Source organism: Macaca mulatta, chromosome 13 (assembly GCF_049350105.2).
Source record: "Macaca mulatta isolate MMU2019108-1 chromosome 13, T2T-MMU8v2.0, whole genome shotgun sequence".
Taxonomy (NCBI): Eukaryota; Metazoa; Chordata; class Mammalia; order Primates; family Cercopithecidae; genus Macaca; species Macaca mulatta.
The window spans coordinates 68830103-68974281 of record NC_133418.1 but is presented as its reverse complement, the minus strand read 5'-3'; the positions used below and the strand labels follow the sequence as shown (position 1 = coordinate 68974281).

General features: G+C 40.5%; 1 protein-coding gene and 1 long non-coding RNA gene across 4 annotated transcripts in view; one reads left to right on the top strand and one right to left on the bottom strand.

Moving 5' to 3' along the window:
* Nucleotides 1–43926, bottom strand: part of PNPT1 (polyribonucleotide nucleotidyltransferase 1) — a 58534-nt gene extending 14608 nt beyond the window's left edge. For 2 of the 3 annotated variants that reach the window (XM_015112399.3, XM_028831652.2), the window contains exons 1-18: nt 43748–43926; nt 37366–37426; nt 35752–35826; nt 34271–34376; nt 33092–33141; nt 30214–30277; nt 30072–30119; nt 29090–29203; nt 21236–21422; nt 20345–20396; nt 19665–19722; nt 16583–16679; nt 15711–15813; nt 10176–10246; nt 8431–8467; nt 4622–4688; nt 4448–4537; nt 3217–3270 (exon numbers count right to left, since the gene is read on the bottom strand). In XM_015112399.3, coding sequence (XP_014967885.1) covers nt 3217–3270; nt 4448–4537; nt 4622–4688; nt 8431–8467; nt 10176–10246; nt 15711–15813; nt 16583–16679; nt 19665–19722; nt 20345–20396; nt 21236–21422; nt 29090–29203; nt 30072–30119; nt 30214–30277; nt 33092–33141; nt 34271–34376; nt 35752–35826; nt 37366–37426; nt 43748–43908 — 1495 coding nt within the window. In that variant the 5' untranslated portion in view covers nt 43909–43926. The remainder of the gene's footprint in view (nt 1–3216; nt 3271–4447; nt 4538–4621; nt 4689–8430; nt 8468–10175; nt 10247–15710; nt 15814–16582; nt 16680–19664; nt 19723–20344; nt 20397–21235; nt 21423–29089; nt 29204–30071; nt 30120–30213; nt 30278–33091; nt 33142–34270; nt 34377–35751; nt 35827–37365; nt 37427–43747) is intronic. The other variant, XM_015112401.3, reaches the window with a different exon arrangement.
* Nucleotides 43927–62886: 18960 nt separating this feature from the next.
* On the top strand, nt 62887–131985 carry LOC144333768 (uncharacterized). The gene is made up of 3 exons (XR_013402771.1): nt 62887–63263; nt 115493–115610; nt 129020–131985. It is a non-coding gene; the product is annotated as an uncharacterized LOC144333768 (long non-coding RNA).
* The last annotated feature ends 12194 nt before the right edge of the window (nt 131986–144179 follow it).

Genomic DNA, 144179 nt, shown 5'->3' with positions numbered 1-144179 from the left:
CTGAAACACACTACACTGTTTCATAACTTCTTAACTTTGCACATGCTGGTCCCTTCATGTGAAATACAGGCCCTGCTCCTGATATGCCCAGTCAACAACTACTCAGCCTTTAAAATCAAATGAAATGTAGTAGTCTCTCTAAGCCAATTATGCTCAGCCTAGTTCATCAATCACCCTGTATGCCTCATACATATTTGTATTATTACCTCTTCGATCTATTAGTATCTTTTTGTTTGTTTTCAAACCTTTAAGCTTTTTCAAAACCTGGGTACAATTTGTATCCCCGGGCCCAGGGCATAGGACAGTGCCTGACTTAGAGCAGGGCAAGCCCTTTTCAAGCAATTCAAAATCATATTTGAATTGAACTGTATACCCTGTATTGGCCCATCCCACAGGACTTGACATTCATTCTTATCAAATTTAACTTTTTTGAGGTTTTTGGCTTTATCGCTTCACATTTAATTTTTAAACTATTAAGCTCTATATTTTTTTATCCTGCTCAATTTTGTCATTTAACAAATCAGTCACTCATTCCTTTTAATCAGTATCCTTTTTATTGGCAGGCCAGTGTTCTCAGTCAAGTCAACATTGAAAGAGACACGGCTGAAACAAGCATCCTCAAGTCTTCAACCTGAGATCCTCCTCTGACCTGCTGATCACATTAAGCAGTCCCTTTGCTCATCCCTTAGCCAGTATGAATGGTCCACCTATTATCTAGTCTAAATTTCTGCATCATTTACACAAGGTATCATAAAGATATCATAAACCATAAAGCTGAATTACAGATACATCACACCAACAGCAATACCCTCTACTGCAAATCCAGTAATTTCTTCAAAACAGAAAGTGAATTAAATAACTATGGCATGACTTGTTTTGGAGAAGTCTCTTCTGGCTTCTTTCTGTAGTCCGTTTCCTTTCTTTCTTTCTTTCTTTTTTTTTGAGACAGAGTCACTCTGTCACCCAGGTTGGAGTGCAGTGGCATCATCTCAGCTCACTGCACCCTCTGCCTCCTGGGTTCAAGCGATTCTCTTGACTCAGCCTCCCAAGTAGCTGGGATTATAGGCGTGGGCCACCACACCCAGCTAATTCTTGTATTTTTACTAGAGACAGGGTTTCACTATGTTGGCCAGGTGGGCCTCAAACTCCTGACCTCAAGTGATCCACCCGCCTCAGGCTCCCAAAGTGCTGGGATTACAGGCATGAGCCACCGTGCCTGGCCCATTTCCTTTCTAAACTACTTACAAACCATTCTTTTTATAACTTAAGAGTCTTGTTGAGGGTCACAATCAAGTTCATTGTGTTATACTTTATAGAAAATACTTTTCTTCTCTTCCAATAATAACGTTTTCCGTCCTTGGGATACCAGTCTCCATCATTTCTCAATGCCTGCCATCATACTTCAGTAATCTAATCCTGAAGTTCTCATCATAATCGAGGATGAGTTTTTGTCTAGACCAAAAGATCTGAATTCATATAAAAATGGCAGGTAAAGACTCTCCTATGATGTCATCTTTTTTTTTTTTTTGAGACGGAGTCTCGCTCTGCCGCCCAGGCTGGAGTGCAGTGGCCGGATCTCAGCTCACTGCAAGCTCCGCCTCCCGGGTTCACGCCATTCTCCTGCCTCAGCCTCCCGAGTAGCTGGGACTACAGGCGCCCGCCACCGCGCCTGGCTAGTTTTTTGTATTTTTTAGTAGAGACGGGGTTTCACCGTGTTAGCCAGTATGGTCTCGATCTCCTGACCTCGTGATCCACCCGTCTCGGCCTCCCAAAGTGCTGGGATTACAGGCTTGAGCCACCGCGCCCGGCCTATGATGTCATCTTTTATTTTCAGTTTACCTTTTTCAAGATTTGTTCAGTGTTTTCCAATATGAGATTTGGAATGGAAACACAAGTGCCATGAAGACGAAGACTGTTTTGTTCATCACCATGTCCTAAGAACTTAGATCAGTGCTTGGCACATAGGTGCCACAAAGTAAAGATTTGTAGAGTGAAAGACTGAAGATGAAAAGAGTAGCAGCAGTATTTTACCAGCTACCTTAAACATCAGATTATGTTTTCCTTTATTGAATAAATTAGAAAAGTGCCTTTAGCATTTTTTGCTTTGGCCTGTTTTTAATTTTTCTAGATAATATTACTATATATTCACACCATGTTTTCATTTTATCCTCTGTTACGGCCCTCCTTTCTATCTTTCATGCCAGTACTGTAAATGTATGAACTTATCAGAGAACTCCTGTGGCCTCTTTAGTGTCTTTAGGTTCCTTCTCTTTCTTCTTGAATAGCAGCATTGACGACAGTTTGGCACGAACTGGTTTTAAGAATCTCCTAGCAGCCAGGCGCTGTGGCTCACGCCTGTAATCCCAGCACTTTGGGAGGGCAAGGTGGGTGGATCACGAGGTCAGGAGTTCGAGACCAGCCTGGCCAATATGGTGAAACCCCATCTCTACTAAAAATATGCAAATTAGCCAAGCGTGGTAGCACATGCCTGTAATCCCAGCTACTCAGAAGAATCACTTGAACCCAGGAGGCAGAGGTTGCAGTGAGCAAAGATTGCACCACTGCATTCCAGCCTGGGCAACAGAGCGAGACTCTGTCTCAGAAGGCAAAAAAAAAAAAACCTCCAAGCATAATGCGTTCCTTTTTGGCGTTTCAGACCTGGGGATTATAATGAACCATTTGTAGTCCGCCTTCCTAAAATTGTGTGTACATGCCTGAGTGGCATTGTTCTCTTGGCTTGTATAAATTGACTGAAAGAATACAGTTGCTTTCTCTTAAGTCCTAATAGTACTTACTAAGCAAAACTTCCTTGGTGATTGGAATCAATTCTGGAGCTACCTACCTTTTGGATGGAAATGAAGTTTACTAGGTCACCAATGCAAATAAAAATTTTTCAGTGTACTGCTTTTAGCTAAAAATAAGAATTCCAGCAGATATCTGGATATCTGAAGCTCTACTTTTCAACCATCTTGCTCTGGCTTGATTAGAGTTTTACTAAAACCCAAATTTAAAGAAATCTTATATTTTATACTAACAGGTGTGTATAAAAGGTTAGCATGTTTTTTTTTAATCTTTTTTGTAGAGATGGGGTCTTGCTATGTTGCCCAGGCTGGTCTTCAACTCCTGGCCTCAAGTGAGCCTCCTGCCTTGGCCTCCCAAAGTGTTGGGATTACAGGCATGAGCAATATCAGCAGTTCTGAGACATAATTCTTTTACCTGAATCCATTAATGCTAAACTTCCGCCACATGCAGATGCCATAGAAGATGACCCTATAGAAAAAAAAATACCTGCTTTATATTATACTGATTTTTTTAAATGTAGCAAAGTATTACTAGTGGTTATTTCCTTATAAATATTCCATTACAATACAAATATTCAATAGTCTCTTTTTTTTAAAAGCACCTAAGGCAAGTTCTTTTAAGCTATAAACTATGGGGCTGCATGATCCAATATGGTAGCCATTAGCCATAAGTGGTGACTTAAAGTTTAATCAATTAAAATAAATTTAATTCTTCAACTAGATAGCACAGAGAAAGAGGATTTCTATCATCACAAAAAGTTTTATTTTATTATTATTTTTTGAGATGGAGTCTCAGCTTGTCACCACACCCAGCTAATTTTTTGTATTTTTAGTAGAGACAGGGTTTCACCATGTTAGACCCTCGGAACCTTGTGATCCGCCCGCCTCGGCCTCCCACAGTGCTGGGATTACAGGTGTGAGCCACCACACCCAGCCCATCACATAAAGTTCTATTGCACAGTATTGCTACAGATATTCTAATAGACTTCCTAGGGCATATCTTTTTTCTTGCTTATCAGAAGTAGTTAAAGATATAGGGCTTTGGCTCTCTCACTTGCATAAGCCCATTAGTTTAGTCACACCCAGTAGAGAACCACAAAGTCTTTAGTTTAAATTCTGAGTTTACTTTGGTATTTTTCTCTCAAAATCTGTGACTATCTGATTTATGTCTCTTACACCTTTAAGAACTCCATGACCTTTCTGCCTTTAATGACTGCACCGTACCTTGACCCATGGACGAATTTTTTATTTAAATGTGACCTCTTGCCTAGACTCCCTCTGTGATGTCCAGTTATTATTCATGTGGATATGTGACAGGTATCCCCTGCCTAATGATCACTCTATTTTGGCCCTTCTCCTCTCTGATAACCTTGTTCTGTGGTTTGTTTGTAAAAATAAAGAAACAAGCCAAACTGGATCTACTGTAACAGATAAAGAAAAGCATTTGTTTTATATTGCTTTCAAAACAACTCATTAGCTAAGAACAGAGATTAAGACAAGTATATGATTAACTCAATACATTTTTCTCTTGCAATATACTTGGGTTCTGTAGTAATAAACAAAATGTAACACTACATTTGAAAACTTAATAATAGAATAGGGAATATGGTCTTTTCTACTATGAAAGAAGTATTTCAATACTGTACCATTTGACTCTAGGACTTCAGATGTAACTCTTATGGTGAAAGGAAAATCTTTGGGAATAACAGGATACAAAGCTTTCTCAGCAAGAGCACCTAAATTAGAATAGAAAACAGTAAGTAAAAAAATGTATTAAGTCTCTGTAAGAATACTGTATAAGTTTACAGATCTGTACTTACCATGCCCAAGTTCTCTTCTATTTAAACCAGTGACTTTGCCAATTTCATTAGTTGCATAAGGAGGAAACTTAAAAAAAACACACACACATATACAATTGACATAGAAAGATGTCCAAGTTATATTACCAAAATAATAGAACTTACAGAACAGTAGAATCTCATTTTTGTTTTTTAAAAAAGTACATTCATAAATATACAGAAAATGTACGATATAAATTTAACATACATACCAAATTGCTAAAAGTAGCTATTACAAGTATGTAAATGGATTAGGATGTGGGAACTGGAGGGGTATGGAGATTTACACCATAAACTTCCATTACATTTAAATTATTAACAATAACAAAATGTTATATTTTTGTAATAAGAAAAAATATGTACATATTTAAAAAGTACACATTGAAGAATCAGATTTTTTTACCCATAGCAAAGCCCACATTTATTTCACTAAATTGAAATTTAATTTACACTGATACTTTTTAGAGTTATCTCTCTCCACTACCTTTTTCAGATATGAAACAAAATACATGAATGGGAAAGTTGCATATTTTGAAGTATTTCTCAAGCAAAATGTAATGACAAAAATGTATGGAGGAAACAGCTCTTTTCTGTAAGAGTTTTATTTTAGACAGTGGTTGCAAACTGTTTTATTTGATGTATATGTTATCTTGAAGAAATATGAATTAGTTGTGATCATTTGACAATAGGAAGACTTCCGATAAAAATCTGTAGTTTCAGGTCGGGTGCAGTGGCTCATGCCTGTAATTCCAGCACTTTGGGAGGCCAAGGCAGGCAGCTCACTTGAGCTCAGGAGTTTGGGGCTAGCCTGGCCAACATGGTGAGACCCTCTATCTACTAAAAATACAAAAATTAGCCGGGCGTGGTGGCGCATGCCTGTACTCCCAGCTACTCAGGAGGCTGAGGCACAAGAATTGCTTGAACCCAGGAGGCAGAGGTTGCAGGGAGCCGACACTGCGCCACTGCCCTCCAGCCTGTGCAACAGAGACTCCGTTTAAATTAAAAAAAAAAAAAAAAAATTTCCCCAAATATCTATAATTCCAGTTTAACAATAATTTTTTTTTTTTTTTTTTTTTTTGAGACGGAGTTCTGCTCTTGTTGCCCAGGCTGGCGTGCAACGGTGCGATCTCAGCTCACTGCAACCTCTGCTTCCGGGTTCAAGCGATTCTCCTGCCTCAGTCTCCCAAGTAGCTGGGATTATAGGCATGCACCACCATGCCCGGCTAATTTTTTATTTCTAGTACAGACGGGGTTTCACCATGTTGGTCAGGCTGGTTTTGAACTCCCAACCTCAGGTGATCCGCCCGCCTCGGCCTCCCAAAGTGCTGGGATTATAGGCGTGAGCCACTGCTCTTAAAAGCAGTGGATGGAGCAGTAATCTGATTAAACCTCTGGATCTAGCAGTCAATTTGCAGGAAATAGAGAGGGCAGAGGAATACGTTGAATTGCACCACGAGTGAGCAATCAGCAACCCCCAATCTGGGAGACTATAAGTCAAATGGTTATGGGGCTTCAACAGATAGACTGTAAGAAAAGAATGTAATGGAGGAGAAATGTATAGATTTAAAAAGACTTAAAGAAATATCAGGCCAGGCATGGTGGCTTATGTCTATAATCCCAGCTGAGGCAGGCAGACTGCTTGAGCCCAGGAGTTTGAGACCAGCCTGGGCAACATGGCAAAACCCCATTTTGCAAAAAATCTAAAAATTAGCGGGTTGTGTGGTGGTGCCTATAGTCCAGCTACTTAGGGGGCTGAGGCAGGAGGATCACTTAAGGCCGGGAGATGGAGGTTGCAGTGAGCCAAGATGGTGCCACTGTACTCCAGCCTGGGTGACACAGTGAGACTCCGTCTCAAACAAACTAAAACAGAAAAGGAAATATCAAACATTTTAAAGAAAAAAAACAAGACTAAACTATAGTATCTAGAAATGGAGCCAGGAAATCCAAGATGATTACTATAAAACTTGAGTAGTTACCTACTTTTAGGAGACGAAGGGTATTGAGATTGGGATGAAAAACATGGAGGGGCTTTTGAGGTGGCTGGAAATGTTAAATTTCCTGACTTGGATGGTGGTTACAAGGGTATTTGCCTTATAAAAACTTATTAAGCCATCCTTTGTTTCATACAGTTTTCAGCACCTATGCTTTATTTTATAATAAAGAGATTTAAAAAAATAAAATATGGCAATAATGGCCCATATCCTTCTCCAGCTCCCTCCCCAACCCCCTTACCTAATAATCAGCTAGACCTCCATTTTGCACAGCTGCCCTTTTAAGACTGCCACATGCTCTCCAGCTCATGACAAAAAACCTGCTTTACTCAATTACAATTCCTCTCTGGCTTCTGTAGCACCAGGGTATATCCAGAACGAGATATTTATAAGGGATTCAAGACCTGGATGAATCTCGATGTTTATGGGTATTCTGTAGCATATACTTTCTATGAAAAATGTTCTCTATTGATTACAGCAGAATCAGCAAAAGTGAAATGCTGGGATTCTGGGCAGCCACCAAGGGTTACACAAAAGCGAAATGACTTGCTACTTTACGTAAGTCTCTCATGTTGTATTCCTTTTATTTTTATTATCTGAGACAGGGTCTCACTCTGTTGCCCAGGCTGAAGTGGAGCGGGGTGATAATGGCTTGCTGCATTCTCAACCTCTTGGGCTCAAACAATCCTCCCATCTCAGCCTCCCGGGTAGCTGGGACTATAGGCAGATGCCACCATGCTTGGCTAATTTTTAGATTTTTTTGTAGAGACAGGATCTCACCATGTTGCCCAAGCTGGTCTTGAATTTCTGGGCTCAGCAATCCTCCATCCTCAGCCTCCCAAAGTGCTGGGATTACAGGTATGAGCTACCATGCCCTGCTCTCCATGTATATTCTTCAAATAATAAAATTAAAAGTACTTTATATTAGGTCTAGTCCCTTAGGATTTGTTGTGAATAAAGTCAATCACAAACTCAATTATCTAGAATCATCTCATATAAAGTAACTTAATATTAAATGTCTCATCTTTCACTACCAATCAACTGAGTATAAATATGAACATTTCAATGAGCGAATAAGGTGATTTGTCACTTGAGGTATTTAAAAAACTCTACTTTTGTTTGACACACATGTATACAGGCATGACTTTTTTTTTTTTTTTTTTACCTACAACGATATTGTCTGCTATACTTTCTTTAGATTTTATGCATGACTTAATGACTTAGAACAGGAAGTTGTTGATTAGAAAAGTACTATTTATCTCTCTAAAGTATTTATGTCTTATCTCTCTAAAGTAGTACTTTAGAGACTTTAGTACTTTAGTAGAGAGTGCTAAAGTACTCTCTAAAAATACATCTCTATTTATCATTCTACACAAAGCTTGCCATGCCTTCTATAAGCAATAAAATAGTAGCCCCAAACTGACCTTAATAGATATATGATAAAACTAGAAAACTAAAATATTATTGGTAAAACCCAGATAGTGGATATATGGATAGTCACTGTAAAGTTCTTTCAACTTTACTGTATCCTGGAAGTTTTTAAAAATAAAATGTTCCAGCCTGAGCAACATGGCAAAACCCCATCTCTAGAAAAAAATAGAAAAATTAGCCAATTGTGGTTGCACAAGCCTGTAATCCCAGCTACTTGGGATGCTGAGGCGGGAGGATGTCTTGAGCCTGGGAGGGAGAGGTTGCAGTGAGCTGAGACTGCACCATTCCACTCCAGCCTGGGCAACAGAGTGAGACCTTGTCTCATAAAAATTAATAAAATAAAATTTTGGGGAAAAAAATTCACCTTACCTCATAGTGCAGCATGAAATTTTTATCTTTTATCCCACTACAAATAAAAGGCATAATATTAAAAACATCATAGGGAAAAAACATATTTATTTCAAAACACAACTAAAACAGATTTAAGGGGATTTTACAAAACAACTAGGTGTTAATGAAAAATCAGACTGAAACTGAAAACCAAAGAATTAATTAGAAGGATGATTGTGACGTGATATTTTCTTCTGGGGCTCATGAATGAATTGTACAGATTTAGGAAACCAATTTTGCCTTAAATATAAGTCCTTAAATATCCAGATTTGAATACTAAGGCAAGACAATAGATGTATTTTTAAGCATTAATAACTACTGAAAGAATCCTAAATGCTATACTCACCTTAGTTAAATCTCAGAGCTACAATGCTTCTCCCAGTCAATATGTGAAATGAAGAAAAAGTCCTGGGATGGGGCAGAATCTGCATGATCATAAACTGTAGCTTTGGAGAAAGAAATCTAAAAACCAAACTCCTTCAGAGGACTAAAGGAATCACAGATTTTGGGAGCTAGAGAGGATTATAGCAGGTCATTGGCCCAGTTCATTTTATAAGAAATAGAAATCTGAGTGACCATGTGTGCCCCTTTATTTACACAGGTTATAGACCTAAGACTGGAATATATGGAGGTACCCTGACCAAGCCCAGTGTTCTGCATTCCACCTTCACACACACAGCTGCACTGTCGATCCTATCAGATACATGGAAAACAAGTACAGCGGCTATCCTGAAGATACTGGGAATTATCCCCATCAGTTGGGCAGCAGGCAAAGGGAGGCCAGGCCGTGTGGTCTTCTGAGACCCTTAACCAGGAACAGGAAGTAGCCCTACTATGCACTGAGGAAAATAAAGAACTGGCTATGAGTGTCAAGACTCTATGCAATAATGCTGGTGAGGACTGCAATACAGATTTTTTTTTTTTTTTGAGACAGAGTCTTGCTCTGTCGCCCAGGCTGGAGTGCAGTGGCGCGATCTCAGCTCACTGCAAGCTCCGCTTCCCGGGTTCATGCCATTCTCCTGCCTCAGCCTCCTGAGTAGCTGGGACTACAGGTGCCCACCATCACGCCCGGTTAATTTTTGCATTTTTAGTAGAGATGGGGTTTCACCGTGTTAGCTAGGATAGTCTCGATCTCCTGACCTCGTGATCCGCCCATCTCAGCCTCCCAAAGTGCTGGGATTACAGGCGTGAGCCACCTCGCCCAGCCTACAATACAGATTCTTATCATCAAAATTTATCAGCATGATTTTACTGTTGACTTTTTAGGGGTAGAGGAGGACAGCCAAGTATTTCTGAACACAAAATCACAACGGGATTCAACAAGGCTTTTCATTAACAAGGTTTTTCATTAACAGCCTCCAGATCATTTTCAGCAATGGGGGCTTTTGTGTATTTATTTGCTCTCTTGTTTCAAATAGAAAAACCAATCCATTCAAGATTACCAAGGAAGTCTGTCCTAAGAAATCATTCTAGAGACAGAGAACGAACTAAATGTACTCACATTAAAGAATTAAATGCTTTACTAACATTTGTTCCAAATCAGTAATTTAGAAGACAATCTAGCACATACACAAAATCCTTTGAAATCATGATGATGTAATCAGAAAAATGAATTACAAAAACACGGTTAACAAAGTAACAATAATTAATAATATACCACGTAAGCTTTAATTATATACTAGGATATCATAAAACATAACAAACATCGTAAAAACATAACTTACTTTATAGCTGTTATAACTTGATCTGACTTAATACTGGATTCTAATGAATCAAATGTAACGGTACAAAGCACCTAAAAAAGAGAAAGAATTCCTCAGGCTTTAATATACTAACCACAAAGATGAAAACTAAAAATACTTGAAGAATCCAACTCACTCTTAAAAAAATGGGATAAGTACATCCTACACAAAGCTTGCCATGCTACTAAGTGCAGTATACACTTATTTGTTCTACAAATATTCATACTATGTGTAAACCTCAATAATCCAAAGTTCTAACATTGCACAGACTACATATGTAAAGCACTGCACAGACTACATATGTAAAGCACTGCAGTAGGAGTGCTGGGGAAAGAAGGCATGAAAAGAAAGCAATATTTTTAAGAACTATGTATGAGAGTACGCTAAGGAAGCCTCAATACAGGTTCAGCCAATACGACTGCCTGCTTAAAATTAAAAAAAAAAATCAGGCCAGGCATGGTGGCCCACACCTGTAACCCCAGCACTTTGGGAGGCTGAGGCGGGCGGATCACGAGGTCAGGAGTTCGAGATCAGCCTGGCCAATATGGTGAAACCCTGTCTCTACTAAAAATACAAAAATTAGCTGCGCATGGTGGCGTGTGTCTGTAGCCCTAGCTACTTGGGAGGCTGAGGCAGAAGAATAGCTTGAACCCGAGAGGCGGAGCTTGCAGTGAGCCGAGATTGCACCACTGTACTCCAGCCTGGGCAACAGAGCAAGTCTCCATCTCAGAAAAAGAAAAAAAAAATTAAGAAAATCAGTCTTCTTTGTAGAGACATAACATAATCCAGAGACTCTACAATGTATCATTCACAACATCCAGAAAACAACGTACAAGGAAACAGGGCCCATTCTCAAGAAATAAGAACAGGAATGGAGGCTGATTCTGAGTAGATGAAGATGGTGGATTAGCAGACAAAAGATTTTGTTTTTTTTTTTTTGAGACACAGTCTTGCTCTGTTGCCCAGGCTGGAGTGCAGGGGCACGATCTTGCTCACTGCAACCTCCGCCTCCCGGGTTCAGACAATTCTTCTACCTCAGCCTCCTAAGTAGCTGGGACTAAAGGTGTGCGCCACCACACCCGGTTAATTTTTTGTATTTTTAGTAGAGATGGGGTTTCACTGTGTTAGCCAGGATGATCTCAATCTCCTGACCTCATGATCCACCGGCCTTGGCCTCCCAAAGTGCTGGGATTACAGGTGTGAGCCACCACGCCTGGCGACAAAAGATTTTTAACAGCTATTATAACTATACTCAAAGGACATAAAAAAAAAAAAAGTGGAAATTCTACAATTGAAAACTTTAATATCTCATAATGGAAAGGAGATAGCAAGAGTCAGTAAGCATGAAGATGAATGAACCAAAATTGTCTAATTTGCAGAAGAGAGGAAAGAGAATATAGTTGCAGTGACCTGTGGGACCGTATCAAAAGGATATGTGCAGCTGCAATTCCAGAAGGCAAGAAGAGAGAAAATGAGCCAGGAAAAAATATTTGAAGAAATAATCAATGAAAATTCTCAAGTTTGGTGAAAGACATGAATGTACAGATTTAGGCTCAGGACACTTTTAGCAGGATAAATTCAAAGGAAATCATACCTTTCAATCATAATGTTGAAAACCAAAGATAAGGAGCAAATCTTGAAAGCACCCACATGAAAACAATAATAATATATAAGGAAGAATGATTTGAATGTGTCTTTTTCATCAGAAAAACATGGAGAACAAAAACCACTGAAACATATTTAGGTGCTAAAAGAAAAAAAGGCTCACCCCAGAATTCTATACACAGCAAAAAGATTCTTTGTACACAGAGGCAAAATAAAGACATTTCAGAAAAACAAAAGATAAGAATTTGTTAATAGAAAACTCATATGATGGGCTGGGCGCGGTGGCTCACACCTGTAATCCCCAGCACTTTGGGAGGCCGAGGCAGGCGGATCACGAGGTCAGGAGATCGAGACCATCCTGGCTAACACGGTGAAACCCAGTCTCTACTAAAAATACAAAAAAATTAGCCGGGCATGTTGGTGGCCAGCTGTAGTCCCAGCTACTCGGGAGACTGAGGCAGAAGAATGACGTGAACCCAGAAGGCAGAGCTTGCTGTGAGCCGAGGTCGCGCCACAGATCACCCCACTGCACTCCAGCCAGGGCAACAGAGCGAGACTCCATCTCAAAAAAAGAAAACTCACAGGATGATATTAAAGGAAGTCTTGTCAGAATGAAGGGAAATGATACTGGATCTACACTTGGATCTTCAGAAAGGAATAAAAAGCACCAGAAATGGTAAATATGTGGGCCAATATAAAAGCCTGTCTTTTTCTTATTACTTCTTTAAAAGACATGATTGTAGGAAAGTTGTAACACCGCCTTGTGGGGGTTTATGACACATACAGATGTAACTCATGAGACAACTGCAATATAAAGGATAGAAGAGGTGGGAAATGCACCTAAATGGTTTCAAAGTTTCTTCATTTTATATTAAGTGGTACAAAATTAATTCTAAAAAGACTGTGAGGGCCTGGCATGGTGGCTCACGCCTGTAATACCAGCACTTTGGGAGGCCAAGGCAGGAGGACTGGACTGCTGGAGCCCAGGAATTCAAGACTAGCCTGGGCAATATGGCGAAACCCTGTCTCTACAAAAATTTTCAAAAATATATAAATAAAAAGACCTGTGAGAAGTTATGAATGTATGCTGTAATTTCTACAGTAATCACTGGAAAATAATTCAGAGGTACAGCTAAAAAATAAATAGGCAAATTAAAATAAAATTCTAAAAAAATATTTAATTCATTCAAAAAGAAGGCTGAATGAAAGTAAAAAATAGAGAAACAAAAAACAGAAGGGCAAAAGAAAAATAATAAAATGACAGTAAATTCAATCACATCAATGCTTAAATTCAACATGAATGGACGAAGTACTACAGCTACAAAGCCAGAGATTGTCACAATGGATAGCAAAAGTATGCAGAACATCTTAATAAAGGCATTTTAAAAACTTGACTAAAGAGCATAAAACAAAACCTGAATCAAAGGTGACACACACTATATTCACTGTAAAGACTCTAACTTAAATTGTAAAAGTATCATTCTTCTCTCAGATTAATATAAAAATTTAGTGCAATTATAATTGTAAATCCTAAAAGGAAATTTTGAGAACTTGATATAATACTAAAATTCAAACAAAGGAACAAATGTACCTAAAGTTTAAGATAATTTTGAGGGGATTAAACCAACAGGGAAGATGACTTGTTTCTCAGATATTAAAATATATCCCTAAATCATAATAATTAAAATAGTTTGACAGTGGCCCAGAAAATTCACGTAACAATGAAAAAGGATATAGCTTAACAATGTGTTTATAAACTCTGACTATCATAAGGTAACATCTCAAGTCATTGAGAAAAATAAAGTATTAGTAAATAATGTAAAATTGGCTCACTATGGAGGTTTTCATTTTATACAATGTGTAGGAATAAACTCAAAGATCGACTAATGGTCTAAATTTGACAGCTAAAACTAGAAAGCTAATAGAAAAAGTAGGTGAGTAACTTTGTGACTTTAAGGTACAGAATAATTTATATCAGAACTAAAGATTTCAGGTTTACTCTAAACATAGTAGACTACCGCAGGCAAAGTTAAAAGGCAATCAATAAAAGAGACATATATATATATAGTTTGTTACCAAAAGGAATTAATATTTAAAACACTTAAGAAATTACTGCAGGCCGGGCGCGGTGGCTCATGCCTGTAATCCCAGCACTTTGGGAGGCCGAGGCGGGCGGATCACAAGGTCAGGAGATCGAGACCACAGTGAAACCCCGCCTCTACTAAAAATACAAAAAATTAGCCGGGCGCGGTGGCGGGTGCCTGTAGTCCTAGCTACTCAGGAGGCTGAGGCAGGAGGCTGAGGCAGGAGAATGGCGTGAACCCGGGAGGCGGAGCTTGCAGTGAGCCGAGATCGCGCCACTGCACTTCAGCCTGGGCGACAGAGCGAGACTCTGTCTCAAAAAAAAAAAAAAAAAAAGAGAAATTACTGCAAAATAGCAGGTAAAATACAGTAAACCATATTAAAAAAAGAAAAACTGGCCAAAGGATATGGACAGAAAATTCATAAAAGGGCAAACCTGAAGCAGGGTCACCACACTGCACAACTCTAGGGGACAATATCCATGTGAAAATAGTGCCCTGGAGGTGTGCAGTTCTCCAGGGCATGGTTTGTGCAGTGATGATGTTGACTGGCTGTCATATAAATAATGCTCAGCCTCACTAGTAATCAGGAAAATACAAATTAAAGCAAAAAGATACTACTTGGTACCTATCAGATTGATAGAATTAAAGAAACAATTAATGTGGGAAAGAGGTATAAAGCATAATATGGTACATAGAACAATGAATACAGAGGTAGGTAAATATTAATAAACGAACAGAAGGAGAACCAGAAGGCTACCTGTTAAATACAAGACTGGGTGCCTATGTAAAGAATAAAGAATAGAAAAAGAATAGAACTGTACAGGCTACATGGAGAAAACAATGTGGGCCTTGAATAGGTCAACAATGACAATATGCCATAAACTGGAGTCTGAGTTACTCAATTTTGTATACCCAATATTAAAAGAAAGATATAACAGAAATATCAGATAATTCTAGAAAATGCAAACTAATTTATAGTGACAAAAGCAGATCAGTAGTCTCTTGAGGAGGTGGGGGGCAGGAAGAAGGAATTACAAAAAGGCATGAGGAAACTCTTGGGGGTAACTGATATGTTCATTATCTTTTTCATTTTTAAATTTTTTAAGAGATAGGGTCTTGCTCGGTAGTCCAGGCTGGAGTGCAATGGCACAACCACAGCTCATTGCAACCTCGAACTCCTGGCCTCAAGCAATCCTCCCTCCTGGGCCTCCCAAAGTGCTGGAATTATAAGCATGAGCTACCATGCCTGGCCCGTTCATTATCTTAATTGATTTCTCAGTTGTATACATGTGAAAAGTTACCAAAACACACATTTTAAACAACATAGTTTATTGAATAGCAATTATACCTCAAATAAACTGTTAAGATTACATAAAAAACACACGAGAGGCCAAGCGTGGTGGTTCATGCCTGTAATCCCAGAACACTGGGAGGCTGTGGTAGAAGGATTGCTTGAGGCCAAGAGTTTGAGACCAGCTTGGGCAACAGAGTAAGACCTTGTCTCTACAAAAAAAAAAAGTTTTAATTAACCAGGCACGGTGGCACACGGCTGTAGTCCCAGCTACTAGGGAAGCTGAGGTGGGAGGATCACCTGAGTCCAGGAGTTCGAGGTTTCAATGAGCTATGATTGTGCCACTGCACTGGAGCCTGAGTGACAAAGCAAGAACCTGTCTCAAACTAAACAAACAAACAAGAACTGCCAGATATTAATTTAAATAAATAATATATACCATATGACAAAACCTACAGCATCTACTAATGTACTTCTATTAGATCTAATTAAACATTCTTAATTCACCAAATAATTAGACCTTTTTACATAAATTACCTGTGTTTGTCCTCTTTGAAATAATGCTGATCCATGAAGGGTTTTAAACGTATCCACCTCACAACTTATATTCCTAAGTGAAGTCAAATCCCGACCATCACACCTATAGTGATACAGGAAATAAATACATGAAGTCATACTGGAAATCAGATAAATCACACGTGTTTATTTCTGCCAGGAAATTCTCAGTCTCAGTTGCGTATCATAATCCCCTGTAGAACTTTAAAAAATAATAGATACTTGAGCACTATCCTGAATATCACTGAATCAGAACGTCTGAAGTTGAACCTATATTACTGTGTTGTTAAAAAGCTCTATAGGTAGGCCAGGTGCGGTGGCTCACGCCTGTAAACCCAGCACTTTGGGAGGCCGAGGCAGGCAGATCACGAGGTCAGGAGATCGAGACCAACCTGGCTAACACGGTGAAACCCCGTCTCTACTAAAAATACAAAAAAGTAGCTGGGCGTGGTGGTGGGTACCTGTAGTCCCAGCTACTTGGGAGGCTGAGCGGGGAGAATGGCGTGAACCCGGGAGGTGGAGCTTGCACTGGGCCGAGATTGCGCCACCGCACTCAGCCTGGGCGACAGAGCGAGACTCTGTCTCAAAAAACAAACAAACAAAAAAATGCTCTACAGGGAATCCTGAAGTGCAGTCAGGGCTGGCAAGCACTGCTTTACACACAAGGCCCAAGACAGATGGTCACATATCTATGTATCTTCTTTCTTCAATAGGTGTCCATTTATATAGCAAATATTATAATTCTTTACTGTTCACTTGAAAAAAAACAAACTTTCTTTGATCAAGTTTCTATTTTCAAGGCAACTTGCAGAGACAGTGCATACTTAAATTTCAACAAAAAAGGTTATGTTTACCTTTTGTATTCATTCAAAATAATACTTCTAAAAACTTCCTTTGCAACAACATTGAAGGATTCTATTATTTCATATGGATCGGCCTCCGGAAATTTTTCTATAGAAAAAAGACAAACCAAGACAAAGTTTTTTACTTTTTAGGAGACAGGATTTCTCTAAAGGTCATAGCATAAAATCAACTAACTACAGGAATCAACCAAGGGAGATGACTCTGAACATGTAGTCCTCAGGCAAACAAAGTAGATAAATGTTCTCAAGCAACTGTGACATATCAAGTACCAAGTACCACAATGGTGTTGTTATTGAGAACTTAATTTTCTTTTTTTTTTTTTGGAGACAAAGTCTCGCTCTGTTGCCCAGGTTGGAGTGCAATGGTGCAATCTTGGCTCACTGCAACCTCTGTCTCTGGGGTTCAAGCAATTCTCCTGCCTTAGCCTCCTGAGTAGCTGGAACTACAGGTGTGTGCCACCATATCCGGCTAATTTTTTGTATTTTAGTGGAGACGGGGTATTACCATGTTGCCCAGGCTGCTCTTGTAACTCCTGAACTCAGGCAATCTGCCTGCCTCGGCCTCCCTAAGTGCTAGGATTACAGGCGTGAGCCACTGCGCCCGGCCCATCAGTTCCCTTTTCTATTATGTTACCAGAAGAATCCAGCCAACCTTTATGGAAAGGTCTGACAGTCTTTTTTTGTTTTTTTTTGAAACGGAGTTTTGCTCTTATTGCCCATGCTAAAGTGCAATGGCATGATCTCAGCTCACCGCAACCTTCGCCTCCTGGGTTCAAGCAATTCTCCTGCCTCAGCCTCCCTAGTAGCTGGGATTACAGGCATGTGCCAACACACCCAGTTAATTTTTGTATTTTTAGTAGAGACTGGGTTTCTCCATGTTGGTCAGGCTGGCCTTCAGGCTGGGCTCAAACTCCTGACCTCAGATGATCCGCCTGCCTTGGCCTCCCAAAGTGCTGGGATTACAGGCGTGAGCCACCGCGCCTGGCCTAACTGACAGTTTTAAGAGTAGTCACCCTCACTCTTTTGCCTTTAATCTAAATCTGCAAATTGGGGAACAATTTAAAAAATATATTATAAATCCCTACAGACTGTTTTCTATCTAATATTTGTCAAATGCTTTCATGAGGCAGGCACTTTATTGGTTTTTTAATACTTTTAACTTTCATAATAACTTATGAAATAAATTTTATTATTCCCATTCTACAGAAGAAAAAACTGAAGCTTAAAGGGGTGGAGTGCTGTGTAAGAGATAACCAGAGTTTAAAAAAAAAAAACATAAATAAAAAATAAAGAGGTGGAGTAAACTGCCTGAGACCACACAGATAGTTAACTGATACAGCTGTGACCTGAATACAGCTCTGTCAGCCTCAAAGGCTTATGGTTTTATTTTATTTTATTTTTAGCTTAGGGTTTAGATGTTAAGCTACTCTACCCTATCAATTAATTTATGCCAAGTTTTAAGTACTGTTCTCTCATGTGTATGGTTTATTAAATATAACTTCAAAGTAACCAAAACATAAGAAATGATCACATAAAGATATATTAGTATCGTATCTTCCTCAGATAAGAATTTTTAATATTAGACTTTAATATCTTTTCTGCTTTAACTGAGTTGTACTTAGAAAAGAGAACAATCACTACCAAAACATTTAAAATATCCTATCAACCCAGAGGGTCGTGAAGCTATTCTACTATGTATAATACAAACAAAAAGTCATTTTTCTTTTAAAATAAGACAATATTTGCTATAAAATTTCTTTCTTAAAAACTAGGATGAAATGTAGTGAGAAAGGACTAAACTTATTCAATGACAATTACAATTAATGGCCTTAATATCAATGCCAACAGCATTTTTTTTTTTTTTTTTTGAGATGGAGTCTTGCTCTATTGCCCAGGCTGGAGTGCAGTGGCGATCTCAGCTCACTACAACTTCTGCCTAACAGGTTCAAGTGATTCTCGTGCCTCAGCCTCCCGAGTAGCTGGGATTACAGGCACCTGCCACCATGCCTGCCTAATTTTTGTATTTTTGGTAGAGATGGGGTTTCACCATATTGGCCAGGCTGGTCTTGAACTCCTGACCTCAAGTGATCCACCTGGCCTCCCAAAGTGCTGGGATTACAAGCATGAGCCACCACACCTGGCCAGTTTTTTATCTTAAAATAAATATTCATGTGAAAGTATATTTGTCTATTAGAAAAATTAACAAAAACTATGTCATACTTCATTTATATTCAATTTGTGTTAGGTTGATATTATACAGTAAGATCCTTTGCTTAATAATTTCTGGAGAGCTAAATTACCTAAGTTCTGTATCGTATGATTCCACTAGGTATTAATAAGAATAGCATCAGTTAACATTTATTGAACACTTACTGTGTGCCAGGCACAGATGTAAATGATTCACTCATTTAATCCCCATAAACCAGGTATTACTAACACTGCAATTTCACAGATCAAGAACTCAATAATTTTAAAGAATATATTTGTGTTTTCAAATGACAAAATACCAGGTTACATTTCTTGTATGATAAGAATTTGATTCAGAAAAGATCAGGAACATTCACATTCAACATTTACTAGGTACCTACTCCACATCAAATGTAGTGCTAGCCACATTTATAGAAGTTAATTTAGCAGTAACCCTGTGACCTATCATTATTGCAAGTTTACTGAAAATAAAGCTGAGAAGCAATGAGAGTAACATTTATTTGAGATCTTCAACCAAAGTTTTTTTAAAAGTCTATTATTTCTTTCAACACTTTTAAAATTAAAAAATACATAGTAATAGCGGTTCTGTGCAAAGGGGACTTTCTCTTTCCCTGAAACAGCTCGGGGAGGCTTTGGAGAAGAGGTGGCATTTGAACCTTGAGTTAGAAGAAGACCATCTGCTATGAGAGAGCATTCCAGGTCTAGGGAACAGCAGCTGTAAAGTTCAAAGTCCTTTGAACTCTTCTTTTCCTACGGATGTGATGCCTTTCCTCTTTGATCTTTAATCCCAAGAAGCAAGAGTCAGGCCATGCCTTATTAAAGCTGCCCTCAGCAAAAAAACAAAATAAAATAAAATGAAATTTACCTTTTAGTTGTTCCTCTGTATCTAATCTTATTTTGTTAATAGCTTCATCTCTGGAAACCTAAAAGAAAGTTGAGGTTCAGTTATTACATATACATGACATTTAACATTTCTATTTTCTAATTATTATACAATGAACACATTGTGAATTACTCAGATTTATCTAACTATAATATTCTTTAAAACACTGGAATTGGTTATTGATTTATGACAAATATTACCTGTTAATTCATTCAAATACATTCGTGCACTCCCCTAAAACTTATACTAAAAAGAAAAGAACTTTGGGTGGCCAAAGTGGGCAGATCACTTGAGGCCAGGAGTTCGAGACCAGCCTGGCCAACATGGTGAAACCTCGTCTCTACTAAAAATACAGAAGATAGCTGGGTGTGGTGGCGTGCACCTGCAATCCCAGCTACTTGGGAGGCTGAGGCAGAAGATTCGCTGGAAGGCGAAAGTTGCAGTGAGCTGAGATCACACCACTGCACTCCAGCCTGGGAGATAGAGAGAGACTGTCTCAAAAACAAAACAAAACAAAAGAATGGAGAAACAATTAGACTTTTGTTAGCTTTTTGTTTAGAGATTTTTAATAAAAATAGGACTAACATTCATAAAATTACATGAATTATGACAGAAATGTATTCCTAGGGCAATTATAGAAGACACAACTTGGGTATACCTACTTTTTCATGTTCGTAATCTGTAAAAACTGCATAGAGTCTCTCCATAGCGAGTCTATTTAAGCACAAAATAAATGTTAGCATAATAATATTTGGAAACATGAGGCAGTTTCTATTATAAACAAAACTGAAATATTTAATAATCAGCTAAAACTTTAATAAATACTTCAGAAAGAATTAAAAATTTATATTGCTATTTATCATTGCTAATCTGTTTACTATTTACGGCACAGAACCCAAATTTCTTTCTCTCACCCTCTCAGGGGAAACCACATGTGGCATCCTGTTCTCTTCTTTTTAATTGTTCAATTAATTTCACCTTTCACATACTCTTTTTAACCTCTTCCTTTCTTCATTCTACCCATTTTGGCTCAATTATCACAGGAAACTCTTTTGCTAGGAAGAGTTAATTTAATTTCTGACTGATGGCTGTGCAACTGACATTAAGGGAAAGTTTTAACCTTTTCAATTTTTTCAAATAAAATAATTTATCAGTGATTCATTTACATTTACTGAGTGTCTGCCTAATGTTCTAAGCACTGGGCATGTAACAGTGATTACATCTGATTTCTCTTTGAGAATTCCAACAGCTTCCTTAGATATTCAAGTATCTTATTTATTTTCTTTTTCCCAGACATGGAGAGATGTGGTGATCACCTGAATCTTGACCAATAAACACCCTCTTTCGTTTGAGATTCAAAGTTAGGCCTTACAAGTGTGATGTGGGCTTATCCTTTTTAAGGGAGTAAACAGATATATGAGAATGACTCTTAAAACAGAAAAGTGCTATTTACGAAGTAATGGATGGGCAGTGCTTCCATGGGAAGTTTCTCTCCCACGAGGAAATTAAATGTGATGACAATTTCATATTTTCATTTGCACAGATGTTCTTACTTATGAGTATGTTTCACAATCTCTGGCAAAGGGGTAAATAACTTCTGAGGCGTCCTCTTGGTAACACCAATTTCTTTTACCAACTGCTGAATGCCCTGAATTATTTGCTGGGTATATTTCACTCCCACTTTGATAGCATGGCAAAAGTCCTGCTGTAAAATGTTCTCTGCAGAGGCTTCCAACATGACTATTTAAAGGAAAAAGAAAAAAAAAATGACTGCCATCAAAGTTCTTAGTAATATAACAGTTTCAAATACCATGACATGACATAAATATTGTGGATCAATTTTACTTCTTAGTGATAGATCCACCTTGATTTCTTTCCTCAGAATCAACATACTTCCAAAATGTAAGCAGCAGTAAATGAATAAAGACACCTTGATATTCGTATTTAGGTTTATATTCTCCTTAAGTTTAAGGAGGGATTTCCCATAAAAAATGAAACAGAAGAAAAAAAATAAATTATGTATATATTTAAAAAATAAGATATTGAGCTATGTCACATAAGATAAAAATTAAATCTTTTAAAGTATACAAGTGCTTTTGTTTTTAATACTTTTTTTTTTTTTTTTGAAACGGAGTCTTGCTCTGTCGCCCAGGATGGAGTGCAGTGGCGTGATCTCGGCTCACTGCCAGCTCTGCCTCCCGGATTCATGCCATTCTCCTGCCTCAGCCTCCCGAGTAGCTGGGACTACAGGTGCCCGTGACCACGCCCAGCTAATTTTTTGTATTTTTAGTTAGAGATGGGGTTTCACCACGTTAGCCAGGATGGTCTCGATCTCCTGACCTTGTGAACCACCCGCCTCGGCCTCCCAAAGTGCTGGGATTACAGGCGTGAGCCACCGCGCCTGGCAATACATATTTTAAATAAAATGTAAAAATATGTAACACAATAGGAATCTAATAAATATTTCCTGTTTAATAATTAATTGTCACATCGTCTAATTCTTGCACAGATGGGGAAATCTTTGCAGTGATCCTGTTTCAAGTAAGCCAACTAAAGGACTGTAATGACCATCATAAACAGATAGCTTTTATAACAATTAAACTCCTGTGTAATGCAGGTAGAAGTTAGGCTTCTAAAATCTACTATTCAGTTTCAGTTTTGCATTCCAGGAGGCTGACTAGCCTCCTGCCTACTTGTGTGTCAGTTCTGGTGTCTCTCAACTTGTACAAAGTCAAAGATCAGGCAAATGCATAGTTATCAACATATTTTATATATTTAACCACATCCTGTTGTCATTAAGATTATCTAACTCATTACTTCTAAGGTTTCTAGGTTCAATTTATAATAGAATGAATGCCTCCACCCTCTCAATGTGCTTTATATGTTGGAATTCCATCAGCCAACGGAAGTAGACTCATGAAAGGAGCTAATATTTGTGTTATCAGAATCATGGAAGAATAGGAGAAAGAGGTCAGGGCTAAAAAAGTACTAGAAAAAATAATTGCTGAAAACTCCCCAAATTTGACAGACACAAACCTACAGATTCAAAGTAAACTCTCAACAGGGTAATCCTCAAAAAAGCCAAGCCAAGAAACATCATAATCAGACTTCTGAAAAAAAAAGACGAAAACTTGAAACCAGCCAGAGAAAAATGACACCTTACCTCTAGGGGAAAAGCAATTCAAATAATAGCAGATTTACCATCAGAAACCATGCAGGCCAAAAGGAAGTGGCACGGTATTTTTCAGGTGCTGAAAGAAAAGAACTGTCAACCCAGAATCCTACACCCAGTGAAAATACTAAGGAAGGAAGGGGAAGTCAAGACTCTCAAATAAAGGAGAAATAAAAAAATTTGTTGCCAAACAGAAATGAAAAAATAAGAGAAGAAATCGTGGACTGTTAGAAAGGAAAGAAAATCAGTATGCAAACTAAGAATAAACATAGAGGTTGGGCATGGTGGCTCACACCTGTAATCCCAGCACTTTGGGAGGCTAAGGTGGGCAGATCACCTGAGGTCAGGAGCTCGAGACCAGCATGGCCAACATGGTGAAACTCTGTCTGTACTAAAAATACAAAAAAAATTAGCCAGGCGTGGTGGTGGGTGCCTGTAATCCCAGATACTCAGGAGGCTGAGGCATGAGAATCGTTTGAACACAGGAGGTACAGGTTGCAGTGAGCCGAGATCACACCACTGCACTCTAGCCTGGGCGACAGAACAAGGCTCCATCTCAAAATAAATAAATAAATAAATAAGAGAGAAAAAGAGTAAATACAGAGCAATAAGTTTTTCTTTCCCTCTTGAGTTTTCTAAATTATGTTGACATTTGAAGTAAAAGCAAAAATTTTTAACGCTGCCTGACATGGTTCTAACCGCAGAAGAAAATGAAAACAATTGCATTCCAAATGGGAGAGGGTAAAGGGAAATAAGGTTTCCATATTTTGCACCAGGCCTGAAGAAATTTCCTATGATAACATGATACTAAGATGGCTATATTCTTTTTCTCATCTGTATTTCCAGGATATCCTCTCACTTTGACAGAATTAAACAGCAGATTTTTAAAAATTCATTTAATGGGTATAAATTATATCTCAATAAATTGCTTTTAAAAATAAAATATGTGGCCAGGTATGATGGCTCACGCCTATTGTCCCAGTACTTTGGGAGGCCAAGGTGGGAGGATTATTTGAGGCCAGGAGTCTGCGATCAGGCTTAGCAACACAGCAAAGTCCTGTCCTAAAAAAATAACAACTAGAAGATAAAAAACTCAGCTGTGGTGGTGTGCCTGTAATCCTAGCTATTTTTCTAGAGGCTGAGGCAGGATGATCGCTTGAGCCCAGCAGTTTGAGGGTACAGTGAACCATGATTATGCCACTATACTCATACTCTAGTCTGGACAACAGAGTGAGAATAGTTGAGAATCAGATTAAAAAATATATATATATATGGCTAGACATGGGGCTCATGCTTGTAATTCCAGTGCCAAGACAGGAGGATTACTTGAGGCCAGAAGAATAGCCTGGGCAATATAGTGAGATGCTATATCCAATAAAAATAATGATAAAATTTAAAAAAAAAGAATATGACAAAGAAAAATGGGGCTGGGCACGGTGGCTCACGCCTGTAATCCCAGCACTTTGGGAGGCCAAGACGGGCGGATCACGAGGTCAGGAGATCGAGACCATCCTGGCTAACATGGTGAAATCCCGTCTCTACTAAAAAACACAAAAAACTAGCTGGGTGAGGTGGCGGGCGCCTGTAGTCCCAGCTACTCGGGAGGCTGAGGTAGGAGAATGGTGTAAACCCGGGAGGCAGAGCTTGCAGTGAGCCGAGATCGCGCCACTGCATTCCAGCCTGGGCAACAGAGCGAGACTCTCAAAAAAAAAAAAAAGAAAAGAAAAATGGATACCTCCCCTCAAAATATATTTTGTTTTCACTCATTAAACTTTAATGCAATTCCTTTTAAAAAATATTTTATAAGAAAATTCCTTTAGCCAGGTGTGGTGACATGTGCCTGGATTCCCAGCTACTCAGGAGGCTGAGGACAGAGGATCGTTTGAACCCGAGAGTTTGAGGCTGTAGTGACACATAATCACACCATTGCATTACAGCTTGGAGACAGAGTGAGACTCTGTCTAAAAAAAAAAAAAAAAAAGAAAGGAAGGAAGGAAGGAAGGAAGGAAGGAAGGAAGGAAGAACACTCCTTACAGTTGAGTCTATAGAGCTGTGCTGTCCAATATGGTAACTACTAGCCACATATGCCTATTTGCATTTAAATGACTTAAAATTAGACAAAATTAAAATTTTGGTTCCTCAGTTACTCTAGCCACATCTGAAGTGCTAAGTAGCCACATGATCAGATATAAAACATTCCCTTCACTGCAGAGAGTTCTACTGGACAACACTGCCACGGATGCTAAAAAATTAAACATAAAAGCTTGTCAAAATGATTGCTATAGGCCTGGCATGGTAGCTCATGCCTGTAATTCCAGTACTTTGGGAGGCCGAGGCAGGTGGATCACCTGAGGTCAGGATTTTGAGACCAGCCTGGCCAACAGGTGAAACCCTATCTCTACTAAAAATAAAAAAATTAGCCAGGTGTGGTGTCACGCGCCTGTAGTCTCAGCTATTTGTGAGGCCAAGGCAAGAGAATCACTTGAACCCAGAGGTGGAGGTTGCAGTGAGCCCAGATTGCACCACTGCACTCCAGCCTGGGCAACAGAGTAAGACTCCATCTCAACTAAAAACAAAACGAAAACAAAGATTGCTATAAACTGTCAACCATTTTAGCAGTTGAAGATGCAGTTTTGAGATTAGCTGAAGCTATAAATTCTAGACACAAAATCTTTTCTAAAAACATGTTGGCCGGGCGCGGTGGCTCAAGCCTGTAATCCCAGCACTTTGGGAGGCCGAGGCGGGCGGATCACGAGGTCAGGAGATCGAGACCATCCTGGGTAACACAGTGAAACCCCGTCTCTACTAAAAATACAAAAACTTAGCCGGGCGAGGTGGCAGGCGCCTGTAGTCCCAGCTACTCGGGAGGCTGAGGCAGGAGAATGGCGTGAACCCGGGAGGCGGAGCTTGCAGTGAGCTGAGATCCGGCCACTGCACTCCAGCCTGGGTGACAGAGCGAGACTCCGTCTCAAAAAAAAAAAAAAAAAGTTATTGGTATACTTTTTCCTGACTTATATCTTCTCACACACAGAAATATTAGTGATATTAAATATACCAGTTGAAAACAAGCATCTAAATGGCACTGTTCAGAATGTTGGTGTTGAAGTAATCCAGCAGCTGACAGCATGGAGTAATTATTCTTGCCCTATAAGATTATACTTTAAAGATCTGGATGACTGCCCAGGAGTGGTGGCTCAAGCCTGCAATCCCAGCACTTTGGGAAGCCAAGGTGGGTAGATCACCTGAGGTCAGGAGTTCAAGACCAGCCTGGCAAACATGGTGAAACCCTGTCTCTACTAAAAATACAAAAATTGGCCAGGTGTGGTGGTGCACGCCTGTAATCCCAGCTACTCAGGAGGCTGGGTCAAAAGAATCACTTGAACCTGGGAGGCGGAGGTTGCACTGAGCCGAGATCGTGCCACTGCACTCCAGCCTGGGCAACAGAGAGAGACTTGGTTTCCAAAAAAAAAAAAAAAAAAAAAGATTTGGACGACTAAATATTTTAATAACGAAATAGTAGCAATTACTTTTTTGTATTTTTGTATCACAAAAGTTCCATGATGGTGGTATTTCACTTGGACCCGATGTTAACTTTAACAGGTAAACAAGGGGTTAAAATGCATATTTGATGCATCTTTATGAATGCAGAGAGCTGGTTAAATAGCTGCATGGAAATAGTGATACAAAAGTCATAAACTGGAGGCTGGTAATTCCTAAAAACCATCTCCTTACAGGTTGGTTCTGAATTACTCTCAGTCTCCCTCTACCCAAGACTACTCTCTGAAATTTATGCAGTCTCTAGAGTCTCATTCTTCCCTCCTCAGAGCAACAGGTGAGAAGAGCCAGCTGGAAGTCTGCCTATGGGGTTTCTATGGCATGCCATATGTGCAGCAAAGATTCCTTGGTTCTGCTGGGTGCAGTGGCTCATGCCTGTAATCCTAGCACTTTTGGAGGCCGAAGCAGGTGGATCGCTTGAGGCCAGAAATTCAAGACCAGCCTAGCCAACATGGCAAAATCCCGTCTCTACTAAAAATACAAAAATTAGCTGGGCGTGGCGGCGCATGCCTATAATCCCAGCTACTTGGGAGACTGGGCAGGAGAATCAATTGAACTTGGGAGGCAGAGGTTGCAGTGAGCTGAGACTGCACTGCTGCACTCCTCTACCCTGGGAGACAGAGCGAGACTCGGTCTCAAAAAAAAAAAAAAATTGTGAATTAGTCCATTCCTCTAATGTCTACTTACAATTAGAAGAGTTCAAACTCTAAGGCAGATAACGGCTATATGACCAATTAGCAACAGGTTTATTTCCGTGTCTTAATGATAATAGCAAGTATTAACTGTATGCTTATTAGGTACCAGTAACATGCTGGGCACTTTGCAAACCTTGACTCCTATCTTCATAACTACCCTCCCTGTAAAGTAACCAGACTAGTTTACTAATAGAGAATAAACGAACACTGTAACTTTCAGCAAAAAATTCAGATGCAGATGAACAGGAAACCAATACTTTGCTCAAGGCTCCGAGATGCTCAAACATGAAGTAGACATCATCTATTATTCACAGCTTCCTCATTCTTTGGAATATCCTCTCTACATTTTGACAGTTACCCACAGTACGAATCCCACCTTCCGGAGGCAGAATACAAAAATCATTTCCTTGCCTTCCTTGCAGTCGAGGGTATAGTCATGTGCCACAGTTCTGCTCAATGAGATGTAAGTAGAAACTGCTGTGTGGGGATTTCTGGGAAAGCTGCTTAAAACGCAGGTTGACTCACTCAACTGCCACACACCTTTTTGCTATTCCCTTCTTTTTTCTTCCTCCTGCCTATAAGTCAGATACGTTGGCCAGAGCTCTTCATGCCAGTTCATAAGCATGAAGATGAGGCCACATCTTGAGGATAACAGAGGAGAAAGCTAAAAGGAATCTAGATTTCTTAAGATGTCATGGAACCACTATCACTGTCTTAGATTTACCACCTCTGAATTTCTTTTACCTGAGAGAAATACAACGTTTCCATCCTGTTTAAGTCTTATTTTGTTCGACAACACAACCCCCAACTAATACATGGGGATTTTTCTTTCTTATAGAACCTAGTTTTAACTTTATCACTAGCTAACATACCAGAAGCAGAAGCTGGAAATGAGATGTTTCACATATTACTTGTACAAAAAAGCAGTAATAGTTGAATAGTTTGTTTCATCAAAATGTTCCCACATCAGAACATTGTCAAAAAGTCCCACACATCAAATATCACATGGTAGAATAAACCAACAATAAAAGCCCTTAAATAATTTGTCCAAGATCACACGATTATAGTGGCAGAGACAGGTTTCAAATCCAGGTCATTCTGACTGCTAAAGTCCATTTTCCTTCCACAGAACAAGGACTTGATTTTCATTCATGCAAGTATGGCATTTCTGTTACAAGGAGGATGTGAAAATGGCCCATGGTCAATGCATTTCTTCTATTTTATTACTCGTTTTCCACCTAGTAGAAATGGGTCACTTCTCAAGAGGATACCAAGCAGACTTAGAAATAGCTAAATTATAATATTTAAACTAATAAAATGGTTACTATCAGACTTAGAACTTCTATTTTTAAACTAAGTTATTTAGACTAATAACTTATTAGTCTAAACATAATTACTGAAATTGGCTGGGCGCGGTGGCTCAAGCCTGTAATCCCAGCACTCTGGGAGGCCAAGACGGGCGGATCACGCGGTCAGGAGATCGAGACCATCCTGGCTAACACGGTGAAACCCCGTCTCTACTAAAAAAGATACAAAAAACTAGCCAGGCGAGGTGGCGGGCGTCTGTAGTCCCAGCTACTTGGGAGGCTGAGGCAGGAGAATGGCGTAAACCCAGGAGGCGGAGCTTGCAGTGAGCTGAGATCTGTCCACTGCACTCCAGCCTGGGCGACAGAGCGAGACTCCGTCTCAAAAAAAAATAAATAAAAATAGAAATTATTCTTAGACAAAATATTAGTCTAAAAATAATTACTGAAATGGTCTTGGTAAATACTTCTGTATATTTTAAATAAAATTGAGTAAAATCCTGTAATTTTAGGTATCATTTGATATGAAGCAAGAGCACTACAAAAATAGGACAGAGATAAAACATAACCAAAATTTTTATGGCTACCGACAAAACATATACACAAAGAGTTTAAATTTAGTTTAAGAAGAAAGAACTTGTCAGTAAAATCCAGAACAAATGAGGTATTTAAACAACTTACCAATCTGACTTTTAGGTGCCCCAGCAACCACTAAATTTAAAGTACTGGAAGACATTTCTTTTCTTGTTGGGTTAACAACATATTCTCCATCAATCATTCCTATTCGTACTGCCCCTAAAATGTATTAGAACATTGGCAACTGTTTAATGGAAATTCCCAGTTTTCAAGACATTATTCCAGTGATGGCTTCAACCCCATCTTTGATTGTGACCACAGAATAAAATCCATGTTTCTAACACGGTATTTAAGACCCACAGAACATCCTACCCCACCCTACCTTCTGGCCTCATGGACTACTCTGAATTGGTCAAATATACCACTTCTTCCACACCTCTGGGATTATGCTTATGTTTGTCCCCTGGTCTAGAGAGTATTCTCCCTAAGGCAAATGCTTAACACCAGACCCTACTAAGGTTCAGCTTACACAATGACTACTCTGAGGAGCCCTCCTTGACAACTTGACCACACAAAATCAAACCTGCTCTTCTCTATCATATTCTTAGCACTTTAACTATGTTTTTATAATACCACTGATTATAAATAATTATCTGTCTTCTTTATGCTGAAAGCAATAACTGCATCTTTCATTGTTGTATTGCTAGGGCCTGGTCTGCCTAGGACACTTGATAATTATTTACTCAATGAGCCATTTTTATATTGCATGATTATGACTTGTAACAGCCATAAGTTACATTAATTTTATCCTGAAGGAGTATATACTCTGATAATTTCCCAGTTAAAAAAAAAAAGAAAAAAAGAAGTCCTCTAACGGAAAGAGGCAATTATGAAGTCAAAATATCTAGGGACATAAAATCTATAACACCATAACATACTGCTATTAGAAACAGAACCCACGACAAGGATGAAAATATCTGAAAGACCTGAAAGGAGACTTAGAATGTCATCTAGTTCAATTCATGGTCGCTACTACTTACTGAAAAAAAATATACATATGATTTCTTATTTTTAAATCCTAACTTACCAACAGGTCCATTCCAAGGAATATCTGATAATGACAGGGCCACGGAAGCTTAAAAATGGAGAAAAATAAGGGCTGAAATTAAAATTTCATTGCTTTAAAAAAATCAACACTGATAACTTTTCATCTCTACTTTTATACTTACCGCCATTAATTGCTAGGACATCAGGCTCATTAATACCATCTACTGCTAACAGATTACACAGAACCTGGTAAAAGGGAAAAAATTTGAATCACTTAAAATAATCTGTTTGATTTGGAAGGGTTATCATTTAGGTTAACATCCTGGCCTAAAATACAAGAGCACTATATGGCTAAAAGCAGGGGCTTTGTAGCCAAACCTCTTAATTTTGGCTATCATTTAACTAAATGCTTGACATTGGATAAATTACTTAAATTAAACCCGAAAAGCTTTCTCATCTTTGAAAGGGAAAAATAGGCCAGACGTGGTGGCTCACGCCTGTAATCTCAGCACTTTGGGAGGCTGAGGAGGGCAGATCACCTGAGGTCAGGAGTTTGAGGCTAGTCTGATCAAAATGGTGAAACCCTGTTGCTACTAAAAAGACAAAAATTAGCCAGGTGTAGCGGCCAGTGCCTGTAGTCCCAGCTGAGGCAGAAGAATCTCTTGAACCCAGGAGGTAGAGGTTGTAGTGAGCTGAGATCGCGCCATTGCACTCCAGCCTGGATGCCAGAGTGAGACTCCGTTACTAAATAAATAAATAAATGGGATAAATAATGGCATCTTCCCAAAGGGTGCCTACGAGGATTAGAGAAATACTGTAGGTAAAGCACTTATCACAGTCCTCACATGTTGCAAGTATTCAGTAAATGTTAGCTCTTTCTATCATATAAAAATATTTTCTAGGCCAGACATGGTGGCTCATGCCTGTAAACTCAGCACTTTGGGAGGCCGAGGTGGGCGGATCACCTGAGGTTGGGAGTTCAAGACCAGCCTGGCCAACATGGCAAAACCCCGTCTCTACTAAAGATACAAAAATTAGCCATGCGTGGTAGGGCACGCCTATAGTTCCAGCTACTAGGGAGGCTGAGGCGGGAGAATCACTTGAACCTGGAGGCAGAGGTTTCAGTGAGCTGAGACCGTGCCACTGGACACCAGCCTGGGCAACAAGAGCAAAACTCTGTCTCAAAAAAAAAAGAAGGCCGGGCGCGGTGGCTCACGCCTGTAATCCCAGCACTTTGGGAGGCCGAGGCGGGCGGATCACAAGGTCAGGAGATGGAGACCACGGTGAAACCCCGTCTCTACTAAAAATACAAAAAATTAGCCGGGCGCGGTGGCGGGCGCCTGTAGTCCCAGCTACTCAGGAGGCTGAGGCAGGAGAATGGCGTAAACCCAGGAGGCAGAGCTTGCAGTGAGCCGAGATCGCGCCACTGCACTCCAGCCTGGGCGACAGAGCGAGACTCCGTCTCAAAAAACAAACAAACAAACAAAAAAAAAAAAAAGAAAGAAAAAAAATTCTGTTGAGCAGGGTGCGGTGGCTCACACCTGTAATACCAGCACTTTAGGAGGCTGAGGCAGGGGATCACTTGAGGTCAGGAGTTCAAGACCAGTCTGGCCAACATGGCAAAACCCCATTTCTATTAAAAATACAAAAAAATTAGCTGGGTGTGGTGGCGGGCACCTGTAATCCCAGCTACTCAGGAGGCTGAGGCAGGGAGAATCGTTTGAACCTAGGAGGCGGAGATTGCAGTGAGCCGAGATCGCGCCATTGCACTCCAGCCTGGGTGACAGCGAGAGATTCCGTCTCCAAAAAAAAAAAAAAAAAAGTTCTGTTTATAAGCATAGATGAAACAAACTTTATACTGCAATAATGTGCCCATGTCACGCACTTAAGAAAAAAACTTCTCTGACTGGGTGTGCTGGCTCATAGCTGTAATACCAGTAGTTTGGGAGGCTGAGGCAAGAGGATTGCTTGAAAGCAGGAGTTTGAGACCAGCCTGGCTTATATAGTGAAACCCCCCTCTACAAAAAAAAAAAAAAAACTTAGCTGGGTATGGTGGTTTGTGCCTGTAGTCCCAGCTACTTAGAAGGCTAAGTGGGGAGGATCACTTGGGCTCAGGAGTTTGAGGCTGCAGTGAGTTATAACCATGCCAACTGTACCCCAGCCTGGGCAACAGAGGCCCTGACTCAAAAAAAACAAAAAACAAAACTTCCTGAGGTTAAGGCTGTGATATTCTTGCAAAGGCATATTTGCAAGGTGTATTTATTTATTTCAAATGAATAAAATGGTTACTTAAGTATACGTGTCATTCCTGAAAGAAAATATTATTCAGAAAGTATTAACATATAATAAAGTAGAGGTTCAGAGGATCCAGCAATAAAATTAGGTAATAAAAATTAGCTATGTTGGTTGTCCTATTCCCAGCCTGATCTGGTCTCTACTCACTCTAGTCACCCTGATCTTCTTTTTAAACTCACTAATTTCTTTCCTGCCTCTGGACTTTCAATGCTTCCCTGACACACCTTGGTTGGCTAACTCCTACTCATAATTCAGGTGTCAACTCAAATAGACACTGAATAAATGTTAGCTTTGTAAAAGTACTATCTTTTGGCCGGGCACAGTGGCTCATGCCTGCAATCCTAGCACTTTGGGAAGCCGAGGGGGGCGGATCACGAGGTCAGGAGCTCGAGACCAGCCTGACCAACATGGTGAAAACTGGTCTCTACTAAAAATACAAAAATTAGCCAGGTGTGGTGGTGCGTGCCTGTAATCCCAGCTACTCAGGAGGCTGAGGCAGGAGAATCACTTGAACCTGGGAGGCAGAGGTTGCAGTGAGCTGAGATCGTGCCATTGCACTCTACCCTGGGTGACACAGTGAGACTCGGTCTTAAAAAAAAAAAAAAAAAAAAAGTACTATCTTTTTTCGAAAACTTACTGTAAAATATAACAGTATCATAAAAAATTCTTATGTTCTTTCTAATGTTTAGTCTAGGAAGTATTACAGAGATTCATTAAGTAATTTTTGATTGATCTGGCAACTAAAAAACCTAAAGCAGAACCTACCTGTGTATCATAGAAGTAGCCAGCTGGAAAGAGCGGTCTAATTGAACGATCTGCCAAAAGAAAAAAAAAGACATTAAACCGTACTGACAGAGTTGCTTTACAGTTCAAAACTTTTGAACTAATATAGATAGCCATTCAATATGTTTTCAAGAAAAATCCCCTTGGACCAATTTATTAAGAGGGACACAGATAAATGTCAGTGCTTCCACTATTACATACCATGCCCTAACAACAAAAAACAAACACAGAAGAAGTACATTAACAATAAAGATTGGGGAGCAATTTTTCATTCTGGTTCCACAGGCAACAGTTACATATATAAGCAGAGCAAAGACACTTAAGACCAATAGCAGACCAAAAGAAAATGCTTCCTTGCTACTTTCTGTCTGAAGACTATATATAAATATACCTAAAATAGCAATTTCTGGCCGACCGCAGTGGCTCACGCCTGCAATCCCAGCACTTTGGGAGGCTGAGGTGGGCGGATCAAGAGATCAGGAGTTCAAGACCAGCCTGAGTAACATGTAGAAACCCCCGTCTCTACTAAAAATACAAAAATCAGCCAGGCATGGTTGTGGGCGCCCATAATCCCAGCTACCCAGGAGGCTGAGGCAGCAGAATCACTTGAACCCGGAAGGCAGAGGTTGCAGTGAGCCAAGACTGCGCCATTGCACTCCAGCCTGGGTGACAGAGCAAGACTCCGTCTCAAAAAAAAAGCAATTTATGGGTAGAAGAGCTATAATTACATACAATCCCACAATATGTAGGGATGTTAAACATTTGAAAGATTATGGACATTATTTCAGTAGCTGATAAATATAATGTTTAGGAATTACTATTCTGAACATGAAAAAATGTACTAGGAATAGATTCAACAGAGTAGAGGCATGGACCATAAAATTCATATGCTCAATAGAAATTTACTCATTTAGTCAACAAATATTTATTGAATGCCTATTCTGTGCTAAGCAGTATAACAGGTACTAGGGATTCAACAGTGAAGAAACAAAAGCTTTTTTCTCCCAGTGCCAACATTTGAGTGAGGGAAGAGAGAGTGAATAATCTTAGGTGGCGTTAATGCTATGAAGGAAAACTTAAGATATACTGTAGAACACAGATGCAAAAGATGCTAATATAGGCATATCAGAGAAGATGAATGCGTCTATGTTAATATCTTACCTATTATTCGACTTGTAAGAATTTCTTTATCAGAAGTACCAATCTCTCTTCTCAGATAGTTTGTGGGAATTCTACCTGCTGCAGCAGCTTTTTGTCTGTAGTCAACCTGAAGTAGCAAAAAAAAAAAAAAAGTTCATATAATTCTTTTTGTAGAAACAAACTATACTGTAAGAACTACTATATGAATGCTAATTCTCCTGAGGTCGCCAACAACACAGTCTAGACTCAGAGCAGAAAATATGTTACTTACTTAGCATTTTATATCTTTTGGGGAAAGGAAAGTTGATAGAAATGTTTCCGCAAAGTGAAATAAAAAAATGTTCAGGTGTAGTGGCTCACACCTGTAATCCCAGCATTTTGGGAGGCCAAGGCAGGAGGATCGCTTCAGGCCAGGGGTTTTAGAACTGCCTGGGTAACACAGAAAGACCTCGTCTCTACCCCCCATAAAAAAAAGAAAAATTAGTTGGGCACAATGGCCTGCACCCATAGTCCTAGCTACTCAGAAGGCTGAGGTAGGAGGATTGCTTGAGCCCAGGAGTTTGAGGCTGCAGTGAACTATGATCACACCACTGAACAACTCTAACCTGGGTGACAGAGCTAGACCCTGTTTCTTTAAAAAAAAAAAAAAAAAAAAAAAAAAAAAAAGTCTTCTACTCAACAGTAAGAGTGGAAGACTCACTATTTCCCACAGATACTCATTCTGATCAAGTCAAACATTGCTTTTTTGGGTATCAACTCTGTTAAATATAATTGTGCCCCCCTTTTCATAATAAAAGGGAGCTATAAAATTCAAATAAACTCATTACTAAACATACAGTTGTCTCTTGGTATCCCTGGGAGATTGGTTCTAGGACCTCTTGCGGATATCAAAATCCATTGATGCTCAAATCCTTGATGTAAAACACCATAGTATTTGTTTATAACCTATGTATATCCTCTCATATACTTTAAATCAATCTCTAGATTACATATAATCCTTAATACAAAGTAAATGCTACATAGTTTTTATACCGTATTGTAGGGAATGACAAGAAAAAAAAGTCTGTATGTGTTCAGTACAGATGCAATTTTTTCCCCAATATTTTCGATTCATGGTTGGTTGAATCCATGGATGCAGAACCCAAGGACATGGAGGGCTGACTGTACTTGCAGAGTCATACTGAAGGGAAACTATGAGGGAAATGAATTCATTGCTTATTCAGTGTCAAAGTAGTCATGCACTTCCAATCTTCTTGTCAACTTATGCACCTGGACGCTCCAAATTCTAAAGCATGCTTAATCCTAGTATTTGCTTATGAAGCAGTTTATACTCTTTTAATGAGTCAGCATCAAAAAACTAGGAAAAATTCTTTGTTGTGCAAGTTCATATTTTCCACTCACTAGACATGTATTTTCCACTCACTAGACACTGGACAAAAATATTATACATTCTACACTTACTTACACCATATTACAGTTCAGATAAATCAGCAAAAACTTACCACCAAAGGCATAAACTGGGAAGGCGAAGGTTTTGTTTTACTGACTGCTGTGACCATTACTGCAGTGTCACCTGACTTAAACATAAAGAACAACACTGGTAAGTTCATTTGAAATCAGATATCAGCATCTAAGTAGCAACTGAATAAATCCTTACTCCAATTAAACTCAAGAAAAGATATGTAATTCTATGACATGATTATGAAATAAAAAGTTATTCACAAGTAGTCCAATCTTGATCTCTGAGGTTTTCAAAAGCTATGGATAAGGCAAGATTAACAGGTAATTTAGCCGGGCGCGGTGGCTCAAGCCTGTAATCCCAGCACTTTGGGAGGCTGAGACGGGAGGATCACAAGGTCAGGAGATCGAGACCATCCTGGCTAACACGGTGAAACCCCGTCTCTACTAAAAAATACAAAAAACTAGCCGGGCGAGGTGGCGGGCGCCTGTGGTCCCAGCTGCTCGGGAGGCTGAGGCAGGAGAATGGCGTAAACCCGGGAGGCGGAGCTTGCAGTGAGCTGAGATCCAGCCACTGCACTCCAGCCTGGGCGACAGAGCCAGACTCCGTCTCAAAAAAAAAAAAAGAAAAAAAAAAAAAAACAAAAAAAACAGGTAATTTAGTCATATCCAACGAATTGAATAGTATTCTCTACTTCTTATGTGGCTATACATAAGGAAAAATTCCCCAATTATTACTATAGAAGAAAATACCAAAATCACTTTCTCTAGAAAAGCACAACAGAATTTATTAATGCATAAAAGAGAAGCCCAAGTTTGGAAGGGATGTTAAAGGTCACTTAAAATGGCCAGGCGCGGTCGCTCACGCTTGTAATTCCAGCATTTTGGGAGGGCAAGGCAGGTGGATCACAAGTTCAAGAGATCGAGACCAGGCCAGGCACAGTGGCCCAAGCCTGTAATCCCAGCACTTTGGGAGGCCAAGGCGGGTGGATCACGAGGTCAGGAGATCGAGACCATCCTGGCTAGCACAGTGAAATCCCAACTCTACTAAAAACGCAAAAAATTAGCCGGGCGTGATGGCGGGCGCCTGTGGTCCCAGCTGCTTGGGAGGCTGAGGCAGGAGAATGGCGTGAACCCAGGAGGCGGAGGTTGCAGTGAGCTGAGATCACACCACTGCACTCCAGCCTGGGTGACAGAGAGAGACTCCATCTCAAAAAAAAAAAAAGAGATCGAGACCATCCTGGCCAACATGGTGAAACCCCATCTCCACCAAAAATAAAAAAATTAGCTGGGTGTGGTGGTGCACTCCTGTAGTCCCAGCTACTCGGGAGGCTGAGGCAAAAGAATCGCTTGAACCCGGGAGGCAGAGGTTGCAGTGAGCCGAAATCGCACCACTGCACTCCAGTCTGGTGACAGAGCAAGAGTCCATCTCAGAAAATAAAAATTAAAAAAATGGAAAAAAATAAGTCACTTAATACATGCAGCCCTCTGGACTCTGGTTGTCGGGAATGATTCTTACAGTATAAACTATCTTAGTAGTATCTGAATTAATTTCCAGTATCAAAATTCTAAGTAGTTACACAATGTTGTAGTTACACATTTAGTATGAGTCTCTGTACCCATTTTTAAGATGAATTTTTAAAATCTGGACTTTTTACCTGTACTACAGCAGAGCCATCTGCAAATCTGGCCAGCTTTCCAGAGGATATTTCTAATTTCCTGTTTAAAAATAAAAATGCAATACAAGAAGACTTAGGTTATCTGTACAATTCCTGCTTAGTATAAAATAATAAAAGATTCTAAGGGAAGATTCTAAACCCCTCCCACCCACCCCACCAACAAAAAGGGGCAGAATCCATGATCATTATCAAAAGTAAAAGGGGAACTTAAGAGTGACTTAAAGAAGAATACAGAAACCAAGGCACAGGATTGATCTGAACAGGAAAGCATTTTGGAGGTTCAGAAGTTAACTGCTTCCCTAAATGTTAATTCCCATGTACCATCTATTTTTTTTTTTTGCGGGGGCGACGGTGGGTGGTGGGTCATTGTGTCTTGTATCTTCTTTTTCTTTTCTTTTCTTTTTTTTTTTGACAGAGTCTTGCTCTGTTGCCTAGGCTGGAGTGCAATGGCACAATTACAACTCACTGTAACCTTGAACACCTGGGCTCAAGCGATCCTCCAACTCAGCTTCCTGAGTAGTTGGGACTACAGGTGCACACCACTACACTTGGCTAATTTTAGTTTTTGTTATGGATGAGATCTCACTATATTGTCTAGGCTGGTCTTGAACTCCTGGCCTCAAGCAATTCTCCCGCCTTGGCCTCCCAAAGTGCTGGGATTACAGGTGTGAGTCAAGGTGCCTGGCTCCATTTACCATCTTAGTACAGTCTCTTATCATCTCTCACCTTGTTGACTACAGTAACATTTTAACATACAAATAGGATTGTTTCCCTACTTAAAAATCCTTTAGCCAGGCGTGGTGTCTCCCAACTGTAATCCCAGGACTTTGAAAGGCTGACACAGGCTGATCACCTGAGGTCAGCAGTTCAAGACCAACCTGGCCAACATGGTGAAACCCCATCTCTACTAAAAATATCAAAATTAGCTGGGCATGGTGGTGCCTGTCTATAATCCCAGCTACTAGGGAGGCTGAGGCAAGACAGTTGCTTAAACCCAGGAGGGGGAAGTTACAGCGAGCCGAGATTGTGCCAATGCACTCCAGCCTGGGCGAGAGTTGAGACTCCATACCAAAACAACAACAACAAAAAACACTTGAGAATTTCTCCCAATGCTTTTAGGACAAAATATAAACTCCTAAATATTGCCTATAAGGACCTTCACGTTCAACAGAAGGGGAAAGAATAATCTTCAATTCAATGAGGAAAGAGTAGTCTTGTGAGGCAATAGTGAACAACCGGATGCAAAAAAGAATGAATCTTCATAAATTAACTCAAAATGGATCCTGGACTTAAACGTTAAGAGCTAAAACGATAAAAGTCTTAGAAACAAAACACAGGAGTAAATCTTCAGAGACTTGGGCCAAAGTCTTAAATATGACATCAAAAGCATAAATGACAAAAGAAAAAATAGGTAAGTTGGATTTCATAAAAATTTAAAACTTTAAGAGTAAAAGAAGTGCCATATATTAAGAGAAAAATATTTGCAAACCAAGTATCTGATAAGGGACTTGTATTAATATCTAGAATATTTAAATAATGCTTACAATTCAACAATAAAGACAACTGAATTTTAAAACTTGGCAAAGAGGCTGGGCGCAGTGGCTCAAGCCTGTAATCCCAGCACTTTGGGAGGCCGAGACGGGTGGATCACGAGGTCAGGAGATCGAGACCATCCTGGCTAACACGGTGAAACCCTGTCTCTACTAAAAAATACAAAAAACTAGCCGGGCGAGGTGGCGGGCGCCTGTAGTCCCAGCTACTCGGGAGGCTGAGGCAGAATGGCGTGAACCCGGGAGGCGGAGCTTGCAGTGAACTGAGATCCGGTCACTGCACTCCAGCCTGGGTGACAGAGCGAGACTCCGTCTCAAACAAACAAACAAACAAACAAACAAAAAAACACTTGGCGGCCAGGCGCGGTGGCTCAAGCCTGTAATCCCAGCACTTTGGGAGGCCGAGACGGGCGGATCACGAGGTCAGGAGATCGAGACCATCCTGGCTAACACGGTGAAACCCCGTCTCTACTAAAAAATACAAAAATCTAGCCGGGCGAGGTGGCGGGCGCCTGTAGTCCCAGCTGCTCGGGAGGCTGAGGCAGGAGAATGGCGTAAACCTGGGAGGCAGAGCTTGCAGTGAGCTGAGATCCGGCCACTGCAGTCCAGCCTGGGCAACAGAGCAAGACTCCGTCTCAAAAAAAAAAAAAAAAAAAAAAAAAAACACACTTGGCAAAGGACTTGAACAGACATCTCTCCAAAGAAGACATACAAATGGCCAGTAAGGACATAAAAATATGCTCAATATCATTAACTATCAGCAGGGAAATGCAAATCAAAATCACAACCTGTTATGAATGTTCCTTGTAGCATTATTCATAGTAGTTCCCAAATGGAAACAACCCAAATGTCCATCAACTGATGAATGGATAAGCTAAATGTGGTATAATTCATACAACGGATTATTATTCAGTGATAAAAAGGAACAAAGTACTTATACATGTTACAACATGAATAAACATTGACAACATTATGTTAAGTGAAAGAAGGCAGTCACAAAAGACTATGTTTCCACGTAAGAAACGTTCATAATAGGCAAATCCACAGAGATGGAAAGTAGATTAGTGGTTGCCTGGGGCTGGGGAGAAATACTAAGTGACTACTACTAATGAATTTCGTTTTAGGGTGATAGAAGTGTTCTAAAATTGATGGTGGTAATGGCTGCAAAACTTTGAATATACTAATATCCATTGAATTATACACTTTATTTATCTGTATTTATTTATTTTGAGATAGGGTCTTGCTCTGTTGCCCAGGCTGGAGTGCAGTGGTGCCATCACAGCTCACTGCAGCCTTGACCTCCCAAGCTCAAGCAATCCTCCCACCTCAGCCTCCTGAGTAGCTCGAAATACAGGTGTGCACCACCATACTGGCCTAATTTTTAAATTTTTTTGTAGAGATGAGGTCTCATTATGTTACCCAGGCTGGTCTCAAACTCCTGGACTCAAACTCAAGCAATCCTCCTGCCTTGGCTTCCCAAAGTGCTAGGATTACAGACATGAGCCACTGCTCCCAGACGAGTTGTACACTTTAAATGAACTGTATGGTATGTGAATTATATCTTAATAAAGCTGTCTTATATACATGAAATAGGCAGCACTATCAGCCTTATTCCCCAGTTTCAGCAGAGAATGCAAAAAGAGCTTACTGAGGTCTTGAAACAGACCAGCAAAACTTGTCAAAGAGCTCAAGATTCATCAAAAGGTGTTTTGAGATGAAACCAAGTCAGTGACCCCTGAAGATACAGAGGAAGATGCTCTGTCACATGAACTCAGCTTCAGCAACCTTCTTTCATAGTCTGGTGCTGAAAATGCACAAACCAAACACAAGCATGCAGACAGGCCCAATGCCCTGCCCCAAATAAGATTATTCTGTCCTTCACATACCAAAGAGATGAAGGAACAACCCTTAATATTTTCACCTGTTAAATACCTTTGCCAGAAGCCTGAGTTAATGAAAAGCATATTCATCTGTTCAGTTAGACCCATTTTGTTAAGTTTGAAAGTCAGAACAAAGTATGTACATTTAATACATGTTAATAAATAGTGATTTTGTAGTACCAAATTCTTGACTCTGAAATATTAGTTTTTTTTTTTTTTGAATCAGGGAATATTTGATAAGTTCTAGTTGGGTTTCTACTTAGTCAATACAGATGGTATAATGATGAAAGCCTACAATAAAATGGGTGTCCTCTGACTAATGGGAATAATGAGGTACAGAGAGGAGGCTGGTGCTGGATTAATACGTGGAGTAGATGGAAGGAATGGGATACTCAAAACCAGTCATACTGTGTAGTATCACAGACCTGCAACAACCTATAGCTGAAATCAGTATTAAGTAATGGTTTCCTGTGGCAAATGTAAATTTGGCATCTTGAAATTTTGTTTAACCCCAAGTAAGATGCTACCAATACTTCTCAAAACCTACCAGGAACTGGCATTCTGTCTACCAGTGTGAATTCTGAATACCTAAGTGATCTCTGTGAAGGGGAGTGGAGGATCTTTAACTAGACTACAGTGGGCCCAAAACACAGGGAAGAAAAGCTGTGACAGCTACAGGTCTACTCCATTAATGGGGCTACTGCCTTAGCATTTTGCCCACAGTGGCATACTCTTTTGAATATCCTCAGTGATTTGATGCATAGTAGATGCTCAATAAAAGACTGCTGAAATGAAAATTAAACACCTGCCTCCAAGGTTACCGTGAGCATTAAATATACTATCTGAAAAACACCTACAATAATTATATAATCTTCTAGAATGCAGTAAAGAATACATATGGTAACAAATATAATGTGTCACTCAATAAATGTTGCCAATGGCAAACAAGACAAAAATGAAAGAATTTATCCAGCAAGTATGATATTTATGAGTCTAGTTATTTCAATACATGACACGAGTTTAAAGAGAACTATCTACAAAAGAACAGGTTGATTAATAAAAGAAAGAGTCAAAGTAGATTATTTATGGAAAATATGGAGGGTAGGAGCTGCATCTTGTTTTGAGTATCTAGTGCCTATCTCACAGTACGTGACTGTTGAATGAAATGTTCTGGGCATTTCTTCGAAGCATGTGCAGTCCTTGAAGAATGGAAAAGATGTCCTCTTCCCTCAAAAATCAGAATTAAGGAATGCTGGGAGTGGAATGAGCCTTAGAGATAACCTAGTTTAGGGGTGACCAAACTACAGCTCATGGCCTATTTCTGTACTACTCTGTAACTAAAAATGTTTTTTTATTTTTATTTATTTATTTATTTTTGAGACAGAGTTTTGCTTTTGTCGCCCAGGCTGGAGTGCAATGGCACAATCTCGGCCACTGCATCCTCTGTCTCCTGGGTTCAACCGATTCTCCTGCCTCGGCCTCCCAAGTTACTGGAATTACAGGTGCCTGCCACCATGCCCAGCTAATTTTTGTATTTTTAGTAAAGATGGGGTTTCACCATGTTGGCCAGGCTGGTCTCCAACTACTGACCTCAGGTGATCCATCCACCTCAGCCTCCCAAAGTGCTCGAATTACAGGTGTGAGCCACTGTGCTGGGCCGTTTTTTAAAACATTTCTAAAGGGTTTGTAAACACATACACACAGTGTATACCCCAAAAAGCCTAATATATATATTATCCAGTCCTTTACAGAAAAAGTTTGCAGACCCTTAATGGAATCCAGTCTCCACACTTTGCACAAGAAAATGGTGAATTAACTTGTTCAACGTGAATTACTTATCAAAGTTAGAGTGGGAGACCTGGATTCAAAACGATTTTTTTGCTTTTTGTATGAACTGGGGTCAAAATTTTTTCAAAGTACACGTAAGAAATTTAGATAAGGCCGGGCGCGGTGGCTCAAGCCTGTAATCCCAGCACTTTGGGAGGCCGAGACGGGCGGATCACGAGGTCAGGAGATCGAGACCATCCTGGCTAACACGGTGAAACCCCGTCTCTACTAAAAAATACAAAAAACTAGCCGGGCGAGGTGGGGGGTGCCTGTAGTCCCAGCTACTTGGGAGGCTGAGGCAGGAGAATGGCGTAAACCTGGGAGGCAGAGCTTGCAGTGAGCTGAGATCCGGCCACTGCACTCCAGCCTGGGCGACAGAGCAAGACTCCTTCTCAAAAAAAAAAAAAAAAAAAAAGAAATTTAGATATATGAAGTTTGCATTAGCAATTCCATTTATTCTAAAAACGATTAAAGCATAAGTTTTTTCTTTTTTAAACGGTCCCTTAAAAAAGTACGGGCTTTGTAAGCAAGAAACAGAAATTCAAAAACCACCTAGTCCCACAATACTTTTTAATTGACTCTTAGAAAGTTATCTAACCTTTTTTGAGCCTCTACAAAACGAGGGTAATAGTACCTTTACGACAGGTTTAAAAAGATTGCGAGGATCCTATAACTGGCGTTCAAAAAACTGACTTTTCCTTTCCCTCCTAACCGGGGGTCATAGTGGCCACACTTTAGGCAATCAATTAGATTGGATGACGTGATACATCCACGTCAACTCGTTATCCCTAGGTGGAATGTTTCCCACTTAAGAGTCCAGTGGTCCCGGAAAGTAAAGAGATCGGAAGTCAGGTGGAGGGACAGAGTCGGATGGAGCAAAGAAGCCCGGCACACACCAACAGAGGGCATGAGATAGCGCGGGAAGAAGGAGGGTCCGAGGAGTCACATTCCAAACCCGGAAAGAGAAATTTGGAATTTAGATTTAGGGTAAAGAGAGATTAAATAGACCTAGGATACTGGGTTTCTACCCTGGGAGACGAATACGCTCAGGCTGGCTGGACAGGACGCCTTATGACAATACAGGGAACGCACGCCACTCCTTACCTGTTGCCTAAGTCCACGGCCACAGCTCGAGACCCTGCGCTACTCCATAGTGCACGCGCCTGCAACTGGGTGAGTGCCCGATCCCGCCCTGGCAGACGGAAGGGACCATCGCTCCGGGGCCGGAGCCGGAGGCACGAGCTGCAGTACCTGCAGGCAGCCATGACACCCGGCACGCGATCAACCCAGGCTGTGCCCTGATTGGCTCACTCCTCAGACCGTGGGGCGGAGCCTGATGCAGTTTCGTTTTCCGCGGTGCCTAAGGGACGCCGGGACAACGGAAACGTTGGCCACCTTCTACGAAGACTAGAGAGGATCAAACCTATCAGAAAGCGATTATGTTGTAAACGATCTTTGTTGTTATCTGCCAATGAAAGGCAATTAGATAAATAAGGTTTTTGTGTGTGTACTATCGTAATTTAAAGGAGAAGTCCTAGAATAATGTACACGTGTAATATGCAGAGTAAATTTATATTTACTCTTATTACTAGAAGTCATAGAACAACACATTATTATTATTTGACTCTGTGAACTAAGAATTAGAATTTGTGTGGTGGGCCTTTGGAAAGAGCTCTCCCTCTCCCCTTCTCCGCCCTGGTTTTTATTTTATAAATTTCACATAGCAGATATGACACTGCAGCGATTTGTGTTAACCGATTTACAGCAAATTAATTCATTTTTCATCGACTTGTAATTTTAGAAATATTTATTGTCATTTCTGATTCATTTTCATTTCCATTGCTAATAATTAGAAATTTATATTCCTGTCCCTTTTGGTCGAACTCTTTTTTTTTTTTTTTTTTTTTTTTTTTTGAGACGGAGTCCTGCTCTGTGCCCCAGGCTGGAGTGCAACGGCGCGACCTCGGCTCACTGCAAGCTCCGCCCCCCGGGTTCATGCCATTCTCCTGCCTCAGCCTCCTGAATAGCTGGGACTACAGGTGCCCGCCATCACGCCCGGCTAATTTTTTTTGTATCTTTTAGTAGAGACGGGGTTTACACGGTGTTAGCCAGGATGGTCTCGATCTCCTGACCTCGTGATCCGCCCGCCTCGGCCTCCCAAAGTGCTGGGATTACAGGCTTGAGCCACCGCGCCCGGCCAGGTTCAACTCTTAAATGCAAAATGCCAGCTACTGTTTGAAGTAAATATTTTGTAAAATGAAAAAAAAAAAAAAAAGTTTTTGGGATTTGAACAATTTTTAGAGAGTGGGTAAATTTCTTCCATCCCATTAATCCGTTCCGTTAGAAATTCTTTATGTTGTTCCTTTAATGAACCAATGAGCATTTTCATATTATGATGTATATTTCTTGTATAAGGTCATAACCGCCTTCCCCCAAAGAAAACCAAGCAACAAAAACCCAACACTCATTCAAACACAGTTTTCAGAATTAAAAACGTTGGCTGGACGCGGTGGCTTGTAATCCCAGCACTTTGGGAGGCCTGTAATCCCAGCACTTTGGGAGGCCGAGGCAGGCGGATCACCTGAGGTCGGGAGTTCGAGACCAGCCTGACCAATATGGAGAAACCCCCGTCTCTACTAAAAATACCAAATTAGCCGGGCGGGGTGGTTCATGCCTGTAATCCCAGCTACTCGGAAGGCTGAGGCAGGGTAATCGCTTGAACCCGGGAGGCAGAGGTTGCAGTGAGCCGAGATCGCGCCATTTCTACAAGAGTGAAACTCCGTCTAAAAAAAAAAAAAGTCCTGGCGCGGTGGCCCACGCCTGTAATCCCAGCACGCTGGGAGGCCGAGGCAGATGGATCACGAGGTCAGGAGAACCAGTTCATCCTGGCCAACAGGCTGAAAACGCGTCTGTACTAAAAATACAAAAATTAGCTGGGTGTGGTGGCGCATGCTGTAATCCCAGCTACTCCGGAGGCTGAGGCACAATAATTGCTTGAATCCAGGAGGCGGAGGTTGCAGTGAGCCGAGATCACGCACTGCACTCCAGAGCGAGACTCCATCTCAAAAAAAAAAAAAAAAGAAAGAAAGAAAAGAAAAATGTTGATCCATGATTTAAAAAAGAAAAAAGAATGATGAACTCTAAACAGATAAATGATTTGGTGGCAAAGCAGCTTTCTGACACCTTGCTTTCATGAGCTATTATTACTGATTTGGGATTTCCGTGCCAATAGAGGGATTACCATTAACCTTGTTTACAGATTTTTAGTGTTAAAGCAGTTTTTGCGTCTTCTCCCTTTTACTTTACCTTGAGTTGCCACATTTTCAAGACCAATCAATCTATTGAAATCTGTCATGAAGATAAATGTCTCAGAAAACCTACTTGCCACAGTTGAACATGACTTTTGATTTATAGAGTAAGAACACAAAATCATCTTTTGGTAATATACTTAAGTACTATGTAATCATTTTCATTTAGGCAGTATTGCCTAATAGTTTAGAGCATAGACTTGGAGTTAGTCCCAGCTGGTTCCGATCTTGTCTGTTAATTACCAGTTGTGTGACCCTAGCTCTCTGAGCCTCAGTTTCCCCATAAAAATGGATAGTAACATGAAACTAACAGGGTTTTTGTAAGGATTAAACATGTCAGATGATATATTTATAATAGTACCTAGCACATTGTCAACATCAATAAATGGTAAATTTAGCTATTATCCTGCCTTTTCCTTTTCTTTTAAGACGGAGTTTTGCTCTTGTTGCCCAGGCTAGAGTGCAGTGGCACAATCTCAGTTCACTGCAACCTCTGCCTCCAGGGTTCAAGTGATTCCCCTGCCGCAGGCCTCCTGAGTAGCTGGGATTACAGGCATCCACCACCATGCCTGGCTAATTTTTTGTATTTTTAGTAGAGATGGGGTTTCATCATGTTGGCCAGGTTGGTCTATAACTCCTGACCTCAGGTGATTCACCCGCCCTGGCCTCCCAAAGTGCAGGGATTACAGGCGTGAGCCACCGCACCCGGCCTTATCCAGCGTTTTGTTAATTCTTCCTCCAGTTTCCAGGTATTCTGAACATCTTTCTCTTCTTCAGAACTCCTTGAACTCCTTGAATCGGTTAGCTTTCATCCAGCCAGAAATAATGGAAAGCAGCATTTACCTATTAAGAATCCCCCACCCCCATTTCCTCACATAAACCTGATATAATTCAAATAGTAGTAATTGGATAGTAAACTCAAAAGCAAATGTAGGCACTAAAATCTTGTAGCAGAGCTTTGTTATGAAGATATAGATGATACGGAATACGTTTATATGTTTATATGAAGCATTTTTAGATTAGCGTAGAAACAAAAATATAAAACGTTTAAATTCTTGTAGTTGTTACTACTGAAGCTATAATCCATGAGGTTCAGTCTGAGATGTTATTCTGGAAGTAGAGTTATGTTTCCCTCAAGTATAGTTCAACAGCCAAAATATAATTTAAAAGGAATTTATTTACCTATGATTGTTGAAGGGCATTAAAAATGATCCAACTTAAATCCACTAGCAACTTCTCAGATCTCCTTTTCCCTTTTCTTCAAACTCCAATGAACCTGCATCAAAATAGTTAATATCACTACACGCTCTGAATAAGCAACTACAGTTAAATAAAACATCATTGCATTAAGTTGTGTTTAACTACTTTTTTTTTTTTTGAAATGGAGTCTTGCTCTGTTGCCCAGGCTGGAGAGCAGTGATGTAATCTTGGCTCACTGCAACCTCCGCCTCCTGGGTTCAAGCAATTCTTCTGCCTCAGCCTCCCAAGTAGCTAGGACTACAGACGTGCACCATCACGCCCAGTTAATTTTTGTATTTTTAGTAGAGACGGGGTTTCACTATGTTGGCCAGGCTGGTCTCCAACTCCCGACCTCAGGTGATTTGCCTGCCTTGGCCTCACAAAGTGCTAGGATTACAGGCATGAGCCACAGAGCCCGGCCCTTTAACTACATTTTAATTTAGTTTGTAGTTTAGTTTAGACAGGGTATACATTTATATTGCTTTTATGACTGAAAGCTGTAACACTATGGAAGTTATATTTTGTTATATAGTAACATTATAATTAAAAGTATCAGCAGACCCTGAAGTGTTCAGGAAAAAGTTTTTGTCTTGTAAGAATGTAGCCTACTCAACTCTAAGGAAGTCTGCTCTACACCGCTACCAGAAGGATCTTTCTCAAACACAAATAGAATTGTGTCTCCATCCTGATTACATTTTTTTAGTGGCTTCCTAAGTCTTTAAGGATAGAATTTAAACTGCTTTGCATGGACTATAAACCTTTCCTTTCCTATTGGCCTCATCAACTTTTTCTTACTACCCTATTTCCTTCCCGCCCTCTTTTCACTTTATACTCCAAGTAAACTGAACTGCTTGTTCCCTTGCACCACTTTCTCTTGCCTCTGTGGCTTTGCAGGTATGATTCTCTGTGCTTGGCACACACTCCTCACATGTATCAATCAGACAAACTCAGTCTTCAGTACTATCCTCTTTACTTCCCTAGGCAGACTTATGGATACAATCTATGTCTGTCCTTCCACTTTATTAATTTATTTATGTAGTTATTAATTCATCTGTGGAAGTGAATGTGGGAATAGGTATTGCATAGTGGTTAAAAGTGCTGTCTCTGGCATCAGATTGCCTGGGTTTGCATCTTACCTCTTTCCCCTCCTAAACATGTGACTCTTGATAAGGTACTTACCCTTTCTATACCTCAGTTTCCTGTTTTATAAATGGGAATGATAGTAAATACCTACCTCCCAGGGTTGTCATGCAGACTTAATGCAGTCTTACTTTTATGAAACTAAGGATAGTCCCTAGCATATGGAAAGCATGATAAGGTGCTCTAATATTTATTGAATACTTATTTTATGCCAGGCACTGTGTTGGCTTGAGACCATAGAGATGTCAAGAGAGCCATAGGGCATAATCCTTGCTTTATGGAGCTTGCATTCTAACGAGAGACTGACAAAAACAATCAAACATAAACAGATAAATTATTATGTGGTTAATACTGAGAAGGAAATAAACTAGGTAAAAAGAGAATACTGGGATGGAGAGAGGACAAACTTCAAAAACAGTGGCCAGGGAATGCACTCCTGAGGAGATATTTTAGCCAATCTGAAGGACGAGAAGAAGAAGAAGACACCTTCTGGAACATGGGGGCCAGGCAGGAGCAGTGACTTGTAGCGGGAGGGGCACCCCGAGTCAGGAGAGAATTTGGCTTCTCTGAGGATGTGGAAAAGCCAGTGTCACTAGAGAGTAGTAAGCAGGAGAGTAGTAAGCAGGTGGGTACGAAGTAGAAGAGGAAGGCAAAGCATAGCATGGGATTTGGGAAAACAGCAGAAAGTTTAAACAGGGAAGTAGCATGATCTAGTCTACATTTTAAGATGGTCCCTCTGGCTGCCAGGTCTAGAATGGATCAGAGGAGAACAAGAGAGAAATGTTGTGATTAGGAGTAATGTGATGGCATGGACTGATGTGGTGGCAGGGGTGACAAGAAGAAAGGATGGGCAGATTTGGTATATATTTTAGAGGTGGAATTGATCAGACTTGCTGATGAATTGGATACAGAGAGAGAAGAATTAAGACCATTAATAGGCTCAGATGGGTCAGAAATGCAAGGTCTGAGGCACCAGAGTGTAGCTGTCAGCAGACAGTTGGATCTGAGTGCAGGACGCAGAGGAGAGGACTAGGGTAATGTAAATACAAAAGTAATCACTGTGGGAGTAGAGATTAGAGAGAGGGAGTGGAGAGAAAAGAGAAGACAGCCTGGTCTGAACCCTGTGGAGGGAGAGGCTGCCATGGCTATGAAGTTGGAGCCAGCGTTGTGTTGATGCAGGAGGAGCGTGAGCATGTATTATGCTAGGTATTTTCATTTGCTTCCATCCATCCATTCTCTACCTTCCTTGGCTTTGCTCTATGCCCCAGGGAACTGATCATTATGGATTGCAATGCCCCAACTCCCTGGCCCTCTGGCTATTGGTTGGATCAGCCAATGGGAAGTACCAGCGGGAGATACAAGAGAAGAGACACACTAAAAGTTAGGAAGCCATAATTCCTTATGGCGAGGCAGTGGCTGTATTAGTGGCTGTATTTCTCTGCCACTGTGGCTCCTACTAGGCAGGCCCTGTTTGCTTGCTTCCAACTCTCACTCCAGTTCTACTGCTTCTCCTCCTTGCTGCTCGGGCCTTAACAGTTCCCCATGGTCGCTAGTCCCTCAGTGCTGCAGCACTCTTGTTAGTCCTGGAATCTGCCTGCCACTCTGTAACTAAAATTCTCTTCAGAATTCACTTGAGTATGCAATCTGTTTCCTGCTTCCCTTGCCACCTCAGAGACACCTCAGAGACACCTATCCATACTCTCTCCTAGCAGGAGGTCACTGTTACTTGTCACTAGCAGCTTGTTAGCCTGGAGGTGGGAAGTCAGGGGCTTGTGCTGTCTGTTGTTCTGATTAACCCTCAGTCTCAGGCAGGCACTGTGTCTCAGGGTCTTGGGTGCCGGTGGCATTCTCTGGGTTCATACTCCCATCTCAGCTGTCATTCTGAGCCCAGCATTCATACTGCCCCTTCCCCAGGGGTAGAGAGTCTTGTTCTGTTTCTTCCCTGAGCTGTAATGTTTCCACAGCTTTTTCTTTCTTTTTCCTTTTTTCCCCTTCCCTTCCCTTCCCTTTCCTTCCCTCCCCTCCTCTCCCTCTCTCCCTTCCCCTCTCCTCCCCTGTCTTCCCCTCCCTCTCTCCCCTTCCCTCCCCTCCCCTCCCTCTCTCCCCTTCCCTCCCCTCCCCTCTCTCTCTCCACTCCCCTCCTCTCCCTTCCCCTCCCTCTCTCCCCTCCCCTTGCGTCCCCTTTCTCCTTTCTTTTCCCTCCCTCTCTGCCACCCTCCCACCTTCCCTTCCCCTCCCTCCCTCCCTCCCTCCCTTCCTTCCCTCCTTCCTTCTCTCTTTCTCTCTCTTCCTTTTGGGGGAGGGGGGGGGTTTCACTATGTTGCCCTGGCTGGATTCAAATTCCTGGGCTCAAGGGGTCCTGCCACCTCAGCGTCTGGAGCAGCTGGGACTACAGGCATGCTCCACTGTGTGTGGCTGCTTTTCACAATGTCTTGGGCTAATGGTGTTTATTGCCTTCCCACAGCGCCTAAGGCTTCTATTCCTTTGGAGAGATGGGGAAGAAGCATCCAGTGAGGCTTCTGCCTTTCCCGCAGTGACTGTGTACTCCTTCCCCAGGCCTACACCACGAGGGACACTTTCTCAGGATTCTTGCTCTTACCTGAGTCTTTTTTGTAAGGTCCAGTGAGGTCCATGGAGATGAGCTTTTGAGTGATTGCAAATTCCTCTTGTGTCTGTGGTCCCCAGGGATTCTATATTCTCTGGGTAGCTGTCTTAGTCAGCTTGAGCCAGAAGGCCATAGACTGGTTGGCTTAAACAACAGAAACGTATTTCTTTCTTTCTTTTTTTGAGACAGAGTCTTGCTTTGTCACCCAGGCTGGAGTGCAGTGGTGTGATCTCAGCTCACTGTAACTTCCATCTCTTGGGTTCAAGTGGTTCTCCTGCCTCAGCCTCCTGAGTAAGCTGGGATTACAGGTGTGCACCACCATGCTGGGCTAATTTTTGTGTTTTAGTAGAGATGGGGTTTTACCATGTTGGTCAGGGTGGTCTCGAACTTCTGACCTTGTGATCTGCCCGCCTTGGACTCCCAAAGTGCTGGGATTACAGGTGTGAGCCACCGCACCTGGCCCAGAAATGTATTTCTTATACTTCTGGAGGCTGAGAAGTCCAAGATCAAGGGGCTGGCCAATCCAGTTCCTGGTAGGGATCCTCTTCTGGCTTGTAGTTGGTCACTTTCTCTTTGTGTCCTTACAAGGAAAGAGAGAGCAGGGTTATAGGGGAGAGAAAGAGGCAGAGAGGGAGAGGGAAAGAGAAAGCAGGGAAGGAGAAGGAGAGAGAGGGAAGGAGGGACAGAGGATGGAAGGGAGATAGAGAAAATGTGAGCAAGTTCCCCAGTCTTTTCTTATAAGGGTATTAATCCCTGTATGAAGATACCCTCACACCTTCTTCTAGACCTAATTACCTCCCAAAGGCTCCATCTCCAAACATTATCATATTGGGGATTAGGGCTTCAAAATATGAATTGTGGAGGGACACAATTCATAGTAGCCCATACTCAGGTTTAAGCAATTAAAGCATTTGGTTGAATTCTTCTTCTTGCCAGTGTTTGGTGGTGACTGCGCTAGGTGGCAAGAGCTCATGCCCCAGCTCTCTTTGCAGGTGCCCATCTTTCCTAAGATTTCTGGTTAGTAGGTTTTTCTGTCTCTTCAGCTCTCTGATGGGTTCAAGAAGAGTTGTGAATTTTCCGATGGTCTGGTTTTGTTGTTGTTACTGTTGTGATTGTTTTTGTTGCTCTAAGAGTGGGATGCTCTCTCCAGATTTTTAAGCCTAAGCAGAAGCCACAGGCCTCTCATGCAATTCAAGACCTCTCCTCTCTACTACTCAGGGAGGTGAAGAAAGAGTCTAATTTGTTCATTCACGAGTTTTTTTGTTTGTTTGTTTTTTGGTTTTTTTGCCTCCTCCTGCCTCCATAATTCTTATGGCTCTTCCAGGATTGGGACATAGGATAAAAGAATAGAAGAAGGTTGAAATAATTCAATTTCTTGAGCCAATGGAATTCTTTGAACAACACTGGATGTTTTCCATTTCTGCCATTACTACAGACATCCAAAATCTGGCCATGATATGGGTTATAGGTATGAGTTACATGGTGACCTCTGCTAGGACTGCCAAACTACACTGTTTTCCAACGTGGGTGCTCTCTGGGTGATCTTTTGTGACTCTCCCAGCCTCTGCTCCTGGGGGTCTATTGTACAGTTTTGTTCCTTTTTTGAGATGAAGTTTTGCTCTTGTTGCCCAGGCTGGAGTGCAGTGGTGCGATCTTGGCTCACTGCAACCTCTGCCTCCTGGGTTCAAGTGATTCTTCTGCCTCAGCCTCCCGAGTAGCTGGGACTACAGGAACATGCCACCACGCCTGGCTAATTATTTGTATTTTATTAGAGACGGGGTTTCACCATGTAGCCCAGGCTGGTCTTGAACTCCTGAGCTCAAGCAATCTGCCTGCCTTGGCCTCTCAAAGTGCTAGGATTACAGGCGTGAGCCACTTCCCCCAGCCAGGTGTATTTCTTTCATAATGAGGCTTCTTAGGGAGAGCAGGACAGGCTTCACAAGCTGGTCTAAAGGTGACTTGAGAGAGTAGGAAAGGGAGATTGGCTTGGAGTTTTTCTTCTGGTAATTGGGTGGGGTGGGGGGGGGTGAGGGTCCCTGCGTATGGGGAGGCAGAGGCTTGTGTGGTTAGAATCTCCCACGAGTGCCAAAGGAGGGAGCACCTGAGCTTTCTTATCAGCTTGCCCAGATGTGGGCCACAAGGGGAAGAGAAAGTGGTGAGCATTAAAAATGACCAGGAATCAAACATCAAAAAATGGATTTAAACTATATTAAGACTTAGTCTAACTCTAGGGGACATGTGGCAAGACTTCCTGATAACTCTCTTCCCGGGCCTGGGTTTGGCTTCTAACTCATGATAGCACAGGACTATTGTACAGCTTAATAAATGTCTAGTTGGAGAGGGAGATGCCAATCTTTTCCTCATTCTCTACTGTGGTTCTCTTAGGCTTCTATTGCTTAGTTTGGAGGGGAAGATAGGGAAGAGGGACTCTGTCTTCCTCCACAGAGGGGAGAAAAATGTCACATCATTTCTAACTAGGCTGGCAACTCTCTACCTCAATGCCTCTCATCAATCCATGTTCCAAATTTCTACTATTCAGCTTTTTGGCTGCAATGAGTGATAGGAGTTGATAATTATGGACTAATTCTGCTATCTTAGATTTTACAGAGTGTTGGGGGCAATTATTACTCATTGTTTTCAGTTAACTTAACTCAAATTCTGAGATGATGGGAAAAGCGCTCATTCAACATCCAGTTATACACAGAGGAGGAGGGAAATTTCTTTCATTGGGATATCAGAGAGTGTAAGGCTGAGAACAGATGCAGGTGAATCCCTCCCTTCCCTCCCTCCCTCCCTCCCTCCCTCCCTCCCTTCCTTCCTTCCTTCCTTTCTTTTTTTTTGACAGAGTCTCATTTTGTTGCCCAGGCTGGAGTGCAGTGGCATGATCTCAGCTCACTGCAACCTCCACCTCCTGGATTCAAGCTAGTCTCCTGCCTCAGTCTCCCTACTAGTTGGGATTACAGGTGTGTGGCACCACACCCAGCTAATTATTTTAATTTTTATTTTTAGTAAAGATAAAAATAAACCAACACCATGTTGGCCAGGGTGTTCTCAAACTCCTGACCTCAGGTGATCCACCTGCCTCCCAAAGTAGTAGGATTACAGGCATAAGCCACTGTGCCCAGCCAGATGCAGGTGAATTAGAAGGTTTGCTTAAGGGAGGATGGGAAAAATTTATTTGGCTTCAGTCTCTAGTGAATTTTGAGGCAAGGGGAGCAGCTGAGAGTAAATGGGGAAAAGAAGGTATGTGAAGTTAAGGGAGGAAGTTATTTTGGGAGATGGAAGAGTAAGTTTACTCAAGAAACACAGTGGGATTGCTGGACAGTGGTGCCTTGCTACATGCCCTTTGAAGTTTGTGATCATGAATTTCAAGAGAAACCAGTCTATTCAGTTGGGTGACTTTTTTTTTTCTAGCAAATTTGTACCTGTTTGGTGCAGGCATGGAAAAAGCGAATGGTAGGATTCATCTGGGGTTGGGGTTTTCCAGGTGCCATGGACTAATTTTGTCCCTCCATCCTTCAAATTCATATGCCGAAGCTCAGCTGGCACGGTGGCTCATGCCTGTAATCCCAGCACTTTGGGAGGCTGAAGCGGGAGGATCACTTGAGGCCAGGAGTTTGAGATCAGCCTGGCCAACATGGTGAAACCCTGTCTATACTAAAAATACAAAACAGTCAGCTGCAGTGGCGTATGCCTGTAATCCCGGCTACTCAAGAGGCTTGGGTACGAGATTCACTTGAACCCAGGAGGTGGAGGTTGCAGTGAGCCAAGATTGGGTGACTGCACTCCAGCCTGAGTGACAGAGCAAGACCTTGTCTCAAAACAAAAAAAAAAAAAAAGAAAGAAAAGAAAAAGAAAAAATTCATATGTTGAAGCTCCAACCCCCAATGTTGCTGCATTTGGAGTAAGGCAGTAATTAAGTTTAATAAAATCCTGAGGGTGGAGCTCTGATAGGATTAGGTTCCTTATAAGAAGAGACACCAGAGAGCTTTTGGGCTTTCCCTCTCTCCTCATCATGTGAGGACTGTGAAAAGGCAGTCATCTACAAGACAGGAGGAGAGCCCTTTCCAAGGACAGACTCTACCAGACCTTGATCTGGGACTGCTAGTTTCCAGAACTGTGAGAAAATACATTTCTGTTGTTTAAGTCACCCGGCTTATGGTATTTTGTTATGGCAGCCCAAGTGTACTAACACACTAGGCAAGGATGACTGAGGGAAAGAGGGGCAAAGGAGTTATGGATGTTTGCAGAAGAGTGATTATAAGGAGGGGACCGTGAAATCTAGGCTAGACAAGGCGCTCTGGACATGAAGCCAAGAGAAAGCTGATGAACAGTGAGAAATGGTGGGATCAATGGATCAAATGTTGAATTATAGCAATGAGGATAAAAGGTGGTGGTTGTTTTCAAAGTTCATTCATGTTGTAGTATATATCACTATATTCTTCCTTTTTGTGGCTGAATAATACTTCATTGGATGGATATACCCTGTTTTCTTTATCCATTTATCAGTTGATGGGCATTTGGTTTGTTTGCAGAAATGTGAATTATTGGATTTTCTGTTTTTTTCCCAGTTAATTTTTACTGGGCTTCTGACATTTGCAGTTTAAAAAGTTTCACATACTGGTGAGTGTGAATGTCATAACAATGTCAATTGCACAGAGTTTTTATAGGGATTATACATGTAATGGACACTGCTGCACAGTCCAGAATACAGTCTGTGTACTTGGGAAAATCGAGGAAGAGTACGTTCACGCATTTAGTTATCCAATTGGTCCAGAGCCCCAGAACGGCTCAGTTTGTTTGTCCTTAGGGAAGATACAGAATATATATCTGCTACTAATAGCAGCGATATCTGCTATTTTCACTGTCTGTGAAAAGTAAGCATTTATCTAAAAATTACGCTTTCCTGCTTAATTTTTGTGTTTTACTTTTTAATATTTTTATTTAAGAAACAAACCCACCTATTCCTCATTGTCATGGTTCAGTAAGAAAGCTGTGACTAGATAGCACCGCTGGCCCACGGTTTCTGCTCTGAGGAAAGCAATAACAGAGGTTAGAACATTTCCTTCCTTTGGAATGGTCACCCAGCCCTGCTGGTGCAGGTAGCAGATATCTTTTCTGTATCTTCCCTAAGAACGAACAAACTGCGCAGTTCTGGGCTTCTGGACCAATTGGATAACTAAAAACTCCTACTTTAAGGCAGAGGATAGCAGCAGGTTAGATATGCCCGGAAGATACTTGCTGCAGTGTTTTTTTTTGTTTGTTTGTTTTTTTAATTGACAATAAAAACCTCTTTCAGCCTGTTTTTGTCTCTTGGTATACTGAACTTTTCCTTCATTCCAACAGAAGAGAATCAGAAAGGGTCTGCCTCCAAAAAGGATCACCCCTAATTTTTCCAGATCGTAAAACAGTAAGGTTCAATGTCTAGACCCTCAGTGTCACGAGTGTTACTCTGTGTCATGCCACCGCCAATGACCATTTTGGTTATTTGCTACTTCTACCACCACCCATCATTGTCATTATTCCCAGGGAACAGATTTTTCCTGTGCTGACCACACTTCTGATGCTTTCATACATGCAACTGAGTCACAAACTGCTACAGAGACAGATTTACTGATTTGTGATAAACATACTCAATTCACAAGTGATCTTCGGTGTTTACTTGTGTGTTCATAGGATTTTAACTAAGTGCAGCGCCCCCCCTCCACATCCCATGCCACTGGATTGTTGTCTAACTTTTCACGTTGGTTCATTGTTCTTAGGATATTGGGATCATTGTTCCTTCTCACAAAACAAAACAGTTTCTTTAAAATCAGGATGAATGAACAGTAATTGAGCACAAAAGCCTGACCTTGCCAACATTGCATTGCATGCTTAGTCAAATTAGTTTAGACCATTACAGTTTATATTAATTGTGGTTGTCATTTGTAATTAATGTGATTTAAAATTTGGAGAATTTTGGGATTGTTTTGGTCAGTTATGCTAGTGGGAATTTCAGAACATATTAACATTTTCTCTTGCTCCTTAAAATTGTTGTGTGTTTCCGTGTTTTGCTAACAGAATAATTATGTCTTTGACCTGATTTTGGAATAGGCTATCTTTAAAGTTAGCTCCGGGATAATGTGGAAACCATCCTTCACCCAATTTTCTCTGGTTTCCTTTGACGATCGACATAAGGCAGATGGGGAGAGAAGCAATCCATACATTTGAATTTTGGCTCATTGTGTAAGATGATAACATTGATCCAAATTTAGAATGTCTTAGAGTAACTTAAGACTTTCTACTAAAAGATACTTACTGTATCTTGGATATGAAACAGGTGGCTCAGCAGACAAGCATGAGCTGTTGTAATAAATGAACTATTATATGCAAAAAAGCTTTACGTTATCATCGTTAACCCTCATTAAAATCACAAGCTTTTAGCTTCTCACAGCTTGTTTTCTTTTAAAGAGATGATGTTCAAGGTCATGCTGTAGTCTTTGAAATGTTTACATTTAAAATAAAACCTCGTGGGCCGGGCGGGGTGGCTTAGCACTTTGGGAGGTCAAGACGGGTGGATCATGAAGTCAGGAGTTCAAGACCAGCCTGGCCAAGATGGTGAAACCCTTGCCTCTACTAAAAATACAAAAATTAGCTGGGCATGGTGGCAGGTGCCTGTAATCCCAGCTACTTGGGAGGCTGAGGCAGGAGAATCGCTTGAATCTGGGGGCCGTAGGTTGCAGTGAGCCGAGATGACCCCAATGCACTCCAGCTGGGTGACAGAGTGGGACTCCATCTCAAGAAAAAATGAAAATAAAAATAAATTAAATAAATAAAGCCTCTGCTTTTGCTTGTGAATTAATCTTATGAGAGAGGTGGCTTTGAAGTTGAGCAGTAATATCAACTTTAATTTTTTTTTTTTTTTTTTTTTGAGATGGAGTCTCTGTTGCTCAGGCTGGAGTGCTGTGGTGCAATCTTAGCTCACTACAACCTCTGCCTTCTGGGTTCAAGATATTCCCCTGCCTCAGCCTCTTGGGGTAGTTGAGACTACAGGTGTGTGCCACCCTCCCAGCTAATTTTTTTTGTATTTTTAGTAGAGACGAGGTTTCACCATGTTGGCCAGGCTGGTCTTGAACTCTTGACCTCAGGTGATCCGCCTGCCTCAGCCTCGCAAAGTGCTGGGATTACAGGTGTGAGCCACCACGCCTGGTCAACTTTAATGTTTTATTATCCTTTTCAGTCTCTCATACAGCTTTCAAAAAGTATTAAGTTCACAGAAATTCACCCAAACCCACATTTGCAGTCTCTCTTTCTTTTAGCAATCCTTGTCTCTTTTTTTCCTGGTTCTCATATGTGTCATTCTCTTTTTTTTTTTTTTTTTTTTTTGAGACGGAGTTTCACTCTTGTTGCCCAGGCTGGAGTGCAATGGCGCAATCTCGGCACACCGCAACCTCTGCCTCCCAGGTTCAAGCAATTCTCCTGCCTCAGCCTCCCAAGTAGCTGGAATTACAGGCATGCAGCACCAGGCCCGGCTAATTTTGAATTTTTAGTAGAGATGGGGTTTCTCCATGTTGAGGCTGATCTCAAACTCCGGACCTCAGGTGATCCACCCACCTCAGTCTCCCAAAGTACTGGGATTATGGGTGTGAGCCACCACGCCCGGCCTCTTATGCATCATTCTCAATACCACTAACCATGCATGGAGCCTATATCATTACATGAGAAAGCACAGGAATTTCCTTAGTAAATGTGTTCACGTTTTATCACTTTAAATACAGACTCTGATGGACTCTAAGCAAAGCAATGCCAGGGTGAAAAGGGTATACGAGATTTGTCTCAGGCCTCTGCCTCGTTCTCATTAGGCCTCACTTAATCTGGTTTTGGCTTTAGCTACACAACCCAGTTTAACTTACCTCCCCTGCCCCAATATTTTCCTGTGGAAAATTTTAGTTTTAGTTTTTAACTTTTGTAAAATTTGGTTGCTTTTGTTAAAAGATAAACTTAGGCACATTAAAATTTGGAAGAATTTATTTGTCCAGGCAGAGATTCATGAATTGGGCAGTGCCAGACCTCAAGCAGTCCAGGACTCCACCAAGGGGGTTTGATGGGAAAACTTTTATAAGGTGTTTGTGGAAGCAAGACAAAAAAAATATTTGATTGGTTAAAGTGGAAAGTCCCTAGTTAGAGGTTAGTTGGTGGTTTCTGATTGATTAAGCTTAAGTTTCATTTGACTGTTGACATTGAGTTAGGTTTTGGTTTACTAGTAAGGGACCCATGGTGCTGGAGTTGTTTCAGCCTAATGACCTCCTAATTAAATTTTTTAAATACTCTGAATGTTAAGAAATTATACTTCACTCAAGACTTCAGCTCTAGCTGGGCACGGTGGCTCACGCCTGTAATCCCAGCACTTTGGGAGGCCGAGGAGGTTGGATCACCTGAGGTCAGCAGTTTGAGACCAGCCTGACCAACAAGGTGCAATCCCGTCTCTACTAAAACTACAAAAATTAGCCAGGCGTGGTGGCAGGCCCCTGTAGTCCCAGCTACTGGGGAGGCTGAGAAAGGAGAATTGCTTGAACCCAGGAGACAGAGGTTACAGTGAGCCGAGATCATGCTACTGCCCTCCAGCCTGGGTGACAGAGGAGACTCCGTCTCAAAAAAAAAAAAAAAAAAAAGACTTGAGGTCTATACACACTGAAATTGTTATCCCTTTTGATGAAGAGGTAAATTTGGAAATGATGCTTAAAATATTGGGGTTTGGGCCGGGGGCGGTGGCTCAATCCTGTAATCCCAGCACTTTGGGAGGCCGAGACGGGCGGATCACGAGGTCAGGAGATCGAGACCATCCTGGCTAACACAGTGAAACCCCGTCTCTACTAAAAAAATACAAAAAACTAGCCGGGCGAGATGGCGGGCGCCTGTAGTCCCAGCTACTCGGGAGGCTGAGGCAGGAGAATGGTGTAAACCCGGAGGCGAGCTTGCAGTGAGCTGAAATCCGGCCACTGCACTCCAGCCTGGGCCACAGAGCGAGACTCCATCTCAAAAAAAATAAAATAAAATAAAATAAAAAAAAATCGGGGTTTGGTTTCAATAATTTATTGAATTTGTTGAATGTAGGCAGTATGTTGTTTTCACATTTATCATTTAAAAAGTTAATTTTAGCTTTAATTTTAAGTTCCGGGGTACATGTGCAGGATGTGCAGGTTTGTTACATAGGTGAACATGTGCGGTGGTGGCTTGCTGTACCTATCAACCCATCATCTAGTTATTAAGCCCAGCATGCATTAGCTATTTTTCCTAATACTCTCCCTTCCCCCATCCCACACCCTGACAGACCCCAGTGTGTGTTGTTTCCCTCATTTGTCCATTTGTTCTCATTGTTCAGCTGCCACTTATAAGTGAGAACATGTGGTGTTTGGTTTTCTGTTCCTGCGTTAGTTTGCTGAGGATAATGGCTTCCAGCTCCACCCATGTCCCTGCAAAGGACATGATCTTGTTCCTTTTTATAACTGCATCGTATTCCATTGTGTATATGTACCAGATTTTCTTTATCTAGTGTATCATTGATGGGCATTTGGGTTGATTCCATGACTCAAGATCTAGTACCAGAAATACCATTTGACTCAGCAATACCGTTAGTGGGTATATACCCAAAAGAATATAAATCATTCTATTACAAACATACATGCACATGTATGTTCATTGCAGCACTATTCACATTTATCATTTTATTTAATTGTAGAGAATAGGGGAGCATGGCCATGCAGACTTGGCCTAATATAAATTCATGAGCAATGTGCAACTGAGAATTCAAGTGATATAGAAGACATTGTTCGTTCTTTCTTTCTTTCTCTTTCTTTCCTTCTTTCTTTCTTTTTCTTTCTTTCTTTCTTTCTTTCTTTCTTTCTTTCTTTCTTTCTTTCTTTCTTTCTTTCTTTCTTTCTTTCTTTCTTTCTTTCTTTCTTTCTTTCTTTCTTTCCTTCTTTCCTTCTTTCTTTCTTTCTTTCCTGTCTCGGCTCACTGCAACCTATACCTCTCAGGTTCAAGCGATTCTCCTGCCTCAGCCTCCCAAGTAGCTGGGATTACAGGTGCCCACCACCACACTCGGCTAATTTTTTTGCATTTTTAGTAGAGAGGGGGTTTCACCATGCTGACCTGGCTGGTCTAAAACTCCTGACTTCAGGTGATCCACCCACCTCGGCCTCCCAAAGTGCTGGGATTATAGGCGTGAGCTGCACCTGGCGAGACTCTGTTTTCTCTTGAGAAATTTGCAAGGAGACATATGAGTATAATGAGACTATATTTTGAGATATAAACTTATTCCTCTCTCCTAATATTTTATGCTATCCTACCATTCTCCCCAACCTAGGAAGTAACTAGGGTACTTTACTTTAAGTGCCCCTAGGAGAGATTGTTAAAAAGAAGAAAGAAAATAATAAATACTTTTTGAGTTTCAAAATAGATACAGACCATATTTTGAAAGAAATGCTTTGTGAGACAAGGGGCATAAAGTTCTGCATGGCATAAAAAGTAGATTAAGAAGAATATGGAATTATGTGAGGAGTGTTTTTCCAGTATTTTGAAAAGACAGTCTAGAGAGAAGATAAACGCAGGTTGGGGAGGGGTGGTAGTAGGGACTTGAAACTTGAGGATCTGTAATAGAGGAGACTTGAGCTGAATGAGTTTTCAGTCCCCCAAAGAGCCATATTCACTCAAGCCTCAGTGATTTTGCTCATGCTGCTTCTACATTTGTATGCGGCTCAGCTGTTGTTTCTGTTGGGAGACCTGCTTTAGCCTACCCCAGTCTACCGAGTTTCTGTAATAAGTAAAGGGTTAACTCAGTAGGCCTGGGTTCCTCAAACTCTGCATTTTCCGAAGGTCTTCAGGAAGGGTCCTTGAATAGTTCCTGGGAGGTAACCTCTGAGCCCTTGAAATATCCTTTCTGACAAGACTGTCTTTGTGTACCTGAGACTTTGGTTTACATGGATCATTTATGCTAACAATGTGATTTATGATGAATGCCTGTTTTTGTGTGCCTGAAGTCCTGGGCCACACTGTATCAGTTTTACCTCTGGACGGAGGCCAGAGATAGAGTAACTAGAGTTGGTCATGCAGGAATCCCACACCTATGTGACTGACACCAATAAAAACCCCTGAACCAAGGCTTCGTTGGGGGGGTCCTGGTTGGCAACACTTTGCGCTTGTTATCACGCATTGTTCAACTGGTGGAAGTAAGTGCTGTCTGTGAGATTCCTCTGAGAGATGACAACTGGAAGCTTGTTCTTGGTGTCTCATGGACTCTGCCCTATGCACCTTTTTTTTTTTTCTGATTTAAGTCTGCATTCTTTTGCTGTAGTAAACCATAATTGTGAGCGTAATAGCTTTTCTGAGTCCTGTGAGTCCTTCCAGTGAATCATCAAACCTGAAGGTGATCTTGACATTCTTCGATAATTTTTTTCTCTAACACTTACCGCGCTGTTCATTCATCCATCCATCCATCCATCCATCCATCCATCCATCCATCCATCCATCCATCCATTTAACCAATGAACTAGTGAATGCCTGCCATGTCCCAGGCATTGTGTTAAGCCTAGAGGTATAGGAGTAAACATAATAGGCACAATCCTTACCATCAATGAGTTTATAGTCTGGTGGTGAAGGAGATAAGTAACCAGATAAATACAGTTCAGCATAGTAGCAGCTATGACGGGCATAGTGCAGGGTGCCATAGGGAGCAGAGAGATAAGAGGCCAACAATAACTAGTGGGGAGGGTGTCAGGTCAACCTTCCTAGAGTGGGTGAAGAGCTGCTTGCTAAGTAGGCAAGTGACAAAGGGTAGAAAAGGGTGATTAAAGCAGAGGCAACACATATAAAAACCAGGAAGTGAGAAGAGTGAAGTAATTTTATTGTATCTGGAAAGGAATTTTTGTTGTTGTGTTGTTTTGAGATGGAATCTTGCTCTGTCACCCAGGCTAGAGTGCAGTGGCGCGATCTCACCACAACCTCAGCCTCCTGGGTTTGAGTGATTCTTGTGCCTCAGCCTTCTGAGTAGCTGGGATTACAGACGCATGCCACCACGCCTGGCTAATTTTTGTATTTTTAGTAGAGATGGGGTTTCACCATGTTGGCCAGGCTGGTCTCGAACTCCTGACCTCAGGTAATCCACCTGCCTTGGCCTCCGAAAGTGCTCGGATTACAGGCGTGAGCCACTGCGCGCGGCCTGGAAATGAATGTTTGAGGGAAAAAGTGGCAAGAGATGAGGCTAGAGAAATATGTAGCAGCCAGAGTCAAGTAAGACATGATATGCTTCTCTTACACAAATGTGAAGAAGTCTGGATTTGGGAGAAAAAAGGTGAGTTCAGGTTTGGTCATGTTGATGTTGTTTAATGGTTTCTTCTTCCCTTCATCTGTAAATTCTATGAAGTCAGGCAATACTATTTATTAAATATAACTTATTCTGCTGTAAGTCAATAGTATCATTCCTAAGATGCTTATTACTACAAAAAGTATATTATCGAAACCATTGTCTCCGGAGATTAAGGAAATTAAGAGTTAGAGAGTTTTTAGAGGGGCAATATCAAAGTTATTTTTGCTGCAGGGATTTCAATAATAAAGGAATTTTGAATATAAGTATATTTAGTTATTAGATGCTAAAAATGATAAATTATATTAAAACTGACAAAATAAACTTCTTCACTTTCATTCCATTCTACTCCCTCCACTTATTATTTTCTTTAATCTTTGGCCTTGACCTGGCAATTTTACTTGCAGCACACCTCATAAACATCAAAGATAAACATAAGAGCAAATGCATTGCACAGGTGAATAAATACCTGAGAGTAGTCATTCATTCCAGCAAAGTGGCTCTGTGTCCTATGCTTTGTATACATGTTGTCTAAGTAGTCAGCGTTAGTTCTCTATCATAATCAAATTTTTAAACTACTGATTGTCAGGCCTCTGAGCCCAAGCCAAGCCATCACATCCCCTATGACTTGCACGTATACACCCAGATGGCCTGAAGTAACTGAAGAATCACAAAAGAAGTGAAAATGCCCTGCCCCGCCTTAATTGATGACATTCCACCACAAAAGAAGTGAAAATGGCCTGTCCTGGCCTTAAGTGATGACATTACCTTGTGAAAGTCCTTTTCCTGGCTCATCCTGGCTCAAAAACCTCCCTGACTGAGCACCTTGTGACCCCCACTCCTGCCCACCAGAGAACAACCCCCCTTTGACTGTAATTTTTCTTTACTTACCCAACTCCTATAAAACGGCCCCACCCTTATCTCCCTTCGCTGACTCTCTTTTCGAACTCAGCCCGCCTGCACCCAGGTGATTAAAAAGCTTTATTGCTCACACAAAGCCTGTTTGGTGGTCTCTTCACACAGATGTGCATGACACTGATCACATTATGGCCTAGGGAAATTATTAAAATTAGCACTACTGGAGAAATGGTTGCTATCCATTCCCCCACGATGTGAAATGGCATCTTTGTAATACGCTCAATTCCTGTATATATACATATGAATTTTTTTTTTTGACAGTCTCGTTCTGTCGCCCAGGCTGGAGTGCAATGGCATGATCTCAGCTCACTGCAACCTCTGCCTCCCAGGTTGAAGCGATTCTCCTGCCTCAGCCTCCTGAGTAGCTGGGACTACAGGTGTGTGCCACCACACCTGGCGAATTTTTTTGTATTCTTAGTAGAGACAGGGTTTCACCATGTCAGTCAGGTTGTTCTCAAACTCCTGACCTCAAATGATCTGCCTGCCTCGACCTCCCAACGTGCTGGGATTTCAGGGGTGAACCACCATGCCTGGCCCAGGAAGCTATATTTAAAACAAAACAAAACAAAACAAAAAACTCTTCTGGAGATTCTGATATTTACCCAGCTTTGTGTATGATGACTGTAGATGATGTAAAGATATGTACTATAAGTCAGAATTCTTCTCTAGCAAATCAGTCCTGAAAGTGAGATGGCATGAACATAACATTTCAGTTTAACCAACATTTATTGAATGTATGAGACACTGGGCTAGGAGTTGGAGCTATAAAGATTAGTAAGTCATGGACTTTGTCCTTAACTCTGGTAATGAAAGAAACAAACACACAGCCAGGTATCTTCAAAAGAAAGCATGGCGGCCCGGCATGGTGGCTCACGCCTGTAATCTCAGTACTTTGGGAGGCGGAGGTGGGCAGATTACTTGAGGTCAGGAGTTTGAGACCAGCCTGGCCAACATGGTGAAACCCCATCTCTATTACAAATACAAAAATTAGCTGGGTACGGTGGCGGGTGCCTGTAATCCCAGCTACTTGGAGGCTGAAGCAGGAGGCTCGCTTGAGCCCGGGAGGCAGAGGTTGTAGTGAGCCAAGATCACGCCATTGCACTCCAGCCTGGGTGACAAAGCTAAACTGTCTCAAAACAAACAAACAAAAAAACAAGGTAAGGTGCACAGACTTCTGCTCGCTGAAGAATTCCAGGGAAGCTTCCTGAGAAAGATGAATTTTGAACTGAACCAGAATGACATCACCAGGTACAGAAGTGGAGCTGAGGGTGCCAGAGGCCACTGCTGGCCCGACTCATTGTATTCTGTGTGACTAGTGCTCCTGGGGTAATGCAATGGGGCAGTTCTGGAAGAGGAGTCTTGAAGGGAAGATCAGCCCAGGTAGAACAGAGGTGGAGGGTTGTAAAATAGCAGAGTGTGTTTAGGGAACTGGAATCAGTTTGCTATTACTATACTGTAAAATTAAGGTGGAAAGTGGTAAAATGCAAAACTAGAGGATGGGTGATTCTGTGCTGTGGATCCGGGACTGCACTCTGTAGGCAGTGGAGAACTATAAGTGGGTTTAAGTAGGAGAGAGATGTAAAGGTCTGAATTTCCAAAAGATGTCTCCTGTGGTAGTGTGGAGGGTGAACTTGAGGGGGTAAGATCAGAAGACAAGAAAGAGACTAGTTGCTGTAGTTCTGTGAGTGATGAGGATGACAAGAACTAGGGCATTGCAAGAGGGCAGAATAGGTGTGAATGTTAGAGATATTCAGGGCATCCAGAATTTGGTTTATGATTACAGTAAAGGCTGAGGGGAAGGGGGGACTCCAGGATGACTCCCAGGTTTCTGAGAGATTTAGAGTGTGAGAGAAGATGATGTCTTTTTTTTTTAAAGACAGTTTTGCTCTTGTTGCCCAGGCTGGAGTGCAGTGCCATGATCTTGGCTCACTGCCAGCTTCACCTCCCAGGTTCAAGTGATTCTCCTCCCTCAGCCTCCTAAGTAGCTGGGATTTCAGGCACCCATCACCATGCCTGGCTAATTTTTGTATTTTTAGTAGAGACGGGATTTCATCATGTTGGCCAGGCTGGTCTCAAACTTCTGACCTCAGGTGATCCACCTGCCTTGGCCTCCCAAAGTGCTGGGATTACAGGCATGAGCCACCGCACCCAGCCATGATGTCAGTTTTTGGTCATGCCAAGTCTGAGGTACTTGTTAACCACCTTGCCTTATAACACAAGATTTAAAGTAATAAATGACACAGAGAAAACAGAAATAGAACTCAGAGGAATAAAATAAAAATAGGACTCAGAAGAGAATAAATAATTTCTAGTTTTCAGAATTAGGAAAGATAGAATTGTGACTGGAATTTGTGGGTTCTTGGTCTCACTGACTTAAAAGAATGAAGCCATGGACCCTTGCGGTGAGTGTTAACAGTTCTTAAAGATGGTGTGTCCGGAGTCTGTTCCTTCAGACGTTCAGATAGACGTGTCTGGAGCTTCTTCTTTCTGGTGGGTTCGCGGTCTCACTGTCAGGAGTGAAGCTGCAGACCTTAGTGGTGAGTGTTACAGCTCTTAAAGGCAGCATGGATCTGGAGTGAGCAGAGCAGCAGCAACATGTATCACACATAGCCAAAGAATAATGCTTCCACAGTGTGGAAGGGGGCCTGGGAGGGTTGCAGTTGGCTGGCAGGGGCAGCCTGCCTTTATTCCCTTATCTGGCCCCACCCACATCCTGCTGATTGGTCCATTTTACAGAGAGCTGATTGGTGCGTTTACAACCCGTGAGGAAGACACAGAATGCTAGACAGAAACGTTCTCCAAGTTTCCACTAGGTTAGCTAGATACTCTGAGTATCTAGCTAGACACAGAGTGCTGATTGGTGTATCTACAATCCCCCAGCCAGACATAAAAGCTCTCCAAGTCCCCACCAGACTCAGGAGCCCAGCTGGCTTCAACCAGTGGATCCTGCACCGGGGCCGTGGGCGGAGCTGCCCACCAGTCCCGCACGGTGCGCCTGCACTCCTCAGCCCTTGGGCGGTCCACGGGACCCAGCGCCGCGGAGCAGTGGGCGGCGCTCGTCGGGGAGGCTCGTGCCGCGCGGGAGCCCACCGTGGTGGGGGGTTGGGGCGTGGCGGGCTGCAGGTCCCGAGCCCTGCCCCGCGGGGAGGAGGCTCAGGCCCGGCGAGTATTCGAGAGCTGTGCGTGCGGGCCGGCAGTGCTGGGGGACGCGGCGCAACCTCCGCAGCTGCTGGCCCGGGTGCTAAGCCCCTCACTGCCCTGGGCTGGCGGCGCCGGCCGGCCGCTCCGAGCGCGGAGCCAGCGGAACCCGCGCCCGCGCCCGCCGGAACTCGCGCTGGCTCGCGAGCGCCGCGCGCAGCCCCGGTTCCCGCCCGCACCTCTGCCTCCACACCTCCCCGCAAGCAGAGGGAGGCGGCTCTGGCCTCGGCCAGCCCAGAGAGGGGCTCCCACAGTACCGTGGCGGGCTGAAGGGCTCCTCAAGCGACGCCGGAGTGGACGCCGAGGCCCAGGAGGCGCCGGGAGCCAGGGCTGCTAGCACGTTGTCACCTCTCAGAATCACAGAGGACTGGTCTAGGCCTTGAAGGATTGGTAAGATTTGGATATGGGGATATGATGGGAGGGAATTGTCCAAGTGAAGGCACAGTCACCCTCAGGATATTGTTGTGGGAACAATTTGAGACTTCTTGTTTGTGTGACGATAGAGTAAGCTAAAGCCAGATGAGGAGGATGTGGCTGCCACGGTACGTTGGAGCCAAGTCCTGAAAGGCTCTGGGGTTCTGTCTCTAATGAGCATTGGGCTTCACGTTAGGCAATACTTTGAATGGGACTACACTTAAGGAAAAATAATCTCAGGTATTATATAAGATACATTAGAGGTAGAAAAATTAAAGGCAGAGAGGAGTCAGGACACTACACCAGGATGCCAGAAACAGGAATGGAGAGGAGGGACCAGTGATGAAGAAGAGCAGGAAGTTATTGCATTTGAGAGTGTGGCTCAGGTCAAAGGTTACAGATGGTTGGATTACAAGGGATTGAGAAGATGGTCTGCCTCTATAGAAATAAAGGCATCTAATAGAAAAACAGGTTTATACTGAACCCCTAGATCTGGCTCTGAACATTTAGGTACGTGCTATACTAATTTGAATCCAGAGAGATCCATGTAGTGGGTCGAGACACCTTACAAAGTGTGAAAGTTAGCTTTATAAAATGTGAGGTAAATGGAAACAAGGCCCCTTCCTTCCTTCCTTCCTTCCTTCCTTCCTTCCTTCCCTCCTTCCCTCCTTCCCTCCCTCCCTCCCTCCCTCCCTCCCTCCTTCCTTCCTTCCTTCCTTCCTTCCTTCCTTCCTTCCAGTTTTGCTCTTACAGCCTAGGCTAGAGTGCAATGGCACGATCTTGGTTCACTGCAACCTTCGCCTCCCAGGTTCAAGTGATTCTCCTGCCTCAGTCTCCTGAGTAACTGGGATTACAGGTGCCCACCACCACACCTGGCTACCTTTTTGTATTTTTAGTAGAGATGGGGTTTCGCTTTGTTGGCTAGGCTGGTCTCAATCTCCTGACCTCAGGTGATCCACCCTCTTTGGCCTCCCAAAGTGCTGGGATTACAGGTGTGAGCCACTGGACCCGGCCACAAGACCAGTGATTTCTACAAAAGTCGTATGTGTTTTCAAATGAGACCAGCATAATATTTACAACTTGAGGTAATCTCAAGAGTTTACTAGAATTCTGTATTAATAAATTAATATATTGTTAAAGTGCTTTGGATTCTATAATGTAAGTAAAGATACTTTCTGCCATCATAAATAATTGATTGAGGCAAGCAAGAATCATCAATGGATGCTTAAACTAGTGGGTGAACTTTTGAAGAGTAATAGATATTTACATGATCTAAAATTTAGCTTTCTTCTATTCTTCTTTTTCTTTCTTTCTTTTTTTTTTTGAGAGGGAGTCTCGCTCTCTCGCCCAGGCTGGAGTGCAGTGGCACGATCTTGACTTACTGCAAACTCCACCTTCTGGGTTCACACCATTCTTCTGCCTCAGCCTCCCGAGTAGCTGGGACTACAGGCGTCCGCCACCGCGCCTGGCTAATTTTTTGTATTTTTAGTAGAGACAGAGTTTCACCGTGTTAGCCAGAGTGGTCTCGATCTCCTGACCTCGTGATCCACCCGCCTCGGCTTCCCAAAGTTCTGAGATTACAGGCGGGAGCCACCACGCCCGGCCTATTTTTCTTTATATTTGTTTTTAAGGCACAAACCATTCACCAGCTTCAAAGGGTTAAAATAAAATAATGGCAGTCTCATTTATTGTTTGGCGTACTATACAACCTTCGGACACTAGGAGAATTCATTTCCCACTAGAGGGCGCTCAGGTGTTGCTTAATTCACTTCTTAGGTTTTGGGACCTCCTTTGTAACTCAAACTGTAAAATGGAATTTTAATTTTTATATTTGTGGGTGAACTTAACTAAGATTTTAGGATTAATGTAGCAACAACATTTTAAAGCTTGGAGGTGTCTTGTTTTTCCTTTTGTATTAAAAATAATTACCCAAATGACAACAATCAAAACTCCCTCCAAAAAGAAAAAAATAAACTTCCACCATCCCCCAAATAAATCGTTTTTGTTTTCCAGCAAACATTTCTGGTCCTGGTTCATCGCAGGTTTGAGAGCCACAGTGTCTTCTCCATTATTTACCTACTCTAGAACCACTTTATAGAAGGTGGAGGTGGGGTGGGATGGCCAGGGTGAGATAAACTCTCCGTGTCAGAATTTGGTGCAAGGCACTGACACTTTTGTGAGTCTTGCCTTACGTTAGACTATGCTAATGGTTCTCAACCCACCAAGCAACATCAGCATCTCCTGGGAACTTGTTAGAATGGAAATTCTTGGGCCCCACCCCAGACCTATTGAATTAGAACTTCTGAGGGTGGACCCATTGGTCTGCATTTGAACAATTTCTCTGAGTGATTCTGATGAATGCTACAGTTTGAGACCCACTAGCTTAGATACTTGGTTTTTACAGGGCACACTGCTTTTGGGCAATCAGAGCCCAGGTTTTATCAGTTAGTGTCCCCTCTAAGAATCAGGAACAGACTGCCTCCAGGCTAGGTCTCAGACCCTTAGGCAAATGGCAGTCAGGGTCAAGGTGGTTTTCTACCTGCTTCAAGTTTCTAAAGAGAACTTGTCTTTCACCAGTCTCAGCAGGGGCACCAGTCCGTAGACCATTCACATATAGAGGGCACCATGACAGTTAAGAATTTATGGGCAGGTGCAGTGGCTCATGCCTGTAATCCTTGCATTTTGGGAGGTTGAGGCGGGTGGATCACCAGAGGTCTGGAGTTTGAGACCAACCTGGTCAACATGGTGAAACCCCATCTCTACTAAAAATACAAAAAATTAGCCAGGCGTGATGGCAGGTGCCTGTAATCCTAGCTACTTGGGAGGCTGAGGCAGGAGAATCACTTGAACCTGGGGAGGTGGGGGGGCGGAGGTTGCAGTGAGTCGAGATTGCACCATTGCACCCCAGCCTGGAATTTTCTTTTAATCCCAGCTCTCCCACCTAATAGGACTGACTGTGAGCAAGTTACTAAACCTCTTTTTAAATTTTACTTTCTTTCTTATTTGCAAAATAGGAATGATAATAATCATCTAACAGAGTTAGTGTGAGAGAAAGGAATACAATCAGAAGGTAAATTGTGGAAATAAGGCACCATTATCTGTATATTACTGTTCCAGGAAATGCTGTAGAGTTAATAGGGTAGTTCTAGCCACATGATAGGGCTAGATATACATTAGTTCCCTTTCTTTCAAAGCTTTGTACATTTTGAGTATTCAGGGCCCTTTTAAATTGTCAAAGTGGGCTGGGACTGGTGGTTTATACCTGTAATCCCAGGACTTTGGGAGGTCAAGGTGGGAGCATCACTTGGGCCCCGGTTTTCAAGGCTGCAGTGAGCTATGATTGTTGCCATGGTGCTCCAGCCTAGGCAATAAATAAATAAATAAATAAATAAAATAAAAATAATAAAAAATCAAAAATCATCAGAGTGAATTATGTTCTTGTACTGTTTACTTCCAGCTTCACACTCCAGCTCCTGGATTTCTGGAGTGGCTGGGAGAGGGTCCTATTTTTCTTCCTTTTCTCACACAGGGGTCTTTTGGGCCAGATTTCCTAATCTTTTTCCCTCCAGATCACAAAGCTTATATTTTTATTGTAGAAAATGTGCAATATTCAATAAAGCATAAACGAGGAAATGAACATCGCCAGTCCTTCTCCAGAAGAAAACATTATTCATGTTTTGGAGTATTTCCTGCTAGACTTTCCCCCCTTCGCTTACATAAAATTGCTATCATAACGCACGTTCAATTTTCCTTCCTGCGTCAGGGCTGCTTTAGATGTGATTCTCTTGGCTGGGCACGGCTTTCTCTGGCTTGGGTTGCTCCTTCTTTCCCTACCTTTTCCTCCCATCCCAGCCCACCCTGATGCTTCAGATAAGGTGAGGACTCCCTGCTAGACGCTTTCAAAGTGTGCTGTGCTCACTCTGTACCGTGTTGCTCATGGTCTGTAATTATACATTCACCTGTGTGATGGTGTGAGTTGTCTCTGTGGCTGAACTGCAAGCTCTGGGAGAGTAGGAGCTGTGTCTGGTTTACTCACAACTGGATGCCAAGTGCTAGCACAATGCTGGACACATAGTGTGCCCTCAACACATCATTTTTGAAGGAGTGAATAAGTAAATGAAGAATTTTGTAAGCATTTTTCCCACACTGGACATGATTTTATTTTATTATTTATTTATTTTGGATGTGATTTTAACTGGTGGATGTTCGGGGATAGACGAGGTGTTCTCTCAGGATTTCAGATAAGTCCGTGGATGTCTGAAGCAGCCTGTTATGGCAGAAGGATTCCTGCGCTGGAACTAAAGAAACCCACATTCTGCTTTTTGCTCTACCAGTTCCTCTGCTGTTGAGCAAGTCATTGAGCCTCATTTTCCTTATTTATACTCTGCTTCTCTCCCAGATGATCTCACACATAAAATAAAAAAATGCATGAGAAAGCCCTTCTCAATTGCAAAGGTCCATAAAAATATATAGGGAAGGTTGTTCAAAAGATATTTTGCTTTATAAATAAATGGAGCCACTTGCTAATTTGCGCTGAGGTGCTAACTTTAAAACTTGAAATTGTTTCCAAGACAGTCTCCCGTTTCAAAGCTTAATAATTGGAAATAATTGTGAGTCTGAATGGCTTTAGTAGCCAAAATACATTAACTACTACTTTATTTCTTAAGGGCAGACATTGTAGAGTTTGTTTCAATTTTGTACTTAAAGATGGCAATAAATAATTATGATATGTTGTGACAATAGAAACTTAGATTTATGTTTCTTGCAAATTTCATTGTGCTGAGGCAGTCAAGATATTTTTTGGAAGACTAGCCAATGAATGTATATTGCATAGATTATTTTAAAAACACAACCTATGTTTTAAATTTTTTCTTTCTTTAAATAAAGTAAGCTTTTTACTGATATATAGTATACATACAAAAGAGTGCTTAAATCATCAGTATTTTGAGGAATGTTCACAAATGCTCACAAATGCAATAGGCCTAATGTAATCGACAGTGAGATAAGAAAATAGAGCATGTCTGGCATCTAGAAGCCCCTCCCTATTCCAGATACCACCCCAAGAAGAAAACTTTTATTCTGACTTCTGTCATCAGAGACTCATTTTTCTTGTTTTAAACCTTTACAAATGAAACTATCCACTATGTTGTCACCTTTTATGCTTGGCTTCTTTTACTCAAAGTTATTCATCCATTTTGTTGCCTGTAACAATAGTGTGTTATTTTTTTTTTTTTTTTACACTGCAGGAATATGTTTATTTTTGAGATCTATTGCACATCATGGTGAATATAGTTAATAATAGAACATTGTATGTTTCAAAATTGCTAACAGTGTGCATTTCAAATGATCTCACCACAAGAAATGTTAAATATGTGGGGTGATGTGTATGTTAACTTGGTTGATTCAGTTATTTCACATTGTATTCAAAGACCGTAATAGCACTTGGTATCACATTACATATATAGAATTATAAATGGTCAACTTTTAAATTTTTCTTATTTATTTATTTTTTAATAGATACCGGATCTTGCTATGTTACCCAGGCTTGTCTTGAGCTCCTGGGATCAAGTGATCCTCCAGTCTTGGCCTCCCAAAATGTTGGGATTACAAGCCTGGGCCACTTAACCCACCCAAACCCTAGTTTTTGAATATTCTCTGTACCTTATTCAATAGGAAAGGAATATGGTACAATTTGGAATTTCCAAAATGGAGCTGATATCTTTGTGATATGATTAATATTCATATTTAAAGGTGGGATGAAAGAAAGTTTTCCACCAAGGTCTTAGATGCCAAGAATTAGAATAAATAACCCCTATAACTAAATTTTATTGGTTGATTCTTTGGTAGTTTTCCGTTGTATCTTAAATAATTTCCTTTCTGTTTTAGTTTATGTGATAGTACTTGAAATGTATATACATTGAGGACATAAAACATTTTGGAGAACAGATAAGAATTGAAACTATGATAGAAAGAAAGACCAGTCTCTTACTATCTGTGAAAATTTGTGAGTTCATGGATAAAATGAGGCAGTGTTTCCTGATTTTATTTTTTGATAACTCCAACACACTCTATTGAAAAAGAAACATTTTTCTTTTCTTTCTTTGTAACACCAATTAGTAAACACATAGCATTTTAGAAGAGGAAAATACTTTAAAAGTTCAATGTCCTTGTTTCATAGATAATATCTAACATTTACAAAGAAATTTACAATTGCTTCCAGATAACATGATTTCATAGAATCCTCAGAACTCTGTTATTACCCTCAATTTAAAATGAGGAAATGGAGACTCAGAGGACTTAAATGACTTATCTAAGGTCACAGAGATAAACATAATAATGATGGATAATATTAATTGAGCACTTACTCTATGCCAAGGCTTCCTCTTGCATGATCACATTTAATCCTCACAATAGTCCTATTACCTCTTATGTAATATGTGACAAGCTAGCATTTTAAATCAGTGCTAAGAAACTGGCATAACTGACTTTTTTCCTGCATGCTCTTCTATAGACACAACCTAAAAAATAAAATCAATATGATTTTATGTATTTAGGATAGTATCACATTGCGATGTATGAGGTTGATTGGTTAAGTAAATAGTATTCTTATTTTACAGATGAGAAAATATGGACATGGAGAATGAAAGACTCCCATAGTAGTACTGTGCTAGCTGACGATGATGAGCAGAGGCAAGAAGCCAGTTCTTTTCACCACACTAGCTTCTTTTTCTCTGACATGTGTCTCAGAATGTGGAGTGGGCAATTGGTGACTTGGATCCAAAGCTAAGGACAGAGAGGCACCAAGAACCTCATTCCGAGTACTGGAGGCCAAGTACCTCCTCTGGGATTTAGTAAGAGGCAAACTGACTGGGCATTCCCCTAATGATCATCTGAGACTCAACCACTCCTCATGCCCAATCTGTTTACACTTTTGACTAGACAGGGAAGATAGGCATGTGATGAGAGTCTCAAGTCTTTGGTGAAAAGTACAGTGGCTCCTGCTTTGAAGCCAAAGACTGGGCACCCTGAGGACCACCTACAGGGAGTGGGACTAAATGAGAAGAATGACATCTTATTTCTTAGCTCACACCAGCTGATCTGACCCCAGTGCCTCTGAGAGTAAGGGAATGGAGAATTGAGATAATGAGGCAGAGGGAAGTGAGGCAGTGGAGCAGGCTGCACCCACCTGGTGGTATGGCAGTTCTGTATGGGTCTTCCAGGGGTCAAAAAGCCGCCATGGAAGTAGCCGGACTTGACTTAACCTGCCAGTACTCTACTCAAAAGGAGTTGGGGGAATGCCAGGGGAAGCATTGAAGGGGTGGTAGAAGAGCCAGGTGGAGGGTGCTCCCACAGCAGGAAACTCTGCCCTGGGGAGACTCCTGCAAGTCCCTAATGTAGCCCATGGAAGAGCCTGTGTTGGGACACGCACCACACAGAGACTAATCGACAGCACCAGCCAAGAGAAGACCACAGCTGCAGCACTGAATGAGACAGTTCCTTTCTGTCTCTGCATCTACTACAAACCACCACCCCCAAAGCCAACAACTCAAGAGGGAAGGAAGGTGGAGACTGCACCCCTTTTCCATTTCAGGCCCTGGCCACAAATGCTTAAGCTCTCTACAGGAAGGGAGGATTGGACTTCTTCATTTCAAAGCTGTGAGAGCTGCCCAGAATGTTGTTAGGTGGTGAGAAAGGGAGGTTCAGCAGAGCACGGTTAAGGTAGTGATTGGGGGCAAAAAGGATACTTTATACTTTTACTCTACTGAATTCAGGTTGGGTGGAATAGACATTACATATGCTTCTCTCTCTATATATAAATATAATAATGTTTATTGATAGCTTTGCATTGTTTTCAAATATGCAGAAAGTCTTATGGGATGATATTGTCAGGAACCAAGTAGCATTTTAAAAATTATTGCATATCCAAGTGATGAAATTAAGAAAACATGGGCCAGCAAAAAAAGGTAACCTCCTCTTTTCTTCTGAGTTTTCCTTTTGCCCCAGCAGATATGTTGGCATCTGACCTGCCAGAATGTTAAGAAATCCTGACTCACAGACTAATAGACTCAGTCAGTATTCAATTAGTATCTTCCATGGCGAATACCATAGGAATGAAAGAGTATATAAAAAATGGTCCTGGCCAGGTACAGTGGCTCACACCTGTAATCCTAGCACTTTGGGAGGCTAAGGCAGGTGGATTACTTAAGTCCAGGAATTCAAGACCAGCCTGGAAAACATGGTAAAACCCTGTCTCTAAAAGATATACAAAAAATTAGCTGGGCTTGGTAGTACATAACTGTAGTCTCGGCTACTCAGGAGGCTGAGGTGGGAGGATCACTTGAGCCCAGGAGGTCGAGGCTGCAGTGAGTCATGATCATGCCACTGCACTCCAGCCTGGGTGATAGATTATGATCCTATCTCACCAAAAAAAAAAAAAAAAAAAAAAAATTACCTACTGTAGATAAACGTATACTCATTAAAGATAGGGCAGCGTATAACAAGTGCCAAGTGAATCAAAGTGACAGCAAAGGTAATGTATGACTTTAGATTACCTAGAGACCCTCTTGCACTGGTTGCCTGATCAGAAAAGGTGAGGCTCGAATGGTGCCAAGAAGGATGGGTGAGAATAAGAGGGCAGAGACTAAAGGGCTGCTACATGAGCAAATGAGCAGAGATCAGGGTAGCTGGGAAGTCACATTTGGGGACAGAGTCCCCCTCAAAGAAATTCTGTAACAGCATCCTTTGCAACTCCTGGAAAACCCAACTAAAACTGGCTTTTATTAGGGCATTTATTAGTTGATATAAGTAAAGAGAACTAGAGGTAGAGTGTGCAGGAGGGGGTTAATTTGGGTTGTAGCTCTGTTTCTCTGTGAGCCTCACTGCCCCTCTCTACCTTCAGCCTGGTGTTCTTGGTTGTTAGATGGTTCCCTGGGTGTATTGGTTATCTATTGCTGCATAACAAAGCCCCCTCAAATTTAGAAGATTAAGCAGTAAACTTTTTTTTTTTTTTGAGACAAAGTTTCACTCTGTCTACCAGGCTGGAGAGCAATGGCACGATCTTAGCTCAATGCAACCTCCACTTCCTGGGTTCAAGTGATTCTCATGCCTCAGCCTCTCGAGTAGCGGGGATTACAGGCACGCACCACCAAGCCTAGCTAATTTTTGTATTTTTAGTAGAGATGAGGTTTCACCATGTTGGCCAGGCTGGTCTCGAACTCCTGACCTCAGGTAATCCACTCACCTCTGCCTCCCAGAGTGCTGGAATTACAGGTGTGAGCCACTGTGCCTGGTCAAGCGATAAACTTTTAAATTTTTTTTTTTTTTTTTGAGACGGAGTCTTGCTCTGTTGCCCAGGCTGGAGTGCAGTGGCCGGATCTCAGCTCACTGCAAGCTCCGCCTCCCGGGTTCACGCCATTCTCCTGCCTCAGCCTCCCGAGTAGCTGGGACTATAGGCGCCCGCCACCTCGCCCGGCTAGTTTTTTGTATTTTTTAGTAGAGACGGGGTTTCACCGTGTTAGCCAGGATGGTCTCGATCTCCTGACCTCGTGATCCGCCCGTCTCGGCCTCCCAAAGTGCTGGGATTACAGGCTTGAGCCACCGCGCCCGGCCAAAATTTTTATTTATTTATTTTTGAGACAATCTCACTGTGTCACCCAGGTTGGAGTGCAGTGGCACAATCTTGGCTCACTACAACCTCCGTCTCCTGGGTTCAAGTAATTCTTCTGCTTCAGCCTCCTGAGTAGCTAAGATTACAGGCGCCCACCACCACACCCAGCTAATTTTTGTATTTTGGTAGAGACAGGGTTTCACCATGTTGGTCAGGCTGGTCTCGAACTCCTGACTTCAAATGATCCTCCTGCCTTGGCCTCCCAAGGTGCTGGGATTACAGGTGTGAGCTACCGCACCCGGCCAGTAAACTTTTTTTGTTATTGTTGTTACAATGGCATGAGCAGGTTTACTGCAGCCTCTACCTCCTGGGTTCAAGTGATCATCCTACTTTGGCCTCCCAAAGTGCTGGGATTAAGGGTGTGAGCCACCACGCCTGGCCACAATAAACATCATCAGGCCGGGCACAGTGGCTCACTCCTATAATCCCAGCACTTTGGGAGGCTGAGGTGGGTGGATCACTTGAGGTCAGGAGTTCAAGACCAGCCTGGGCAACATGGCAAAACCTTATCTCTACAAAAACATGCAAAATTAGCCAGGTGTGGTGCCACGTGCCTGAGGTCCCAGTTACTTGGGAGGCAAAGGTGGGAGGATTACCTGAGCCCAGGAGGTTGAGGTTTTAGTGAGCAGAGATTCTGCCACTGCGCTCCAGCCTGAGTGACAGAGTGAGCCCCTGTCTAAAACAACAACAACAACCAAACAAAACATTTATTCTCTGGAATAAATGTCAGGAATCTCAGTGCAGCTTAGTAGGTGGCTCTGTCTCAGGGTTTCTTGTGAGGCTGCAATCAAGATATCAGTCAGGCTGACCATCTGAAACTTTATGGGGGCTGGAGGATCAGCTTCCAAGGTAACTCATCCTGCTGTAGTGGAGACTTCAGTTCCTTGTTATATGGGCCTCTCTATACAGTTTCTCATGACATGGTAACTGGCTTCTCTCAGAGCAAATGATGAGGGAGAGGGGTGTGTGTTATAACAGAATCTCGGAAGTGATATTCCCTCACTTCTTCGCACTCTATTGATTATGCAGACCAACCCTGATATATTGTGAGGGGGAATTATTCAAAGGTGCAAATATCAGGAGGCTGGAATCATTGGGGCCATCTTAGAGGCTGGCTACTACATCTGGCCTATAGGATTCCTTATTTATATCCAGAATAAAGTTGCTTCTTTTAGCCATTGAACAAAAGTTCTCAGATTTTCTCTGATTGTGCCATCTTTAAACACAGGGGCTGGGAGAATAACAGCTACTATGTGGCTTAGGTCCAGGTTACTGAGCCAATGTCTGTTTCAAGGGGAATAGGATGATGATGACTGGCTTAGACAAATTAGGATACATCTAGAGCTAGAGTTGTGGGTTGCTGCATGGTTCGAACAGCATGGTTGATTCATAGAAAGGAGTGGATAATATGTGGGGAGGCAACTGCAAAGTCCTCAGCATCCATCTATGTGAGCTTTTCGGCGTGAGGATGCTTACCCGAAGACTGTCACATGGTCACGTGTGTTACGACCCTTCTCTAATGAGGCAATCCAAAGTCTAATTCAGGTTCCAAGTCCAGGCTCTCTGGGTGTTGTTCTTTCTTCTCCATCAGATCTGGATACAACTTTTCACAGTCTAAAGATTTCAGGAGTCCACTTTTTTTTTTTTTTTTTTGAGATGGAGTCTCACTCTGTCACCCAAGCTGGAGTGCAGTGGTGCGATCTCGGCTCACTGCAACCTCTGCCTCCCGGGTTCAAGAGATTCTTCTGCCTCAGCCTTCTGAGTAGCTGGGACTACAGATGCACACCACCACACCCGGCTAATTTTTGTATTTTTAGTAGAAATGGGGTTTCATCATATTGGTCAGGCTGGTCTCAAACTCCTGACCTCGTGATCCACCTACCTTGGCCTCCCAAAGTGCTGGGATTACAAGCATGAGCCACTGTGCCCGGCCTCAGGAGTCCACTTCTAACATAACTAATATGGAATTGTGAATAAAGAATAGGATAACTTCAATAAAACACTCATTAGGAAGAGTGGATGGACCACAATACACAGTTTCCCTGGTCCACAGCACATACTACATCCTGGTGGAAAGGAATTTTAAGTTCCCCCTACCCTGGTTGTCAGAGAGTCTGGGTAGCAAGAATAGAAAGTAGCGTTCCCATCATTAATTGCCCAGATTGTGGAGGGCCTTTTGGAATGTTAGCCTGTAGGCAATGGAGGAAGAAAGAGGATCATTGAAGGTTTTTGCACAAGGTAGTGACATGATTTTGGTAAACTTATTTTTGGAGGCACTATGCAGTATAAATTAATAAATCCCCTTGAAATAATGCCCTGGGGACACAGAAATGTTAACTGATTCCACAGTAAAAGACCATGTATAATCTAGGTTTGTCTCTTTCCAAATAGAAATTATAAGTTGTTTCCAGGAACCTACGTGGAACTAGCAGGGTGGTTCACATTGTGTCACTTCCTTGGTATTAATTCCAAACTAGAATGAAAAAGCTTTAAGGCTCTTTTGGAAAGATTTGTAATAGAAGTAGACTTGGTAGGTGGACAGTGACTGGGACTAAGTTTAAATAGAAAAAGTGAGAAAAAAATTACTAGAGAAAGCATTTTTGGATAACTATACTCCTTATACATAGTGAAGGAAAAAATTAAAAAATTGTTTAAATTATTGTTGTAAGTCCTGCATAAATTAGCTAGCTACAAGGTTGTATGGGCTGTGAAACATTTGTACTTTAAACAGGATCGAGTTGTGGGATAGGCAAAGCTGTGAGCCACTGCACTATCCGCTATTGTGAGGGGCTTTTCTTAGTTTAGGATATGAGGAATAAAGCCTATGAGATTTCTTCTCAGATGGCCTGGAAGAAATCCAAAATGGAAAATGGTAGCAAAACTGAGTATTCCTATTTGAAATTTCAGATATTATGATTTAAGTTGCATTTGACTTATTCCTGAAAAACTTGATAGAAACACCCCCATAATAAAGTTATGTTATTCCTCTAGTCTACAGACTCATGTATGGGTGAGTGAAATGTATGAAAGAAAACATTTTTTTTTGAGGTAGGAATAGATTCATCATTGAGTTCCTCTGCCAAATTCAGAATTAGATAGTGGAAAAATTCTATTTATTTTGAGTTTGTTAATCTGCCAGCAAACTGTTGGGAAAAATAAAGACAAGCCAGATGAGGACTTGGGTTATGGAATGAACCATAGATGACATATGAGTGAACTTTTTAAGAGAATATAGTTGTTCCTACTTTTATTTCCTGGTTGTAGTTTAGAGTGTTTAATAACTTTGATTTGCAGGGTGCATTTCTACTGTACTAAACTATAGCAGCAAAATGGAAAACACAGTACATTGCTGTGCTGAAATCAACCTTAAGGGTCAGGAAATTGAAAATATCACGTTTCCATGGTAACACTAATTTAGTCAGATCACACATGTTGTTTCTGAGCCATTAGTTTACTCTTACGATATTCTGGCTGGGAACACAATATTTACTCTGGAATGTGGTTAAGTTCATGTTACAATGCAAAGCAATTTCTTATTTTCTTCATGTCCGTTTTAAATTCTTTATTATGGTTGGTTTGATATCTGATTCCTTGTGCTATTTGGAAAATGCAAAAATGTAACAGTTTTTTAAAAAGTTTCTGAAGATAAATAGGAAATCATGAATATATCGTATTTATGTAACAACTATGGAAAAATTATAAGGAAGAGGAACTGGATTTTGAAAGTTTGCATCAGAATTTTTGGGTAATTGTTAGATAATTTATTTGGTCTTCCATCTGGGTGGCTCTGACTTGATCTGATTTTAGTTTTCATGGTTATCAAATTCCGTATGATATCTACTAGGGATTTTCCCCATCTTCTTTTGAATTCCCAATCATGAATACTGCTATAGTTCTGTCTCTGGCTGACATTTCGGGCCCACTTTTCCATAAAGAAGCCTCTCCCGCCACAACTTCATAGGAATTATTACCAAGATAATGACCTATAGAAAAGGGCAAATCTGCCTTCCAAGTGGGCCCTTTCTCAGTGCACACACCAAACACATTCCTACACCTAACCTGTACACATCAATCTCGTGTTGTGTGTGATTCAAATCTGCTTCTTAGTAAAATGACAAAATGCTGCATGTCATATCTTTGAGGCTATTCATGATTATCACATCGATTTTCAGCTACGCATTTCTGGGATAAATCTCACTTGATCATGATATATAATTCTTTCACAATATATAATATTCACAATATATAATCACAGTATATAATACATGTTGCTGGATTTGGTTTGCTAGTATTTTGTTGATGATTTTTATTTCTATTTTCCTAAGCAATATTGGTCTGTAGTTTTCTTTTCCTTTTCTTTTTTTTTGAAATGAAGTCTCACTCTATCCCCCAGGCTGGAGTGCAGTGGCGTGATCCCAGCTCACTGCAACCTCCGCCTCCTGGGTTCAAGTAATTCTCCCGTCTCAGCCTCCTCAGTAGCTGGGATTACAGGCACCTGTCACCATGCCTGGGTAATTTTTGTATTTTTAGTAGAGACGGGGTTTCGCCGTGTTGGCCAGGCTGGTTTCAAACTCCTGACCTCAAATGATCTGCCTGCCTTGGCCTCCCAAAGTGCTAGGATTACAGGCGTGAGCCACTGTGCCTCTCCAGGTCTGTAGTTTTCTTGTAACATTCATGAACATTAGAGTGTACTGTATTACCCAACCTCTTACTCAGTTCACTTAAATTAAGAAAAACAAAAGCAATGAAGAAAATGACAATCATGCCTTTTGGTATTGTAAATATGAATACCATTTATTTGATTGTTTGAACAGTTCCCATCCTTTCCTTTTCCTTTTCCTTTTTTTCTTTTTGACAGGGTCTTGCTCTGTCGCCCAGGTGGGAGCGTAGTGGTGCGATCACGGTTCATTGCAGCCTCGACCTTTCGGGCTCAAGCGATCCTCCCACTTCAGGTTTTGATTTTTTATAGCGGTGAGGTCTCACTGTGTTGCCCAGGCTGGTCTTGAACTCCTGGGCTCAAACGATCCTCCTGCTTTGGCCTCCCAAAGTGTTGGGATTACAGGCGTGAACCACCGCGCCTGGCCTGGACAGTTCACTTGCTTGCCAGTCTCAGCGCTAAGTAATGCGGAGAGATTAAATTCAACACAATACATTATTTATTGAATGCCTAATAAGCTAGGCTTGTGCTTGGTACTGGGGGTATACTGATGAGTATTGAATGGTAGTAGTTACATAGTGGGTAAGGGTAGTTGGGTTTGGGTCCTACCTTTACTACTTCCTGATGGACCACAGACAAATTACTTAAACCTAAGTTTCCTCATCTGTGAAATGTGGCTACTAATAGCATGTCATATAGGATTGCTGTGAAGTTTAAATTAAGAATACGGGCCGGGCGCGGTGGCTCAAGCCTGTAATCCCAGCACTTTGGGAGGCCTAGACGGGCGGATCACGAGGTCAGGAGATCGAGACCATCCTGGCTAACACGGTGAAACCCCGTCTCTACTTTAAAAATACAAAAAAATAGCCGGGCGAGGTGGCGGCGCCTGTAGTCCCAGCTACTTGGGAGGCTGAGGCAGGAGAATGGCGTGAACCCGGGAGGCGGAGCTTGCAGTGAGCTGAGATCCAGCCACTGCACTCCAGCCTGGGCGGCAGAGCGAGACTCCGTCTCAAAAAAAAAAAAAAAAAAAAAAAAAGAATACGGGTAAACAGTGCCTGACACTTAGCTATCACTAGATACAGTTTAGCTTTATTATTATTTGTCTGTCTTATACCAGAACTTACACCATTTCATTTAATTCTCATAACAACCCTGCTGAGGAGCTTAGTATTAGCTCCATTTTCATAGCTGAGAAACCTTTGCCTCTAGAGGCTAACCAACTTGCCTGAGATCACAGATATGGCGACTGGTAGAAGCATAATTCACATCCAGCATATGCTTGACTGCCAAGCTAGTGTTCAAAAACATTGTATAGTCTTTCCCCGGCTTAAAGGAGCTCTCATCTAGATTTTCCAGGTAGCCCTGTCCAATAATTAGTTTAGATTCTTTAGGTTTCCAGAAAAGATGTTTTGGTGCTATATTCCAGTGACTTGTTCACCTAAAGTCAGTTAAAAAAAAAAAGTCTAATACAAACGTCATCTATTGTATTAGAACTCTGTTTCTTTTCTTTTTCTTTTTTTTTTTTTGAGATGGAGTTTCACTCTTATTGCCCAGGCTGGAGTGCAATGGTGCGATCTCGGCTCACCACAATCTCCGCCTCCCGGGTTCAAGTAATTCTCCTGCCTCAGCCTCCTGAGTAGCTGGATTACAGGCATGCACCACCACACCCGGCTAATGTTTTATTTTTAGCAGAGATGGGATTTCTCCATGTTGGTCATGCTGGTCTGGAACTCCTGAGCTCAGGTGATTCACCCGCCTTGGCCTCCCAAAGTGCTGGGATTACAGTCACGAGCCACCGCACCCGGCCTAGAGCTCTATTTCTTCCTTAGTATACAGAAGAAATGTGTCTGTCTATGTGGCAACTTAAAGTGAAGGTATTCTGGTAGTTTCTCTGACATTTACCTAGAGAATTCATTGTTCAACGGGGGAAAAGCACATTCTATATAGAAAGCTTTGTTTTTCTGGATTTCTCTTTAAGGTTAAAAAGCTAAATTAAGGATATTTTATTGTCTTTCTTTTTTTTTTTGAGACAGAGTCTTGCTCTGTCGCCCAGGCTAGAGTGCAGTGGCGAGATCTCGGCTCACGGCAAGCTCCGCCTCCCGGGTTCACGCCATTCTCCTGCCTCAGCCTCCGAGTAGCTGGGACTACAGGCACCCGCCACCACGCCTGGCTTTTTTGTATTTTTAGTAGAGACAGGGTTTCACCGTGTTAGCCAGGATGGTCTCGATCTCCTGACCTTGTGATCCGCCTGCCTCGGCCTCCCAAAGTGCTAGGATTACAGGCGTGAGCCACCGCGCCCGGCAGGATATTTTATTGTTTTTCTAGACCTCTCTCTGCCCTTGATTTTGATCCTTGTTTTGACCAAGGATTGTTTTCCAGGGTCTCAGACTACCTGTTCATGTGTTTGGTTCCCACCTTGTTATACCTTCTAAGTGCTCTGTTTTCATATCACTTGAGGGGCCTCAGAGGTCCCCTCAAAATAAAGCCTTATAATAAGCAATATATACTTAGAATTGAAGTTTCTAGGAAAGATGAGTGAATACCTAAAAATGAGAAAACTTTCTGAAAGGAAAAATAATCCTTATTTTAAAGGAAAAAAAAAATTCCAGCGCATACCAAATATGACACAAAGCTGATACCCACCCAGTGGCCAGATATGTTTTCCTGAGGGATTTCCTTGTGTTTATTCCTCTAGCATTTTTTCATTCCTGACTTTTGGGGTGGCCCTTCTGTGAAGAGTTTCCTCATCCCAGCTGTTATGATGTTTAATCTAGAGTTGCCAACTTCTGATCCGGCAGTTCCAAGACACAGGGTGAGGAAAACAAAGCTTTCCAGTATTTCTGAATCTGATCCCCCACCCGCATTGGAATTAGTGCTTTAATCTCTGGTCAATCCTGAATTGTTTTCAGCCCTAGCTTTATCTCTCCTCTCCCCCGGAATAGCAGAAGAATTACTAATGGTAAAGATCTATGCCCGTGTCCAGGGTTCAAATTACTTATGCTCCACACAAACCTCAATTTATGTCTCTTTTCTTTTTCTTTCCCTCCCCTCCCTTCCACCCAAGTAAACTATGGTGTTTTTGGGTCTGTGTGTGTGAAATAATTTACTTTCAAGAGTTTTTTATTTTTTTAAGATAAAAATTAGATTATAGTTTTTAAGCTAACTAGGGTTATTTTTTCTTAGGAAAAACAGGGTAATCTTTAAAACAGGCTAACCATCTGGTTTTGATCCTAATGTTAGTCCATGAGATGGCTTGACACTTTAAATAAGCAAAGTCATGGCTTTTCGTTTTAGAAATATGCAAAGATGGCTACTCCTGGCTCCTTCCTGCCCTTGGCCTGATTGTTTAATGTTAAGGTGGAATGGTCCTCACTGGGCCTGTGTTTTATACCTAACCTGCTGCAGGACTAGGCAGATAAGGAATTAGGGAAAAGCAGAATTACTACTCAAAGGCAGAAAACAAGGCACAGATTTATATGAAGAAACAGCTCCTTTTCCAAACATGAGAAATACAAAACTTACAGTACTGTAGCATGTTGCTTTTTTCTGGTACATTCAATCGATACCATTATACTGTGAATGAAGCTACCTCTGGCAATGAAAAGTATTTAGGAAATCAAATGGTAAAGTATGAAAATGGTGTTTTTTAGTTTTCTTACTGTCCCCAAGTTTCTGGTATAACGTGACTATTCCCACATAGCTTTGTTTGAGGACACCCCCCTCAAAACCCTCACAGATTTGCCTTTAGACCATACCCCATGCTCTGGGTCTCTTCATTACTGTCCTTGGTAAGGATGGACAGCTGCTGACCTGAAATAGTCTTTTATTTATTTATTTATTTATTTATTTATTTATTTATTTATTTATTTTTGAGGCACAGTCTCGCTCTGTCGCCCAGGCTGGAGTGCAGCGGCGCAATCTCAGTTCACTGCAACCTCTGCCCCCCGGGTTCAAGTGATTCTCCTGCCTCAGCCTCCCAAGTAGCTGGGATTACAGGCACCTGCCACCACGCCTGGTTAATTTTTGTTTTTTTCAGTAGAGACGGGGTTTTACCATGTTGGCCAGGCTGGTCTTGAACTCCTGACCTCAGGTGATCCTCTCGCCTCGGCCTCCCAAAGTGCTAGGATTACAGGTGTGAGCCACAGTGCCCAGCCACTGACCTGAAATAGTTGAGTGTCCCCTTCGCTTATGTATTTGCTCCCAACCAGGCATAGCCGGCTAGCTTACTGGAAAGATAAATAGCAGGAATATACCATTTTGCACTTTAATAACAGGAATCTTTTAGAATTAATGTCTGATCCCCAAAGAAATTCTGTAAGTGTAACCAGTTTGTGGAAATTTTAGGTGATGTCAGGCAAATTGAACCCGTCTGTCTGGGAGCAGGCAAGTTTTCTAGTGTCCCATAATATATACACGGTTAGAGCTGCCTTTGAATCTTCACTTCTTTTCTCTTGAGAAAAATCCTTATTCCTTCTATTAAAAGGTCTTAATGAAAGCTTCAAAGAAAAATGCAGATTTGTAATGAAAGAAGGATGGGTCCTTATTGGAAAGATGTTTTAACCAAAAAATACAAAGTGTTTAAATGGTGTTCCAAATATTTCATAGCAGTCTAGATGAGAAAAATCCAGATTCCTGTATTGTTTCTGCAGTATTACTCTAGCTCTCTTATATGATTGACAACTAATTCTCTTGCTCATGTTTGCCTTCTTTTTGCCTTGTCCTTATTATTTATGTGTTTGTTTTGATGCATGAAAAAACATTCCTTCCAAGTAGAAAGTCAGAAAGTTGAAGTTTTCCTACTAGAAAATAGTTTTGTTGTTTTTTAAGAATTAGGGTAGAAATCTACCTTTGGCAGAATGGAAAATGTTTAGGAGAACTGAGTCACATTTATACTATTATTGTATTGACATTCTATTTTGACTTATCTTTCAAATAACAAATATTATTGAAACCTTTTATGAACTTGAGTGAATTTGAATATCTGACTTAGAGACTGGGCATGACTTCTTTGGAATGTTTGTGTTTATGAAGATATACTTTATCTGCCTGAATTTGTTTACCTGAATTTGTATAAAAATGAATTTCTGAGAATTTAGGAAAATAATTCCTTTCTATTTAAACATTAACATGTGTTTCTTAAATTGTACTTTAAAGCATAATTATTTTGTTTAGTATTAAGAAGCTACATTGATTAAAATATTAAACTATTTTTGGTTTGTTTACTCATTTTCAGTTGTCAAAATAAGTATAATTGGAAACAGCTGCCTTCATATTATTTTTGACAATTCTTCACATTTGAATCTAAAATGGGCAACTTTAAGAAAATGGGCCTTATCTAATTACAATTTTTCCTAAAATATATATTCAGATTGCTCTTCTGTAAATTAGAAGATAATTAAAAACAGAAACTGATTATTTTAAAACTAGTACCCCAGTTTTATAGACGGATATTTTCTGTGGCTTCCTCATTTTTATGACTTGATTAGCCTTATTTGGCTATTTTACACATATTAACAGATTTCACTATTCTCTGGTATGATTAAAATGTGGTAGAAGACTAGTGAAGTGTTTCTTTACCCTTTTAGTCTTGTCTTCAAGCTGCACTTAAACTTCTTTTCATTATCAAAACAACTTAATAATGTGATTTGGTATTAGCAAGAGATTTGAAATTTTACCATATCTTAATAGTATCTTAATAACTTCTGTGATTAAATAAGTACGTTTATTTTAGCTGTTCTTAGGATTAATTTAATGCAAAGTGAGTTCTTGATTAGATTTAGAAATTAGGAAGCTAGAAATATTTCTTAAAATACCAGTTTAATATAAAATTATTAGATAATTTTTTCTTCTAAATTTATCCCTACAACACTTATAACTTTTAAAAATGAATTTATTATTATTATTATTATTATTATTTTAGAGACGGAGTCTTGCTCTGTCGCCCAGGCTGGAGTGCAATGGCCGGATCTCGGCTCACTGCAAGCTTTGCCGCTTCGCCTCCCGGGTTTACGCCATTCTCCTGCCTCAGCCTCCCGAGTAGCTGGGACTACAGGCGCCCGCCACCTCGCCCGGCTAGTTTTTTGTATTTTTTAGTAGAGACGGGGTTTCACCGTGTTAGCCAGGATGGTCTCGATCTCCTGACCTCGTGATCCGCCCATCTCGGCCTCCCAAAGTGCTGGGATTACAGGCTTGAGCCACCGCGCCCGGCCTTAAATGGATTTAAAAAGAAATACTGTGTTCCTCTCCCCAATCCCCCACACCAGAAAGTCTGGCCAAGACCAAAAGAAGTATAATCCAAGGTACCTAACTTGCATTTGAAAGCATGGGAAATGCTTGTTTTACTGCTCATGCTAGGATTCTGTTCTATGCATGTATTACATAACTCATGAAGAAGAAATTGGGCTCTAAAGGACTTTGATTTTACATGACAAAATGGTAAGGCTTAAAGAATACTGTCCTATGTGTTGATAGCCGTATAGTTCAAACTTTGCTTTTCAGTAAGTCATTTCTCTAGGCCTCATTTTTCCCAAACATATATTGATAAGGGTGGATTGGATGACTTTCCTGTTTTCACCATCTCTTATATTTTATTTTATTTTTTATTTTTTTTGAGATGCAGTCTCACTCTGTCACCCAGGCTGGAATGCAGTGATGTGATCTTGGCTCACTACAACCTCTGCCTCCTGGGTTCAAGCAATTCTCCTGCCTTAGCCTCCCAAGTAGCTGGGATTATAGGTACCTGCCACCACGCCTGGCTAATATTTTTTGTATTTTTAGTAGAGACGAGGTTTCACCATGTTGGCCAGGCTGGTTTTGAACTCCTGGCCTCAAGTGATCCACCTGCCTCGGCCTCCCAAAGTGCTAGAATTACAAGCGTAATTATAGGCCATCTCTGATACTTTAGAATCTTTGAAATCTATAATTATTCTCTCATATTTCTCACACTGGCCTTCTCAAGCATTTTGTGTTTTCCTCAACACTTTTTCAATGTGATACTTACTGCAGATGACCTCAACTCTGAGAGCAACATAAACAGTACATCTTGAACCACAAAAAGGACAAACCGAAACAAAACAAAAAGCAAGAACGCTTCGTCTAACATAAGCCCTGAAATAGTGAAGCCTTGTTTGAGTCCTTTCTGTAAAGTTCCTGTTTGGAAGCAATTGTACCCCGTCTTCTGCCATCTACAGATAGTTGGCAATCCTTGCTGATACGCTAACCACGTGAGAAAATGGCTGCTTTTGCCATAAATAGGCATACTGTTATCTTGGTAACTTTGCATCTCTCCCCTTAAATATCTGCTTTTTCTTTGTTTATGGAGCGAATTCTTTTAGACTAGACTAGACTTCATTTCAAGACATTATAAGTAAAAATACTTGCCTATTACTAGTACTTTTGTCTCTGACTTTTCCTTTAATACTGCACACTTTAATATCCAAGGTCTTCTGCGTCAGACAAGGATGTGTTCTTCCTTCTTTCAAAGATTAGTTCCTGTACTTGTATTCTTCCAGCTCCCAGAATATTGTTTCTTCACTTATCTACTCTGACCCCATCTTGCTGCTTTAGTATTTCTTTGTGGTAGCTTTCCTATCTGCCTAAAACCACAAATGTCTTTCTTTTGATTTTATTCATCTCTCATGTTACTTTCCTTTAGTCCACCTTTTCATTAACAAAAGTCTTGAAATAATCCTCTATTTCAATCCAGAGGAATTCCAACATTCCATAACCATTTGTAGCCTGGCTTTTGCCCCCAAACATCTACTGAAACCACTCTTATAAAGTTGACTGAGAATTGGTCAGTGACTAAGTACAATGCACTTTTACTTCTCTTCCCTGCTGTTATCTAAATCTGGAAACTCATTGTATTTGTCCATTCTCATGCTGCTATGAAGAAATAGCCAAGAATGGATAATTTAAAAATAAAAGAGGTTTAATAAACTCACAGTCCCATATGGATGGGGAGGCCTCAGGAAACTTACACATGGCAGAAGGCATCTCTTCACAGGGTGGCAGGAGAGAGAATGAGTGCTGAGCAAAGGGAGACTCCCCTTATACAACCGTCATATCTCCTGAGGACTCACTCACTATCATGAGAACAGTATGGGGGAATTCCCCCCATGATTAAATTATCTTCACCTGGTCCCACTCTTGACGTGTGGGGATTAGTACAATTCAAGGTGAGATTTGGGTGGGGATGCAGAGCCAAACCATATCACTCATTTTCTCTTTTGGCTTCTTTATATTTTCCTGGTTTTCCCATTTCTCTGCTAGCACCTTTTCTGTTTCATCTTTCTTCTATAACTTTAGTTGTTTCTTAAGGATCTGATCTTGGCATTGTTTTCTTCTTATTCCCCATTTTAATCCAATTTCAGACTTACCTGGTCTATGAGGATCCATTGTTAGCTGTCTGTGATTGGCTCCTGAGTCTGTATATACAGCCCAGCCTTCTCTAATAAATGAATATCTCTCCCTATTTTTCTTCCATATTTATCCAGTATCTAACAGGTCTATGACTGTAATGGTCAGCAAAATATCAGCAGTGGGATATTATCCAGTACCTCTACATCATTATGTATAAAATGTAACTTGTCATCTATATGCGTAAATCTGCCCTACCTTGCATGACTCCCTTTTGAGTTAATGATAGAACCATCCATGAAAGTCACCCAGGATTGGGATCTCGAGCCATATTTAATTTTCCTCTGCCTTATTCTTTGCTCTGTTGACCAGTTGCTAAGTTGTATACAGTTTACCTCCCTGCAAGCTCTCATACGTACCCAGTTCTAACAGATGCAATCCAATTCTGAGCCCCCATCTCTCTACAATTTTCTTGCCTTCAGACTGTTTACTGTCCCGTTTCTAGCTTCCTGAAGCCCAAGTCTGGTATTATTATTATTCCCTGCTCAGAAAATCTTCAGTGATGTATCCACTTATGGCACTTAGAGGGGTCTCTTTTCAAAATCACAGGCTTCTCTCTTGACCAAAAGATTTCACTTATTTATTCTCTTCCAGACAATTTGGGCTTAAAAATGTTTTATACAACTTAAATATTGTGAAATATAGGATACAAAAAGTGCATACAACTCATATGTATAGCTTAACAAATATCTGGAAAGTGAACATCCATGAAAACTACCACCCAGGTGAGGAAATAGAACATTATTGACACATAGGAAGCTTCCTATGTCTGTCTTCCCAATTGTCCTTCTCTCAATCCCAAGTTCCTTTTCTTTCACCAGGGAAAATCACTCTCCTGACTTTTATAGAAATACTTTTCTTGTTTTTCATTATCATCTTACTACTTGGGTATATACCCCTGAGTAATATAGTTTGTGTTTGCCTGTTTTTGATGTTTATATAGATGGAGTCATTATTGTATGTATTCTCTGTGTGACTTTTCTTTTCTTCTATTGACTTTGTTTAGGAATTATTCCTGGTCAGACTCGGTGGCTCACGCCTATAATCCCAGAACTTTGGGAGGCTGAGGTGGGCAGATTACCTGAAGTCAGGAGTTCGAGACCAGCCTGGCCAACATGGCGAAACCCTGTCTCTACTAAAAATACAAAAATTAGCTGGGCATGGTGGCAGGCATCTGTAATCCCAGCTACTTGGGAAGCTGAGGCAGGAGAATCGCTTGAACCCAGGAGGTAGAGGTTTCAGTGAGCTGAGATTATGCCACTGCACTTCAGCCTGGGCAACAAGAGCAAAACTCCATCTCAGAAGAATGAAAAATTATTCCAATTATTATTTATAGTTATGAATTGTTCATTCTCATTGCTGATTAGGGGCACACTTGCTGGGTGGAGTGGAGCACACTTGCTGGGTGGAGAGGAGCTTCCTGTAATCACAGCTCCTCAGGAAGCTGAGACAAGAGGATCACTTGAGCTCAGGAATTTGAGGTCAGAGAGAGGCAACATAGTGAGACACTGTTGCTAAAAAAAAAAAAAAAGATCATGCTTTATATATCCATTCTTTTGCTAATGGACATTTGAATTGTTTCCAGTTTTGGGTGACGATAAACAATGCTTCTGTGGATATTCTTTTATTTATTTATTTATTTATTTTATTATTATTATTTTTTTTGAGACGGAGTCTCGCTCTGTCGCCCAGGCTGGAGTGAGTGGCGCGATCTCAGCTCACTACAAGCTCCGCCTCCCGGGTTTACGCCATTCTCCTGCCTCAGCCTCCTGAGTAGCTGGGACTACAGGTGCCCGCCACCTTGCCCGGCTAGTTTTTTGTATTTTTTTAGTAGAGACGGGGTTTCACCGTGTTCGCCAGGATGGTCTCGATCTCCTGACCTCGTGATCCGCCCCTCTCGGCCTCCCAAAGTGCTGGGATATTCTTGTACATATACCCTGGTAAATTTAAACATACAATCTCTAAGATAAAGATTTGGGGGTAGAATTTCAAGGTCATGAGGTAAGCATATCTTCAACTTGTTTAGATAATACAACACATTTTCAAATAATTTGTAGCAATTTACATCATTCACATTATGTAAGTTCCTGATGCTCCATATTTTGGTAACACAGTTATTACAGTTAATACAGTTAATTCCATCTGTATAATGTAGTCTGTATTATTAAACTTTTATATTTTTGCTCATCTGATAGATGAGTAGTAGTATTTCATTGTGGCTTTAAAATACATTTCCCTGGGCCGGGCGCGTTGGCTCAAGCCTGTAATCCCAGCACTTTGGGAGGCCGAGACGGGTGGATCACGAGGTCAGGAGATCGAGACCATCCTGGCTAACACGGTGAAACCCCGTCTCTACTAAAAAATACAAAAAACTAGCCGGGCGAGGTGGCGGGCGCCTGTAGTCCCAGCTACTCGGGAGGCTGAGGCAGGAGAATGGTGTGAACCCGGGAGGCGGAGCTTGCAGTGAGCTGAGATCCAGCCACTGCACTCCAGCCTGGGCGGCAGAGCAAGACTTCCGTCTCAAAAAAAAAAAAAAAAAAAAAAAAAAAAAAAATACATTTCCCTGACAAATAATGACACTGAAGATTTAAAAATATGGCATTGGTTGTTGGGATTTTCTCTTTTGAGAAGTGTTTGTTCAAGTCTTTTTCACTAGTTTTACTCCTGGTTTTCCTTTTTATTTGTAGGAGTTTCTTCATGTCCTGGATACTAATACTTTGTCAGTTACAGGCATACCTTGTTTTATTGTAGCTTTGCTTTATTGTGCTTCACAGATACTGCATTTTTTTTTTTTTTTTTTTTTTTTTTTTACAAATTGAAGGTTGTGGCAACTCCATATTGAGCAGGTGTTTCAACAGCATGGATTCCCTTTGTGTCTCTGTGTCTTATTTTGGTAATTCTTGCAATATTTCAAACTTTTAAATTGTTATTATATTTGCTTTGGTGATCTGTGATAAGTGATCTTTGATGGTACACTGTAGTTGTTGTGGGACACCATAAATCATGCCCATGTAAGATAGGGAACTTAATTGATAAATAAGTTAGAGATAAGTTAAATGGTATGTTCTGACTTCTCCACTGACTGACTGTTCTCCTATCTCTCTCTCTCTCTGGGCTTCCCTATTCCCTGAGACACAGTAATATTGAAATTAGGCCAATTAACAACCCTACCATGACCTCTAAGTGTTCATATGAAAGGAAGAGTCATACGTCTCTTACTTTAAATCAAAAACTGAAAATGATTGAGCTTAGTGAGGAAAGCATGCTTAAAGCCAAGATAGACCAACCTCTTGTGTCAAACAGTTCATTGTGCATTGAAAGAAAGTTCTGAAGAAAACTAAAGTACTCCTGTGGTGAACACATGAATGATAAGGAAGTGAAACAACCTTATTGTTGATATGGAGAAAGTGTGAGTAGCCTGGATAGAAGATCAAACCAACTACAGCATTCCTTTAAGCCAAAGCCTTATCCAGATCAAGGCCCTAATTCTCTTCAAATCTGAGAAGGCTGAGAGAGGTGAGGAAGCTGCAGGAGAAAGGTTGTAAGCCAGCCAAAGTTGATTCATGAGGTTTAAGGAAAGAAGCCATCTCCTTAACATATGAAGTTCAAGATGATGCAGCAAGTGTTGATAGAGAAGCTGCAGCAAGGTGTCCAGAAGATCTAGCTAAGATAATTAATGCAGGTGGCCATATAAACAACAGATTTTCCATGTAGACAAAACACCCTTCTATTGAAAGAAGATGCCATGAGGACTTGCACAGTTAGAGGGGAGAAGTTAATGCCTGGCTTCAAAGCTTCGAAGAACAGGCTGACTCACTTGTTAAAGGCTGATGCAGCTGGTGACTTTAAGTTGAAGCTTGTGCTCATTTACCATTCCCTAAATCCCAGAGCCCTTAAAAATTATGAAGTCCCATTCACAATTGCTACAAAAAGAATAAAATACATAAGAATACAGTTAACAAGGGAAGTGAAGGACCTCTTCAAAGAGAACTACAAATCACTGCTCAAAGAAATCAGAAGAGGACACAAATGGAGAAACATTCCACATTCATTGGACAGGAAGAATCAATATCATGAAAATGGCCATACTGCCCAGTGTAGTTTATAGATTAAGTGTTATTCCCATTAAACTACCACTGACATTCTTCACAGAATTAGATAAAACTATTTTAAAATTCATATGGAACCACAAAGAGCCCGAATAGCCAAGATAATCCTAAACAAAAAGAACAAAGCTGGAGGCATCATGCTCCCTGGCTTCAAACTATACTACGAGGCTACAGTAACCAGAACAGTATGATACTGGTACAAGAATAGACACATAGACCAATGGAACAGAATAGAGAACTTAGAAACAAGACCGCACACCTACACCATTTGATCTTCAACAAACTTGACAAAAACAAGCAATGGTGAAAGGACTTCCTATTTAATAAATGGTGCTGGGAGTGCTGGCTAGCCATGTTTAGAAAAGTGAAACTGGACACCTTCTTTACACCATATAGAAAAATTAACTCGAGATGGATTAAAGCCTTAAGTGTTAAACCCAAAACTATAAAAACTCTAGAAGAGGCCGTGCACGGTGGCTCACGCCTGTAATCCCACCACTTTGGGAGGCCGAGGGGGGCGGATCACGAGGTCAGGAGATTGAGACCATCCTGGCTAACACAGCGAAACCCCGTCTCTTCTAAAAATACAAAAAAAATTAACCGGGCATGGTGGCAGGCACCCGTAGTCCCAGCTACTCGGGAGGCTGAGGCAGGAGAATGGCGTGAACCCGGGAGGTAGAGGTTGCAGTGAGCCGAGATCGCGCCACTTCTCTCCAGCCTGGGTGACAGAGCGAGACATAGGCACAGGCAAAAATTTCATGACAAAAATGCCGAAAGCATTTGCAACAAAAACAAAAATTGACAAATGGGATCTAATTAAACTAAAGAGCTTTTGCACAGCAAAAGAAACTATCAGAGTGAACAGACAATCTACAGAATGGGAGAACATTTTTGCAATTTATCCATTTGACAAAAGTCTAATATCCGGTCTACAAGAAACTTAAATTTACAAGATAAAAACAAGGCCAGGAATGGTGGCTCACGCTTGTAATTTAAGCACTTTGGGAGGCCAGGGCGGGAGGATTACTTGAGGTCAGGAGTTTGAGACCAGCCTGGCCAACATAGTGAAACCCCTTCACTATTAAAAATACAAAAATTAGCTGGACGTGGTGGCACACGCCTGTAATCCCAGCTACTTGGTACGCTGAGGCAGGAGAATCACTTGAACCTGGGAGGCAGAGGTTACAGTGAGCCGAGATTGCGCCACTGCACTCCAGCCTGGGCAATAGAGTGAGACTCTGTCTCAAAAAACAAACAAAAAACAACCCCATTAAAAATTGGTCAAAGGACATGAACAGACATATGAAAAAGAGCTCAGTATCAGTGATCATTAGAGAAATGCAAATCAAAACCACAACGAGATACCATCTAATGCCAGTTAAAATGGATATTATTAAAAAGTCAAGAAACAACAGATGCTGGCAAGGTTGCAGAGAAAAAGGAACACTTTTACACTGTTGGTGGGAGTGTAAATTAGTTCAACCATTGTGGAAGATGGTGTGGCAACCTCTCAGAGATCTAGAGGCAGAAATACCATTTGACTGAGCAATCCCATTACTAGGTGTGTACCCCCAAATATGTAAATTATTCTATTATAAATATATATGCATATGTATGTTCATTGCAGCAATATTCACAATAGCAAAGATATGGAATCAACCCAAATGCCCATCAATGATAGACTGGATAAAGAAAATGTGGTACATATACACCATGGAATACTGTGCAGTCCTAAAAAGGAATGAGATTATGTCCTTTGCAGTGACATGGATGGAGCTGGAAGCCATTATCCTCAGCAAAGTAACATAAGAACAGAAAACCAAACACTACATGTCCTCACTTATATATAAGTGGGAGCTGAATGATGAGAACACATGGACACATGGCGGGGAACAACATACACTAAGGCTTGTTGTGGGGGATTGGGGGAGGAAGAGCATCAGGAAGAATAATGGATGCTGGGCTTAATACCTAGGTGATGGGATGATCTGTGCAGCAAACCACCATGGCACACATTTACCTATGTAACAAACATGGACATCCTGCACATGTACTCCTGAACTTAAAATACAAGTTGAAGAGAAAAAAAAAAAAAAAAAAAGAAAACCTTCAAGGTGATGGTACTAGGAGGTAGGGTCTTTGGGAGGTGATTGGGGCAGAGGGGTGGAGCCCTCACAAATGGGATTAGTGCCTTTATAAAAGAGGCTGTGGGGAGACTGCTTTCCCCTTCTGCCATGCGAGGATGCAACAGGAAGGTGCCACCTTTAAAGCAGAGAGTAGCCCTCATCAGACGCTGGAAAAAAAAAAGAAAAACCTTCTGGAAAGGATTCACTACTCTAGAAGCCATTAAGAGCACTGTTGATTCATGAGACAAGGTCAAATATCAATATTAACAGGAATTTTGAAGAAGTTGATTCCAACCCTCATAGATGACTTTGAGGAGTTCAAGACTTCAGTGGATGAAGTATCTGCAGATATGGTGGAGATAGCAAGAGAACTAGAAGTGGAGCCTGAAGATGTGACTGAATTGCTGGACTCTCATAATAAAACTTAAATGCAGAGTTGCTTCTTATGAATGAGCAAAGAAAGTGGTTTCTTGATATGGAATCTACTCCTGCTAAAGATGTTGTAAACAATTGTTTAAATGACCACAGAGGATTTATAATATTACATAAACTTACTTGATAAAGCAGTGGCAGGGTTTGAGAAGATTGACTCCAATTTTGAAAGAAGTTCTTCTGTGGGTGAAATGCTATCAAACAACATTGCATACATTTTGTGTGTGTGTGTGTGTGTGTGTGTGAGAAAAGAGCTAATCAGTGCAGCAAAGCAAATTTGATTGTTGTCTTTTTGTTGTTGTTATTGTTGTTGAGACAGGATCTTGCTGTCTGTCACCCAGGCTGTAAAGCAGTGGTGCAGTCATCGCTCAGTGTAATCTCAAACTCCTGGAATCAAGCAGTCTTCCTGCCTCAGCCTCCCAAGTAGCTAGGACTACAGGCACGTACAACCAAACCCAGCTATTTAATTTTTTTTTTTTTTTTAATAGACATAGGGTCTCACTATGTTGCTTAGGCTGGTCTCAAACTCCTAGTCTCAAATAACCCTCCCGCCTTGGCCTCCCAAAGTTCTGGTATTACAGGCATGAGCCACCACGCCTGGCTCATTGTCGTCTTGTTTTATGAAATTGCCACAGCCATCCAACCTTCAGCAGCCACCATTCTGATCAGTCAGCGGCCATCAACATTGAGGCAAAACTCTCCACCAGCAAAACGATTATTACTTGCTGAAGGCCTAGATGATCATTAGCACTTTTTAGCAATAAAGCATTTTTAAAAATAAAAGTACATACATTGTTTTTTTCAGACATAATGCCATGTACATTCAATTAGACTATGTATAATATAAATACAACATATACACTGGGAAACTAAAAGAATTGTGTGGCTCATATTATTGCAATATCAGTTTTATTGAGGTGGTGTGTAACTGAACTGGCACTGTCTCCAAATTTATGCCCGTATATATGTTGCAAATATGTTTTCTTACTCTGAGGGTTGACTTTTTGCTCTTTCTGTATTGCCTTTTATAAGTAGAAGTTCTAAAATTAATTTTGTCAGTCTTTTTCTTCATAATGAGTGTTTTTGTGTTCATTTAGGAAATCCTTCCCTAGTCCAAGGTCAAGAAGAAACCATTCTGTGTGTATTCTGTTCTCACATCCATTGTGTTTTATTTTTCCATATGCTGTGAAAGAGGGGTCTAATTTCATTTTTTCATTGTGCAGTATTATTTATTGGAAAGTCCATTCCGTCTCCACTGCTCTGTAATGACATCTCTGTCATAAATCAAATTTCAGACAAGTCTATTTCTGAGCTGTTTGTGAGTTGTCTTTCTGTGTATATTCATCTATTTCCCTATGCATGTGCCAATACCACATTGTCTTACTCACTATAGCTTTATAATATATCTTGATGTCTAGTAACACACATCTTCGTCTTTGTTCTTTGTCTTCAAGTGTTTTGTTATAGTCTGAATTGTGTCTCCCCCAAAAACGTATGTTGAAGTTTTCATATCTCAGAATGTGACCTTATTTGGAAATAAAGTAATTGCAGATAATGTCCTCATTAGTTAAAATGAGGACATGTTGGAGTAGGGTGGGCCCCTAATCCAGCACAAATGATGCCCTTGTACGATGAGGGCTATGTGATGACAGAAACACACAAGGAGAATACTACGCGATGATGAAGGCAGGTTGGAGTTATGCAGCTGCAAGCCAAGGAAAATTAAAGACTGCCAGGAAACCACCAGAAGCTGAGAAAAAACAAGGAAGGATTCTCTGTACAGGCTTCAGGGGAAGCATCAACCAGGAAATACCTCAATTTTGAACTTGTAGCTGTCAGAACTGTGGGACAATAAACTTCTTTTTGAAGCCAGTACCACCTGGGTGTGGTGTTCTTTGTTATAGCATCTCTAGAAAACTAATACAAGTGCCTTGTTTTGGCTTTTTGCATTTCTATATTAATTTTAAAAGCAGTTTGTCAAATTCCATAAAAACTTATGATTTTGATAATATTGCATTGAATTTTTGCATAAATTGTGGAAGAAATGCCACATTTTTAATACTGACTGTTCTAATCCTTGGACAGTCTCCTCTATATTACTCTTCTTTAAGGTCTCTCAACAAGGTTTTATAATTTTCTCTATAAAGGTCTTAAACATCTTTATTAGATTTATTCCTAAGTAATTGGTAATTTTTTAATGCTATTGTAAATGGTATCTTTTATAAAATTAAAATTTCTATTTGTTGGTGGTATAAATAGATTTTTATATATTGATTTATTATCTAAAATGTTTGCTAAACTTGCTTGTTCTAAATGCCAACAATTTATTTATATATATTTTTTGGATTTTTGTGTATAATCATTATCAGCTGTAAATGATCATAATTATGTTTTTTCCTTTACTTTAATTTATTACCTTTAATTTCTTTTTTTTTCCTTCATGGCTAGGCCCTCCAGTGAAATGTTGACTGGAAACAGTGATAGCAGACTTTCTTGTCTTGTTCCTGATCTCAAATGAAAAACTTTCAGCATTTAAGTATGATGTTTACTGTATGTTTTTACAAATATCCTTTATCAAATTAAAGAAGATTTCTTCTGTTCTTAGTTTGCGCAGAGCTTTATTTGATGAAATTGTAAATGGATATTAAAGTGTGTTAAGTACTTTTATCTTCCTATATTGAGATGACCATATGACTTTTTTCTCCTTTAATCTGTTAACATAGTGAAATACATTAATTACTTTTTGAATATTAAACCAACCATACGTTTCTGGGATAAATGGGATAAATCCAACTTGATCATGATCTGTTTTTATACATTGCTAGATTGTATTTGCAAATCCAGTAGAGCAAACTATTAGCTCAGGATATTTGCATCTATGCTCATATATTAGGGTTCTCTAGAGAAACAAAACAAATATATACACAAAAGGAGATTTATTATGTGGAATGACTCATGCAATTATGGAGGCTGAGAAGTCCTATGATATGCTGTTGGTAAGCTAGAGACATAGGAAAGCTGGTAGTGTAATTCAGTCAGAGTCCAAAGGCCTGATGAGATTAGATGAAATGAAATGTGGCAGGCCAGGTGTGGTGGCTCATGCCTGTAATCCCAGCACTTTGGGAGGCCTAGGTGGGCGGATCACAAGGTCAGGAGATTGAGAACCATCCTGGCTAACACGGTGAAACCCCGTCTCTACTAAAAATACAAAAAAAAAAAAAAAAAATTAGCCAGGTGTGGTGGCGGGCACCTGTAGTCCCAGTTACTTGGGAGGTTGAGGCAGGAGAATGGTGTGAACCTGGGAGGCAGAGCTTGCAGTGAGCCAAGATCGCACCATTGCACTCCAGCCTGGGCAACACAGCAAGACTCTGTTTCAAAAAAAAAAAAAAAAAAAAAAGGCTGGACGTGGTGGCACGTGCCTGTAATCCCAGCACTTTAGGAGGCCAAGGCGGATGGGTCACGAGGTCAGGAGATCAAGACCATCCTGACTAACATGGTGACACCCTGTCTCTACTAAAAATACAACAAATTAGCTGGGCATGGTGGCGGGTGCCTGGTGCCTGTATTCCCAGCTACTTGGAAGACTGAGGCAGGAGAATGGTGTGAACACGGGAGGCGGAGCTTGCAGTGAGCTTGAGATCGCGCCACTGCACTCCAGCCTGGGGGACAGAGCGAGACTCTGTCTCAAAAAAAAAAAAAAAAAAAGAGAAAAGAAATGAGATGTGGCAACTCAACCAGTAAGGCAGGAAAAAAGGGGTGAATTCCTCCTCCTTCCAGCTTTTATTCTACTCAGGCCCTCAGTGGATTGGATGATACCCAACCATGTTGCGGAAGACAATCTTGTTTTACTGAGTCCACTGGTTCAGATGCTAATCTCATCCAAAAACACATTTACAGACACACCTAGAGACAATGTTTAATCCATGCACTCCATGACCCACCCAAATTAACACATAAAATTAACCATCATAGCTCATAAGTGAGGTTGGCCTGTAATTTTCTTTTCTTTATAATATCATTGTTAGGTTTTGGTATCACAATTATGCTAGCCATATGAAATGAGTTGGACAGTATTTTCTATTTTTCTATTCTCTGAAAGAGGTTGTATATAATGGGAATTATTAATTCTTTGTGTGTTTGTTAAAACTCACCAGTAAAATCATCTGGACCTGGAGTTTTCTTTGTGGGCACACTTTGACTACTGATTTAACTTCTTTACTGTTTATAGGATTCAATATTTTCTATTTCTTCTGATGTCAGTTTTATATATGATATTCCTCTAGGTTTTTATAAAATTTCATCTAAAATTTAAAATTTATTGACAAAAATCTGTCAATAATATGCTCTTATTATTTGTTTAATGTGTGTAGCATAAGTAGCGGTTCCCTTCTTTACCTTTGATATTTGTTATTCATTCCTTTTTTATTTTTTCCTGATCAGTTTCACCAAAGCTTTGTCAATTTTGTTAGTTTTTCTCAAAGAAAGACCTTTTGACTTTATTGGCTTTTGTCCATTGTTTTTTATTTAATTTCTATCTACTCTGTCCTTATTATTTATTTCCTTCTTTTCTTCAGTTTTCTTTTTCTTTTTCTAATTTCTAGAGACAAATGTGTAGCTTACTAATTTTTAGTCCTTATAATTTCCTGACATATTCAGTTTAAGTTATAGGTTTCCTTCTAAGTATTGTTTTAGTTGTATCTTAAAGTTCTGGTATTCAAGTTTGTACATTATCATTCAATTTAAATTATTTTCTAATTTCTCTCATTATTTATTTTCTTTGGCCCATTTCATAATTTCTCAAAAAAATGGCAATTTTTGTAGTTATCTTTCCGAAATGTATAGTGGTCACGGAACATTCTTTGTATGATTTTAGTCCTTTGAAATTTGTTAAGACTTGCTTTATGGTCCAGTATATGGGCAATTTTTGTAAATATTTCTTGTGTACATCTACATTTGGAGTCAGTGTTCTATGTATGTCTGGTACATCTAGTAAGTCAGTTTGTTAATTGTGTTGTTCAGATCTTTTGTCCTCATTTTTCTATGTTTGTCTTACATAAATTGGGGAAGAAATGTAATCTTTTTAATGTTAATGTTAAATGTCTTTTTTTGTTGTTTTGAGACAGAGTCTTGCTCTGTTGCCCAGGCTGGAATGCAGTGTGGTGATCTCAGCTCACTGCAACCTCCTCCTCCCAGGTTCAAGCAATTCTCCTGCCTCAGTCTCCCGAGTAGCTGGGACTACAGGCACATGCCACCATGCCTGGCTAATTTTTGTATTTTTAGTGGAGATGGGGTTTCGCCATGTTAGCCAGGCTAGTCTTGAACTTCTGACTTGAAGTGATTCACCCACCTCGGCCTCCCAAAGTGCTGGGATTACAGATGTGAGTTACCGTGCCCAGCCAATGTTAAATGGCTTAATATTGATAGTAAATGTTCTGTCATTTACTGAGAGAGGTATGCTAAATCTCCTAGCATGATTGTGGGTTCCTTTATTTATCTTTGTAGATCAGTTTTTGCTTCACATATTTTGAGGCCATGTTAGGTGTGTACAAATTTAAAATTTTATCTTCCTAGTCAATTGAAATTTTATCATTAGGAAGCCTCTTTATTTAGAATACTTTTTTTTTTTTAAGATGGAGTTTTGCCTTGTCACCCATGCTGGAATGCAATGGCATGATCTCGCCTCACTGTAACCTCTGCCTTTTGGGTTCAAGCGATTCTCCTGCCTTAGCCTCCTAAGTAGCTGGGATTATAGGCACCCACCACATGCCCAGCTAATTTTTTGTATTTTTAGTAGAGAGAGGGTTTCACCATGTTGACCAGGCTGGTCTTGAACTCCTGACCTCAGGTGATCCACCTGTCTCGGCCTTCCAAAGTGCTGGGATTACAGGCATGAGCCACAGTACCCGGACACTTTTTTCCTTAAAGTTGATTTTGTGTGATAGTAACATTAGTGCACACAGCTTTTTTATGGTTATTTGCATGGTTTATGATTTTTGCATCTTTTAATTTTCAATTTCTCAATGTCGTTTTAAAAATCCAGGTTAAAAATCTTTGTTTCTAACACTGGAACATCTAGTCTATTTACATTGAAGGTAAACATTGATATATTTTTATTTAATTATGTTATTTTTATTTTATTTTATTTATGTTTGACATGCCATTTTTTTCTCTCCTTGTTTGCTTTTTTTCCGGATTGACTGGCAATATTTTTTAAAATCATTAACTTTGTAGTTATATACTTCAGTTTTATTCTTTTAGTAATTACACTATACATTATAACATGCCTAATTTACTTATCAAAATCTAAGGTTAATAAAAACTTTGCCCTTCCTCCAGGTAATACAGGCAGTTTGTTAGTAGTATTTCATTTCCACTATGGCTGACTTTATTTTTTCCTCCATTTTAACTTTTTGAGTTACTTCAACATCATTACTTCACAGAATCATTGAAATGGATAGGCAATTTATTAATAGGAAGACATGATAAATTTAACATTGTTAGATGCAATTTCCAAACCAGTTTTAACTGGAAATTCAAAATTTACTTACATGTGTCTTCCATTGAGTTTTGGAGCTGCTAAGGAACACTGAACTCATTGTATAAGTTCTTATATTTAGACTTCTAAAGATTTTAAATATAAATAGGTATTTTAAGGGTAGATTTTTTACTTTAGCATAAATTTGGCCCACTTATTCTGTGTAGCACTTGGTGGGTGCTTTTAATCTGAAGGCCACTGTATTTTTTCTATTTTGGAAAAGTTTATGCCATTTCTTCAATGTTATTTTCTGGTGCTCCCATTATATATATGTTGGAGATGCCCAGTGGATCTTCCGTATTTTTTATAATGTGTTTGCACCTCTTTATTCCACCAAAATGGGTTTTGGGTAAATTCCCAGTACTCTTTCAGTATATCAATTCTGGATTCCATTATCTCAATTATTAAGGTTTTTGAAAACTTAAACTCTAATTTTTCATTTCCAGGATTTCTCGCTGTATCAGTCTGTTCTCACATTGCTACAAAGAAATACCTGAGACTGGGGAATTTATAAAGAAAAAAGGTTTAATTGGCTCATGGTTCTCCAGGCTGTACAGGAAGCATAGCAGTTGCTTCTGGGAGCCCTCAGGGAACTTTTTTTTTTTTTTTTTGGAACAGAATCTCGCTCTGTCGCCCAGGCTGGAGTGCAGTGGCCGGATCTCAGCTCACTGCAAGCTCTGCCTCCCAGGTTTACGCCATTCTCCTGCCTCAGCCTCCCGAGTAGCTGGGACTATAGGTGCTCGCCACCTCGCCCGGCTAGTTTTTTGTATTTTTTTAGTAGAGACGGGGTTTCACCGTGTTAGCCAGGATGGTCTGGATTTCCTGACCTCGTGATCCGCCCATCTTGGCCTCCCAAAGTGCTGGGATTACAGGCTTGAGCCACCGTGGCCGGCCCCTCAGGGAGCTTTTGCTCATGGTGGAAGACAAAGAGGGAGGAGGTGCATCTTACATGGCAGGAACAGGAACAAGAGAGAGAGAGGAGGTGGGGGGAGGTGTCACACACTTTTAAACAACCAGATCTCATGAAAACTCACCATCATGAGGACAGTACCAATGGGGATGGTACTGAATCATTCATGAGAAACTACCCCCATGATCTAATCACCTACCACCAGGCCCCACCTCCAACACTAGGGATTACAATTCAACATGAAATTTGATGTAGATGCAGACCCAAACTAAATCAGAAACTTTTTTTCTTTCTTTTCTTTTCTTTTCTTTTTTTTTTGAGACAGAGTCTTGCTCTGTTGCCCAGGCTGGAGTGCAATGGCCCGATCTCAGCTCACTGCAACCTCTCTCTCCTGGGTTCAAGCCATTCTTCTACCTCAGCCTCCCCAGTAGCTGGAACGACAGGCACGCACCATCACACCTGGCTAATTTTTGTATTTTTAGTAGAGACGGAGTTTCACCATATTGGCCAGGCTGGTCTCGAACTCCTGACCTCGTGATCCACCAGCCTCAGTCTCCCAAAATGCTGGGATTACAGGCATGAGCCACTGCACCCGGCCAGTAATTTTTTAAAAGGGCAATTTTATTGGAAAAGTTTCAAGTTCACTGCAACATTTAGAGGAAGGTACAGAAATGTAGCTTTTTCCAGCTTCCTTTCCATTTTCTCTCTTTTTTTTTTTTTTTGGATAGAGTCTTACTCTGTTGCACAGGTTGGAGTGCAGTTGTGTGATCGTGGCTCACTGCAACCTCCACTTCCTGGGTTCAAGTGATTCTCCTGCATCAGCCTCCTGAGTAGCTGGGATTACAGGCATGTGCCACCATGCCCAGCTAATTTTTGTATTTTTAGTAGAGACGGGGTTTCACCATGTTGGCCAGGCTGGTCTGAAACTCCTGACCTTAGGCAATCTGCCCACTTCGGCCTCCCAAAGTGCTGGGATCCACCCTAGTCTCTTACTTCAAGCAGTGTGACTGTATTTCATCTTCTACCTCACATCGGATGCATAGTCTTGATTTCCCTTAAGGATGTAAATTCCTGTCTGCCTTTGCCTACTGCATCCACCAGTTTATTGCTCTGTGTTTCTGTTAGAATTCTCTTCGGTTGCAGCCTAAATTTCATAAGAGCAGGAACTTTATTCTCTTCAGCTCAGCATCCTTTGTGTAGAACAATGTCTGTCACATTGTTGCTAAATAAAAGCTTGTTAAGTAAATTAATGAATGAATATTTGGTTTCTGACCCACAGAAATGTTTGTCTTTTTGTAAGCTTGGCTGCAATTATTTTTTTTTTTTCAAATTTCTGTTTCATCTTTCATTGCTATAAACTTATTTGGGGTGGGGAGGGGCCAAAACATGAATTTATGACATTATCTTGATCTGAAGTTGTGGCTAAATGTATATATATTAATACAGTTAGCTTTTTGCCTAATAGGAATGGATCACATGTGCTGCATTATCAGTCCTTATCTCACACAACCTTCAAATGCTTAAAGTTTTTAAGAATTTGAGCTTCACAAACTCGAAGTAATTTCCTAAGCACATCTTGATTTAATTTTCCTCCATACTCTAATGGTGAATAGCATTAGAATTTTCATGTTATATTTAACTTGATGAAAACCTGCCAAAAATAGTCATCAAACATAGCTTGTCTAATTAGCCTTTTTCTGTATGATTGTAATTGTGAAAGGGCAGAAAGTCTTGCAGGATATAGCATGCCCAGAGAATTAATTGGAAGCATACCCCAAAGAAGATTTGGCATATGTGTCAGTTTTCTCTTGCTGCTGTAACAAATTGCCACAAATTTAACAGCTTAAAACAATATCCATTTGTTTTCTCACAGATCTGTAGAACAGAAGTCTGGCATGGCATGGCATGTATTCTTTGTTCAGGATCTCACAAAGCCAAAATCAAGGTGTTGGTAGGGCTGCATTCATTTTTGGTGACTATTGGGAAGAATCTATATCCAAGCTGTATCCAAGGTATTAATCATGCCTTTTTATTTCTGTATTTCTGATGCTTTGACATCTGGGACTTTGCTGGCGCTCCCCTGCCTGTACCTCCCAGGTCTAGCCAATTCCTAGAGATAGTAAATGACTTGCCTTTGAGTGTACCTTTCATATGCAAATTAGCAAACCCACCAGAACCACTTCATTTATCAGACTCACATTCAGGACCCTTTTCCACTTGCTCAGTTATCCCAGGGCCTAGGTACCAGGCACGTGGGGAAAACCTCTATTCTCCAGAACCCAGTGTAATTTTTCTAACTTCCAGTTCTAAACCTGCATACTCCGCCTCACTCATTTCTTCCTATGGAAACCACAATTAGGGTTCTTGTGTCCTGACCAACCCTGGTGCTTCCCTGTGTGGTGTGACGTGCCCGCTCCTTTTGGCAGCTGTGAGTAACAAACTGTCTTTTCAATGGCAACTATCTTCTGATCTTTTGGCCCACCATATCTGAATAATAATAGGACTTACATTTTAAAGCACAAACTTACTCAGGTTGTTGGCAGAGTTCAGTTCCTTCTCATGCCTCCTACACAGCCCCCTTCACCTTCAAGCCCACAACAGCACATTATATCTTTCTCATACTTTCAATTCCTTTGACTTCCTTTTCTGTTACATCTCTCTGACTTCCTCTCCTGCTTTTAAGGGTAAATGTGATTATTTGGGGTCCCCTTGGATAATCCAGAATAATTTCCCTATTTTAGGGTCAGCCGATTAGAAACCTTCATTAGATCATTAACATCCTTTTACCATGTAATGAACCATACCGTAGGAGTAAGCCCGGGGCAAAGACCATGCAGACCAAAATTTTGCATACCACAACATTTTAGAAGTTAAATAAGAAAAGCTGGCTTCAAAATTTGGGAAGATATTATTAGAAGTTAATTTTTTTTATCTGTTCACATTACTGGCTGCAGGCTTTATTTATTTATTTATTTATTTATTTATTTATTTAAGAGACAGGGTCTCACTGCGTTGTCCAGGCCAGTCTCGAACTCCTGGGCACAAGCAATACTCTGAGTAGCTGGGACTGCACATGCGTGCCCTTGTGACTGGCTTACTGGCTACAGTCTTTAAGTTTCTGTGTTAAGAATTTCTATATTAAGATGGCTTTAGAATGGTATGACTGAAATGATTTCCTCTGTGAGAAATGGACCAGTTAAGTATGAGTCTAATTTTGCTTCTATTATGCATCAGGCCAAGATACTAAGCTTGCTTGACCCTTAGACTGTGTTCTCCTCTATTTGAAATTCCTAATATTTCTCTAAGGGGAAAGCTTAGGTGTTTTTGTGTTTTGTCACGCATAATTACCCCCACAGGACTCCTTAATACTCATTGTATTTTTCCATCATAGTAACTTTATATTGACTTCATCTGCTTATATGCTTATTGGGGAAAAAGTTCCGAGGCATAATTATACATTGATAGTTTAAAAAGTCTGACTTACATTGCCTAGTACCTGAACACAATTAAAAATACCTTATTTGCTGCAATTAATACAGGACCAAATAATGCAAATGTAAAGCATCTCAAAGACAAACATTTTCCGAGATCATTTTGTCCCATTACCTAGGTGCTTTCTGAAATGTTTGCAAGTGTGTTATCTTGTCCTACAAGTGCTTAGTCCCTCAGTTCCTCTAACCCTGTTTTCCTATGCCCTTTTCTCTTCTTTTGTCATTTAAACATTTTTCTTATGTTTGCTCCTTGCTTTTTCCCTTCTCCATTTTATATTTATTTCTCTGTGTGCATGTCCTAATCTTGCTTTACGGATTTCCTCGTTATGTGATTTCATCACTCACTTTGTTTTTCCTGGTTTTTCAATTTCCTTGGATTGTTGTTTCCTTTTTCTTTTCATTGTGTTTTTTCCAGCAAGCATTGTTGCCTCATATCATTTGCTCCTCAAACACAGCATTTTCTTCCAAAACAGATCTATACAATTTTTTGGCAAATAAACCTATAGTACACGCTGAAGTCTACTGATAGGAGAGGAAAGAGTAGTAATATTAGTGATAGTAATTGGCAATGTGAAGTTGGGTTTAGATATAGGGTCTTCCTCACCCTATTCCCAGTTACTCAAATTTTAGCCTTAGTTTTCTATCTTCAGAATATTACGGATTAGAATAACACAGTAAGGACAGATAACTACCTGAAGGTTAAGTGTTTTTCAATTTCTTGCCCAAACAGGAGGGCATGGCAGTCTTATGTGTTGGCTCAGGTTCAGAGGCATGCTTCTCATGTTTTTCATGCCTTTATAAAAGAAGTTCAGAGTTGCTCCAGCCCTAACATCTCATATGCCAAGAGCTCTGAATTTATTCCTGTAGGGTACGCTGTAGTTAATACACTGTGTGCTTAATGAGTCTCTGTTTGGGGATAAAGCCTGACTCTGAGCTCCTTCAAATCTGAACTGTCATTATTTTCTCAAAGTAAGTTACATTGACCGTAGCCTTGCCATTTGCTTGGTATGCTGCTCTGGAGCTGCTTTAACTCATGAAAGATTGGTGAAGTTTTCGTTTGGCCATGGTAGTTACAACAAAACCAGAGTTGGCTTTTGCAAAATCGTTTTGCTTTTGAGGCCTGGCCTTTGAAAACCGTTAGGATCTTTTGCAAGGCTTTTAAGAAAAATACCTTGTGAGAGTCAAGTCCAGTTTTGTTTTGTTTTTAAACTGCCACTATCATGGGAAATCTGGGCAGAGGAATCAGTTCCCCCTGTTCTCAGAGTTTAAGCAATGCCATACAAGACGCAGATGGGTAGCATTTTGCCTGTTAGGATATTTCCACTACTTTTTCTCCTGCTACAATTATTAAACAAATAAACAAAAAACCCGACAGCAAGTGATTCAGGTCTCCTTTTTTTGTTTGTTTCTTGGTTATTCAGGGCTTCTCTTCCTGTGTACTGATATGACACAAGGAGGCTCCCATAAATGCGGTGTTTAAGAGATGTTTTACTCTATGAGATATATAGTATCATACTGTCTATGCTAGGCTAAAGATCAGGATCGCTAACTTGACGTTGAGTTTATATTCACATTTCCTTTCTCTCTTTCTGTCTCCCTCCCTCTCTCTCTCTCTCTCTCTCTCTCTCTCTTTCTTTCTTTCTTTCTTTCTTTCCTCTTTCACTCCTTCCTTCCTTCCTTCCCTCCTTCCTTCCTTCCTGCCTGCCTGCCTTCCTTCCTTCCTTCCTTCCTTCCTCTCTCTCTCTTCCTCCCTTTCTTCCTTCCTTTCCTTTCTTCTCGCTCTGTCACCCAGGCTAGAGTGCAGTAGCACGATCACAGTTCACTACCGCCTTGACCTCCTGGGTTCAATTGATCCACCTGCCTCACCCCCTGAGTAGCTTGGACTACAGGCATGCACCACTTTGCATGGCTAATTTTTATATTTTTTTGTAGAATAGGGTTTCACCATGTTGCCCAGGCTGGTCTTGAACTCCTGAGGTCAAGCAACCTGCCTGCCTCAGCCTCCCAAAGTGCAGGGATTACAGGCATGAGCCACCATGCCCAGCCTCCCTTCATACTCTAAAACTTACAGTACGTTGAGGTACTAAAGATTTACACACACAACCCCACCCTCAACACACACATCTTCCACAGTGTTAAAAGAAAAAAAAAAATGTGACAGGAAAGATTTAAGCCCAAAATAAAGTAGAATTTATTTTCTTTCCTTTTCTTTCATTCCTTCCTTCCTTCCTTTCTTTTTTTAAAGACAGGTCTCTCTGTTAACCAGGTTTGAGTGCTGTGGCATGGTCACAGCTCACTGACCTCCTGGGCTCAAGGGATTCTCTCATCTCAGCCTCCTGAGTAGCTGGGACTACAGGCACGTGCCACTGTGCCTGGCTAGTTTTAAATTTTTTTTTTTTTTTTTTTTTGTAGAGATGGAGTCGGGGGTGAGGGTCTCACTATATTGCCTAGGCTGGTCTTGAACTCCTGGCCTCAGAGATCCTCTTGCCTTGGTCCTCAAAGTGCTGGGTTTGGAGGCGTGAATCCAGGCCCGCCTGGCCTAAAGTCGAATTTCTTGAATGTTGAGATTATTAAGGGATTTAGTATTGATAGAGAATCCACTAGGTACCTACACTTACATATATCATGTTATTTAATTCTGCTAACTACCATGTGAGGGAGGTATCATACGCCTCATTTTATAAAATAAATGAGGACTCAGAGAATTAGAAGTATTTAAGGTAAGTGGGAGTGAGGAACACTAGGTCTGTCTTTCTCGAAGGTTTATGCTTTTTTCAGCACAGTGACCAGAATAGATTTTGAGTTTTATTCCCCCTGAAAGTCTTTAAATTCTTATTTTTAGTAGTTCAGGATCATTTAATGGAAGTCTGGAGGTGAAAATAATGGAAAGATAGCTCTCAGAGGTGCTGGGAGATCTAGGTTCTAGAGCTGGTACTAGTTTCCACATGTGAAAGTAGAGACACGGCTGCTTATTTTGTCTAGATCTTGTCAGTTGTGAAGCAGTCTTTACAGGCAAAGTGCTATTATTGAGTAAGAAAATGTCAACCATTTTTTTTTTTTTTTTTTTTGGTGGGGTAAACAGAACACAGTTTAGGGTTTTTCCTACTACTACTCACTTTACTAGATTATCTGCCTCTAGCGAAAAGTGATTACGATTAAAATTCACAAACTCATGAATCAAGAAGACGTGAATAGTCAGCATAACTCATGCCTGTTGCCTTGCTTAGGATTATTAGAACAAGGAGAGAACAAGGAGAATCATTAGAACAAGGAGAGAATGGCTCCTGTCTTGTGGCAAAAAGTTAAAAAAGTGGTAACTTTGGAATTTAAGCCAGAATCATAGGTCTTGTTGTCAGGTAGGCCCTCATGAAGTCATCTGCCTTAATCCCACCTTTGGCCAGGCAAGGTATAAATCCCTACTTTATGGATAAAATAACAGAGGCTAAGAGGTTACACTTGGTAAGTTGCAGAAGGGTGCCATGAGTGGGGAGCTGGGAGTAGAATCATCTCCAAGAGCAATCTTCTTCCTATTGCAAAACACCAAAGCAAGTCCTGGTGTCAGAGATGTCTCTTTTCTAACGGATCACTTAGTTTTGCATTCCCCGACCTGGGAGTGATCTGTCTCCTCACCTTCTGAGTCAACCACTGAGGCTAATCTACAAATGATAACTAAAAATCTTTGAAATAAAAGGACCTTCCATAATAGTTCTCTCTAACAGACCCTGAAACACCTGCATTGCATATGCTGACCCTAGATCACCACATCCAGAACACCTGGGTTAATTTCTATAGTTTCAGAAACAGGTTATTCATTGCTTTTATGTGAAGTAAGTAGTGAGTGTCGCAGATTTTCCCCACAAAATTTCCCTTGGCAGCCTCTTTTTACTTCAGGTGTTTAGGGTCTGCTATCTTGTTAATCATTCAATAAACCAGAATGTGAACATTTCACAAGTCTCTGATTGTACCTGGTGTATGTGCATCCGTGCACCATTCCCCCATTCAAAGTTGTTTCATACTGGAATGGCCCTCATCACAGTAAGTTCTTGCCAGCTGTTTGTTAGGAACTCTGTGAAGAGGATCCAGGCATAAGATTAAGATTCAAACTAGATGAATTTCTGGGGTCTCTTAATCCTGTGAAACTATGGTTTTTTGATATCAGCATTGGTCAACTGAGAGTCATGAGCCTTAGATAACCACTCGCTAGTGGTAGTGATCAGTACAGACAGCCACTTTGAATGTGTGTGTGTGTTTTTTTAAATGGGGCTTATGTTTTAAATGCCTCACGAACTTTCAAAGGGGGCACTGAGAGAGTTATATCTTTAAATGCTATCAGATAGTGGCACAGTAGCCTTAAAGATGATAGGAATAGGATAAATTTGTTAATTTCACTGCTTGGCAATTAGGGTAATCATAGTTACCCTAATTTTCTCTTCATCTTCATGGTTATGACAAATATTTTATGTAAAGTGATAGATAGTAAATATTTAGGCTTTCTGGGTCACTTAAGCTCTCTGTCACATATTCTCGTTTTTTTTTCCTCCTTCTCCTCTTCCTCTTATTTGTCCTCCTTGTCCTCAATTCTTTCAAAACCTTTCTTAGCTTGGAGACAGTACAAAGGCAGGATGCAGGCCACATTTGACTCAGGGACCGATAGATTTCTAACTCCTGGGCTATATCATAGTTGTTTCTTTTTTAAATACTTCATTATTAATGGAAAGTTAGATTGTTCACATTTTTCACTGTTTCAAGAAATGCTGTAGTTAAAATCCGACTACTTGTGTTTTTGTGGATATATGCTGTATTAGTCCGTTTTCATGCTGCTGATAAAGACATACCTGAGACTCAGTAATTTACAAAAGATAGGGGTTTAGTGGACTTACATTTCCACCTGGCTGGGGAGGCCTCACAATCATGGCAAAAGGCAAGGAGGAGCAAGTCACATCTTATGTGGATGGCGGCAGGCAGAGAGCTTGTGCAGGGAAACTCCTGTTTTTAAAACCATCAGATCTCTTGAGACTCATTCACTATCATGAGAACAGCGCAGGAAAGACCCACCCCCATAATCCAGTCACCTCCCACCGGGCTCCTCCCATGACATGTGGGAACTGTGGGAGTTACAATTCAAGATGAGATTTGGGTGGGGACACAGCCAAACCATGTCATATGCTAATAAAGTCCTAGAAGTTTAATCAATGGTTAAAGGGTTTTGTATTTATATTGAGATGGATGTTGCCAAATTAACCTTTGCAAAGTTTGTACCGTTTATATGTCCACAGATAAGAGTGTGAGAGTGCTATTCCGTGCACCCTTGTAAAAACTTGATATTATCAAACTTTTGAATTTCCACCCATCTGATGAATAAAAAATAGTACTTCACTTAAAAAAATTGTATTTTCCTCATTCTTAGCAATGTCAGGAATCTTTTCATGTGTTTATCTGGCATTTGAATGTATTTCCTGTGAATTTCCTGTTCATTAGTTTTTTGTTCTTTTCCTGTTAACTTGGAGAGCTCTCATTAATTCTTTCTTTATTTTACATGCTGTAAAACTTCCAAGTCTGTCACTTGTCTTTTAACCCTGCTTAGAAATTTCATACTTTTATTTTATACAAATGAATAATCATTTACTTTGTGACTTGTGGGGACGTTGTGTCTTGCTTTGGATGTGTCCATTATCAGACTAGAAGTATGTATTTATGATAGGACATTTGACTAAAGTCCTATCAGGATTTGATGTAAGGAAAACATTGGTTTCTCTCAAACAATTTCTATGCTTTTTTGTCTTGACTGGGGTTAAGCTGGGTGCTATGAAAAGCTAGCTCCCAAATCAAAATCTATGGCAGAGAAGTATGACATCAGGAGACCCTAAATATGAATGGGTCAGCTTTGAGAATTTGAGTTTGTGACAAACTTGATCAGCAGTACAAGGGTGTTGGTGGGAAGCAAGGCCTGGAAATAGGGATGGATGCATGAAATCTAGGGCAGTCTGTAGCTATATGTCCCGAACCTGTGAACTTACAACTTCTCCAGGCTCACAATTCTTTGTCCACAATTCAGAAATCCAAAAAGCTCTAAAAACCTAGGCTTAAAAAATTTTTTGTTGTCAAAATCTGATCTAAATGGTTGTCAGACCACTTAAAGTCTTTATTCTACTTAGTTTTAAAATTCACACATTTTGCTGTATAAATAACAATGTGGTTGATTTTACATTGTTGCTTCTGGCCCTACTGGAGGGTATTGTGTAATATATGGTGTATGTGTCTCCTTACCTTTCTGGAATCAAAAAATTCTAAATTCTGAAACATATCTGCTCTCAAGGGTTTTTCTTAAGAAATTGTAGACTTGTAATAAATATCTTACCTGAAGGCCCAGGCAGAAATAGCTCCCTTCTTGCCTGTTTATGGTTTCTGATTTGACTTTCTAATATTATTTTTAATGATTTTGATGCATATGCATTTTTAGTATGAGCTCTCAATTTGTTTGGCAATAGAGGTCCCCTAACAGGATCCACACTAATCCTTGCCCTTGTGTAGTACCTTCCTATATTAAGTCAGAGCTGCTCTGTGTGCCCATATAGAACATAGACAGACGTGAAGATGTGAGACTTTGGAGGCTAGGTTATAAAAGGCATTTCAGCCTCTGCCTTGGTCTCTTGAATCTCTCTGCTTCTGGGGGAAGCCAGCTGCTATGTGGTAAAGACACACAGAGCTGCAAGGAGAGGCCCAAAAGGAGAGGAGCAAATTTGCCAGCCACATGAGCAAGACATCTGGAAGTGGATCCTCCAGCCCCAGTCAAGCCTTCAGATGACTGTAGTCCTTACGTACACCTTGACTGCAAAGTTATGAGACACTCTGAGTCACAACTGCCCAACTAAGCCTCCCCCATATACGTGATCCCCAGAGATTATGAGAATAATATGTGACTATTATCCTTTTAGCCACTAAGCTTTTGGTGATTTGTTATGCAGAAATAGATAACTAAAACAATGAGTAATAACTAATAAATAATGGATTAATAAAAAAGTCTACAGTTTGGAAACTGTTTTCTGTGGAGCCCCAAAAATAATATAGTATGTTATTTAATTTCTGAATTTTATTTCCTGCATAATTTGCATATTGACTTAATCTGGCATTTTATGTATTTGATATTTTGCCCCTTTTTTCCTTTCTTTGTCTCATAGAACTGCTGTTATAATCAAATTCGTATAAAACCTCTTATGTTGGGACTGTTCTGATTAGGGTTCAGAAATAGTTTTGTATTGACTATTTATTACTGTGTAACAAGCTACCCCAACACTCAGTGTTTTAAGGCAATGACAATTTACTGTATCTCATGACTCTGCAGATTGGGCAGTTCTACTGGTCTTACTCAGACTCCCTCACAGAGCTGGTTCTACTGGAGCTGGAGAGTCTAAGATGGTGTCACTGTCGTGTTTGGGACCTTGACAGGGATGATTGCAAAGGTAGGACCTCCTTCTTCACATAGTCTCTCCTTGGCATTTAACCCCAAGATTTTTTCCATGGTAGCTAGGTCCTAACAGAGCAAAGGTAGAAGCTCTAAGGAGTCTTGAGGTCAAAGGTCTGGAACTTTCACTGTGTTACCTCTATTACATTCTAAAGGTCAAAGCAAGTTACAAAGTCAGCCCAGATTCAAAGGGGGGAGGAAAAAGTCTCACCTTTTCATCGGAGAAACAGCAATATCACATTGAAAAAGGGGCACAGGCACAGGGAGAAGTGAGTCATTGAGGCACATTATTGTAATGATAAACCACAAGCTCTATTAGGAGAGATATAAATCCTAAATTAAGATTCTAGTAGCTTGAATTCTTCAACACGGGGCCAGAAGATTCAGAATGATTCAATTCATTAAACACACATATATTGAGAATCTACTATGTGGTGGCTCTAGGAAAACAAATTATATAATTCCTTACTTGAAGGAAGAAACATACTTATTCTTCTAGTTTCTTTAAATGCAATTCATTAGGATCAGAAAATGAGGGTTCTACATAAGCAAAGCAACGGATATTTCTTGAGTGCTTTCTGTGCTTAGAATTCTACTATTTATGCCTGAGGTACTTTGCTAGGAGATGAATGTGGCAGCTTCTGAGAGATACTGATGCTCTCTGCCGACGTGTCTGTGGATCCCACACACTTGGCCATAACATCTGCCCTCAGGGTGTTTGATAGAGCACTGTAGTTCTGTTGGGCTCCACCTGCCTTTTGTCTTACACATTTTGCCATATGGCAAAGATGCCAGGAGTGAACTCTCATGGCTTAAAATAATTGGAGTAGGTGTCAGAGGGAGGTTATGGAATTGTCTGTTAGTACTTTATGTATAGAATAGAACAAAGTGTTGAGCTTTAGATTGTAGAGACCTGAGTGAGACATAAGTTATGAAATCATAGAGCTGAGAGAAGAAATACGAGTTGTCTGGCTATCCCTCTCATTTAAAAGATAAGAAAATTGAGACTCAGGGACATTAAATGACATTAAAATATCTATTTAGCAGCAGTCCTGAAACTACAACCTAGGAATTATGATTTGCTCTCTGGTGTTACTTCAACTGGTTCTTGCCATTTTAAAGTCTTATCTCTCAAAGAAAAGAAATAGTATCTAAGCGTCACTGAGATTTAACTTAGTATGTGCCAAGCAGTGTGCTAAACTTGAAGTTTCTCAAAGAATCCTCAACCAGAGAAGTGGGTGTTGTTAGTATTCCTACTTACAGGGAAGGAGAGCTTTAGTAACTTTCCCAAACTCCCAATAATAATTTCAGAGGCAAGTTTTCATCTAGGTGTTTTTACTCCAGAGTCTGTGCTCTGAATCATTGTGCCAGTCCTACTCTACACATGAAGGTGATAATACTGAAGAACCCAGAGGAGGCTGGAAGCCTGCTGAGGTTCCCTGAAAAGTTTTCAGGTCCCAAGTGGGGAGCGCTAGAGAGAGGGAATGTGCTCCCCTGGGGGCAGAACACAGCCTGGCTCATGGTGGAAGCTTAGGCTGGGTTTATTGAGTGAATGTTCAAATACCCCAGCTTACTGATGGACCAACAAGTCAGTGGAGTATGGATTAGGAATAGAATCTTTTCTTTCTTTTCTCTTTTCTTTTCTCCTTCCTTCCTTCCTTCCTTCCTTCCTTCCTTCCTTCCTTCCTTCCTTCCTTCCTTCCTTCCTTCCTTCCTTCCTTCCTCTCCTTCCTTCCTTCCTCTCCTTCCTTCCTCTCCTTCCTCTCCTTCCTCTCCTTCTTTCTTCCTCCCAGGCTGCAGTGCAGTGATGCAATCTCGACTCACTACAATCTCTGCCTCCTGGGTTCAAGTGATTCTCCTGCCTCAGCCTCCCAAGTAGCTGGGGTTACAGGCACCTGCCACCATGACCGACTATGAATAGAATTTTTCTTTTGTGCTGACAGATATTGCTGGTAACAGTCTTGTCCTGAATGCATTAAAATCTAACCATTCTATGGCACACATAATATATCCTTTTTTCATAGTCTACTTCAGAAATAATTAGATTTGTGAGCCATTCATTCGTTCACTAATTGTTTCATTCAAGAAATATTTTTGAATGTCAGTTGTGTGCAAGAAGACATTGTACTAGGCACTGAGCCACTTCAGGGCTACCTTAGAGGCTGTTTCTGCTTTCCTTTTAGCTCGGATTGTGTTATCCTATTTAAAGTGGCTCATGGTGCTTTCTCCTTTTTTTTTTCTTGAGGTGACAAGATTTGCACATTCTTATTTAAGTTCACAGCACAAGTAAAATTAGAAAGTCATATGTCTCACATGATTTTAGATCTGGCATTTTTTTAAGGGGATCCCAGAAAGGAGCGTAAATCTGCCCTTGGCCAATTTGAATTCAAAATCCTTGTTTTATTAGAGGCTAACTGATGTAACAAAGCCACTGATATATAATGGCTAATACATAAAATAAGTTTATTTCTTGTTCACATACAATTCTAAATGGGTTTTTCTGGTTGATAGGTGAATCTCCTCCAAATGGTAATTGGGATACCCAGTTCCTCTCTAAGTTGTCACACATGTCCACATCAAGCAGCAGAAGGAGGAAGAGCATGGACAGTCATACATGTGAAGTTTTTATGGGCTTAACATGGAAGTAGCATACATGTTTCCAATTACATTCCTTTGGGGAGAACTCAATCACATTGTCAGAGTCTAATTGTGAGGGAGCCTGGAAAATGTACACCACCATATTCCCAGAAAAGAGGCAATCGTTTGACAAACAGCTGGCCAGTATCTGTCAAAGTGTTTATATACAACACCACACACACACACAGACACACACACACACACACACGTGGGATCCTGTGAATTACAGTATTTATTTGAAAAGAAGAAAAAGGAGTATAAAATCTTTGAGCTTATTTCACTTAGTCTTAGTACACTAACCCGCTTTTAACCTACCCATTTCCTTGAATTTCACGTACTTAGAAATTTAAGTGTTTCATTTCATAAAATTAAAAAATTACATTAGCAAGTTTCTTTTGAAATTATATTCAGCCTTTTTGTCTTATAAATGAGAAATGAGGTCAGAGAGGTTAAAATAACTTGCCTAAGATCCCACAATTGATAAAGCTAAGACTTTCAGAGGTTTCTTGATTTTCTCCTTTATCTTAATTTGAAATAATATCAGTAACATATGCTCAAACCCTTGTTACCTGTTTTATGTTTTAACCTTACACAAAACAATTTTGTCAAATTCATTTTGTAGAAAGTCTGCTGCGAAGATTTGCAGAAAAAAATTATTGTTTTTTCTTGGCTAAAGAAGTTCTTAATATAACCTTTAGATGGCACAAGTTAGCTAATACAAGGCTTTTTTGTAGCTACAGTAATTATAGGAGGTTAAAGAAAAGTTTATGGAAAACGAGAGCATTGAATAATAATTTACTTAAAGTAGGGATGTAATCAGCAAAGTTTCCTTGCATTTAGAATCATTATTCTGAATGGGATTTTATATACAAGAGGCAAATGTTTAGAAGATTTTTCAGAGGTCCTCTAATTGTGCCAATGTCAGGAATGACTAGAAATAAATGACTCTTGGGATAGATTTTAGGGTACAAATTGGAATTGGAGAAGCTTTTCCAAAGTGGATGGAATATAAGTCTGGGAGATAGGAAGCTTCCGTTTTCCACAAGTCCCCAAATATACAGGGCAAGTTCTCTCTCCACTGGCTTATGCTAGTTATTGCAGCTCCTCATTTGCTGATTATTTATCTCACCAGGGTGTTCTGAAGACCTATATGACAATGACTGAAAAGCTTTTTATGTACCTCTGTAGGACAGGGCTACAGCACAATACCGTGTGCTTATTAGGGCTATAGGAATTGTTTACAGAATTGAATTCTCCCACTTGATTTTCTTTTTCTCATTCCTGTGCCTTGGAGGAATGAGAAAAAGAAAATCCTAGGTATTAATGAAAAATGGTATTTACCTGGTGCCTCTTATGTTGACCTGCCCTCTTGTAGCCAGTGTGAGGAAATCTGCTCTTTCCTGAAATGTAGTTAGGTTCTGAAGACAACAGTTAGCTAAGGGAAAAAATCATACACAGAAGAGGCAATATAAAACCAAAACACTGAGTGATTGTATGCATAGTTAGTGCTTTTGCTGTGAGCATGAGCAATCAGTCGTCACATACACCAAAGAAAGCAAAAATGCGTAGAATTGAGGAAGGAGATAGTAAGTGTTCCTTTGGTATTCACTTAGAATGTGCTCTTTGTCCTCACTGTGTCTAATTTTCAAATTTCTATGATTAATGAGTGTTGGAATCTGAATTAGAGTTTGAGTATGCTAACTTCCTTTTTCCTGACAATGCCAGTTTTATGTAACAACGCGAAGGAGGCAAAGCAGATCGGTGGTGTTCCTTGGCTCTGCATGATAGGTCCTTTCCCGTTTTGGGTGATATTCCCATCCTCAGCTCACTCCCAGAAGTGAAAGTCGTCTTGTTATTTTCTGATAATTCCTGACAAAACCCACTCTCTCACCCTTCATAATAAGGCATATGGGTCTGATGCTGGCCTCGACTGTTCCAGATACCCAGCAGGTTTTCAATTTTTTTTCTCTTCTTTTCGTAGGTGTTGAAGCAGGTTTTTAATTTTAACTGGTCAACTGGTCTAAGCCACTTCCTAAGTCAAAGGTCTATAGATGTACTGTTTTTGTAAAAATGTATGCATGATCATTTAAAAATTCAAATGATATAAATAACTACATCCCACATTCCATCTGCCAAAGATAACCACTACGAACACTTTGGTGAAAATTCTTCCTATTTGTATATACATGCATACATATGCACGAAAATGGGATATGAGGTGTTGCTGGTAAAATTGAAGCCCTCTATGAGGTAGCCTATCCTAACAACTATGTAACTTGTTTTGCCTAATGGTAAGAGAGTTTGCATAAGGGTTCAGAAACTTAAAATACATTGTGCTATACAGTTATCTTCTGTGATTTAATGATTGTCTGTCTTAAATATTGTGAAATACAAATGGTTATTCCTGATGATTTTTATATGAGAATATAAATTGTCACGACTAGAAAGTTTTTTCGTATTTTGGCACATATTCCTGCACAGTTTTTGGTGGAAGAGAACGGAGCACTTGCATTTTTGCCTTTAGGTCCTCACAAGGAGAAGTAGCAAAATATGATTCCTATTGATTGTATGAGGGAAGAGGATTGATAGATGTTGGTTATAAGTCAGTGATGAAGTGACTGGTTCACTTCATCAGTGATGAAACATCCATGTTCTAATCTATTAGTCCATTCCTATTAGGTCTCCTAGAACAAAAGTTTATTATCAAGGAACATTATGGCTTCACTATACTACTATTAAATTTCAAAACTTTATTTACATTTTTGTATGGAAATATCTTCTGTAGGAGGTAGAATTCTGTATACCTGGTCTCTTGAATACTTTTCTCCCACTTCAAATACCTGATGTTTATTTTTGTCTTTCAGGTTTAGAATTTTTCCCCTCTCTTGTCTTTATTCTAATCTAGACCCACATATTTGTTCTCCTTTTTTCAACTCTGCAGAGCAAGAATTTTCATCTAAGTTACACAATTAGTAATTAGTAATGTGATTAACATACTGCCCAGCACTGTGAAGGTTATGAGAAGAAGCAGTGCTGCTTAGTGGTTTAGCACTTGGGTTTTGGACTCAGGTTGCCTAGGTTTGTACACTGGCTTTACTACTTATTAACTATGTGAACAAGGGCAATTTCACCTCTGTGAAGTGAAGATGACAGTAAAAGAAGTTCCATCAAAGATCGTTGATATAATTCATTGAGATAATCTTGTAAACCACTGAGCCCAGTTCCTGGTACATAATGAAGAGACAATAGTTGGTGTTATTTTTATTTATTACGTACTTTATTAGTTACTACCAAAGATCATTAAACATGAAGTCTGTCCTAAACAAATTTACTGTCTAGCTGAATTATTGTTTATACAAGCCACAAATAATAGAATAAAAATAATAAGGTGATATAGATTATGATATTGGCAATAAGACCTTTAAGGAGGAATTCATAGAGGATGCAGAGATTTGGCTGAGCCTTGAAAGGTAGATGAGATTTGGGTCTGCAAAAAAGGAAGGGAGACAAGATTCCCATGCACAGACAATGTGTATTACGGTTATTTTTTCTTGAGTATCAAGAGACTTGGGATTCTTCCATATTTTATAAAGAAGATGCTTCTAGGGCTAGGTTCTGGGCAAGACCAGGAACACTGTTGCTTCAGGGCCCCAGGGTTTGATGAATTTGTTCTGTGGGGATTAGTAGAGTAGATGAATGAGTAACAGAAATGGTAATTAAGCAATATGATAGGACAGACTGTGGCATAACAGTGATTAATGGGATGCCTCAGGTGAGCATAGAGGCACAAAGCAGAACTGAGAGCTCTTGGTGTACCAGAGAAGTGTCATTAATCAGCATTACCTCATGCTTGAGAGTGGTTTTATTGAAATTATAAAATAGGTACTTAAAATAACATTAAAAGCACAATTTTAAACATGCACAATTGATTCTAGTGAAGTACTATGCCAGGGAAAAGTTTCAACCTTCCAGAGGACTGTACCCCTAGAAAAAAAAAAAATGCTGCGCTCCTCAAAGCTGAAAGTAGCCCATTGACGGAGTTTCGCTCTGCCAACTTTACCTTCTTAAAACTGTTCTTTTCATTGGAAACCACAGCAGAGACCAGCACAAACAGAAATGAAATCTTGGCAGTGCTTCTTCCTGCCTCATGTGCCTTGTAATGTCGCCCAAGCTCTCAGCCAAGGTTGGCTATTTCCTCCACATCAAATTGCAAGGAAGTGTGTAAAGGAAGAGGTTCTGGACAACACACAAACATCTGTTCAATTTGGGACAACCTATTGCATCTACAGATCAAAGAGAAAACACGAGGTTTGGGATTTGATGGTCGGAGAAAGGGATTAGGTCTTTCACCTTGAGCTGCTATGATGAGTTCATTCCATTAGGGATGTAGTTCAGTATCAGGCACTCTAAATTAAGGGATTAGACAAGAGGTCAACATCTAGTCAGGTATAGGTTGCTAGTTGGGTACCCTGCAATTCAGGGATGAGCTTGAGTTTTGGAGAAGACATTTCCAAACTCAGATTGGAAACCTGAGGGCAGGGAAAGCAACGTAGTCCAGAGCTGATGGACCTGACATGCCCTGGAGAGCTTGGTGTCATGCCTAGAATACCTGGTAAGGCTTCCTCCTTCACCTACCCACTTCCATGATCAGCCCCACCCTGGCCTTAACTTGGTTTCCCCAAAGGGACTCTGATACTGATTCATCAGAATTGATTAAATAAGTGGGCACCCCCTTTCTCTCTTTTTGTATTAAAAAAAAAAAGTTGTGACTTCATGCTCAACTAAAACAAGATGAAACAACACAAAACCAAGACGATTTGCCTTTTTTTTCCCCTGCAAAAAACCTTCTCTGGTCATGTTTAGATTACTACCTCATTAGAATTGCACTTTTTTTTTTTTTAAGTTTTAATTTTGCTTCAGCCCTGAGAGTAGGTTGCATGGTAGTCCCCTGAAAGATAGGTCCAACTGCAACATGTGAATGTGGACCTTATTTGGAAAAAAGGTTTTTGCAGATGTAATTAAGTTGAGGATTTTAAGATGAAATCATCCTGGATAATATGGGCCCTAACTCCAATGACAAGTGTCCTTATAAAAGAAGAGAAGGGGAGAAGACACGGATAAGAAGGAGGTCTAAAGAACAAGGCAGAGAATAGGAGTGATTGGCACTTACAAGCCAAGGAATGCCAAGGATTACCAGCCATCACTAGGAGCTAGAAGAGAAGCATGGAATGGATTTTCCCTTCAAGCCTCCAAAAGAAATCAAATCTTGCTGATAGCTTTATGTTAAACTCGTAGCTCCAAAAACTGTGAGAGAATATATTTCTGTTATTTTAAGCCACCACGTTTGTGATCATTTCTATGGCAGCCATAGAAAATACAACCTTGTAGAGCCTACATCAAGGAATAGTTTTAGTTGAAGGGGCTCAGAAACTTGCTGACTTGCTGACCTTAGTACCCAGGGATGATCCTCTACAGTTCAAGCCTGATGTTGGGATTTCTGGAGTCAAGGGAGCAGACACCTTTGACATGGATAAATAGATGGATCACTCTCCCAGTTTTATTGCAGACCATGCTATGATACTGTTCTTTTTCTGAAATGGGTGGAAGCCTTTTTGTACAACTCATGCCAACCAGCTTGGCATGATACTTGTCAAATCAAATGAGTTTAAATGCTTTAATGGACAGCTAAAATACCATCTTAAAATGTAAAGTTGTTAAATCTGCTAAAAGTGTACAATTCTGGAAGCCACAGATAAGTGCCCTGAGCTCTGGTTTCATTAATTTAATCATTAAAATATACAGTGAGCACATTCAAGTTCTCTATCTTTCTGGGATTTACATTCTGTGAAGTCACTGGATTTGGAACAATAGACTTCATTTGACTTGGTTCGCTCTTTCTTTGTTCCTCTCAGTTGATATAAAGACCCAGACTTGCAAAATGGATAAGAAAGAGGATGATGATTTGCTTTACACAACGGAGCCTTGCTTTACAAAAGGATTAAATATATGGTTCATCCATTCAGCAAGTATTTATTGAGAATCTGTGTGACAGGTGCGGTTCTATATCCTGAGGATTCAGGAGTGAACAAGGCACAGTTCCTATCCTCACAGAGCTTACTTTCTAATAGGAAAGATAGATGCTGAACAGATAAACAATCATATAAATTAATAAACATACTATGATATCTGACAATATTATGTAATATGAAGAAGTTCCAGCTCTCCCAATGCCAAGACATATTTTGATGGGAATTTTTTTTTATCGTTTATGATTTTTTTTTTTTTTTAAACAAACCTTGGTTTCTCAGAAGGCAACAGCCTCCTAGTTGGTCTCCTAGTTTCTACTCTTGAACCACCTCATATCTGTTCTTCATCCAGCGACCATAAACAAGGTGATGTCCCCTCACATCCCATGTTTTGTCCTTCACTTAGAACGGAATCCACATTTCTACAAGGTCTTGTGCTATCTGTCCCCCACATACCTCTCCCCTTGTTTCTTGCCAGTGGCCCCACTGGTCACTTGTTCAGCCACGTTTGTCTTTCCCTCAGTTCCTTCAGGATACACATGTAGCTGCCTCTGCTTTTAATGTTTTTCACTCCTTTCCCCCTTCAGTAGGTGCTTCTTGCTATCCCCCATCACATAAATCTATCACAGCATCTATCACAGATTGGAAATGTACACACACACACACACACACACACACAGTTTGCACAGTAGTTCTCCCTTATTTGTGGTTTCACTTTCTGTGGTTTCAGTTACCTGCAGTCAACTGTGGTCTGAAAATATTAAATGGGAAATTCCAGAAATAAACTATTCATACGTTTTACATTGTGTGCCATTTTGAGTAGTGTGATAAAATCTCTCGCCATCCTGCTCCATCCTGCTTGGGCTGTGACTCATCCTTTTGTCCAGCGGATCTACACTGTCTGCATTCCTTACCTGTTAGTCACTTAGCAGCCATCTAGGTAATCAGATTGGCAGATCATAAGAAGAAGGGTGAGTATAGTACAATAAGCTATTTGAGAGGGAGAGACAGACAGAGACCACATTTACATTACTTTTGTTACGGTATGTTGTTCTAGTTGTTCTATTTGATTATTAGTTGTTGTTAACTCTTCACGTGCCTAATTTATAAATTAAACTGTATCATAGGTACATACATAGAGGAAAAAAACCCGTAGTATATCTAGGGTTCAGTACTATCTGTGGTTTTTAGGCATTCACAGGGGTCTTGGGACTACTGTATATTTCTTTGCTTGGTACTTGCTCCCTGCGAGTCTTCTAATTTTACTCATCTGAAACTCCAGGAGCGGATGGGATCACAGCTGGGTACCTAGAACCTAGCCTGGCACTTGACACATAGAAACTGTAGGCAGGTGTTTGTTGAGTGACTTAAAAAGAAAAAAGAAAATGTGCTAGTGAGTGAGTGCCAAATAACTTTTAAGAAATTAATCAATTTCAAAGACCAAGTTACCTGAATTATTCTTACATTAAATTGTATTGCTTTGTAAGTTTGTTATTTTCCAGTCCTTTTGTGCCTACAGTTGTAGTCTCAGAAAGGAGAAAGTTTACTGGAATCAGGTGACTTGTGGCCACAAAAACACTTTCATTTTCCTTTCCAGCACAAATTTGTTGGTTAACAAATAGAAGGAAGGCATTTAATAAATATGGCTAGCTGTTGGTTGTATCTATCCTCAATGAAAGAGAAGATGCTGAAATAGTTCTTCAACATATTCTAGAAAGCAGCTACTAATTTGTGGGCAGTCACTTTACCAATGAGCTTTATGCACTAAAGGTTACTGTCCCCTTCTTTAACCAGGCAGTTTCATCTTCCTTCCGACTATGGAAACCTTGGGTACTCTTGTTAGTGCTGTTTGAGGGAGGAAGTACCCACAAAGTCAGTTCCTGTCTGTGGAAAGTCGAAGTTGGAAATCACTGTTGTTTGGAATCCAATGGGTGCCAATGCCACAGGTTCAGAAATAGCTGGCAAAGTCCCTGCCTCCTAGTGGGAGCCTAGAGGCTGGTGGCTTGGTGTTCTAGCTTCACCAAGCTAGAGTTCAGCTCCATTATGCATCAAGGAGGATTTCGCAGTCTGATCTGGAAACCTACTAGCCCTTCCTGACATTATTTTAATGGGAGAAAGCAACCAGAGTGCCAGATAATAAACCTTTAAGGAAATTTTTGGAACTTAATGCCTCCTTAAAATAAGAGAGAGTTTCACTTTTTTTTTTTTATTCCCTGGAGAGAATCAGAAAACATTTTTTTTGAATTATTGGGCAAAATCTAATACTTAGCCAAGAGCAATTTATTTTTATATTTTCTAAATTTTCTACAATGAATATATACTTTTTATTAAAATTTGTTTTTAGGAGAAAGGAAAGACATTATAGGGAAGAAGAAAGCCATTACAGGGAATATAATAACATAAGTATAATAAATTATATAAGGCCCCACTGCAATGGAGACCAAGGGTGGGAAATATGCACACTGCCAGGAGTGAGTCACATGTGATAATTGAAAATCACTGGTGATGCCTTCAGCCTCAGCCTGAAAAGGTATGGACACAAATGAAGAGATGAGCAACCCGGCTAACGCTGATGTGGTTTCTTGAACCTCAGCAATAATCTTTCCTCTTGGAAGTGACCCAGTGGACAATGCAGAAGGTGGCCAGGGAATGTATTTGCAATCAGGCTCTGCCCTGGACTCATTTTTCCCTCTTCATTTCTGTTCTGCCATTGAAGCTGCTGAGTAGAGATGCTGTCATTTTACGCTAGGGGTCCTCTTTTTCCATCATCTCTTCTAGGCATTCAGAGGATTAATAGTCAGATAAAATCTTTTGGGGAACCTGTTGGTTTATAAATGAAAAAGAATTAAAACTATCACTAATAGTTTGCATTTCTACGGCACTTTATAATTATCAAGTATTTTTTAAATTAAAAATTTAATGTACAATACATATAACACAAAAGTTACCACTTTAACCATTTTTAAGCATATAGTTCAGTAGTATGAAGTACATTCACATTGTTGGCAACCATCACCACCATTCATCTCCAGAACTCTTGCTGTCTTACAAAATTGTAACTTTGTACCCATTAAGCAAATCTACCAAGTGTTTTCTTACACATTATTTCATGTGCTCTTCTTGATATCCCTGAAAGTGGGAGGGAAGATATTATTGGCTCAGTAGAGCACAGTGGTTAATAGAGCAGGCACTGCAATAAGACTAGCTGGTTTAAACGTTGATCATCAAGTATTGTTAACAATAGAACCTATCTTACCAGGTTGTTGTGAGGATTACATGAGGTCATTCATGATGTATTTAGAACATAGCTATAATCATCCCCATTTTGCAGATAAGAAAAGTAAGGCTCAGAGACCTTGAGCATTTGCCAAAACCCACAGAATTAAGAAATGGCAGCCAGGCGTGGTGGCTCATGCCTGTAATCCCAGCACTTTGGGAGGCTGACACAGGCGGATTACGAGGTCAGGAGTTCGAGACTAGCCTGGCCAACATAGTGAAACCCTGTCTCTACTAAAAATACAAAAATTAGCTGGGCATGGTGGCGTGTGCCTGTAGTCCCAGCTACTCGGGAGGCTAAGGCAGGAGAATCACTTGGACACAGGAGGCAAAGGTTGTGGTGAGCCGAGATTGCGCCACTGCACTGCCACTGCACTGCAGCCTGGGCAACAGAGCAAGACTCCGTCTCAAAAAAAAAAAAAAAAAATGGCAAGTGGGAACCTGAATTGTGGTTGATTCAGTGTTCTTTCCTTTATACCCATTAATAATTAATTAAGTCCCTGCTCAATACTGCCCACAGAAACACTTTTGTGTTCCTCAAAAACATGTAAAAATCTAGATTTTAGGCTAGCAAAAGGAGGCAATTTCATTTAAACATGTTTTGTGTTTTGACTTCAGAGTCAAGACCTTGCAAATTTCCTTACCAGCCCTGGCATCCCTTGGGAGGTGCTGACAGCACTGACCTCAAGGCATGCTGTGAACCCAGGAGAGCATGAGCTGGGGATGGGAGATTACAGGAAGGTAGATGAAGTCAAGCAGGAGTGAGAGAAATTTGGTCCAGCTCCAAGCTGGCATTGGAGGGCCAAGTGGAGCCTCCTTCAGGCGGATTGGCATAGGAAATAATTTCAAATTGCAGAATAGCAATGCTGATGGAACAAGGCAAAGCAGGCTTATGCCAGGATGAGGAATAGGGTAGGATCCAGGCCCAGGGCATAAGTTTGCAGAGATGTGTGTGTGTGTATGTGTGTGTGTACCTGATCAGGTACCTGGGATATAAGGCAGGAGTCTCTCCTCACTTTCCTGCCCCTCTCTTTATACTAGTGTCTGGGGATATAAGAAAAACAGAGGAACTTCACCCTTGCTAAAGGCTGGGTGGAGGGGGCAGAAAGGTGATCTGATCACCCTACAGTTCAGAGGTTGGTGAGGATGAGAAAGAAAGGCTGCTTTTGATAGCCCTGTGAAATGCCCAAGCTTTGACTCTGAGGTGTTAAGAGTTCTACCAATTATTTCCAAATTCCTAGGGTTTAGGTACTGAAAGCTCTTGGTCAGGGATTACAGGAATGAAGTGGGGGTGGTGTTTATATAGCTGAATGCTCCCTCCAGAGCTGGGAAGAGGTTAGGACAGGACAGGAGATGACACAGGTAAGACTTGCAAGGTGAGCTACATATTTCCCTATCCATGTCCCATTGTTTTCCCTCAGAGATCATCTTCATAAACTACATCTTTTTCTTTTCTTTTTTCTTTCAGGGTGTCTAGCTCTGTCACCCAGGCTGGAGTACAGTGGCGCAATCTCCACTCACTGCAACCTCTGCCTCCCGGGTTCAAGCAATTCTGTCTGCCTTAGCCTCTCGAGTAGCTGGGATTACAGGTGCCTGCCACCATGCCTGGCTAATTTTTGTATTTTTAGTAAAGATGGGGTTTCTCCATGTTGGCCAGGCTGGTCTGGTCTTGAACTTCTGACCTCAGGTTATCCTCTCGCCTCGGCCTCCCTAAGTTCTGGGATTACAGGCATGAGCCACCAGGCCCGGCCTACCTCTTTATATTCTGTATTAACCCATTTTTCTCCGTGGCACATTTATTTTTGCATATAAGCATGTTCAGTATTCTCAAATAATATGAAACAAACAAAGTCAACAAAATAACCCCTCATCCTTGGCTCCCCATCTTCCTTAATTGCTGTTCGTTATTCTTGTCTTCTGTATGATCACACTTGAAAGAGTTGTCTCCATTTTCCAATGCCCTTCCTCACTCCAGTCTCACCTCACTCCACTCTAACCTAGCCTCTCACCTTCCCTTCCATTAAAACTGCTACTGTGAATTGCAGATGGTCTCCACAATCTTAAATTTCATGGCCATTTTTCTCTTCTTTTGATGATAATGACTGGGTTTGCATTTTTCACTGCTCTATCCTCATTACCCACTAGCACATGCCTGGCACATAGCAGGTGCTCAATAAATATTGTTTGAATTGAATTGATCTCTCTGTGGTGTGTGAGACTTTACCACCGAAGGGGATTAGACTATGCCAACCCAAAATATGCCAGTTTGGCACAGGGATCATTTTGAACTGAAGAAAATGGAGAATCAACAGACACAGAATGAATTCCTTCTAGAGTTCCCATTATCTGACTAAAAGCAGAAACTTTTGAGAACTGAGGATTGCCATAAATCCCCTTTCTTGGGCAAATTTTATGACTGTGAAGAAGACGGAAAGTTGGCACCAAGATGGACCTGCACAAACAAAGCTTGCTAAGATAGCCTTTATTTTCCATTAGTTTTCTCTATATATTTCCCTTCCCACAGTTTGCAGCCTTTAGAAGCCTAAAAACTTTTCATCCTTTGTCTTTTCCTATCTCTGCAGTTTATTTTTCTCGTTGTTAAAAATGGTATATAAACTCTCAGACCTATTTGCTTCTTCGTTCTTCACTTTTTTGGTAGGAAGATCCCTGTGTCACATAAAAACTACGCATCAAATACAATTCATATGCTTTTTCTCTACCAATTGTCTGTCTTTTACCAGTTTAATTTTTAGGGCCCTAGCCACTGAACCTAAGAGGATAGATAAATGCTTTGTCTCTCCTGCCTTACGATAGTCTCTCTCTTCTATTCTTTCTCAGGCCGGCCTTCCTTCCTTCCTTCCTTCCTTCCTTCCTTCCTTCCTTGTTTTTTTTTGAGACAGAATCTCACTCTGTCACCCAGGCTAGAGAGCAGTGGCATGATCTTGGCTCACCGCAACCCCCACCTCCCAAGTTCAAGTGATTCTCATGTCTCAGACTCCCGAGTAGCTGAGACTACAGGCACGTGCCACCATGTATGACTAATTTTTGTATTTTTAGTAGAGATGGGGTTTATCCGCATTGGCCAGGCTGATCTCGAACTCCTGACCTCAAGTGATCTACCTGCCTCACCCTCCCAAAGTGCTGGGATTACAGGCATGAGCCACTGTGTCCGGCCTCTCAGGCTTCTTTTTGATATCTTTCCTTGGCTTGGTTCCCTAAAGGTCAGTAGACTCCAGTAGACCTCTGCTTTTCCCAGTCTGTAGACTTTCTCTGGATAATCTAATGAAAACCCATGACTTCAGCTATCTGCTCTGAGATCATTATCTTCCAAATCTATATCTGCAGCTCAGACCCTATAGTCCAACTATGTGCTAGAAATCTCCAGTTCAATGCCTGCCATGTACCTCAAACTCAACATATTCAGAACTGAACTCATAATCTGCCCCCCTCAACCTGCTCCTCCTGTAAGTGATGGCTCAGTGAATAACACCCACCATGCACCCAGTTGTCCAAATCAGAAACCTGCAACTGTGTTTCCTTCTCCCTCATCTTTCACATCCAGTAAATCATGAAATCCTGCCAATTGTGCCTCTTTAATGGCTCTCAGACCCATCTCTTTTTCTCTAACACCACTGCCGTTTCCCAAGTCCACGCTACCATTGTCTCTCCTTTCCATTATTGCACTGGCCTTCTCACTGCTCTCTTTGGTATCTGGCCTTCTTCAACTTCATTGCCTCTTTTCCATCTTCCTTGGCATGAATAACTCCTAGTCATTCCTCAAGTGCCACTCAATGTCACTTTCCTTGGGAAGCTTCACTGACTAAGCCCTCCCTACCCATGAGCCCCAGGATATATTGAGTGTGTCTGCTATATGTGTTCCAGGCACTTAACTCATCTTACTATAATTGCTTGTTTAATTGTTTAACTGTACAACTAACCCACAAGATTGTAAATACTCTGTTTTGCCCTGCACTTATTTCTTTTTTTTTTTTTTTTTGAGATAGAGTCTCAGCTCTGTCGCCCAGGCTGGAGTGCAGTGGTGATATCTCGGTTCACTGCAAGCTCTGCCTCCCGGGTTCACGCCATTCTCCCGCCTCAGCCTCCCGAGTAGCTGGGACTATGGGCGCCCGCCACCTCGCCTGGCTAATTTTTTGTATTTTTAGTAGAGACGGGGTTTCACTGTGTTAGCCAGGATGGTTTCGATCTCCTGACCTCATGATCCGCCCGCCTCGGTCTCCTAAAGTGCTGGGATTACAGGCGTGAGCCACCGCGCCCGGCCACCCTGCACCTATTTCTAGCACCTAGCTCAGGGCCTAGAGCATATAGTACATAGTAGCATGCAGCACATAGTAGATACTCAAAAAATATTTGTTGAATGAGTCAGATAAAATACTCTGTAAACTGAAGAACTACCATTTTGTAGTTCATCTAAAAATAAACAAAGATCAGTGGTTTAGCAAATAAATCTATGGTGTATGTGTGTATAAACCTCCCACTCTCAGTTCATGTGGTTGATGAACCTCAACTATGTAAGTGAAACCTTATTTTCCAAATAAAAATATTCAGTGTGAATGGCAATGTCATAGTTTTTGGTGCTCATGGCAACAAACAGCTGCAACAAATAAAATAAGCAAAGAAACAAAGGTAACAAAACCCCATTTATTCATCCGGATCTTTTCTGTTTAACTCTGCAGTCTTAACAGTTCAATAATTCAACTGCAAATTTGTTAAGATTCATTGCTTTCCAAGTCCATCACATGCTCAGGCTTATTTGCTTGTCTCTTTCTGCTGGGAAACTATTTGTCTGTGGAGTGGCCCAGAAAACAACTTTTTTTCCATGTTAATTACTCAAAGATTAAGAAAGGTAAAATAAGAGTTATGTAACAGAGGGTTTGTTTTGCTCCTAGGATTACACAGTAATGAACATGCATATTTATCCTTGGGAATGCTTACAATGATATTATCTGAATGATATATTCTCTTCTTGTATCCCTATGAATAAGGTACTGATTTCCATCTTCCTGTCTGCATTAAATAGTCTGAACCCTCTTGTACCTGAAATTAAAATTTCGAATTATCTGCTGTGAGGATTGCCAGAGCAGTTGGATGTGTCCTATGTCCTTGATCCCTTTGGAAGAATGTGACCCAAACCCTCATGAAACACATAGGAGAGGGTGTGAAAAGTAATTGTAACTAAAGCCTGCCAGGCCAGAATTCCTTCCTACTAATCACCAACCGGTGTTTTTGGACTTAATATAATCACCTGGGTTAAACCTGAATACTTAACTCTAAAGGTGAATGTTTGAAAAAATAAGTTGGGGCAGTTGCTTTTTTCCTACAGTTGTAGTCTCTAGAACTGTGGTTGTATAAATATTTTTATAGTATTACAGCATGCACATAAATCTACTTTAAGGAAATAACTTCATTCCTTTCTCCCTCCCTTCTTTCTTTCCTTTTATAAAAAAATTAATATTTTCCTTTTTTTAACATCAAAGTAACGAGTGCAAGTTTAAAAAGTCAAATAAGGCTAAGAGGCTTATAGCAAAAACCAATATTCTCTTAATCCCTCCACCTCAAATTGCCTCTTGTCCTTCTGAATACTCCTACCTCCCTCAGGTAACCATTTTCAAAATCTTCACCTCTTCTAATAACAAAATGCTGTGTGAATACTGCTATTGCTTTTTTAAAGCATTATTTATTTTGGCCCTTTTATAGCTCTTTTCTTCAATCCATTCTTTGTAAAATAGAACTATCACAATTTTTGGTTGAATCTATACTCATCAATTTATTATAACCATTTTGTAGTTAAATATATACATAGATTGTATGTGGGAATATATATAATATATGGTTTATACTGTGTATATATAATTATATATACTATGTAGTATATATAATTTATGCTATATGTATTATCTATATAGTTTATACTATATATTTATACTACTTAATCATAGTATGTGCATACAGTTTGTACCATATATGGATTATAATATAAACTATGTATAGTTTATACTGTATATACTATGTAAAGTTTAAATAAGCTAAAACATAGTATATATGTATGTGTAGTATATAATTTATGCTATAATTCCATTTCTTATACAACTTCTGTTTTCTTGGAGTTAATGTTTTTTTTTATTTTTTCACTTGCTTGGTTTTTTTCACTTGCTTCGTTTTTATATTTTTGGAAACTACAAACTTTTTTGTAAAGTAGCTCTCATTATAACTTTCTACAAGGTAAAATTTGTAAGATAATCTGCAAATTCCATTTAGGAGGAATTTGTTCCTACCTTTTGTCCTTGTGTTTTGATTAGGATTGGTTGCTTTTTGAACCTACTACACATGTTATTAGGTCTTCACTTTGACACTATCTTGAGAATTCTCTTTCAAGGAATTCTCTCTCTATTGTGCTGGATCTTCCTCTTTCTTGGTTTTAGTGGAGCACATTTCTCAGTAGCTTCCAGAGAAAGGGTGCCTAGGAATTTGCATGAGACTTTCTATGTTGGAAAATGACTTCATTTTATCCTCACGTAGTTTGATGTTAAAATTACTTTTCCTCAGAAAAATAATTGGTCTCTTTTTAAAAAATAACTTTTCTTCAAATATCTGGCAATCCTTGGCTATTCATTTATCTTTAAAAGTGACGCATTATAAAGAACGCAAGTTCAGTGTTTCTGCTAAATTGGTTTGATGGGGAAGGAAGGAGGCAATGAGGCTGCAGAGGTGCTGGGGAGTCGTGACAAAAGGCTGTTTTCCAGCAGTCAACTACTGGTCTTTTCAAGTCTGTCTTTTCTTTTCAATTTTGTTTATTCCTATGTTTGAGACCTAAAAATTTCCATTTTGAAAATTTCTTAAAATTTTGAACCTGAATTTTGTTTCTTTTCCTTTCTGTTTTTTTTTTTTTTTTGAGATGGAGTTTTGCTCTTGTTGCCCAGGCTGCAGTGCAATGGAGTGATCTCGGCTCACTACAACCTCCGCCTCCCGGGTTCAAGCGATTCTCCTGCCTCAGCCTCCTGAATAGCTAGGATTATAGGCATGCACCACCACACCTAGCTAATTTCATACTTTGAGTAGAGATGGGGTTTATCCATGTTGGTAAGGCTGGTCTCGAACTCCCGACCTCAGGTGATCTGCCTGCCTTTGCCTTCCAGAGTTCTGGGATTATAGGCATGAGCCACCGAGCCTGGGCCTTCTGTTCTATATCACTTAAAAACAAAGCACAACAACCTGATCTAATGTGTGTGTGTATATATATATATTTGGTTTAAAAAGATTTTTAAATTTTTGCAGAGATGAGGGTCTTGCTATGTTATCCAGGCTGGTTTCAAACTCCTGGCCTCAAGTGATCCTTCCGCCTTGGCCTCCCAAAGTGCTGAGATTACAGGAGTGAGCCACCATGCCCGGCAAATGTATAATTAAAAAATAACTGATATTGCTTACATTCACTATTGTTGCTCTATCATTTAGTCCTTAATTTTCTCTAAGAAAAAACTGTTTGACTCTCTGTCTGGTAGTTATAATTTCATTTCAATTTCTTCTTGCATTTTTGTCAAATTTCTTTTACATATGCTCTTGCTATGTAGTTTCAATATGTAGATTTAGTATTAGTAGGTTTCATTGTTAATCTATATTATCCACTATATAGTAACCATATTCATTTCTATTAATAATGTATGTTTTAAGAAATTACCCTTATGGGCTACTAGGATAATAATCTATGTTTCTCCTATAGACATACAGAGATGATGGCTTTGACCATTAGATAATTTTCAGTTGAACGGTTTTTAACTTGGCCTATAAGGTATCTAAAATTGTATTCCAAATTTTTCTGTATATTCCTATATGCATTTCCCCACCCTGACTCAAAGGATCCCCAACCTAACTACCAAATAGGTAAGAACCATTATTAATGTGTCTTGGATGTGTTTCTCTTGCAGACAACAATTAGAAGTAAGACCACAACAATAACAACAGCAATAAAAACAATGAAAATGAAATCTTATCTTTTAATTTAGCTGGTGATCTTGGGAGTTAAGGCTGTTGTACTTATTCTTTTCTTTTTATTTACATGGTTTCCATGAACTTTCTATTTATTTATTTGTTTATTTATTATTTTCACCATTAAAATTGGTTTAACTGTAAAAACTCTGGAAGATAACTTAGGAAATACGATTCTGGACATAGGTCCTGGGAAAGAGTTCATGACAAAGATGCCAAAAGCAATAGTGATGGAAACAAAAATTGACAAATGGGACCTAATTAAACTAAAGAGCTTCTGCACCCCAATAAACTGTCAACAGAGTAAACAGACAACCTACAGAATGGGAGAAAATATTTGCAAACTATGCATCTGACAAAGGTCTAATATCCAGAATCTATAAGGAACTTAAACAAATTAACAAGCAAAAAATGAACAATGCCATTAAAAAGTGGGCAAAGGACATGAGCAGACACCAAAAGAAGACATACATGCAGTCAACAAGCGTATGAAAAAATGCTCAACATCACTAATCATTAGAGAAATGCAAATCAACTTGAGGAGCTTTTTGGATGAGTCTTTGGGTTTTCTAGGTATACAATCATGTAATCAGCGAACAGTGACAGTTTGACTTCCTCTTTACTGATTTGGATGCTCTTTATTTCTTTCTCTCATCTGATTGCTCTGGCTAGGGCTTCCAGAACTATGTTGAATAGAAGTGGTGAAAGAGGGCATCCTTGTCTTGTTTCAGTTCTCAGGGTGAATGCCTTCAACTTTTCCCTGTTCAGTATAATCTTGGCTGTAGGTTTGTCGTAGATGACTTTTATTACCTTAAGGTATGTCCCTTCTATGCTGATTTTGCTGAGGGTTTTAATCATAAAGTGATGCTGGATTTTGTTAAATGCTTTTTCTGCATTTATTGAGATAATAATGTGATTTTTGTTCTGCACAGCAAAAGAAATAATCAGCAGAGTAAACAGACAGCCCACAGAGTGGGAGAAAAATCTTCACGATTCATACATCCAACAAAGGATGAATATCCAGAATCTATAAGCAACTCAAACAAATCAGCAAGAAAACAACAAACAATTCCATCAAAAAGTGGACTAGGGACATGAATAGGCAGTTCTGAAAAGAATATACACAAATGGCCAACCAACATGTTAAAAAAATGCTCAACATCAGTACTTATCAGGAAAATGCAAATCAAAACCACAATGTGATACCGCTTTACTCCTGCAAGAATGGCCATAATCAAAAAATCAAAAAATAATAGATGTTGGATGGATGTGGTGGAAAGGGGACACTTTTACACTGGTGGTGGGAATGTAAATTAGTACAACCACTATGGAAAACAGTGTGGAGATTCCTTAAATAACTAAAAGTAGATCTACCATTTGATCCAGCAGTCCCACTACTGGGTATCTACCCAAAGGAAAAGAAGTCATTACACAAAAAAGATATTTGCACATGCATGTTTATAGCAGCACAGTCCACAGTTGCAAAAATAGGGAACCAGCCCAAATGCCTATCAATCAACGAGTGGATAAGGAAAATGTGGTATATGTATACCATGGAATACTACTCGGCCATAAAAAAGAATAAAATAATGGCATTTGCAGCAACCTGGATGGAATTGGAGACGATTATTCTAAGTGAAGTAACTCAGAAATGGAAAACCAAACATCATATGTTCTCACTCATAAGTGGGAGCTAAGCTATGAGGACACAAAGGCATAAGAATGATACAACTTTGGGGACGTAGGGGAAAGGGTGGGAGGGGAGTCAGGAATAAAAGACTGCACACTGAGTACAACGTACACTGCTTGGGTGACAGGTGCACCAAAATCTCAGAAATCACCACTAAAGAACTTATTCAAGTAACCGAACACCACCTGTTCCCCCAAAACCTATTGAGATAAAAAAAATTTAAAAATGTTCAACATGACTAATTATCAGAGAAATGCAAATTAAAACCACAGTGAGATATATTATCTCACATCAGTCAGAATCGCTATGATTAAAAAGTTAAAAAATAATGGATACTGGCAAAGTTGTAGAGAAAAGGGACCACTTATGCACTGTTGTTAGGAATGTAAATTAGTTCAGTCACTGTGGAAAGCGGTTTGGAGATTCCTCAAAGAACCTAAAACAGAACTACCATTCAATGCAGCAGTCCCATTACTGGGTATATACACAAAGGAAAACAAATTGTTTTACCAGAAAGACACATGCATTCATATGATCAACATGGTGAAACCTCATCTCTACTAAAAATAAAAAAAAAAATTAAAAAATAAAAAAAAAATAAAGTATATATTAGCCAGGTGTGGTGGTGCATTCCTGTAATCCCAGCTACTCGCGAGGCTGAGTCATGAGAATAGCTTGAACCCGGGAGGCGGAGGTTGCAGTGAGCCGAGATTGCGCGACTGCACTCCAGCCTGGGCGACAGAGCCAGACTCCATCTCGAAACAAAAACAAAAACAAAACCTACCTGTTAGGTACTATGCTTATTACCTATGAAATTATCTTTACACCAAACCCCCTGGACATGCAATTTACCTATATAACAAACCTGAACATGTACCCTTGAACCTAAAATAAAAGTTAAAAAAATGGATTAAAAAAAGACCAATTTGAGGGAGAGGAAAAATAACTGGGCCACATAAATTTATAGCTATATTAAAAAAAAGTTTAACATTTATATGAGTATACATGTGAATATAATACTGAGGATACATAAATGCAAATATAAACATATATACATACATAAATATAGATAAATATATATATTTATCTGTATGTGCATAGAGACTATATATAATGTTTTTCATTTATAGTGAAATGCAAGATCTTAAATTAACAAATTGTGAGTTTTGACAAGTTATACACCTGTGTAATTAACACCCCATTAGGAAATAGAGTATTTCCATGACCCCAGAAGTACCTCTGCCTTCAGTTTAAAAGTTTTTAAAAAACAAAGTTAGAAGATAATTTTAACTCAGCATATTCTGATTAATCAATTTTCTTTTTTTAAAAAGCATGAGCACAGATATATAGAACTATTCTTTAAAATATTATTTTAAATTCTAAAATTAAGTAAAGTTTAAAATACTTTATAGAAGAGAGAAAACATTTGTTTAGTCATGATTTTCTCTTTATACTAGAGTATAGCTGACTTTTTTCATCCAGATGGATGTGGTTTTTTTTTTTTTTTTCCCCAGGTTAAACAAATTCAAATATTCCACTGGTGCCAGCTTTTCTGGCTTTCTTCATATACCATTGTTCTTGCAAGTTAGACTTTATGGCTCCATTTCTTCAGGTATGTTTACAGCTGCGTATAGTTTCTGTTGTTTGTCCAAGCTGGTTGTCTTGTTAGTGCATCTTGTTAGTGGCATTGCTGACTTCTTTGCTGTGCCCTTCCCAAACTGATACTTCAAGATCCTTTACATTTAAGAAAAGTTTCTCTGGTTTAATTAGTGGTGCTCAACAGGGGTTGATTTTGCCTCCAGGGGGGACATTTGGCAGTGTCTGGAGATGTTTTTGATTGTCACCACTAGTGGTGGTGGGAGGAGGTGAAGCTGCTCTGGCACCCAGGGAGGAGGCCAGGGATGCTGGTGTCTCCCTGCGATGCACAGGACAGCTCCTCCCCAATGAAAGGAATTTTCTGGTCCAAAATGCCAGTAGTGCTAAGATTGAGAAATCCTGACTTAGATGATTTACAAAGTTTAGCGTAGTTGTCTTCTTCAGGTGAATAATATTTCCAGCATTATGCATGACGTGCAGATTCCTATCAGAGGTTTATTTTGAGGCCCTCCTTTTTCGTTTTCTCCAGAGACTTTCCAAAATTACCTGAAACATGTTTTTGGATAGAAGAGAAAATACAGTAGCCTCGCTTTATAGTTGCAGGTGTTTACTTTGGCACTTAAAACAAAGCTCTCACTTGAGGCTATTTCCAACAGTACATTATTTGTAAGTCTTAACTATCACTTTTTCCACTCCCCCCCCCCCCCGTTTACTCAAGGGACTTCATAAATAAGTCAATAAAGAAGGGCAATTGCATTTATAAAGCTAGAATAATAGGCCTTGATTTTAACTTACATCTTTTAAAAAATGTTATTGAGTGAAAAATATATTCTTAGCAAAGTCTTTTAAGACTGGATCATTTTAAAGGGATTCTCAGCATGAACACATCACAACATATGCTCAAGAAGTGATTTAGCATGTGTGCTGGAAACTCTCAAGTTGAGAAACTGAACAACTAGATCAATTTTTCATTCCCTCTGGTTGAACTTCAAGTACTAATAAACACTATAGCATGAAAACATATGGATATTTTGGGTCTGGGGCTTGGTTTGCAGCCTTGGTGAAAGGTAGTTTGTTTTGTTAATTTTTTTTCTTTGTGTATGTAGGGTTCAAACTAAGATACAAAAGGAAGTAGGAAAGTTGAAATGTGCCCTGAAGTTTTAAAAAGAGAAAAGGGAGGATTTTGGTCTACTCTGTACTTGCTGATTAGTGTATCTTAACCACCAACCAGGCAGATGGCTTCCAGACTTCCTAAACAGAAGTGGAGTCACTGTGACCTTCCCATGGTTTCTTGCACACATGGCCTTTAGAATGTGGGAGCATTTTTTATTATAGTTTAAATGAAATATTTATTGACTACACATTGTGCTAGGTGTGGGGAATACAGAGAATTCTTAGATGTAGTCTTTGCATTTAAGGGATGCATACATTAAAACATAAACAGCTTTCCAAATTAGTACCTGCTAACTGCAGAGAGGATAACACAGGCAGTTCCTGCTACTGCAGTTTGCTTCCCCTTCTGCTGGAGTCAGCCTCGCCTTGAACTAGCTGTAGGGCAAAGTGGGCTCTCTTACAGATTTGCTTGGTATGACCCTCTTGCTTCTCCTGTGCTGGGCTCAGCGCACCCTGGCTCTTGGGTATTCACCTTGATAATGGGGTTTTGTGTCTGTGACTAGGATTCCTTGGCTTGGTGATTGACTCAGATCTCTTTTGTGTATTACTGACCTTAGTGCCCTGCCTGTCTCTGCTCTGCAGCCTGTCTTGATTTTGCTCCTTAGCAACTTCTGGGAGGTAATAACCCCTCCACTGGCCCTGCAGCACTCTTACCAGCACTGAGCAGCTAATATCTCTTGCCACTCCTTTCTTCTGCCCTGGTTACTCTTCCCCTCCTGCCCAGGAAGATGACAGACTTTATGGAAGAGCCGGGACTTTAATTGAACCTTGTGCAAAACAGGGTTTTAAAAAGATTAATCCAAGAGTAGCATGTTTACTGGAGAGAAGACAGGCAGACTTCATGGAAGTAACCCAGGACCAGAGGATAAAGGCCCAAGTTGGTGGCAATAGGAAAAGAGGGGATTGATGTTAGACATGTTTCTAAGAAAGAATTAGCCAGACTGACATGGCAGAAAGAGAAAAGAAGATGGATGTCTTTGAATTCTCAGAAATGCTTTGAAGATAAAAGTTCCACCTGGGGGAAAACACGAGAGACCTTTGAGGGTTCACCTTCCAGAAGGGTGACCAATTGTCTCAATTTGCCTGGGACTGAGAAAGTTCCCAGGGTGTGGGACTTTCAACTTCAAATTAGGATGGTCCTTGGCACACCAGGTTGAGTTGGTCATCCTATTCCTGACCAGTGCCAACATCATACAGTGTGGTGCTGAATAAAAGCTTTTATCTTTCTATGGGGCTCTTTTGACACTCCAAGTCAACTTGGCCTGGGTCATCTTGAACAGGCATTTCAAAAAGCTGTTGGGATTTTAGTCAAAGGGGCTGAGACTTTTATAAGCAGGGCAGACTGCTACATATAAGAGTGGTTGGCTGGGCACGGTGGTTCATGCCTGTAATGCCAGCACTTTGGGAGGCCGAGGCGGGTAGATCACCTGAGGTCAGGAGTTCGAGATCCGCCTGACCAAAGTGGTGAAACCCCGTCTCTACTAAAAATACAAAAAATAGCCAGATATGGTGGCGGGCAGCAGTAATCCCAGCTACTCAGGAGGCTGAGGAGGGAGAATTGCTTAGAACTCAGGAGGCGGAGATTGCAGTGAGCTGAGATTGCACCATTGGATTCCAGCCTGGGTGACAGAGGGAGATTCTGTCTCAAAAAAAAAAAAAAAAAAAAAAAAAAAAAAAAAAAAGAGTGGTAGGTGCCTGTGTCAGTAGAGCCAAGCTTCAGGCTTCCATTTTGGTGAGAAGCAAATTAAAAAAATAAAATGTTCAAATAATCTCAAATTTCAATGTACTTTCATGCTTCCCCCACAAAAAAAATTGAGGTTCAATTTGCATAGATTAAAATGTTTCGCTCTTTCCTTAGTGCTTTCTTTTGTGTTGGTGGATAATTTAATGCTTACTGAAAATCACTCAAAGCAGGACTCAGAGAGACAAAGAGAAGATAAGAACAAATAGGAAAGAGGAGAACTTTGATGGTGAACAAACTGATCGCTGACTACTGAACTTAACTGTGAAATATCCAGAGACAAGTGTTTGGTAACTTCTCTTCTGTGGAATATGAATAAGGAGCTGGAATTAAGTCCTCAAGACCTTTATACAACCAGAATAGATGTCGTGCATTTATACGCTGAAGCATGTGCATTTAGATGGGAAGATAGGACCTCTGATAACTCTAGAACTGATTTATTTTTAATGCAGATGTTGTTGCAACAGATTTGTTTATTTAGGTTTCTAGCCATCTGCAAACTGGAGGCAATAAGCCCAAAGTTTGTTTCTAGACTGATACGTGAACATCAATGTAGAATGACTATGGGTAGTTTGATAGTACAGAAGGAGAGAAATAAAATACAAAAATTTGCCAAAGTAATGAAGCATAGTGTCCTGGGGCAATTTAATGTAGGGGCAACTCATTCTATGCATTTGTTATTGTTTTATACCCCTATGTAATGACTGATAGTTTAAAGATGACCCTAAATTATCAAGAAAAAGTTAGACACATTTAGTGTACCTTGTTTGAGACCCAAGGAAATTATTCATTGTTCTAGAATTTCCAACAAACTCTTACATTGAGTTTTCAGTTATCTGAAAATTGACTTCTGTGGAATAACTTTATTCCATAAACAATCAATAAAGGAAATATTACATGTTTAAAACAAAATGAAATGGTAGAAACTAAGTGAGATTCGAGACTCTTATGTTAGAGTACTAGGGACCCTGCATTTCTGAGAAAATTGACTTGCAATGTCCCTGTTCAGCCTGGGCTGTGCAATGAATGCCAACTGCAGGACAAAGCTGGGTCTCGCAGACGTCCTGTTGCCCTGACTGCCGGCAGAGAGCCATCACAAGCTTCAGCACAGCCCCAAGGGGTGCATATATTAAAGGAAAAACAAGAGCTATGCTCCAAAATGGCTTTATTTAACATGCAAAGGGTAAGAAGAGAGCTACATTTGGGGAAAGCCCAGCTCTCAGAAACAGGAAAGTAATACCGAATCTTGGTTAAAGTTGCTTGCTCTTGAACTAATTAGCTGAGGATTGAATTCAGCATGAGAAGTCAGAATATGGGTTAAGAGTGAAGAAAAATGTTATTTTTCCTCGTAGGTACCAGCCTGGCACTTCAGAATGTAGTAGCAGGCAGCACATGAGACTCAGCCAATTTGACAAAATCACAAAATTGTAAAAAACACTGCGGCTGATTGAAAAGGGCTCCAGAGATGTAATGTGGGCCAGATGTTTGATAGAAGGCAGTTTTTATCTACTTTGGTGGTAGCCTCTTTGTAATAGGATATTGGCACATTTGTCATTAAGGAAAAATAAAGAGGAATGAATAATACAGAATCCAGTGGAACAGTAAATAATAAGTTCCTACCACTTTTGAAATACTATTCCTACCTAGAATTGATCTACTTTTTTTTTTTTTTTTACATCTCTTTTCTTTTTTTTTTTTTTTTTTTTGAGACGGAGTCTTGTGCTGTCGCCCAGGCTGGAGTGCAGTGGCCGGATCTCAGCTCACTGCAAGCTCCGCCTCCCGGGTTTACGCCATTCTCCTGCCTCAGCCTCCCGAGTAGCTGGGACTACAGGCGCCCGCCACCTCGCCCGGCTGTTTTTTTTTGTATTTTTTAGTAGAGACGGGGTTTCACTGTGTTAGCCAGGATGGTCTCGATCTCCTGACCTCGTGATCCGCCCGTCTCGGCCTCCCAAAGTGCTGGGATTACAGGCTTGAGCCACCGCGCCCGGCCTCTTTTCTTGTTTTTCTAAGATGGGAGGTTTGTGGGAAATTATACATAAAAGAAGGAAGCCAAAATCTTTTGCTTTTGTTTTACTTGAGAGCCTTTAAGAAAAAGATGGAATTTGTAAAATCATATTTCCCATTGATGGCATCCTTCACAGGTTACAATCCCTTGACAGAACATGTCTGCAAATAACAAGATGTTATTTCTTAACAGGTCTGTGCTAGATTCAAAAATTTCATGCCTAATTAACTGTGTAAACAAATTTGGAATTTCTATGTCACAAGGGAGTGAAGGTTTCCTACCTCTTTTTATTTTTTTTTTTGTAGATGGGTTCACCACCTCCAAATCTGAAGTGTTCGCATTTTCTCAATCTATGCTATTCCCTTAGTGTTCCCTTTCACTCTTGCAGTGTGCATTCCATGTTAATTCTGCTGCTGCTTTTG